This window comes from Ranitomeya imitator, chromosome 5 (genome assembly GCF_032444005.1).
Source record: "Ranitomeya imitator isolate aRanImi1 chromosome 5, aRanImi1.pri, whole genome shotgun sequence".
Taxonomy (NCBI): domain Eukaryota; kingdom Metazoa; phylum Chordata; class Amphibia; order Anura; family Dendrobatidae; genus Ranitomeya; species Ranitomeya imitator.
The window spans coordinates 544,137,708-544,281,886 of record NC_091286.1 but is presented as its reverse complement, the minus strand read 5'-3'; the positions used below and the strand labels follow the sequence as shown (position 1 = coordinate 544,281,886).

Below are 144,179 nucleotides of genomic sequence, written 5' to 3'. Positions count from 1 at the left end.
GTATGGCAGGCAGCAATAAGGAGTGGACTGATGCACAAATTAAATAAAAAGTGTGTACAAACCAAAAAGATAGCTGTGCAGAAAGGAAGGAGCAAGAGGATTTGTGCTTTGAAAAAAGCAGTTGGTTTGCACAGCGGCGTACACACAGCAATGCAGCTATCAGGGAGCCTTCTAGGGCAGCCCAATGAGCTACAGCGCTGAGGGGGAAAAAAAAAATGTAGCTTCCACTGTCCCTGCACACCGAAGGTGGTGTTGGGCAGTGGAAATCGCTACAGCACAAGCGGTTTGGTGGTTAATGGACCCTGCCTAACGCTATCCCTGCTTCTGACGAAGCGGCAGCAACCTCTCCCTAAGCTCAGATCAGCAGCAGTAACATGGCGGTCGGCGGGAACGCCCCTTTATAGCCCCTGTGACGCCGCAGACAGCAAGCCAATCACTGCAATGCCCTTCTCTAAGATGGTGGGGACCAGGACCTATGTCATCACGCTGCCCACACTCTGCGTTTACCTTCATTGGCTGAGAAATGGCGCTTTTCGCGTCATTGAAACGCGACTTTGGCGCGAAAGTCGCGTACCGCATGGCCGACCCCGCACAGGGGTCGGATCGGGTTTCATGAAACCCGACTTTGCCAAAAGTCGGCGACTTTTGAAAATGAACGACCCGTTTCGCTCAACCCTAATATAGACCCCTCAAATTGACTTCAAATGTGATGTGGTCCCTAAAAAAAATGGTGTTGTAAAAATGAGAAATCACTGGTCAACTTTTAACCCTTATAACTCCTTAACAAAAAAAAATTTTGGTTCCAAAATTGTGCTTATGTAAAGTAGACATGTCGGAAATGTTACTTATTCAGTATTTTGTGTAACTTATCTCTGTGATTTAGGGGCATGAAAATTCAAAGTTGCAAAATAGGGAAATTTTCAAAATTTTTGCCAAATTTCCGTTTTTTTTTTTTTCCACAAATAAGCACAAGTAATAGCAAAGAAATTTTTACCACTGTTATGAAGTACAATATGTCCATAGAAAACAACGTCAGAATTACCGGGATCCGTTGAAGCGTTCCAGAGTTATAACCTCATAAAGGGACAGTGGACAGAATTGTAAAAATTGGCCCGGTCCATAACGTGCAAACCACCCTTGGAAGTAAAGGAGTTAGAGTGTATATACATACGTACAGTAACCTCAAAGTTATGAATCCTCATAGTGCACACAGTGAAAAGTCCCTTTGGCCTTTATGAAAAGACCAATGCTTTAGGGCCCATGCTGTTCAATAAACCACTGCACATGATCACCAACTCCCACTGCCAACACCGAAGAATCCTCCTAGCACACGAAGTCTGTGAGGTTTCAGAAGTCACTGCAGACTTTAACCCCTTCAGCCCCCAAGCCTGTTTTCATTTTCATGAACAGGCGAAATTTTACAATTCTGACCAGTGTCACTTTATAAGGTAATAACTCTAGAACACTTCAATGGATCCCACTTATTCTGAGATTGTTTTTTCGTGACATATTATACTTTATGATAGTGGTAAAATTTAATCAATACTTGTGATTATTAGTAAAAAAAATGGAAATTTGGTGAAAAGTTTTAAACTTTTACAATTTTCAAACTTTTAATTTTTATACCCTTTAATCAAAGCGATATATCACACAAAACAGCTAATAAATAATATTTACCACATATCGACTTTACATCAGCACAATTTTTGAAACATCATTTTTTATGTTAGGAAGTTAAAAGGTTTAAGGCTATGTGCACATGTTGCAGAATTGCCACTGAATTTTCCGTGGCAATTCTGCAACTCCCTGCTGAGGAAAAAAACGCATGCAGAATTGGCATGCATATTCCCGCTAAACACTAGCGTTTTGCAAGCGTAATTAGCTTGCAGAATGCTAGTGATTTCCAAGCGATCTGTAGCATCGCTTGGAAAACTGATTGACAGGTTGGCCACACTTGTCAAACATAGTGTTTGAGAAGTGTGACCAACTTTTTACTATCGATGCTGCCCATGCAGCATCAATAGTAAAAGATCTAATGTTAAAAATAATTTAAAAAATAAATTATCATGATATTCTCACCTTCCAGTGTCCCCCGCAGCCTTACTGCTCCTCGAGATGCTCCTGTTCCCAGTAATGCCTCGCGATAATGACCCCAGATGATGTAGTGGTCTCGCGAGACCACTACGTCATCACAGGTCATTGTCGCAAGTGACGTGAAGCAGAAGTACAGTTATGGGAGAGTGATAAACAGTTGTGGCCATAAATATTGGAACATTTCACATATAAGGAATGTGAATGTTCTATTGTCCTCTGATTGGGGTCTGGTTTTGTGTTGTGATGCCCCCACAAGGTCTGAGGAGCAAATTCCTTAATTGATGTAAAAAGACATAAATCCATGCAACACATTCATTCCTGCACTGAGCGTGTCAAAGGTTGTCATAAGGTTATACTCCCAGATGGTAGATCCATTATTTTTTCTCTTATTATTGTTTAGTTCCATGTAATAATCCTGTGTAGGATCCGCCTCCAATTTTTCGTAGTATCGTGTGTCCATAAGTTGTCTGTTTGCTTCCTTCATATAGTCTGATGTGTTCATCATGACTATTCTACCTCCCTTGTCAGCAGGTTTAATGATGATTTCTTTCTTGGTTTTCAAAGACTGTATGGCCTTTCTCTCCTGGGCACTGATGTCAGTGTCTATGATGTTGGATGTTATCAAATGTCTGGAGTCTATATAGACTTCCGAAGCCACCCCTCCTCCTCCAGACCCGCATCCCCCTCTGCAACCATTGCATCAAGACATACCTGCGTCACGAGGACCAGCAGCACCAGCCGAATTAGGAAGCCCAGAACATCTTTTCTCCGCTGCTGTCTTCACCAAGGTCCAGCAGTCACGCACATGAAGTGCGCACGAAGTCCCGACGTCCTCGCTCCCGGAAGTCTTGCAGCCTGGTGCGAGAATTCCATCACTGTCAATCTGCTGCGCCGGAGACATCATCAGAGGCTGTCAGCAGAGCCTGTGACTGCCGTGGCCGTAAAAGCGCTGGGGCGGCTTTTCATCTTCCAGCTGCGTCGGCTCCAGTCTCCAACCTTAGCAGTGTCCCAGATCCCACCTCCTCATCCAGCTTATTGACCCCTTTGTCAGACAGGGAAGAAGACTGAATTCCTACAGCTGACCTTCAGCGGCACTCTCCCTGCTTGCAGGGCTCGAGTGCGGGCTGCGACGCTGACCAAAACCAGGATCCAGGCTTCTGCAACAGGGATGAGATGTTCAACATACCCCTGTCTGTCTCCCATTCTAATTTTCGCTCCATTATTAAGGGCCTTTCGGCTGAAGCTTTAGGTGAAGCAATTAATTCTGCTTCTCCTTCAGCTAATAAGTGTAATTCAGATAAAGTAGCTGCTCCTTCTAGTAAAAGCAGTGTGGTCTCTCATAATCCTTTTAAGGAGGCACTCACTTGTGAGCTTTCTCCTTTGGGCTTTCACTTGAGTGCCTCTGTCAAGGAGCTTATTTGGGGAAATAATTATGGAACAGCTTGCTAGATTTGAGAAGTTTGATTCGGATGAAAAAAGCACAGAGGCTCTCATGTCTTTAAATAATTGGCTCCAGGCCTTCTGAATAAACTCAGCTGTCCTTAACGAAAAGTTCCCTAATTTATGTACTAAATTGTTCCAACATATCGATATAATACTGGAAGCCTATCGTAATTTTGGTGAGTTGGCCTGGCCTAATTATGATGAGGCTTTCAGACAAAAAATTGTCAGTTCATCCTGATGTCATTTGGGGCGTTAAGGATGTTGGCCTTTGGATTAATTTAATGCTCCCACAAAGACATTCAGTGGCAAGACCACCTTCTATTAATTTTTCTAAGAAAGGTGTTTTCTTTGTTTTTAATGAGTTATATTGCAGATGGCTTAACAATTGTAGATTTCACTACACATGGTCATTCTGCAGGGGCTCACATCCTATGGCCAAATGCTTTAGAAAACAGAATGCACAGCAATCAGCAACTAAAGCTTTTAACATTAAAAGCTCAGACATCAGTGAAACTGGAAAGAATGGTAATTTGGCTAGTCAGGCATCCAGATCGGGAGAGCAGTGAATAGCTATTTAATGGTTTTTCCCAGGGTTTCTATGTCCCCCCTTTTTAAAGGGATGGGATGCAAAGTAGTTGATAATTTACAGCAAGAGAGAAAATCTACGAGTTAGAGCTAGGTAAAATAGCAGGTCCTCAACCCCCCCTCCCCCCACCTTTCTGATTTTTGAATTTCCCCTTTGGGCATTGTACCAAAAATAGATTTGGGCTCTTTTCGTTTAATATATCGTTTGTCTTATCCCCAAGGTTTTTCTCTGAATGATGAAGTAGATAAATCTATGTGTTTCGTAAGCTATACTTCTTTTGACACCGCAATAGATTTACTCAGAAAATTTGGCCGGAATGCTCTAATGTCCAAGTTAGATATTACATCCGCATTCTGACTCCTCCCGATACATCTAGATGGATTTAATTCTTTAGGGTTCTATTTTGAGAATAACTTATTCTTTGATCGCTGCTTGCCTATGGGTTTTTCTATTTCGTGTTTTTAGTTTGAAAGTTTTTCTTCGTTTTTACACTGGGTCATAGAATCTAACTCACAGGATGTGGGCATCTTCCATTATCTGGATTTGTATATTGCAGCCAATCAAAAAGGACTATCATAGCTTATATAACCATTTTAGGTTGATTTAGTATAGTGAGCCAAAATCAGAGGTCACAGCTATGCAATGCAGACAGGAAGGGAAAGTCCTGAAACAAGACAAACACTCCAGACAGTAATATGTGGTTTAACTGCAGCACTCAAAAGAAGAGAGTAGTAGTCTATGAACAAAATGGAGATTCAGTTGATATAGGGAGAGAAATAGGAGGGGTTCCAGCAGTAGTGACAGACTTAGTGATTGATCAGTGAGTTGGTGTAGGTGGCATCTACTGTATCTGCATTTGAATTACAGTTACACCTTTTTTTATTAATTCATAATACACTGCAAAGCAGCAGCAGCAGCAGCAAGCCAACACAATATTTTTTACAGAAAAAATGAAATCAGGATTAGTCAGAAATGGTGTGTTTGCTAGTCACAATATTTTTCATTTCTTATGTAATCTACTGTATTTTATCAAGGGGGGTATTTTTTCAATGCATAAACAAAATTCTCTAAAATTGAACTGCAACTGTTTGGCCGGACTCACACTACCGTAGAATACGGACGACTGCTATGCAAGAAAACATTGCATAGCACTTGGACCACTGTTAATCTATTGGGCAGCTCACATCACCGTATTTTTTCTCAGGCGTATTCTACGTGAGTGTAAAATTGCAGCATACTGCGATTGTATGGGTATATTGTCTGAGACTCACCAATGCAAGCATATGTGTGCGAGAAGTAACTCGGATGCCATACAGACCATGCGTGTAGCTTGCAACAAATACGCACACATTTTCCAGCTGACAGGAAATTGCAGCAGCCAAGAACAGGAAGCTAAGCATGCAAATTTTCCATTCCGTCGAGGTGGTATGGGCCCGTATGACCACCGACGAGATACTATGTCATCACCGATCAGCCGCGCTCACAGGGGGAGCTTAACCGATCGGGGCCGGGTGTCAGCTGACTATCGCTGACCGCTCCTGGCACATTAACCCCGGGCACACTGCGATAAAAGATGATCGCAGCGTTCTTGCAGCACAGGGAAGCATCGCGCAGGGAGGGGGCTCGCTGCGAGCTTCCCTGAGACCCTCGGAGCAACGCGGCGTGATCGCGTTGCTCCAAGGGTCTCCTACCTCCTCCTCCCTGCAGGTCCGGATTCAAAATGGCAGCGGGGGTCTTGCGGGTCCTGCAGGGAGGTGGTTTTCAAGCGCCTGCTCAGAGCAGGTGCCGGGAAGCCTCCCTGCAGTGCCTGTCAGATCGCTGATCTGACACAGTGCACTGCAAAGTGTCAGATCAGCGATCTGTCACTATAATATGATGTTCTCCCCTGGGGCAATGGAAAAAAGTTAAAAAAAAAATATTTACATGTATAAAAGAAAAAAAAATTGCTAAATGAAGGAAAAAAATATTGTTACAATAAATATATTTCTTTATCTAAAAAAAACAAAAAAACAATAAAAGTACACAAAATTAGTATCGCTGCGTCTGTAACGACCCAACCTATAAAACTGTCCCACTAGTTAACCCCTTCAGTGAACACCATAAAAAAAAACGAGGCAAAAAACAACGCTTTATTATCATACCGCCAAACAAAAAGTGGAATAACACACCACCAAAAAGACGGATATAAATAACCATGGTACCGCTGAAAATGTCATCTTGTCCCGCAAAAAACGAGCTGCCATACAGCATCATCAACAAAAAAATGAAAATGTTATAGTCCTCAGAATAAAGCGATGCAAAAATAATTATTTTTTATATAAAATAGTTTTTATCGTATAACAGCGCCAAAACATAAAAAAATAAATGAGGTATCGCTGTAATCATACTGACCCAAAGAATAAAACTGCTTTATTAATTTTACCAAACATGGAGCAGTATAAGGGCCCCCCCAAAAAAATTCATGAATTGGTTGAGTTGGTTTTTGTTCATTCTACCTCACAAAAATTGAAATAAAAAGCGATCAAAAAAACTCACATGCCCGAAAATGGTACCAATAAAAACGTCAACTCATCCCGCAAAAAATAAGACCTCATATGACTCTGTAGACCAAAATATGGAAAAATTATAGCTTTCAAAATGTGAAGACAAAAAAACTATTTTTTGCAATAAAAGCTTCTTTTAGTGTGTGACGGCTGCCAATCATAAAAATCCGCTAAAAATCCTGCTACAAAAGTAAATCAAACCCCCCTTCATGACCACTTTAGTTAGGGAAAAATAACATTTTAAAAAATGTATTTATTTCCATTTTCCCATTAGGGTTAAGGTTAGGGTTAGGGTATGGGCTAAAGTTAGGATTTGGGTTAGGGTTGGGGCTAAAATTAGGGTTAAGGTTGGGTCTAAAGTTAGGGTTAGGGTTGGGGCTAAAGTTAGGGTTAGGGTTGGGGCTAAAGTTAGGGTTTGGGGTTAGTTTAGGGTTTTGGTTAGGGTTGGGGTTAGGGTTACGGTTGGGGCTAAAGTTGGGTTAGGGTTGGGGCTAAAGTTAGGGTTTGGATTAAATTTATGGTTGGGATTAGGGTTATGGGTGTGGTTAGGGTTATGGTTGGGATTAGGGTTAGGGGTGTGTTTGGGTTAGGGTTTCAGTTAGAATTGGGGGTTTCCACTGTTTAGGCACATCAGGGGCTCTCCAAACGCGACATGGCATCCGATCTCAATTCCAGCCAATTCTGTGTTGTAAAAGTAAAACAGTGCTCCTTCCCTTCCGAGCTCTCCCGTATGCCCAAACAGGGGTTTACCCCAACTTATGGGGTATCAGCGTACTCAGAACGAATTGGATAACAGCTTTTGGGGTCCAATTTCTCCTGCTACCGTTGGAAAAATACAAAACCGGGGGCTAAAAAATAATTTTTGTGGAAAAAAAAGGATTTTTTTATTTTCACGGCTCTGTGTTATAAACTGTAGTGAAAAACTTGGGGGTTCAAAGTTCTCACAGCACATCTAGATAAGTTCCTTGGGGGGTCTAGTTTCCAAAAAGGGGCCACTTGTGGGGGGTTTCTACTGTTTAGGTTCATTAGGGGCTCTAAAAAAAAAAAAATTCAGAAGGCGAATTCGTGAGCATATACTGGATATCGAAGGCGCTAAGAACATTGATGACATCTCTACGTTAAAACCAATCCCACGACACTTCAAGGATATACATCAGTGTGACCCCACTGAACTATACTTCAAGGGCATTGACAGGGTTTTTATTGGACCACATGGTGGGAATTGGAAACGCCTTCTGGCTCAAAAGGAAACTAAATGGATTTTTAGATTAAACACCATCTCACCATATGGACTAAATGACCATAATAGTTTTCAACCATTTCTTTAATTAGTATACGTCATAGTCCTAGAATATGCCCTTTGTACCATTTTTTCTTGTCAGTTCCTCGTTTCACATTTTCTGTTTTTAACATACTATTAAAAATATTTTAATATTTTTATCCATTTTTATTGAGCTGTTGTGTCTTAGTCGTTAGTTTTTCTGTTATATGTAGTATTTGGTCTAACTTTATTTCTTTTTATTTACTCAGATATTGACTTTGTTGGCGTTTTGTCCCACCTTCCACCCAGAATGACGTCTTTTCAAGCACCTGGCGCTTTCTACTTCCACATCTATATATATAATTGTCTAAGGGGTACTTCCGTCTGTCTGTCCTCAACTTCCATAACGGAAATCCCACGTCGCTGATTGGTCTCGGTAGCTGCCTGTCATGGCTGCCACGACCAATCAGCGATGGGCACAGTCCGATTAGTCCCTCCCCTACTCCCCTGCACTCACTGCCTGGCGCTCGCTCCATAATCCCCTCCAGTCACCGCTCACACAGGGTTAATGGCAGCGGTAACGGGCCGCGGCATAACGCATTCCGTTACCGCTGCTATTACCCTGTGTGTCCACAACTATTTACTATTGATGCTGCCTATGCGGCATCAATAGTAAAAAATGTAATGTTAAAAATAATAATAAAAGAAAACCCTGCTATACTCACCCTCCGTTGCAGCTCGCGCCGGCCGCCATCTTCCATTGCAGGTTCCGGTGGCAGAAGGACCTGCCATGACGTCAAGGTCATGTGACCGCGATGTCTTCACAGGCCCTGCGCGCCTGCGCGACAAGGACCTGCCATGATGTCACGGTCATGTGACCACGACGTCATCACGGGTCCTGCGCTCATGCCAACCCTGGGACCGGAACCTACCGTGGACTACAAGGGCCCTCGGAAAGGTGAGTATATGTTTATTTTTTCACCTGTGACAAACCTGGCTGGGCAATATACTACGTAGCTGGGCAATATACTACGTGACTGGCCAATATACTATGTGGCTCTTTGCTGTATACTACTTCGCTGTGCAATATACTACGTGGCTGGGCAATATACTACGTCACTGTGCTGTATACTACGTGGCTCTGTGCTGTATACTACGTCACTGGGCAATATACTACGTCACTGTGCAATATACTATGTGGCTGGGCAATATACTACGTGGCTGCGCAATATACTACGTAACTGGGCAATATACTATGTGGGTGGGCAATATACTACGTAGCTGGGCAATATACTACGTGGCTGCGCAATATACTACATCACTAGGCAATATACTATGTAACTGGGCAATATACTACGTGGCTGGGCAATATACTACATGGCTGCACAATATACTACGTCACTAGGCAATATACTATGTAACTGGGCAATATACTACGTGGCTGGGCAATATACTGCATCACTTGGCAATGTACTACGTAGCTAGCCAATATATTACGTCACTTGGCACTATACTACGCGGGCTGGGCAATATACTACGTGGCTGGGCAATATACTACGTCACTGGGCAATATACTACGTAGCACGGCAATATACTACGTAACTGGGCAATATACTATGTGGCTGGGCAATATAGTACGTGGCTGCGCAATATACTGCATCACTAGGCAATATACTACGTAACTGGGCAATATACTACGTGGCTGGGCAATATACTACGTCACTGGGCAATATACTACGTCACGGGGCAATATACTACGTCACTGGGCAATATACTACGTGGCTGGCCAATACATTACATCACTGGTCAATATACTACGTCACTGGGCAATATACTACGTCACTGGGCAATATACTACATCCCTGGGCAATATACTACGTCACTGGGCAATATACTACGTCGCTGGGCAATATACTACGTGACTGGGCAATATACTACGTGGCTAGCCAATATATTACGTCACTGGGCAATATACTACGTGACTGGGCAATATACTACGTCACGGGGCAATATACTACGTCACTGGGCAATATACTACGTGGCTGGCCAATACATTACATCACTGGTCAATATACTACGTCACTGGGCAATATACTACGTCACTGGGCAATATACTACATCCCTGGGCAATATACTACGTCACTGGGCAATATACTACGTCGCTGGGCAATATACTACGTGACTGGGCAATATACTACGTGGCTAGCCAATATATTACGTCACTGGGCAATATACTACGTGACTGGGCAAAATACTACGTGACTGGGCAATATACTACGTCTCTGGGCAATATACTACGTGGCTGGGCAATATACTACGTCGCTGGGCAATATACTACGTGGCTGGGCAACATACTACGTGGGCTGTGCAATATACTACGAGGACATGCATATTCTAGAATACCCGATGCGTTAGAATCGGGCCACCATCTAGTATATATATATTTCTATGTGTCTTGGACTTTGTTATTAGTCAATAATGTATTTATTCCACCTACACATTTAATATTATTCTATTTCATGATGTTATTTATTCATATTTATTACGCTCTAATTGTTATACACCAGTCCGTTTTATTCTTCATTATGATCACTGTCATTTGCATATGCATTTTGCACGTAGATTGATAGTGGTTTTATTTCCACTTTTCTTTCAATGACTTGCTGTACTAAACGTCATCTGTGTATAAGGGTTTGGGGTTTGTATGTACCATTTCCTTTATTGTTTTCTTTTTTGTTTACTTTTTTTCACCTCAGCGGCACTTTTCCGAGACAGCACATCCGTTGCTATGACATCCATGACGACATCCATTTTACGAGCACGTGATTTGATCACATGGCCTCGTCATGTGACTATTTTCATTTGCGGCGGTGCTCCCGGAAGTTGTCTCTTGCGCATCTTCATGACGACTGGACGCAGCAAAGACACGGCGTTTTACTTTGCTGCCGCTCTTCGTAATTTCTGTAATCACTGTGCTGCTGATAGACTTTATGTCTGTTCTCTAATACCTACAGTGGGGCAAAAAAGTATTTAGTCAGTCAGCAATAGTGCAAGTTCCACCACTTAAAAAGATGAGAGGCGTCTGTAATTTACATCATAGGTAGACCTCAACTATGGGAGACAAACTGAGAAAAAAAAAATCCAGAAAATCACATTGTCTGTTTTTTTTAACATTTTATTAGCATATTATTGTGGAAAATAAGTATTTGGTCAGAAACAAACAATCAAGATTTCTGGCTCTCACAGACCTGTAACTTCTTCTTTAAGAGTCTCCTCTTTCCTCCACTCATTACCTGTAGTAATGGCACCTGTTTAAACTTGTTATCAGTATAAAAAGACACCTGTGCAGACCCTCAAACAGTCTGACTCCAAACTCCACTATGGTGAAGACCAAAGAGCTGTCAAAGGACACCAGAAAGAAAATTGTAGCCCTGCACCAGGCTGGGAAGACTGAATCTGCAATAGCCAACCAGCTTGGAGTGAAGAAATCAACAGTGGGAGCAATAATTAGAAAATGGAAGACATACAAGACCACTGATAATCTCCCTCGATCTGGGGCTCCACGCAAAATCCCACCCCGTGGGGTCAGAATGATCACAAGAACGGTGAGCAAAAATCCCAGAACCACGCGGGGGGACCTAGTGAATGAACTGCAGAGAGCTGGGACCAATGTAACAAGGCCTACCATAAGTAACACACTACGCCACCATGGACTCAGATCCTGCAGTGCCAGACGTGTCCCACTGCTTAAGCCAGTACATGTCCAGGCCCGTCTGAAGTTTGCTAGAGAGCATTTGGATGATCCAGAGGAGTTTGGGGAGAATGTCCTATGGTCTGATGAAACCAAACTGGAACTGTTTGGTAGAAACACAACTTGTCGTGTTTGGAGGAAAAAGAATACTGAGTTGCATCCATCAAACACCATACCTATTGTAAAGCATGGTGGTGGAAACATCATGCTTTGGGGCTGTTTCTCTGCAAAGGGGCTAGGACGACTGATCCGGGTACATGAAAGAATGAATGGGGCCCTGTATCGTGAGATTTTGAGTGCAAACCTCCTTCCATCAGCAAGGGCATTGAAGATGAAACGTGGCTGGGTCTTTCAACATGACAATGATCCAAAGCACACCGCCAGGGCAACGAAGGAGTGGCTTCGTAAGAAGCATTTCAAGGTCCTGGAGTGGCCTAGCCAGTCTCCAGATCTCAACCCTATAGAAAACCTTTGGAGGGAGTTGAAATTCCGTGTTGCCAAGCGAAAAGCCAAAAACATCACTGCTCTAGAGGAGATCTGCATGGAGGAATGGGCCAACATACCAACAACAGTGTGTGGCAACCTTGTGAAGACTTACAGAAAACGTTTGACCTCTGTCATTGCCAACAAAGGATATATTACATAGTAACATAGTAACATAGTTAGTAAGGCCGAAAAAAGACATTTGTCCATCCAGTTCAGCCTATATTCCATCATAATAAATACCCAGATCTACGTCCTTCTACAGAACCTAATAATTGTATGATACAATATTGTTCTGCTCCAGGAAGACATCCAGGCCTCTCTTGAACCCCTCGACTGAGTTCGCCATCACCACCTCCTCAGGCAAGCAATTCCAGATTCTCACTGCCCTAACAGTAAAGAATCCTCTTCTATGTTGGTGGAAAAACCTTCTCTCCTCCAGACGCAAAGAATGCCCCCTTGTGCCCGTCACCTTCCTTGGTATAAACAGATCCTCAGCGAGATATTTGTATTGTCCCCTTATATACTTATACATGGTTATTAGATCGCCCCTCAGTCGTCTTTTTTCTAGACTAAATAATCCTAATTTCGCTAATCTATCTGGGTATTGTAGTTCTCCCATCCCCTTTATTAATTTTGTTGCCCTCCTTTGTACTCTCTCTAGTTCCATTATATCCTTCCTGAGCACCGGTGCCCAAAACTGGACACAGTACTCCATGTGCGGTCTAACTAGGGATTTGTACAGAGGCAGTATAATGCTCTCATCATGTGTATCCAGACCTCTTTTAATGCACCCCATGATCCTGTTTGCCTTGGCAGCTGCTGCCTGGCACTGGCTGCTCCAGGTAAGTTTATCATTAACTAGGATCCCCAAGTACAAAGTATTGAGATGAAATTTTGTTTCTGACCAAATACTTATTTTCCACCATAATATGCAAATAAAATGTTAAAAAAACAGACAATGTGATTTTCTGGATTTTTTTTTTCTCAGCTTGTCTCCCATAGTTGAGGTCTACCTATGATGTAAATTACAGACGCCTCTCATCTTTTCAAGTGGTGGAACTTGCACTATTGCTGACTGACTAAATACTTTTTTGCCCCACTGTATATGGTTTTCTTTTGTGTTTTGTGTTACTATGTTTCATAACAGCGGTATAATCATGACCCCTTCCCTTTTTGCGCATGCGCCTTTGTCTGTTTCCGTCCACTTCATTCTATTGGCAATTTGCAATATAAAAAGACGCCATACCAGTGTCTATCCACCCCTGGACGAAACATTTCATTGCGAAACGCGCGTCGGGTGTGGTGGACACCTGGATATCTTTCATCTGAACCGGTAATGAACATCTAAAAACTTTCTCTCACATGTATGCTATAGTGATCTAATCAAGTTCACAGGACCTCTGTCGGCCTTTGTATATGTGTGTTGGCTTAAACTCTTTGCAGACACAGGCTTATTAGATCAGTATGTTCCTGCTTTATTGAATTGCTTTGTTTGTATTATATACAGCTCTATGCTGGCATATTTTTGTATGTGAGTAATCTATTTAAAGTCACTACCTGGCAATAGTTCATTCCTGATTGATAATACACCATTGTTTCCTGGCGTTTCCACCTCCTTTTTCTTGTTCATTTGGTCCTCACCTGTATTGTTCATTTCTGTTTTACTACCAATTTTCTTTGGTGTTCTTTTAACTTGTTTAAATAAAATAATGATTTTATCATGACTTTTTCTGTGCGTTGCCATCCTTTATAGGTGTTTACATTAGGGGCTCTGCAAATGCAACGTGACGCCTGCAGACCAATCCATCTATGGCTGCATTCCAAATGGCGCTCCTTCCCTTCTGAGCTCTGCCATGCGCCCAAACGGTGGTCCCCCCACATATGGGGTATCAGCGTACTCGGGACAAATTGGACAACAACATTTGGGGTCCAATTTCTCCTGTCACCCTTGGGAAAATACAAAATTGGGACTAAAAAATAATTTGTGTGGAAAAAATATGATTTTTTATTTTCACGGCTCTGCGTTATAAACTGTAGTGAAACACTTGGGGGTTCAAAGTTCTCACAGCACATCTAGATAAGTTCCTTAGGGGGTCTACTTTCCAAAATGGTGTCACTTGTTGGGGGTTTCAATGTTTAGGCAAATCAGGGGCTCCTCTCCAAACGCGACATGGCGTCCCATCTCAATTCGAGTAAATTTTGCATTGAAAAGCCAAATGGCGCTCCTTCCCTTACGAGCTCTTCCATGCGCCCAAACAGTGGTTTACCCCCACATATGGGGTATCAGCATACTCAAGACAAATTGTACAACAACTTATGGGGCCCATTGTCTCCTGTTACCCTTGGTAAAATAAAACAAATTGGAGCTAAAGTAAATTTTTTGTGAAAAAAAGTTAAATGTTAATTTTTATTTAAGCATTCCAAAAATTCCTGTGAAACACCTGAAGGGTTAATAAACTTCTTGAATGTGGTTTTGAGTACATTGAGATGTGCAGTTTTTAGAATGGTGTCACACTTGGGTATTTTCTATCATATAGACCCCTCAAAGTGACTTCAAATGTGATGTGGACCCTAAAAAAATGGTGTTGTAAAAATGAGAATCTTGTGGTCAACTTTTAACCCTTATAACTCCCTAACAAAAAAACATTTTGGTTCCCAAATTGTGCTGATGTAAAGTAGACATGTGGGAAATGTTACTTATTAAGAATTTTGTATGACATATCTCTGTGATTTAAGGGCATAAAAATTCAAACTTGGAAAATTGCGAAATTTTCAAATTTTTCGCCAAATTTCAGTTTTTTTCACAAATAAACGCAGGTAATATCAAATAAGTTTTACCACTATCAAGAAGTACAATATGTCATGAGAAAACCATGCCAGAATCATCATGATTTGTTGAAGCGTTCCAGAGTTATAACCTCATAAAGGGACAGTGGTCAGAATTGTAAAAATTGTTGGCCCTGTCATTAACATGCAACCACCCTTGGGGGTAAAGGGGTTAATTAAGTAAAAAGGCCCCAGCAAAATAAGAGTACATTATCATACGTGATGTTCTTTGGAATATCCAGCTTGTTTTTCTTTTTACAATTGGTAAGTTGAATGTAACTTTGCACTGTAACCTATCTTTCTCAACGCAAACACGATGATCATATTTTGAATAATGTATTGTGTTACTTGGCAGTGTCTGATGTCACAAGACGCTGGTGCAGCTGCCATGATCAGTACCACCGTGAGCACCAGCAGTGGGCCAGGAGTGGTGCAGCAGCCACTAAAAAGCGGAAATATACTGTATAGACTATGACAGATTGAATTTCCAAGTAGCAAAATATGTCGGGAGCACTACCAATAGACAGAAAGATATATCAACTAGGGTGCTACGCAATGCATGAAAAATACAAATACCAAACAAGAAAGAAGAGAGACATTGCATAAAAGCGTGCACACCTATGTATATGAATAATAAGATACAACTTTATTGGAAAACCAGCACATATAAAATGTAAAAACACTAAAAACATATCCAATAAGGATCAAAGAAGACAACACACCAATCACTTGTATAATGTAAAGTAGACACCCCCAGCAAAATACAATCATATATATGTAAACCCAAGAGAGCCGAGTATACGCTGTAGGTTCAATGATCAGACCACAAACCCTGATAGCATAAAGGCGTCCCCAGAGCTATCATAGAACCAAGGTAAATAAGATAACTATAATAACACATATAGCTAACCAAGGGCAAATAGAAAAATAATAAACAAGAACCAGCAGAGGGGGACCACCTAAAAGGCAATTGTCAATAAATATATATATAACCAGCAGCTATGGCATAAATATGTTATGGCAGTAACTGAAGAATGAGATGACCCAGAATGGCCAAAAATATTCACCGATGCAGGAGTGGCTAGATAGTAAAACAGCAAAGGGAACCAGGTCTGCTCACCAGTTACACGAATGGAAGCCACAGTCGTGACATGCCTATAACTACCATAGAAAAAATCCCCATGCTGGCAGGTCTGAGGACAACAAACAAGGAGGTGTGGGAGAATCCCACCGTATCGCTGCGCTAGGCAGCTTCGTCAGGGAGCATGATTCCCCTAGTACATGACCGCTGTTATATAGCGGTATTGATGATCCTATCCATTACCGGTGTGTGATGATCAAAACGGCCAGACCGGAAGTAACAGGGAACGGAGGAGGCGCAGGCGCAGTCATCTGCAAAAACCAAGCATCAATGCACATGATCCAGGACAAGGATCAGAGCGGTACGAAAAGATACGCCCCCCAAAAGTACTGCAAAAAGCAGAAGAGGCGCAGGCGCAATTACCTGCAAAGGCCAGGCAGCAGTGCGCATGGTCCAAGATATAAGGACCAGAGCGGCACAAAGAGACACGCCCCCCCCAAAAGAAAGGAGTACTGCATTTGGCACATCAGCCAAATGCAAACAGGGGAAGAATGTGCACGCGCAAAGAAATAGAAAAGCGCAAAAGCGCATTGTGCGGCCGCACAAAGAGAATAGAGGCAGGAGAGATATATATCCGGGGCATTATACCCCGCAACATGATACACGGGAACCACAGATGATAAATATAGATGATAAATATAGATGGCTAACAGTCCACCAGGCAGAATAAAGATAAAAGAATGAACCTGCAAAGAAAGGGGCAGTGTTAACTAATAACATGTTTCTATGACCCCTACACAAAGATGACATATGGTGTGCCAAACAAAAAGTAAAAAATGATAAACATGAGAAAATAAACATAACGAAAGAAATATCCGGGAATGTAAGATATAACCCACTACTAAATAATAAACAAAAAGAATATATATAAACAAAAAATAACCAAATAATAAACTACAAGCGATGTGCATTTGTTATACACATATGAGCACAAATGTCCATATTGTCAAAGGTTCATTCACAGTAGTCCCATCATGGGCCGAACCAGATGCCACTCTGTTCCATTTTATGAGCCTATAATAGGGGACACACAGGTACAGAGCCAGCAAGATGTTCCATAGATGTAGAAATTTATTTCCTCTTCCGGAAGTAATTCAAAAGATCTCCAATTGGGATAGAAGTACCCCTCATGTCCCATGATGTCAAAGGAAAATCCCGACGCTGACTCTGATATAGCAAGAACCACAGGCCAGTAGGGTAGTTGTTTAACCCAGGAAACCAGTGTAAAGAAGTTCCTCATTCAAACCAAATGGTGAAATAGATTTCAAGCGAAAAATCCAGCGAGCCTCGTGTTGCAATAACCATTTATTCCGATCTCCACCTCTTTCGTTGTATAGATTGAATTTCCATGCTCGCATTCTGGACCTACATTCGTAAGTGCATGCTTGATAGAAAATTTGATACATGGCCTTAAGGTACATTAATTAATTTGTATCTTTAATTGTAATCTTGACAAATAACAGAACTGGCTCCAACATTACTGAACAAGAAACAGCATCTGATTCGGAGGTCAACTTGGAACCTGTTGGTAAAGTTGAGGATGTGGCTGGACCTTCTTCTGCACCTCAGCAACAAATCAACCACCTCCACCATGACCTTCTGCAGGATATGAGACTAGTGATGAGCAAGCACTAAAATGATCGGGTGATCGTTGCTCGGGTAGAGCAAATTAGAATGCTTGGGTGCTCGACCTGAGCAACGAGCCCAATATAAGTCTATGGGAAACCCGAGCATTTTTGCCGCGACCCCCCCCAGGAGTCTTTTTAGGGTCTAAAAACATCGTAAATCAATGGGAACAGTGCTCAAAAGACATGGGAACATCATGGAGAAGACCCCTGGAAGCATCTCTGACTCCCTGGTCACTGCTGTGAACAATGTTGTCAGAGTCTTATGCCACTTTTTCAGGCGCACAATGAAACATACAAAAACGAAACCAAAATGGATTTTCCTGGGAAATATGTTAGCAATGTTAACATTGCTACCAACCAAGACAGATGCATTCACTGTGAAATACCATTTTAACATTTTACAACTTTACCTGGCCATGTGGTGTGTGACACCTCATCAGACACATCCTATTTCAGTTATGAAGGAGGGACTATTAAAGGAGTAGGGCCATCAGGTGGACTTTAATATTCTTAAAGGGATAGCAGTTGGTCCTCACTATTCTTAGAGAGCCATCAGCCTGCTATGATTTGTTGTTCCCATTATTAAACAGTGGGTTTCCTATGCTGTTATTGCTTATGCATTGAATGCAAGTCCTACCTCAAATTTGGACGCACCCCAATAACCCATTCAACAGACGTCCTGGATGACCACATGAAACCAAAGTTTCCATTATTAGAAATTTGGTACTCCCACACTGTTTGCCTATGCAGTGAATGCAAGGCCTGCCTTGCACAAAATTTATGCGCGCCCCAATACCACTTTAAACAGACATACAGGAGGGCCACCTGAAAACAATATTCCCATTATTATGAAGTTGGTACTCCCATACTCTTTACCTATGCAGTGAATGCAAGGGCTGCCCTGCATCAAAGTTAAACGCACCCTAAAAACCCTTTAAACCGACATAGTGGATGGTCACATGAAACAAAACTTCCCATTATTATGATTATTGTACTCCCATACAGTTTGCACATGAGGTGAATGCAAGGCCTGCTCCAAATTTGGATGCACCCCAATAACCCAAAAAAGATACGTCCTGGATGGCCACATGAAACCAAAGTTCCCATTATTAGAAATATGGTAGTCCCATACTGTTTGTCAATGTATTGAATGCAAGGCCTGCCCTTCCCCAAAGCTACATGCACCCCAATAACACTTGAACCGACATAGTAGATGGCCACATTAAACCAAAGTTCCCATTATCATAAATTTGGTAGTGCCATACTGTTTGCCAATGTATTGAATGCAAGGCCTGCCCTTCCCCAAAGTTACATGCACCCCAATAACACTTGAACCGACATAGTAGATGGCCACATAAAGCCAAACTTCCCATTATTATGATTTCTCTACTCTCATACAGTTTGCCCATGAAGTGAAGGCAAGGCCTGGTCCAAATTTGGACGCACCACAATAACCCAAAAAACAGACGTTCTGGATGGCCATATAAAACCAAAGCTCCCTTTATTAGAAATTTGGTACTCTCATACTGTTTGACTATGCATTTAATGCAAGGCCTGCCCTGCCCCAAAGTTACATGCACCCCACAAACCTTTTGAACTGACATAGTGGATGGCCACATAAAACCAAAGTTCCCATTATTATTTATTTGGTACTGTCATACTGTTCGCCTATGCATTGAATGCAAGGCCTGGCCTGCCCCAAAGTTACACGCACTCCAATAACATTTTGAACCGATGTAGTGGATGGCCACATGAAACCAAAGTTCCCATTTTTATGATTTCTCTACTCCATACAGTTTAAATTTGGAGCAGGCCTTGCATTCACTTCATGTGCAGACGCACCACAATGTCCTTTACTGTATGACATTAATAACAGAAGATTTTTTTGTTGCCTCTGGATCAGGCCTTACAGCTTAATTTCAACCCAACCAAATTACAAAGTGTGATACAGCGGGTTGTCTAACTTTTTGCAACTGAAAAATTATAATTTTTTTTAATGTGTCTTAGGTCTACAGACAGTTTTATATCACCACAGCACTAAATGACAAGGTGGGATACAGCAGGCTGTTTCACATTTGGCCAGTGAAAAAATATTATTTAGAATGCTTTAGTATTGCCCCCCAAAAATGCTGGAAGGTAAATTTAACAGCCACAGTAGCTCTCTACACTATCTGACTGATATACAACCGCCTAACTAAGTAAAATCTACACGCCTTGACACTTTACACAGGTATTAGTATGTGACTCCTTGCACCTTATATTTTCAAAATAGAGAAGCACTATGCACATAGACACTTTAGTATACTATATTACACTTTAGTATACTATATTTATTGATGGTAACTATTATGGATTGATTGTTACTAGGGTGTACCATTTAATTCGAATAAATGGTACCTTCATCTATATTAGACTGGATTTGAATATTGTTTTTTGTGGTTACCATATGATTATAATATCTATTATGGTATATACAGGTTATGTGAATAAGTGTGTCAGTCTGCTGTTGGTTGTTAGTCGTTTTGTTGAGTCATCCATTATATACTGTTTACATGATTTAATGGATATGTATTGGAAATAAACTTTATCAATTGTTTTATATACACTTCATGGGCCTTTTTTGACACAAGCCGTTGTCAGGACATTGTGGACGCAATGTGAACACATAACGTTAGGGAAAAAAAGACTGCTTACAAGAACGCCGTGCTTCTGAGCTCTGCAAACCCCCTCCTCTCAACAAACATGTGGCAAACCCTCATGATACACCACCACTATCGTTGCTAAAGTGCTGAAAATTCTTTTGTGACGACGCAAATATTTTCTCACACTTTTTACAGAGTGTTACCGATTTTTCCCGCTCTTATAAAATTTTGCTTGTATTTCCAATCACTAATCCGAATGTCCCATATTTATACGGAATTTATGTTTGGTGATCGTTACTGAATAACTTTGCTAATCTCTATGAAAGAACTGATAAGTTAAATTAGAAAACTGAACTCAAGAATATTATCTATGAATCTCTTGATAATGATAAGCATTACAGTACATTGTGACAGTTGTACATGTTATCTGTGCCATTTAAAGGGACTCTCTTTTCAGAATAATTAGTCTCCATGGTCTGAAGATCTGCACTGAAAGCATCTCATGCTGGCAGTGCCAGTGAGGTATAAAGAATATACTTAACAAATCGGCTACCTTAGAAAATGTAGTAATTAACAAATAAAGCTGCACTCTGAAAAGCTAAAATATTTAAATAATTAATAAATGAAATTGGAACTGCATTGCTGCTGTAGAAAACATGTTAAAAATGGAGGTACTTGGTTCACAAATTGGTCAATTCATGTGAGCACTATAGCCAGCGACAAGGTGTACCCCTTTGCTGGGACACTAAACCTAACACAATTAAGCTCTTCCCTTAATTTGTTGAAATCAGCCTTCGTAAAGTTTCAAGTTTTTGTATTGTCCTCTCCATGCATCTGTCCTTGCCACACGTGATGTCACGTTCCCTCGGCAACCGACAAACTTGCTTCACTGCGGCGGCGCTTCTGGCCGGAGCCTGGTGCTAGTTTCTAACCTGGTACACACGCACCTTCCTTCTCCGGACCCCGGGCCTGCGAGAGTCGCCACCACGGGAGGACGCTCCCCACACCTTGGCCTCTCCGCGCGCTCACCAATCCAGCTACCGGTGCAGCACACAGCATCATCTCTAGCTAAGCTGAGTAAGTCCCTCGGTTACAACTTATGCACCCCAGTGACTCCATAGGCACTGATATTTGCATTGATCTTTATCCTTTATTATTGCAACCATATTTACTGGACAGGGCTTGCACAGAACTTGCTTTTTTCACCTACAGCTACAAAGCTTTAACTCCCTAGGTGCTCCAATGTGTCTTCTATTATGGTGGTGTCCATGACTACAATTTCTCCCCCTTTGTCAGCTGGTTTGATAGTCAGGGTCCGATCCTCTTGTAGGGAGCGTAAAGCCTGTCTATAAACTGCTGAGATTTGGGGGTAATATAGATGGCCCAGGTTAATGTCTTTACATAACCAATAAAGGTGCTCGCTGGCACACCCATCAACCCACGTGCTATCTTATACAGGCTGCATGCCCAGTGCCTAGTGCCGGACCAGACACATTTAAAGTTCTTATGGTGTCACTCCTATTATCACACTGAATGCGATTAACCATTATACTGCAGTCCGTTACTGATGAAGGCCAGAGAGGCAGAGAAATGTCTATATTATTTTCTGGCTGCATTAAAAAAATCCAAAAATATTCTAGAAGTTGAGTGCCAAGTTTTCTTTATTATCACAGTGGGAACCAGGCATGTAGAGTCCATCCGTTCACCTTTTCTGCGTCGCACAAAGACACGGTAGTTGGAACCAAAGATCTCAAATTTGGACTCATCAGACTAAAGCACAGATTTCCACTGGTCTAATGTTTCTTGTGTTCTTTAGCTCAAACAAGTCTCTTCTGCTTGTTGCCTGTCCTTAGCAGTGGTTTCCTAGCAGCTATTTTACCATGAAGGCCTGCTGCACAAAGTCTCCTCTTAAGAGTTGTTGTAGAGATGTGTCTCCTTCTAGAACTCTGTGTGGCATTGATCTGAGCTGCTGTTAACCTGCGATTTCTGAGGCTGGTGACTCGGATAAACTTATCCTCAGAAGCAGAGGTGACTCTTGGTCTTCCTTTCCTGGAGCGGCCCTCATGTGAGACAGTTTCTTTATAGCGCTTGATGGTTTTTGCCACTGCACTTGGGGACATTTTCAAAGTTTGTCCAATTTTTTGGACTGACTGACCTTCATTTCTTAAAGTAATGATGGCCACTTGTTTTCTTTACTCAGCTGCTTTTTTTTGCCATATTACAAATTCTAACAGTCTATTCAATAGGACTATCAGCTGTGTATCCATCAGACTTCTGCACAACACAACTGATGGTCCCAACACCATTTGTAAGGCAAGAAATCCCACTTATTAAACCTGACAGGGCACACCTGTGAAGTGAAAACCCTTCCCAGTGACTACCTCTTGAAGCTCATCAAGAGAATGCCAAGAGTATGCAAAGCAATCATCAAAGCAAAAGGTGGCTACTTTGAAGAACCTAGAATATAAGACATAATTTCAGTTGTTTCACACTTTTTTGTTACGTATATAATTCCAATTGTGTTAATTCATAGTTTTGATGCCTTCAGTGTGAATGTACAATTTTCATAGTCATGAAAATACAGAAAAATCTTTAAATGAGAAGGTGTGTCCAAACTTTTGGTCTGTACTATATATACATGTATATACAGTGGGGCAAAAAAGTATTTAGTCAGTCAGCAATAGTGCAAGTTCCACCACTTAAAAAGATGAGAGGCGTCTGTAATTTACATCATAGGTAGACCTCAACTATGGGAGACAAACTGAGAAAAAAAAATCCAGAAAATCACATTGTCTGTTTTTTTAACATTTTATTTGCATATTATGGTGGAAAATAAGTATTTGGTCAGAAACAAACAATCAAGATTTCTGGCTCTCACAGACCTGTAACTTCTTCTTTAAGAGTCTCCTCTTTCTTCCACTCATTACCTGTAGTAATGGCACCTGTTTAAACTTGTTATCAGTATAAAAAGACACCTGTGCAGACCCTCAAACAGTCTGACTCCAAACTCCACTATGGTGAAGACCAAAGAGCTGTCAAAGGACACCAGAAACAAAATTGTAGCCCTGCACCAGGCTGGGAAGACTGAATCTGCAATAGCCAACCAGCTTGGAGTGAAGAAATCAACAGTGGGAGCAATAATTAGAAAATGGAAGACATACAAGACCACTGATAATCTCCCTCGATCTGGGGCTCCACGCAAAATCCCACCCCGTGGGGTCAGAATGATCACAAGAACGGTGAGCAATAATCCCAGAACCACGCGGGGGGACCTAGTGAATGAACTGCAGAGAGCTGGGACCAATGTAACAAGGCCTACCATAAGTAACACACTACGCCACCATGGACCCAGATCCAGCAGTGCCAGACGTGTCCCACTGCTTAAGCCAGTACATGTCCGGGCCCGTCTGAAGTTTGCTAGAGAGCATTTGGATAATCCAGAGGAGTTTTGGGAGAATGTCCTATGGTCTGATGAAACCAAACTGGAACTGTTTGGTAGAAACACAACTTGTCGTGTTTGGAGGAAAAAGAATACTGAGTTGCATCCATCAAACACCATACCTACTGTAAAGCATGGTGGTGGAAACATCATGCTTTGGGGCTGCTTCTCTGCAAAGGGGCCAGGACGACTGATCCGGGTACATGAAAGAATGAATGGGGCCATGTATCGTGAGATTTTGAGTGCAAACCTCCTTCCATCAGCAAGGGCATTGAAGATGAAACGTGGCTGGGTCTTTCAACATGACAATGATCCAAAGCACACCGCCAGGGCAACGAAGGAGTGGCTTCGTAAGAAGCATTTCAAGGTCCTGGAGTGGACTAGCCAGTCTCCAGATCTCAACCCTATAGAAAACCTTTGGAGGGAGTTGAAAGTCCGTGTTGCCAAGCGAAAAGCCAAAAACATCACTGCTCTAGAGGAGATCTGCATGGAGGAATGGGCCAACATACCAACAACAGTGTGTGGCAACCTTGTGAAGACTTACAGAAAACATTTGACCTCTGTCATTGCCAACAAAGGATATATTACAAAGTATTGAGATGAAATTTTGTTTCTGACCAAATACTTTTTTTCCACCATAATATGCAAATAAAATGTTAACAAAACAGACAATGTGATTTTCTGAATTTTTTTTTCTCAGTTTGTCTCCCATAGTTGAGGTCTACCTATGATGTAAATTACAGATGCCTCTCATCTTTTTAAGTGGTGGAACTTGCACTATTGCTGACTGACTAAATACTTTTTTGCCCCACTGTATATAGATACCGTATGAAGATGGAAAGAGACAAATGTTAGGAGTCGAGTTTCCTCTGCTGCACAGGGGGAATCTCGATCCGTGTCTGCTGCGGTCTCCCATTCGGTATCGGCCGCAGTGGGCTCTGCTCAGCGGAGACGTCGCTCCCAGTGTCTCGCTGGGGCTGATTCGGTGCATAGGGTCACTACTGCCTTTTCTGGCTTTCCTATGGTACCCTGCACTGATCTGCGGCGAGCGAGCCTCTCTGGGACTAAGTCCTTGTTTACTCACACTGAGCATGCCCAGGGCAGGGTCTCCCATTGGAGGTCGAGGGCCACATGTTCGATCACATGCTCAGGTGCTGCAGTACATTCCATTGGTCCTTCTGGAAGGTCCTGAAAGGGCAAAACATGCTCAGGTACTGCAGCAGTTTCCATTGGTCCTTCTGGAAGGTCCTGAAAGGGCAAAAACTTCAGTAGCAGCTTCCTGTGCTGCAAATATATAAACTGCGCATGACCGCACGGCCATGCGCTAGTATCGTCTGTTGCTATATGCCGTATCTACTCGCATAGACCTTCGTTTTCACGAGCGAAGGTTGGAGCGAGCCCAGTGTAGGCAGAGGTTTCGGCTGGCTCCCACCTTCGCCAAACCTTTGGAATCTCCAGTCCAGGCGTCCAAGTCACATGAGGCCTTAGAGGTGACACGAGCGGGATCCAAGTCTCAGTCCGCCCGTGCACATAAGGTCCATCATGTTTGCCAGCAGTTAGGACATCTTGCCTCCAAGGGTCCTCAGCGGTCGGGGAAACGTCAGCGTCTAGTGGCAGTTGGAGGAGGTACACTAGACACGGCGATGTTTGCCTCAAAGTTGTCCTTCAAGGGGACAATTACCATAGACCCATCCACTCTTATGGTCAAGCTATGCGTGGATTCTGGGGCAGAGGGTAACTTTATGTCTTCAGCTTTTGCCCAGCGTCACGCAATACCCTTGGTGATGCTCGCCAAGCCAGTAACCGTTCGAGTGGTAAACGGGTCAACACTACCTTCACAGATTACCCACCAAACCATTCCTTTCATGCTATCTGTGTCTCCATCACATCAGGAGATAATCTCCCTATTAGTCATTCCTGAGGGAATTGATGAGGTCCTGTTGGGGATACCATGGCTTCGCTACCATTCTCCTCATATTGAGTGGTCCTCTGGGAGAATTTTGGGATGGAGTAAATCCTGCGAGGGTAGATGTCAGAGGGAGTGCGTTCAGGTTGCTACTACACAGGTACCCGCAGATCTTTCCTCTCTCCCCAAGCACTATTGGCCATATGCAGATGTGTTATCCAAAAGAGCTGCGGAGACCCTTCCGCCTCACCGCCCCTATGACTGTCCTATTGACCTCTTGCCTGGTGCTGAGCCTCCCCGGGGTCGAGTCTCTCCCGGAGACGGAGGCAATGTCCCAGTACATCCAAGAGAATCTGGCAAGAGGATTCATTAGGAAGTCAGTGTCACCGGCAGGGGCTGGGTTCTTCTTCGTACAGAAGAAGACTGGAGACTTACGTCCATGCATAGACTACAGGGGTCTTAACGCCATCACAGTTAAGAACAAGTACCCATTACCCCTAATATCTGAGCTTTTTGATAGGCTACGGGGAGCAAGGGTATTTACAAAGTTAGATCTGCGGGGTGCTTACAACCTGATTCGCATCCGTGAGGGGGATGAATGGAAGACGGCTTTTAACACCAGGGATGGGCACTATGAATATCTGGTGATGCCCTTCGGGCTCTGTAATGCCCCAGCCATTTTCCAAGACTTTGTGAACGACATCTTCCGAGATATGCTCACCACCTCGGTCGTAGTCTATCTGGATGATATTCTCATCTACTCTCCAGATATTGACTCCCATCGGAGAGATGTTCGCAAAGTCTTCGACCTCTTACGGGCAAACTCCCTCTACGCCAAGTTGGAGAAGTGTGTGTTTGAGCAGGAGTCCTTGCCTTTCCTTGGTTATATCATCTCTGCCCAGGGTTTGGCTATGGATCCTGCCAAGCTACAGGCTGTAATGGACTGGCAGGAACCCCATTCTCTTAAAGCGGTGCAGCGCTTTATGGGGTTCATTAACTACTATCGTCAGTTCATTCCACACTTCTCAACTTTGGTAGCTCCCTTGGTTGCCCTCACCAAGAAGGGAGCAAATCCCAAGTTGTGGTCAGAGGAGGTCTCCAAGGCCGTTCTCTCGATTAAGTCACACTTCGCTAGCGCTCCCATCCTGCATCGCCCCGATGTAGATAAACCATTTATCTTGGAGGTGGATGCCTCATCCGTTGGTGCTGGAGCAGTCCTTTTCCAAAAGGATGCTCAAGGTCGGAAGCATCCTTGCTTCTTCTTCTCCAAGACCTTCACACCAGCGGAGAGGAATTATTCCATCGGGGACAGGGAGTTGCTAGCCATGAAGTTGGCTTTTTCAGAGTGGAGACACCTCTTGGAGGGAGCTCGCTTTCCCTTCCAAGTCTTCACTGACCACAAGAACTTGGTGTATATACAGACGGCCCAGCGGCTGAATTCTCGCCAGGCTAGATGGTCCCTGTTCTTCTCCCGGTTCCATTTTACTCTCCATTTTCTCTCCGGGGAGAAGAACGTTCGTGCCGACGCTCTCTCCCGCTCCGTAGTGTCATCAGAGGAGGAGGAGGAGGAGCCTCGGCTTATTGTCCCTTCTGAGAGCCTGAGAACTGTAGCTCCGGTTTCGCTAGAGTCTGTGCCCCCGGGCAAGACTTTCGTGCCAGCTAACTGGCGACCGGAGGTTCTCTCTTGGGCTCACTCCTCCAGAGTGGGTGGGCATTTTGGGACCAAGAGGACATCTGAGCTTTTGACGAGAACATACTGGTGGCCGCATATGGCCCGAGATGTCAGGGACTATATTCAGGCGTGCGTTTCTTGCGCCCAGAATCGGTCTCCTCGGCAACGGCCTGCTGGGTTGCTTTACCCTCTACCGGTGGCAGACAGGCCCTGGGAGATGGTCGGGATGGACTTTGTGGTGGGTCTACCCAAGTCGCGTGGCTGCTCCATTATTTGGGTTGTCACCGACCATTTCTCCAAGATGGTGCATTTGGTGCCGCTTCCTCGGTTACACTCAGCACGGGCCTTGGCGGTGTTGTTCATTAAACACGTTTTCCGTTTGCTTGGTATGCTTGATAAGATTGTCAGCGATCGGGGTCCCCAGTTCGCATCTCGGTTTTGGAGAGAGCTCTGCCGTTTACTCAGCATAGAGTTAAACCTCTCCTCTGCATACCATCCCGAGACGAATGGGTTGGTGGAGAGAACCAACCAGACTCTGGTGACATATTTGCGACATTTCGTCTCTGCTAGGCAGGATGACTGGGCATCTTTGCTACCTTGGGCGGAATTTGCCCTGAACAACGCCGTAGCCGATTCCACTGGTCAAACTCCTTTTCTCCTTAATTACGGCCAGCATCCGCGTGTCCCTGTGCCCATGCCCGAGTCATCCACCGATTCTAGGGTGGCAGACTGGGCGGTGGAGGCACGTGACATCTGGGACCGCACACAGGATGCCATCCGGGCCTCCAAGGAGAGAATGAGGGTTTCGGCTGATACACACCGGCGCCCCGCTCCGGTCTTTGCTCCTGGCGACTTAGTGTGGCTCTCCGCCCGTAACATCAGGCTGCGAGTTGAGTCCACTAAGTTTGCTCCTCGCTACATTGGCCCGTTTAAGGTTCTGGAACAGGTCAACCCTGTGGTCTACCGTTTGGCTATTCCTCCACGCCTTGGTATCACCGACACTTTCCACGTTTTCCTCTTAAAGCCCGTTCATTTGTCCCGGTTTTCCGAGTCATCTGCTGGGACATCGGGTTCATCCACGGATGAGTTTGAGGTGAATGCTATTGTGGGGTGCAAGGTGGTACGTGGCAAGAAATTTTATCTGGTGGACTGGAAGGGTCACGGCCCAGAGGATAGAACCTGGGAGCCTGTGGAGCACATTCGGGCTCCGCTGCTTATCGCAGCTTTTGAGCGTAGTGAGGCTCAAGGAGGGGGGGGCCCTAGGAGGGGGGGGTAATGTTAGGAGTCGAGTTTCCTCTGCTGCACAGGGGGAATCTCGATCCGTGTCTGCTGCGGTCTCCCATTCGGTATCGGCCGCAGTGGGCTCTGCTCAGCGGAGACGTCGCTCCCAGCGTCTTGCTGGGGCTGATTCGGTGCATAGGGTCACTACTGCCTTTTCTGGCTTTCCTATGGTACCCTGCACTGATCTGCGGCGAGCGAGCCTCTCTGGGACTAAGTCCTTGTTTACTCACACTGAGCATGCCCAGGGCAGGGTCTCCCATTGGAGGTCGAGGGCCACATGTTCGATCACATGCTTAGGTGCTGCAGTACATTCCATTGGTCCTTCTGGAAGGTCCTGAAAGGGCAACACATGCTCAGGTACTGCAGCACTTTCCATTGGTCCTTCTGGAAGGTCCTGAAAGGGCAAAAACTTCAGTAGCAGCTTCCTGTGCTGCAACTATATAAACTGCGCATGACCGCACGGCCATGCGCTAGTATCGTCTGTTGCTATATGCTTTGCGCCAATGTGGTCATGTGTTTGTATGTGTTCAGGGACCCGGCTGAAATAAGCCCCTAGAATGCTGGCACCTCCGGCGAGGAGATTGTGTATAAGTGTGTTCAGGGACCCGGCTGAAATAAGCCCCTAGAATGCTGGCTCCTCCGGCGAGGAGATTGAGTATGCATGCATGACCACTCACTGCTCACATCTGGGTAGTTGGCCTGTGCCTCTGTGAAAGTCTAACAGGGCACAGAGCTCACCTCTCGCGGTTACTCTGTGAAGCTAACAGAGTTAGTATATACCGCCATATAGAGCCGCCATTATTTAGCAGCAGGTACTTTCCTGCACGGTGGATCCCGGGTTGCGAACGCACCAATTCCTTTTAATAAACAATATATTTGGTGCGTTCCGCCAACCCTAACAGACAAATATCTTTATCTGTGCTGTCCTGTATCCAGGGTCACGTCTATCAGTGTAGAGGCACTATGAGATTTATGGCGGATGCTTTGAAGTATTTTACAGATCGGGTGATGGTCCAGCGACTCTTGAGTCTTGCACTGACAGAGACTCCTAACTGTTTAAGTGTTCAAGCAGCCGCCATAAATATCACTGTACCTCAGATAGCAAGACCGCAAACACAAGATAAGAATCCATCTAGGACTAGTCAGGAGATAATTAGCATCCTACCCCCTCCTCACTGCACAGTGTAGACACCTATGGCCCTGGATGCAGGCAGCAGCCTGAGCTGTTACTTACAGCACCATCCTGACTCCTGTCCTGCTCCTCTCTTGCGGGAAGGAGCATCACTGTGTGTCCTGACTTATGTTCAGCAGACACAGTCACACAGCGTGCAATGTGGGTGTGCCCTCAGTATGTGGAGGCAGCATACAGGTACATTGCCGATTCCTTGCCCACCCCTGGATCTACAGAACAGTAGGCGATAGTGCAGGGAGATCATATTTCCATGCTCTACCACGGTGCTTAACTATATTTGTGTACTGCGCACTTTGATATACAGTTAAGCTCATATATATTTGGACAGAGACAACATTTTTCTAATTTTGGTTATAGACATTACCACAATGAATTTTAAACAAAACAATTCAGATGCCGTTGAAGTTCAGACTTTCAGCTTTCATTTGAGGGTATCCACATTAAAATTGGATGAAGGGTTTAGGAGTTTCAGCTCCTTAACATGTGCCACCCTGTTTTTAAAGGGACCAAAAGTAATTGGACAGATTAAAAAATTTTAACTAAAATGTTCATTTCTAGTACTTGGTTGAAAACTCTTTATTGGCAATGACTGCCTGAAGTCTTGAACTCATGGACATCACCAGACACTGTGTTTCCTCCTTTTTGATGCTCTGCCAGGCCTTCACTGCGGTGCTTTTCAGTTGCTGTTTGTTTGTGGGCCTTTCTGTCTGAAGTTTAGTCTTTAACAAGTGAAATGCATGCTCAATTGGGTTGAGATCAGGTGACTGACTTGGCCATTCAAGAATATTCCACTTCTTTGCTTTAATAAACTCCAGGGTTGCTTTGGCTTTATGTTTTGGGTCATTGTCCATCTGTAGTATGAAACGACGACCAATCAGTTTGGCTGCATTTGGCTGGATCTGAGCACACAGTATGGCTCTGAATACCTCAGAATTCATTCGGCTGCTTCTGTCCTGTGTCACATCATCAATAAACACTAGTGACCCAGTGCCACTGGAAGCCATACATGCCCAAGCCATCACACTGCCTCCGCCGTGTTTTACAGATGATGTGGTATGCTTGGATCATGAGCTGTACCACGCCTTCACCATACTTTTCTCTTTCCATCATTCTGGTAGAGGTTGATCTTGGTTTCATCTGTTAAAAGAATGTTCTTCCAGAACTGTGCTGGCTTTTGTAGATGTTTTTTTAGCAAAGTCCAGTCTAGCCTTTTTATTCTTGATGCTTATGAGTGGCTTGCACCATGCAGTGCAGGGTTCCTCTGTATTTACTTTCATGCAGTCTTCTCTTTATGGTAGATTTGGATATTGATACGCCTACCTCCTGGAGAGTGTTGTTCACTTGGTTGGCTGTTGTGAAGGGGCTTCTCTTCACCATGGAGATTATTCTGCGATCATCCACCACTGTTGTCTTCCGTGGGGGCCCAGGTCTTTTTGCATTGATGGGTTCACTAGTGCTTTCTTTCTATCTCAGGATGTACCAAACTGTAGATTTTGCCACTCCTAATATTGTAGCAATTTCTCGGATGGGTTTTTCTGTTTTCGTAGCTTAAGGATGGCTTGTTTCACCTGCATGGAGAGCTCCTTTGACGGCTTGTTTACTTCACAGCAAAACCTCCCAAATGCAAGCACCACACCTCAAATCAACTCCAGGCCTTTTATCTGTTTAAATGAGAATGACATAACGAAGGGATTGCCCACACGTGTTCATGAAATAGCCTTGGAGTCAATTGTCCAATTACTTGTGGTCCCTTTAAAAACAGCGTGGCACATGTTAAGGAGCTGAAACTCCTAAACCCTTCATCCAATTTTAATGTGGATACCCTCAAATGAAAGCTGAAAGTCTGAACTTCAACTGCATCTGAATTGTTTTGTTTAAAATTCATTGTGGTAATGTCTATAACCAAAATTAGAAAAATGTTGTCTCTGTCCAAATATATATGGACTTAACTGTAGTTAAGTGTAGTGTAGCTCTGGGTGGGTCCCTCTGAGTGCAGGGCCCGGTGCAACCTCACCCTCTGCCTACCCGATAGCTATGCTACTGCTCCAAAGACATTAGATGAAAATCAACTGAACCCTCTGATTTCATATACCGGTATTTATATTTAGATATATCTGTAAAGGGCAGTCAAAAGAGATGGTTGTTGGTCTGCCGCCAAGTGTGTCTGCAAGCAGCTTTCTCCTCTCCCCGATTGAAAACACTCAGCTGAACTTACTGTTTGGCCATACCCTTAGTCTCACTTGTATAAGGACCTTAAAATGGTCCATCTTCACATGTTCTGAAGTAATGTACAATGCAAGGGTTTTATAAAGAGGGAAGAAGTCAAAGAGTTAAAAGGATTTTTCAACTATTGCAAGTTATCTCCTAAAATTAGGATATGAGATAAGTTACTGTTCTCCGGGAGTATGTATGACCCCTGGGACCAGCAATGATCTCAAGAATGGGTCTCTACAGATCTCATCTGAATGACATGTAAGATGCACATATACCCACTACTCTGGTCTCTTTTTATGGGACTACTAAAGAAAGCTGAGCGCATTCCCCAGATATATCTAGCTGTCTCATAGACAATGAATGGAGGTGCACATGCTCGCCATTAGTGTTGAGCATTCCGATACCGCAAGTATCGGGTATCGGCCGATACTTGCGGTATCGGAATTCCGATACCGAGATCCGATACTTTTGTGGTATCGGGTATCGGTATCGGATACATAGAGATGTGTAAAATAAAGAATTAAAATAAAAAATATTGATATATTTACCTCTCCGGCGGCCCCTGGTGAGTCCGCGGGTAACCGGCAGGCTTCGTTGTTCAAAATCAGCGCTTTTAGGACCTGAGAAACACGTCCCGGCTTCTGATTGGTCGCGGGCCGCCCATGTGACCGCCACGCGACCAATCACAAGCCGCGACGTCACCGCAAGCTATTAGCGCGCTCATTTTTGAAAATGAGCGCGTTAATGGCTTTGAAAGACATAGCGGCTTGTGATTGGTCGCGTGGCCGCGACCAATCACAAGCCGCGACGTCACCGCAAGCTATTGACGCGCTCATTTTTAAAAATGAGCGCGTTAATGGCTTTGAAAGACATAGCGGCTTGTGATTGGTCGCGTGGCCGCGACCAATCACAAGCCGCGACGTCACCGCAAGCTATTGACGCGCTCATTTTTAAAAATGAGCGCGTTAATGGCTTTGAAAGACATAGCGGCTTGTGATTGGTCGCGTGGCCGCGACCAATCACAAGCCGCGACGTCACCGCAAGCTATTGACGCGCTCATTTTTAAAAATGAGCGCGTTAATGGCTTTGAAAGACATAGCGGCTTGTGATTGGTCGCGTGGCCGCGACCAATCACAAGCCGCTACGTCTTTGAAAGTCATTAACGCGCTCATTTTTCAAAAATGAGCGCGCTAATAGCTTGCGGTGACGTCGCGGCTTGTGATTGGTCGCGGCCACGCGACCAATCACAAGCCGCTATGTCTTTCAAAGCCATTAACGCGCTCATTTTTAAAAATGAGCGCGTCAATAGCTTGCGGTGACGTCGCGGCTTGTGATTGGTCGCGGCCACGCGACCAATCACAAGCCGCTATGTCTTTCAAAGCCATTAACGCGCTCATTTTTAAAAATGAGCGCGTCAATAGCTTGCGGTGACGTCGCGGCTTGTGATTGGTCGCGGCCGCGACCAATCACAACCCGCTACATCTTTGAAAGCCATTAACGCGCTCATTTTTAAAAATGAGCGCGTTAATAGCTTGCGGTGACGTCGCGGCTTGTGATTGGTCGCATGGCGGTCACATGGGCGGCCCGCGACCAATCAGAAGCCGGGACGTGTTTCTCAGGTCCTAAAAGCGCTGATTTTGAACAAAGAAGCCTGCCGTTTACCCGCGCTGAGTTCAGGGGCCGCCGGAGAGGTAAATATATCAATATTTTTTATTTTTATTCTTTATTTTACACCTCCCTATGGATCCCAGGGCCTGAAGGAGAGTTTCCTCTCCTTCAGACCCTGGGAACCATGAGAATACCTTCCGATACTTGATGTCCCATTGACTTATATTGGTATCGGATATCGGTATCGGCGATATCCGATATTTTTCGGGTATCGGCCGATACTATCCGATACCGATACTTTCAAGTATCGGACGGTATCGCTCAACACTACTCGCCATCCTTTCCATTCAGATGGACTCTGCAGAAACGCGCTTTTGGGATTGATGGCACTCCAGGATATCAGTAAGTTAACTCCTATCACTGTTTGTATTTGTAGGGGATAACTATTTTGGGAAAACACATTTAATGCACACATTATTATTATTATTATTATTATTTGCACTGTGTGCAGAATTATTAGGCAAGTTGTATTTTAATCACATGATAATTTTTATACATGTTGTCCTACTCCAAGCTGTTCAGGCTTGAGAGCCAACTACCAATTAAGTAAATCAGGTGATGTGCATCTCTGTAATGAGGAGGAGTGTTGTCTAATGACATCAAAACCGTATATAAGGTGTGCTTAATTATTAGGCAACTTCCTTTCCTTTGGCAAAATGGGTCAGAAGAGAGATTTGACGGGCTCTAAAAATTCCAATATTGTGAGATGTCTTGCAGAGGGATGCAGCAGTCTTGAAACTGCCAAACTTTTGAAGCGTTATCAGCGAACAATCAAGCGTTTCATGGCAAATAGCCAACAGGGTTACAAGAAGTGTGTTGGGCAAAAAAGGCGCAAAATAACTGCCCATGAATCGAGCAAAATCAAGTGTGAAGATGCCAAGATGCCATTTGCCACCAGTTTTGCCATATTTTAGAGCTGCAACGTTACTGAAGTAACAAAAAGCACAATGAGTGCGATACTCAGGGACATGACCAAGGTAAGGAAGGCTGAAAGACAACCACCTTTGAACAAGAAACATAAGATAAAACGTCAAAACTGGGCCAAGAAATATCTTAAGACTGACTTTTCAAAGGTTTTATGGACAGATGAAATGAGAGTGACTCTTGATGGGCCAGATGGATAGGCCAGAGGCTGGATCAGTAAAGGGCAGAGAGCTTCACTCCGACTCAGACGCCAGCAAGGTGGAGGTGGGGTACTGGTATAGGCTGGTGTCATCAAAGATGAACTTGAGGGACCTTTTCGGGTTGAGGATGGAGTGAAGCTCAACTCCCAGACCTACTGCCAGTTTCTGGAAGACAATTTCTTCAGGCAGTGGTACAAGAAGAAGTCGGTATCATTCAAGAAAAACATGATTTTCATGTAGGACAATGCTCCATCACATGCCTCCAACTACTCCACAGCATGGCTGGTCAGTAAAGGTCTCAAAGAAGAAAAAATAATGACATGGCCCCCTTGTTCATCTGATCTGAACCCCATAGAGAACCTGTGGTCCCACATAAAATGTGAGATCTACAGTGAGGGAAAACAGTCCACCTCTCGGAACAGTGTCTGGGAGGCTGTTGTGGCTGCTGCATGCAATGTTGATCGTAAACAAATCAAGCAACTGACAGAATCTATAGATGGAAGGCTGTTGAGTGTCATCATAAAGAAAGGTGGCAATATTGGTCACTAATTTTGGGGGGTTTTGTTTATGCATGTCAGAAATGTTTATTTCTAAATTTTGTGCAGTTATATCGATTTACCTGGTGAAAATAAACAGGTGAGATGGGAATATATTTGTTTTTTATTACGTTGCCTAATAATTCTGCACAGTAATAGTTACCTGCACAAACAGATATCCTCCGAAGATAGCCAAATCTAAAAAAACCCCACTCCAACTTCCAAAAATATTAAGCTTTGATATTTATGAGCCTTTTGGGTTGATTGAGAACATATTTGTTGATCAATAATAAAAATAATCCTCTAAAATACAACTTGCCTAATAATTCTGCACACAGTGTATTTATATAGAGCACCATTAATTCCATGGTGCTGTACATGAAACGGGGTTACATCAAAATACAAATATCGCTTACAGTAAACAAAACTAACAATGACAGACTGATACAGAGGGGAGATGACCCTGCCCTTGCGGGCTTACATTCTACAGGATTGTGGGGAAGGAGACAGTAGGTCGGGGTTTTGCGATAGCTCTGATGGTGTGGTCATTACAGGTTGTAAGCTTCTTTGAAGAGATGGGTTTTCAGGTTTCATTTGAAGGATCCAAATGTGGTGGATAACCAGACATGTTGGGGCACAAAATTCCAGATGATGGGGGATATTCAGGAAAAGTCTTGGAGGCGATTGGGTGAGGAGCGAATAAGCATGGAGGAGAAAAGCAGGTCTTGGGAGGACCAGAGATTATGTGAGGGATTATTGAGAGATTAGTTCCGAAATATAGGGAGGAGAAAGGTTATGGATGGCTTTTTATGTCAGTGTTACTAGTTTAAACTGGATACGCTGGGAAATTGGGAGCCAGTGAAGGGATTTGCAAAGAGGGGAAGCAGGAGTGTAGCGAGGCGAGAGATTAATTAGTCGGGCAGCAGAGTTAAGGATGGACTGGAGGGGTGCGAGATTGTTAGAGGGTAGGCCACAAAGGAGGATGTTGCAATAGTCGAGGCGGCAGATGATTAGGACATGCACAAGCATTTTGCTAGAGTAAGGTTTGAGGAAAGGACGGATTCTGGAAATATTTTCTAGCTGGAGCCGACAGGAGGTGGCGAGAGCTTGGATGTGCGGTTTAAAGGACAGGGCAGAGTCAAGGGTTAAGGTACCGTCACACTAAGCGATGCTGCAGCGATACCGACAACGATCCGGATCGCTGCAGCGTCGCTGTTTGGTCGCTTTAGAGCTGTCACATAGACAGCTCTCCAGCGACCAACGATCCCGAGGTCCCCGGTAACCAGGGTAAACATCGGGTAACTAAGCGCAGGGCCGCGCTTAGTAACCCAATGTTTACCCTGGTTACCATCCTAAAAAGTAAAAAAACAAACGCTACATACTTACCTACCGCTGTCTGTCCTCGGCGCTCTGCTTCTCTGGTCTGGCTGTGAGCGCCGGGCAGCCGGAAAGCAGAGCGGTGACGTCACCGCTCTGCTTTCCGGCCGATGTGCTCACAGCCAGACCAGAGAAGCAGAGCGCCGAGGACAGACAGCGGTAGGTAAGTATGTAGCGGTTGTTTTTTTTACTTTAACGATGGTAACCAGGGTAAACATCGGGTTACTAAGCGCGGCCCTGCTCTTAGTTACCCGATGTTTACCCTGGTTACCAGCGAAGACATCGCTGAATCGGTGTCACACACGCCGATTCAGCGATGTCTACGGGGAGTCCAGCGACCAAATAAAGTTCTGGACTTTCTTCCCCGACCAGCGACAGCACAGCAGGGGCCTGATCGCTGCTGCCTGTCACACTGGACGATATCGCTAGCGAGGACGCTGCAACGTCACGGATCGCTAGCGATATCGTCTAGTGTGACGGTACCTTACCTCCAAGGCAGCGGATTACCGGGACGGTGGAAAGTGTGAATTAATTTATTGTGATAGATAGATCAGGTAGGGAAAATGTGTGAGATGGAGGAAAGATAATTAGTTCGGTTTTGTCCACATTGAGTTTGAGAACGCGAGAGGAGAAGAAGGAGGATATGGCTGATAGGCACTCTGGGATTCTGGAGAGCAGAGAGGTGACATCTGGGCCAGAGAGGTTGATCTGAGTGTCATCGGCATATAGATGGTATTGGAAGCCATAGGACTTAGCATTATATTGCTAAGTGACTAATTTTACTTTTTATGAAGTGCACATTAGAAATTAAAACTCTGAAATCTCAAGCACTGAAAAAAATGCAATGGAAAGGCTATGACTTTGGAGCAAAAGAAGCAAAATAACTTTATTAAAGGTGATTGTTCTCAGATCATTTATTGCATAAAAAATATTAAAATGATTCTCTTATGACATTTGAATCAAAGTGAATAAAAAGCGAAAGCTTTACAGTGATGCGAAAAATGAAGCGATGCGCCTTCTTGAATCATACAGAATCTTAAATATCACGATCAATGAGATAGCTAGCTATGTTTCTCACAGCCAACATGGTCTCCTTGCAGGTTGGTTCTATGTCATGTTCAGGAAGCAGAAAATTATAATCACCTTCATCACGCAGCTCAAATACAAATGAGTACTTAATGCCTTCGTAATAAGACCAATCGATAGAAGAGCCACAAACTGGATCTGGAAACAGATATGATTAGTTAATAACAATTATACAGTATATACTGTACATCATATCAACATGTAACTTTCATATGACAATGTTTCCCAATGTGTCCATGTGGCGGGACAAAAGAGTGTTTTTCTGTACATCTGTCTGCCACAAAAAGGTATGGAATAATGTGCCCCATTGATATCAATTGAGACCCTGGCTTTGGAGCTAGAAAATTCTCTCTGTCTCTCATTTTGTCTGTCTCTGTCTCTCTTCACCTAGAACTCTGAACATTAAAATGGACTTCTTTGAGAAATACGTGTTTGGAATTTAGCACTGGACACTAAGCGTTCTGTACGAACCCCCAAACTTTTTAGTTTGAGTTTGCTCAGCTTCTAATCATGTGCTGTCACTGGACAGAATATATGAAGATCATCCAGAATAGGAAAAGATATATTAGGCTCTGGGTGGGGTATTTTTGCTGGGAACATTTTTTCCATGGTCTTCTCTATGGGATTTGAAAAACAATGTCCCAAATACTAGTTATAAAAAATGTTATGAAAAAGATTGGAAATTTGTAACTTAATTTTTTTACAAACGTCTCGACAAATGTGTGCAGGAGGCCTCTATACTGTATTCTAACCAGGAAAGAGTGCAGAATATATTGCAATTCTTTCTGAGAGCACAGGTTTGGAAAGATTCTCATGATACAGGTGCTCCTCACAAAATTAGAATATCATCAAAAAGTTAATTTATTTCAGTTCTTCAATATAAAAAGTGAAACTCTAATATTATATAGAGTCATTACAAACATAGTGATCTATTTCAAGTGTTTATTTCTGTTAAAGTTGATGATTATGGTTTACAGACAATGAAAACCCAAGTCATTATCTCAGTAAATTAGAATACTTTATAACACCAGCTTTAAAAATGGTTTTAAATTCCAAAATTTTGGCCTACTGAAATGAATGTTCAGTAAATGCACTCAATACTTGGTCGTGGCTCCTTTTGCAACAATTACTGCATCAATGTGGTGTTTCATGGAGGCAATCAGCCTGTGGCACTGCTGAGGTGTTATGGAAGCCTAGGTTGCTTTGATAGCAGCCTTCAGCTCATCTGAACTGTTGGGTCTGGTGTGTCTCATCTTAATCTTGACAATACCCCATAGATTCTGTACTAAATTAATGTCAGGCGAGTTTGCTGGCCAATCAAGCATAGTGATACTGTTGTTTTTAAACCAGGTATTGGTACTTTTGGCAGAGTGGACAGGCACCAAGTCTTGCTGGAGAATCTCCAAAAATCTTGTCGGCAGAGGGAAGCATGAAGTGCACTAAAATTTTCTGGTAGACGGCCACACTGACTTTGGTCTTGATAAAATACAGTGGATCTACATCAGCAGATGACATGGCTCCCCAAACCACCACTGATGGTGGAAACTTCACACTAGACCTCAAGCAGCTTGAATTGTGTGTTTCTCCACTCGTCCTCCAGACTCTGGGACCTTGATTTCCAAATGAAATGTAACATTTTGTTTCATGTGAATACAACACCTTGGACTACCAAGCAATAGTCCAGTTCTTTTTCTTCTTGGCCCAGGTAAGACGCTTCTGTCTTTGTCTATTGGTCATGAATGCATGACAAAAGGAATGCGACTCTTGTAGCCCATATCCTGGATACATCTGTGTGTTGTGGCTCTTGAAGCAATGACTACAGCAGCAGTCCACTCCTTTTGAATCTCCCCCAAATTTTTTGTATTGCCTTTTCTTAACAATCCTTTCAAGGCTGCGATTATCCCGGTTGCTTGTGCACCTTTTTTGACCACACTTTTTCCTTCCTCTCAACTTTCCATTAATATGCTTGGATACAGCACTATGTGAAAAGCCAGCTTTTTTAGCAATGACCTTTTGTGGCTAAGGCTAGGGTCACATTGCGTTAGGACAGTCCGTTTAGCGCATAGCGCTACGGACTGCGCTAACGCAATGTCCCAAAAGGGATCGCGTTTGCCGATCCTGCTAGCACAGATCCCCAATCTGCACTAGCGAGGAACGGACCGCGAATGCTGCAAGCAGCGTTCGTGGTCCGTCACTCAAATGACGGCACATCGCTAGCGCATGCCCAATGTGGGCGTGCGCAAGTGATGCATTCGCCATTACAATCAATGGTGGCCTTAATGGACTATGTTACACCGCGTTATGCCGTGGTGTAACGTAGTCCGTTAAACGGGTTCACATAATGTAATGTGAACCTAGCCTAACCCTCCCTGTGGAGTGTGTCAATGACAGCCTTCTGGACATTTGCCAAGTTAGCAGTCTATCCCATGATTGTGGTGTCTAATGGAACAGACTGAGGGATCTTTTTAAGCATTTAGGAAGCCATTGTAGGTGTTTTTTGATAATTATACTAATTTACATAGATAATGACTTTTTGGGTTTTCATTGGTTGTTGTAAGCTATAATCATCAACATTAACAGAAATAAACACTTGATATAGATCACTCTGTAATGACTCTATATAATATTTGAGTTTCACTTTTTGTATTGAAGAACTGAAATAAATTACATTTTTGATAATATTCTAATTTTGTGAGAAGCACCTGTATGTGTGGTGAAATGGTGTGGTTGTGGCACAGTTGTTACACGGCTTTGACATGGTCAAAATCATGTGCGATTGACTGCATGTGATTTTTGCACAACCAATCAGAAAGTAGCACTGTCACAGCATGTTTATGGGCAAACCGCTTGCCGTCAACCACATAAGTCTTAAAATGTGAAACCTTGATCCTTGACATGTCCAGTCTCCCATTATAATTGTAACCTGGGATATGTGACTATTTTTTTTAATGTATTGTTTTCTTCATATCTGTTAAAGACACAAACTCACAGATTGTGGTGTAGATGGGTCCATATGTGTAGGTGGTGTTGTATAAACTGTAAAGTGCTTTCACTGCAGACTTTGCTACTTGTTCCTGTAAAAGAAATAACATGAAATATGAAGTATATATATATATATATATATGTATATATAAATATATATATATACTAGATGATGGCCTGATTCTAACGCATTGGGTATTCTAGAATATGTATGTTGTTTATTTATGAAGTTTTCAGAATGCAATTTATACACAGGATTCGGCCGGCTGCGACCAATTAGCGAAGCGTGGTTCAAATTCCGCGAGACCGCAATGCATGGACCGCTCACTGGAACGTCGCGAGGAGCAGGAAAGGACTCGGCTGGATGCGTGGGCCCACGGAAGGTGAGTATATAATGATTTTTTATTTTTTAAATTATTTTTAACATTAGAACTTTTTACTATTGATGCCGCATAGGCAGCATCAATAGTAAAAAGTTGGTCACACAGGGTTAATAGCAGCTTTAACAGACTGTGTTACACCGTGGCATAACGTGGTCTGTTAACGTTGCCATTAACCCTGTGTGAGCGCTGACTGGGGGGGAGTATGGACTGCGGGCACTGACTGCAGGGAGTAAGGAGCGGCCATTTTGCCACCGGACTGTGCCCGTCGCTGGTTGGTCGTGGCCGTTTTGCTGGGACCAATCAGCGACTTGGGATTTCCGTGACAGAAAGAAAGACAGACAGACAGAAGGGCAGACAGAAAGACGGAAGTGGACCTTAGACACTTATATAGTAGACATATATACAGTATACATGTCATTGGCAAGCTATAGGCGCAGCAGGAGACAGGGAAACCCCTTAATTATAGGCAAATGGCATTGTCTATTGAACGTGGATTATCAGCACTTCCCCTATCCATGATTGATTGCCATAGACAACAGTGATACTGTTGTGAGATAAACTTTTAAAATATATCCAGTATGGGTAGAAAATTGAAGTCTTCCCACAATTAGGTTAATTTCTGGTTGGTATTCATAACTAGCACTCACCCACCCAACTTCACAGGGGAGAAGATCTAGAGGAGATTATTGTCACTTGTTTTCTATTCCTTTCCTCCCAGAAAGTGTAAATTCTTCTGATTCATGCAGATTCCCCAGAAGAGGCCAGTGACAGAGAAACCCATATGTGATGAGTGCACGGCTAGATTTTAACGTCAGAAGTCTTTTAATGATGGGTTTGATCATCTGCACTTTTGTACACTGTTCTCTTAGCAGGACAGATGATCGGCAGACTTACAGGGAGTGGAAAGGAAGACTGATTCCTGGTAGGCAAATCCAAGTGAAGCAGAGGTTGGTGAGTGATTGTGAAGATCAACTAACTATAGGAAGAGTTCGATGTTGTAGCTGTGTTAATTATCTTTTGAAAGCTAACTTTGGAGGAATAGGATGGGAGAGCTGGCCCTGAAAGACTTGCATCAGGCCCCTTATACTGTACTTTTTTTTAATTGAGGCCATATTAAAGATTAAGTTTAATGACGTTTTTGTAAGATCAGTTTTTATCAATGAGAGACATTCCTGTTTTATACTCATTTTCTGTTTTAATCAAATGTGGATAAGCCAGAATATTAAGTTCCCCATCTATAAGCCAGGCTGTTACAGCTGACTGAAGGTAATTTATAGTCTTTTTTACACAGGTCTATGAACCATTAACAGTGAGAGAAAAATTGCAAACATGGTTGTTCTGTCTGAACAAAGCAGTTAGAACATATTGTTTGGATCCACAGGGAATCTTCCTGTACAAGCTAGTTGGTGGGGGTTGTGAATTCCTTCTTTAAAGCAGGGAAGCTAGGCCCCCCTGCTGAGCCAGGTGTCCTGTTACAGCTACACACCTTTCAGGAGGAAAATAAGCTGCCACTACATCCCCTTATCCGTCACAGGCTGATAATTGGGAATAAGGTTTCCCTCAATTGCTTTTCCAATTATTATTGGCTCATCTAAGTGGGTGATAAGTTTCAGTTTAGATGCCATGTGATGCTGTAGTTGAATGCACTGCAGGGGAAACGATCACTTGCTTCTAGATTCACACAGAGATCTACACTGATTGCTGCAAGTCCTAGCAACTGTATTTCCTTCAATCAGTAGTTTGTATTAATTGAATAATAAATGTTGGCAGTACAGTTAGCAAGAAAGAAGTGGAGCAGCCTCATCTGATAAAGGTTTTTTTTTTATAGTAAATGTTCATTTCCCCATGAAATACTTGTGCTGTTGCTCTTTCTGCTCAAAAGAATTTCCTTCCACTCGAGTGTCAAAGCTGTCTTACCCCACTGTTAGTGGTACTACCCCACTGTTCATTTATACATACATTTCCAGGAGAAATAACAGAAGAAAAGGCATGCTCCAGAAGTGTTATAATATCAGGAATACAAGCATTTGCTAACAGAGAAGTAATGAAAGCTGGATGTAATCTGTTTCCGTAAATGACTTTATAGTGAAATGGTACATTCATAGCTCACTAGTCCCAGATTTGGACCTACCAGTTTTTCATGATTTGGTGGTAATTCTTCTGTATATCCATAGGGATATAATAATAATTGTGAGAATGAGTGAAAACTTATGTAACTTCTCAATGATTGAAGATTTTCACGAATATATGCAGTAAGAGCTTTTATTTCAGGTGCAGATTCGGGAGCAGTTCCAGCATAGGCTTCACTACACGGCTCATCATTAAAGTCAATACCTGCATGAGAAAAATGCTTATGACTAATGTTTTTGTATAAATGTAAATGTCTGCTTTAAAATTGACTGATTTTTATTAAAGGGAACCTATCAGGACTATTTTTTTCAATTGAAACTAATAGTAGCTTGGTTACTGCAACCGAGAGGAGTCAGAAAACTGCAGCGTCTGCACTCAAAAGAAGCACTTCTCCTTTTATTGTTTATTTCTTTTGGCAGAAAAGGGGTTAATCGGCCATGTTGGAAACTCTGGGAATATGAGCTGTCAGCTGAGCTCAGTTAGGCAGTTAGGCTACGTTCATATTTGCGGTGCGCCGGGCGCAACCACGGCGACGTGTGCGCCCCTATATTTAACATGGGGGGCGAATGGACATGCGTCAGGGCGCAAAGGACGCTGCTTGTTGCATTTTTTTGTGCTATAAAAATGAACGCATGCATCACAAAACGCAGCGTTTTGCTGCGTTGTTGCGTGCGTTGTACATTGCGTCACCGACGCAGCACACAACAACGCAAATGTGTTACTCCCATATCCTTTATGAACTGGGTCCTGATTCAAACCCACGTCTGAGCTAGCTTATGCTGCATGGCTTGGAGGAGAGTTGTTTATATGACAAGGAGTTTTGGAGGAGTTATCTGTGACTGTTACGTGGTTTGCAAGTGTGATAATACCCTTCCCTCTTCTTACTTTGTTTATTTCCTGTCCTCCACTCCCCCATGCATTCCGCTGTTATATGTGAGTGAATATTTGTATATTCAGTTTACCCTTGTTGGTGTTGCATTGTTCGCCGGGTTGGTGTACAGCGGTGCGCAGTAGCGCCCCTCTTCCCTGGGTGGGGGAAGAGAACAGACAGAGGGCTAATTCAGGAGATAAGGCAAGGGTGGCGGCCCTGGAATATTCACCTTCAGAAGTATCCCGTGGGATAAAGCTAGGTAGGATGTCCCCTAGTGGTAGGGACAGGGAAGGAGTCCTGGTCCTGGGTCACTCGACAGCTGAGTTGTGACAGTAATGCTGTATATGTTCTAGTACAACAATAAAAATGATACTACTTTTCTTGTAATTCAATGTTTCAATACTGAGGAATAAAACTTTGAGGACACAAGCAAAGTAGCCCATAAAGACTATTTGGGAATATTGATCCATTCAGTTTATTGACACCCCACATGCATTTGTTAGCTAATTTGCATGTGGCTTTAAAAGGTATCACTTTTATTGTCATGAGCTACACAGTCATACCACTAGTTTCAATGGTAAAATTGTCCTGACAGGTTCCCTTTAGTGGTCATCTCATATTCTTTAAGACATTTATGAAAAGAATAAAGTACGGCATTTATTTGCCACAATATTTATCTGGTTTTTCAATTTTTACTATAATATGCAATAAACAGAGATGCGGGTCAAGTTTTCATTACTGATTTATCTGTAACTCACCATTCCATGATATATTGAAATTTCTGTTAAGATCTGTGCCAATACATTTATCAATGGGTGTTGGAGCGCGATTCTTCCTCCACATACGATCCTGCAGTCATTATAAAATATGAGCGTTGCCTAATGTCTGAAACAACTTGGAATGACTGTTATTAAAAAGTTGAAGAGGACATTTTACTTTGTACAGATGTATTGAAAGTATATTGTGTAGCACGTGAGTTATTTTAAAAATAATTTGCTTCCATGTATGACAATTGATCAGTTGAATCTTGTGTTTCAGATTAATGTATGTTATGGGTAGGATACATGTTTTTGGTGCTCAGAATTAGAATTATATGTCAAGTTAAGCCTAACTGCCATTTGGTAGACAGTCCCCCATTTTAGTCTTCTATTTTTGAAAGTATTCTTACATTGGAGCATTTTTTCCACACCTGCCTAATAATTTTGCACAGTACTGAACAGTATATCTTCTATATTTGCAACTTTCTTTTGTGTATATGCACTCCATTTTGTTCATTTGTCTACATAGTAACATAGTAACATAGTTAGCAAGGCCGAAAAAAGATATTTGTCCAACCAGTTTAGCCTATTTTCCATCAGAATATATCCCCAGATCTACGTCCTTCTAAAGAACCTAATAATTGTAAGATACAATATTGTTACGCTTTAGGAAGACATCCAGGCCTCTCTTGAACCCCTCGACTGAGTTCGCCATCACCATCTCCTCAGCCAAGGAATTCCAGATTCTCACAGCTCTAGCAGTAAAGAATCCTCTTCTATGTTGGTGGAAAAATCTTCTCTCCTCCAGACGCAGAGAATGCCCCCTTGTGACCTTCACCTTCCTTGGTATAAACAGATCCTCGGAGAGATATTTGTATTGTCCCCTTAGATACTTATACATGGTTATTAGATCGCCCCTCAGTCATCTTTTTTCTAGACTAAATAATCCTAATTTTGCTAATCTCTCTGGACATTGTAGTTCCCCCATCCCCTTTATTAATTTTGTTGCCCTCCTTTGTACTCGCTCTAGTTCCATTAGATCCTTCCTGAGTACCGGTGCCCAAAACTGTACACAGTACTCCATGTGCAGTCAAACCAGAGATATCCTCTATGCTGAGGAAGGAAATGCCATTTTCCGAAACACGTAGGAATTGGTTCTAATTACTCACCGTCAGCAAGAAGTCCGTATCACGTGATCGCTTCATACCACGTGACCGGGGATGTTACGAAGGTCCTACAGGCCCTTTAGGAAACACGTGCACTGCTGGACGCCGGACAGCGCTTTTTTGAGTCTTTCTACTAGCAGTTCTCTGTGAAGAAGTCGTACTAGCCTAAAGCTATGTACAGTATCCAGCAATAACGGGATTGTTATCTAGGACTAATCAGTTCGAGCACAACGGCACTTTACCTACCAGGACTCTCTGATAGGCATCTAAAGGTACAGTCCCCTGTGTTTGTATTAGTATGTTAGAGCAAAATAGACAGCTAATATTGCTATATTACCTCTGACTTTGAAATTAGTTCTTGGTAGTATATAAATATGTTCGCTGAATTCATACCCTTTTTAGATAAGCTTTAATAGAAGGTTTATGGTCTTATTCGTATATAAGATTAATTCAGTTTTATTATTTAGGATATCACCATATGCACTAAAGCACTTTAATCATCAGGATCTCTTGGCCATACATAAGGTAAAATGTATTGATCTAATCTGTATATATATAGATAATTAATATAAGAGCACTGCAGGATAACATACGAACCCTGTAGCCAGCGCAAGTTTTTCTTTATTTTAATACTATTTTTCTGGGTCTATATGGTTGAGACTCTAACTTTGCAGCGGTTTTCAGGAAGTATATGAGCGCCACTAAAAATAATTTTAATTCTATTCCTATTTCTTGTCCTTTTATTCCCACAAGGTATAAACCGCTTACAGTGCCTATTTAGGATGTTCTTAAACATTTCCCATTTACTATCTGTATTCTTATATCTGAGGACATTGTCCCAGTCAATCAGATTAAGGGCATCTCTAAGCTGGTCAAACTTTGCCTTCCTTAAGTTCAGTGTTTTTGTGACTCCCTGACAAGTCCCCCTAGGGAAAGACAAGTGAAACTGTACAATATTGTGGTCACTCTTTCCTAGATACCCGATGACCTGCAGATTTGTTATTCTGTCAGGTCTATTAGATAGAATTAGGTCTAAAAGTGCTGCTCCTCTGGTTGGATTCTGCACCAGTTGTGAAAGATAATTTTTCTTGGTTAGTAGCAGAAACCTGTTGCCTTTGTGGGTTTCGCAGGTCTCTGTTTCCCAGTTAATATCCGGGAAGTTAAAGTCCCCTATAAAAAGGAACTCATTTTGGGTTGCAGCTTCATCTACAGTGCCTTGCGAATGTATTCGGCTCCCTTGAACTTTTCAACCTTTTCCCACATATCATGCTTCAAACATATAGATACCAAATGTAAATGTTTGGTGAAGAATCAACAACAAGTGGAACATAATTGTGAAGTTGAATGAAATGTATTGGTTATTTTAAATTTTTGTGAAAATTCAAAAACTGAAAAGTGGGGCGTGCAATATTATTCAGCCCCTTTAACTTAATACTTTGTTGCGCCCACTTTTGCTGCGATTACAGCTGCAAAACGCTTGGGGTATGTCTCTATCAGTTTTGTACATCGAGAGGCTGTAATTCTTGCCCATTCTTCCTTGACAAACAGCTCGAGCTCAGTGAGGTTTGATGGAGATCGTTTGTGAACAGCAGTTTTCAGCTCTTTCCACAGATTCTCGATTGGATTGAGGTCTGGACTTTGACTTGGCCATTCCAACACCTGGATATGTTTATTTGTGAACCATTCTATTGTAGATTTTGCTTTATGTTTGGGATCCTTGTCATGTTGGAAGTCAAATCTCCATCCCAGTCTCAGGTCTTTTGCAGACTTCAACAGGTTTTCTTCAAGAATGGTCCTGTATTTGGCTCCATCCATCTTCCCATCAATTTTAGCCATCTTCCCTGTCCCTGCTGAAGAAAAGCAGGCCCAAACCATGATGCTGCCACCACCATGTTTGACAGTGGGGATGGTGTGTTCAGGGTGATGAGCTGTGTTGCCTTTACGCCAAACATATTGTTTGGCATTGTTGACAAAAAGTTCGATTTTGGTTTCATCTGACCAGAGCACTTTCTTCCACATGTTTGGTGTGTTTCCCTGGTGGCTTGTTGCAAACTTTAAACAACACCTTTTATGGATATCTTTGAGAAATGGCTTTCTTCTTGCCACTCTTCCATAAAGGCCAGATTTGTGCAGTGTACGACTGATTGTTGTCCTATTGACAGACTGTCCCACCTCAGCTGTAGATCTCTGCAGTTCATCCAGAGTGATCATGGGCCTCTTGGCTGCATCCCTGATCAGTCTTCTCCTTGTTTGAGTTGAAAGTTTAGAGGGACGGCCGGGTCTTGGTAGATTTGTAGCTCTATGATACTCCTTCCATTTCAATATGATCGCTTGCACAGTGCTCCTTGGGATAATTAAAGTTTTGGAAATCATTTTGTATTCAAATCTGGCTTTAAACTTCTCCACAACAGTATCACGGACCTGTGTGTTATGTTTCTTGGTCTTCATGATGCTTTCTATACTTCAAGCAGAGCCCTGAGACTATCACAGAGCAGGTGCATTTATATGGAGAATTGATTACACACAGGTGGATTATGTTTATCATCATTAGGCATTTAGGACAACATTGCATCATTCAGAGATCCACAATGAACTTCTAGAGTGAGTTTGCTGCACTGAAAGTAAAGGGGCCGAATAATATGGCACACCCCACTTTTCAGTTTTTGAATTTCCACAAAAATTTTAAATAACCAATACATTTCGTTCAATGTCACAATTGTGTTCCACTTGTTGTTGAGTCTTCGCCAAAAATTTACATTTGGTATCTTTATATTTGAAGCATGATATGTGGGAAAAGTTCCAGGGGGCCGAATACTTTCACAAGGCACTGTATCTGCCTTAGTACTAGACTTTCCATGATTTCTGTTATATTTGGGGGATGTAACAGACCCCAATTAGAATTTTGCTACTATTTTTCCCTCCATGTAATTCAAACCATATGGACTCGACATCCTCATTCCCTTCACTAATATCCTCTCTTAACCCCTTAACGACCGCGATACGCCTTTTAACGGCGGTAGTTAAGAGTACTTAAACCACAGCACCGTTAAATAATTGCGCTGTGAAAAAAGTATATAGCGCCCCCAGAGTCAGATTTTCTCAGGGGTCTCACCTGCCGGGGGTTAGGGTTGGAGCTAAAATTAGGGTTAGAGTTGGGATTAGGGTTAGGGTTAAGATTAGGGTTAGGATTGTGGTTAGGGTTAGGAATAGGGTTGGGATTAGGGTTAGGATTAGTGTTAGGTTTGGGATTAGGGTTATGGTTAGGGTTGAGATTAGGGTTAGATGTGTGTTGGGATTATGGTTGGGATTATGGTTAGGTTTGTGGCTAGGGTTATGGTTAGGGTTGGGATTAGGGTTAGGGGTGTGTTGGGATTAGGGTTGGGATTAGGGTTATGGTTAGGGTTGAGATTAGGGTTAATGGTATGTTGGGGTTAGGTTTGTGATTAGGGTTATGGTTAGGGTTGGGATTAGGGTTAGGGGTGTGTTTGGGTTAGGGTTGTGATTAGGATTATGGTTGGGGTTGGGATTAGGGTTGGGGGTGTGTTGGAGTTAAAGTTGGAGTTAGAATTGTGGGGTTTCCACTGTTTAGGTACATCAGGGGTCTCCAAACGCAACATGACTCCACCATTGATTCCAGACAATTTTGCGTTCAAAAAGTCAAATGGTTCTCCCTCCCTTCTGAGCTCTGCCATGCGCCCAAACAGTGGTTTATCCCACATATGGGGTAACTTGTGGGGATTTTCTACTGTTTAGGCACATCAGGGGCTCTGCAAATGCAACATGACGCCTACAGTAGTCCTCCCACATATGGGGTATCTACGTATTCAGGACAACAACTTTCATGGCCCAATTTTTCTTGTTACCCTTGTGAAAGTAAAAATTAGGAGGCAAAAAGATCTTTTTTGTAGAAAAATTACGAATGTGAAGCACTTGGGGGTTCAAAGTGCTCACCACACATCTAGATAAGTTCCTTAAGGGGTCTAGTTTCCAAAATGGTGCCACTTGTAGGGGATTTCCACAGGTTAGGCATATCAGGAGCTCTCCAAATGTGACATGGTGTCCAATCTCAATTCCAGCCAACTCTGCATTGAAAAAGTCAAATGGCACTCCTTCTCGTCCAAGCTCTGCCGTGCACCAAAACAGTGTTTTACTTTCACATATGGAGTATCGGCGTATTCAGGAAAAATTGAACAACAATTTTTTTAGTTCATTTTCTCTTTTTACACTTGTGAAAATAAAAAAAAATTGGTTCTGAATTAAAATGTTTGTAAAAAAAAAAAGTTAAATGTTATTTTTTTCCTTCCACACTGCTTCAGTTCCTGTGAAGCACGAAAAGGGTTAATAAACTTCTTGAATGTGGTTTTGAGCACCTTGAGAGGTGTAGTTTTTAGAATGGTGTCACTTTTGGGTATTTTCTGTCATGTATACCCCTCAAATTCGCTTTAAATGTGAGATGGTCCCTAAAAAAATGGTTTTGTAAATTTTGTTGTAAAAATGAGAAATCGCTGGTCAACCTTTAATCCTTATAACTTCCTAACAAAAAAAATTGTTTCCAAAATTGTGCTGATGGAAAGTAGACATGTGGGAAATTTTACCTATTAACTATTTTGTGTGGCAAATCTCTCTGATTTAAGGGCATAAAAATTCAAAGTTTGAAAATTGCAAAATTTTAAAAATTTTCACCATATTTCTGTTTTTTTCATAAAAAGTAATATAGAAGAAATTTTACCGCTATCATGAAGTACAATATGTTACGAAAAACCATTCTCAGAATCAGCAGGATTCATTAAAGCATTCCAGAGTTATAACCTCATAAATTAACAGTGGTCAGAATTGTAAAAATTGGCCTGATCGTTAAGCTGCAAATTGGCTCTGTCACTAAGGGGTTAAAATAATCTTTAGGCAAGACTATACATAAAGACAAACCCCTCCTCCTCTCTGATTTTATGATCCTTTCTAAACAGACTGTAACCCTGTAAGTTAACTGCTCAGTCATAGCTTTAATCTAATCATGTCTCGGTTATTCCCACTATGTCATAGTTACCTGTGGTTATTTTTGCTTCTAGTTCTTCCATCTAGTTTGACAGGCTTCAGGCGTTTGCGAGCATGCAGTTTAGAGGATTTTGTTTTGTTCCAATCTCCTCCCTGTGGACTGTTTTAGATATTTTGTTACCTCTCTTCCAAGTATGTTATCTTGGGTTTTCTTTGTCGCACCTTATATCCTTCATCAATAAATTTTTTTTTGGCTTCATGTTTTTATTCCCGTCCCCTCTTCTTCTAGTTTAACGCCCTCGTGATGAGTGTAGGGAGCCTTCTGGTGAATGTGTGTTTCCCAAGTTTGTTGAGGTGCAGTCCATCGTACAGGTAATTCACACCGTGGTTCAGGAATCTGAATCCTTGTTGACTGCACCATCGTCTGAGCCAGTTGTTCTTTTTTTTTTAAATTATTTATTATGAATTTTCAAAATACAGAACAAAGAATCAGTACACGAACATAAATCCTAAGAGGACCAGTATTATATAATAACGAAGCTGAGTATGTCAAGTGCCCTGGTCCGTACAGGAAACGTCCAAGAGTCCTGAGAGCGAGCTTACATATATCCATCCATAGGATTGTAAGAGTTTGTGGGGAGTGACAGCAGAACTTCCTGAGGTGTTAGATTCCGTGTGATTAAACCTATTCGTCGGAGGTATTCAAAGATTTCGTCCCAGAATTTAGCGATAATTGGGCAGTACCAAAATATATGAGCTAAAGAGCCAGTGGATTTCAAACATCTCCAACATAGAGGAGAATCAGACAGACCCAGATGGTAGAGTGTCTCAGGAGTTCTATACCATCTTGAAAGGACTTTAAAAGTATTTTCTTGCAACAAAACACATCTTGAAAAACCATGTGAGTTTCCCAAAACTTGCTCTGTCTCCCGATTTGACAGGGACAAATTTAGCTCGGTTTCCCATGAGGATATATATAGAGGTTTGAAATGCGTGTTGGGGGAAATTAGGTTAGAATACAATTTAGAGATTAATTTAGGTGGCATAGTTTTCAGCCTGAGAAGGAATTCCAGCCAAAGCCATTTTGTGTTATTTTGGATATCCAACTTAAATTTTGAAACAATATGTTGTGCATGATATTTTTGTATGAAGTCCCAGGGTCGTTTTTTGGCTTCTTGAGGCCAGTTATCCATGCATTTAATCTGGTTGGAAAGGAGATGTGAGATTGGGAGTGCCGGCAAAGAGTTCCATAGATCAAAAGCATTTATGTAGTTTGGCTCAATGAGCCAGGGTATAATATTCAAAGGAATGTTATCTAGGAAAAAGCAATGTGGCCATTTATTTGGGACAAGCGCTCTTAATGGCCAAGATATTATTGGTTATTGTCTCTAATGAACCTTGCAGAGGGCAGAGGAGGTCCAGAGATATATCTCCTCCTTCTTTCCTAGCAACTTAAGTTCAAGATTAGACGTTTTCTGGTCAGTTCTAATTTTAATCAGGTTCATCCATTGGGCCAGGTGGATTGCCTAATAATAAGTCTTGAGATTAGGAAGTCCAAGGCCACCTTTCTTTTTTGGGAGGGAGAGGATTTTAAAGGGAAATCTAGCTCTCTTATCCCTCCACACAAACCTAGTGACCAGTCTATTAGCAGTTACAAAAAAGGACTTGAGGAGAGGTATGGGTATCATATTCTTATGATAGTAGATTTTTGGGAGGATATAGGATTTAATTATATTTATCCTACCAATCTATGAAAGGTATGGCAGGTCGTTTGTATGTTATCTAGTAGAGGGAGGAAATTGTGTTTGTAAAGAGTAGAGGGATCTGCAGTAAGGAAGACTCCTAGGTATTTCAATTTTTCAGTGGTCCACTTAATAGGGGTATTCTTTTTAAGCTCTGAAACCACTTCTTCTGTTGTCGAAATGTTCAAAACCTCGGATTTATACATATTAACTCTGAAGTTAGAAGCAACTCCAAACTCATCAAGCAGCTCTAGAAGATTAGGGAAAGCTGTTATGGGGTTCAAGATTAGAATCAAGAGGTCATCCGCAAAAGTTGCTGTTTTAAATTTCATTTGATCTACCACGAGCCCCCTGATTGCTTCATCCTGTCTTATTTTCTGTATTAGGGTCTCCATAACCATCACAAAAAGGGTGGGGGAGAGAGGGCAGCCTTGTCTAGTGCTATTTCCAATTGCGAAGGAGTCCGAGAGTAGCCTGTTGACTCTAACTCTAGCAGTTGGGGTTGAGTACAGCGTCATAATGGCATCAATAAGAGGGGATGGAAGTCAAGCTTCCGTAAAGTGCAAACCATATAATGCCAGTTGGCTCTATCGAAGGCCTTCTCGGCATCAGTTGAAAGTATAGTCAATGGGATGCTAGATCGCCTGGTGTGTGAAATGGCTAAAAGAATTTTTGTGGCATTATCCTTACCCTCACGTCCTCTAACAAAACCCACTTGATCAGGGTGAATTAGGGAGTCCAGGACAGTGTTAATTCTGGATGCAAGGATTTTTGCCCAGAGTTTTAAGTCTGTGTTTAGTAAAGAGATGGGATGGTAATTGCCACATAAGCTGCCATCTCTCCCCTCCTTAGGGATAACGGAAATGTGTGCCTCCAAGGTCTGTTTGGTTGGGGTGTTTCCTGCCAGAAAAGAGTTAAACAGAGAGACTAAATGAGGTAGGAGCAGATCTGAAATTTTTTATAGTAGGACACAGAAAAATAAATCTGGGCCTGGAGTCTTGTTAATTGCCATAGTCTGTAAGATATCACTAATTTCTTGGAGAGTGACTTGAGATAGAAGAACTGTATGGTCTTTGGCTTGGATTTTTGGAAGGGAAAGGGTGGCCAGGAATTCCTGGATCCTATCCACCGCGGCTAAGTGATCTTTCATAGGGTCGGGTGGGTCTAAATTGTAAAGAGATTCATAATAAAGTCTGAACGCCTCCGCAATATCCTCAGACCTATCAACTTTCAGATTAGGGCTTTTATAGATGTGTTTTATAAATTTGTTTTCTTTTTGATTTTTGAGTAGGCGAAAAGTCAGCTTACTATTTTTATTACCATGGACATAGAATATATGTCTACATTGCATAAATAACTCTGCAGATTTAATATTAAGCAGGTCTTTGAATTTTTTATGGAGGGAGGAGAGATCTTGTTGAAGATTTTGAGCGTTAGATTTTTTGTGTAGACGCTCTACGATGGCGATCTGATGTAAAAGTGACATAATCTCTTTTTCCCTTTGTTTTTTCACGTGGGCACCAATTGATATAGGTTCACCTCTAAGTACTGCCTTATGCGCTTCCCAGATGTTTAGGTGTTAGGAGTCCCTCTGCAGCATTCTCTTTAAAGTAATGTGAGATTGTATATTTTATTTTCTCTAGGTTTTGTGAATTATCCATTGAGGATTAATTTAGTCTCCAAACTGTTGCAGGGCGGGGTAAGGTGTTAATGGAGATGTCTATAAAGATATGGGCATGGTCAGAGATTGTAATTACACCTATATTGGCAGATTTAATTAAACTCAAAGATCGGGACTGGATCAAAATGAGGTCAATTCGATGATAAGATGAATGAGGAGGGGAAAAGAATGTGTAGTCTTTTGTGGTAGGATGGATAGTACGCCAGGGGTCAATAAGATGAAGTGTGGTCAATTTATTCAACAGATCATGCCTCAATTTCTGGGAAATAAGGGAAGAGCCACTTGATGAGTCCATATCAGGGTTAAGGGTTAAGTTGAAGTCACCTCCAACAACTAGCAGTCTTTCTGCAAAGAGTTGTAACACATCTAGCGTTTTTATGATCCATTGGACTTGTTGTTTGTTAGGTGCATATAAATTGGCGAACGTTACCATAGTATTAGCCAGTAACCCTTTAACAAAAATATATCTCCCTTTGTGTTCACTCAAAGTATCTTTGAGCGAGAATGGAAGTCCTTTTTTTAATATTATACTAACCCCTTTAGATGCAGAGGAATTAAAGCTATTAAACCAGGTAGGGTAGGGGGAAAAGGAAGTATTAGGAACTCTACCAATTTTGAAGTGTGTTTCTTGGAGAAGGGCAACCTGAGATTTTTGTTTTTTTAAAAGTGAGAAAATTTGGTTTAGTTTTGTGGCGCATTTAGACCTTTAACATTAAAAGAGGCCACAGTGATGGAACCCTAGCTCACCTGACTATTCATACTTGGCATGTCTTGAAAAGGATTCTGTCTCACCCTGGTATCGAAAAAATAAACAAAAGCAGCATAAACAACAAACTTTGTACAATCAAAAACTCGCCTAACGCAGAGGGGGGTTTAGGAGTACCCAAACATAGGCAAGGTAGTCCAAGTTGTGAATATAAAATGCTGCTATAAAAGAGAAATAGCAAAGAAAAATAGAAAAGATAGAAAGGCAGACTAAATCATCTACAGTATATAGATAACAAAAAGCGACTGATTAATTACTATAATTTTATATAAAATGTTTTCATGGTGGATGCTTCTTGGGGTCTTGTTTCTTGACTTTAGGAAAGGTGTGCTTCTTCTTTAGAGACCACTCTTGTGGCTTCTTTATCGGGGGGAGGCACCAGTTGGTGTCCACTGGCATACGGGAAGGTAAATCAATTGGAGAAATGTCCAAAGCCTCCCAGGCCTTATGAAGATCATCCGGAGTGCGGACTACAATTTGTCGGCCACCAGCATTAACTGCAAGACCAAAGGGAAATAACAATTTGTCAGTTAAATTTTAGGCTTTCAGGGCAGAGAGAAGAGGCCTAAGTATCCGCCTCTTTGCCAGAGTGGAAGGGACCAAATCTTGGAAGAGTTGCAATTGAGAGTTATCATAGAGAATTTTGTCTTGTTCTCTGGCACTTGCTAAGATAGCGGCTGTGTCCACGTAGCTAAGAAGGCCAAAAATGATGTCCCTGGGAAGTTCGTTTGCTTTTGGTTTAGGTCTCGGCACGATGCACTCTTTCAATTGTGATTATAGAGACTCTTTCTTGACCCAGAAGATTGGTAAAAATTTATTTGAATGCTTTATCCAGGGCTTCTCGAGCAAAGGACTCTGGGACACCTCTTCTGCTCCTATTTTCCTGATCTTCTGCGGCAAATAGTGCTACATTAAGGTGTTGTTATTGTTTGAGAGCCGGTTCATGGAGGCAGGTTAAAGCATCGACCATATCTGTATTTGCGGACTCCAAGGTCTCAACCCTGTGGCCTAGTTGTTGGAGATCTGAGCGCATTCCTGTCACTTCCTCAAGAAGAGGTTTCATATTTTGGGCCATTAACTTTTTCATAAAAGCTATGGAGATGGGAGCTACGTCTCCTGTGGCAGAATCACTATCGGATTCGACTTCGCTGAGATCGGATTCATCTATATTCTCAAAGGAAATTGATTTTAGGAGTATGAGAAGGTTCTATTTTTTCTTCAAATATGAGTCAAGAGCACCATGAGCATTTTTTTTCTGTTCGTCTGCCATAGCTTTATTCGCTAATTTTTCAAGTTCTTTTTGTGATTTGACCTTGTTGTGACTTTCTGTTAACGTGAGTAGCTGTAAACACAACTTGGACAAAATGAGGAAAAAACTTATTTGCACATTATATTGGATTTAGAGCAGATATTTGGCATGGACACTAGGTGTCGCTATAGGATCAGTAAAGAAAAATAATGTCTTGCCGAGCACTTTCCATGTCAATATGTATAAGAAGAAAAACAAAAGAAATAAGCATATAAAGTCTCTAGTGACACTTTAAATGGAGGATAGTCTCTCACATTTGGTTAACCGAAGGATGAAGAGACAGATCAATTTCTGATCCCAGATAGCCAGCAGCACTTACTGTAAAAAAGAAGTTAAAACGGATCTCTCTGTTGTCTGTGCACTGGAGGGTTGACTCTCTCACAAAGTCTAATTGAGTAGTATATATGCTGAAAGAAGTGGGTAGGGGGCAGCAGGAGAGAAGGCACAAATAACGAGCTGTGGAGGAAGAGTGGCCTCCTCCTATATACTGATCACAGGTATTTCTCCCTGCACCAAAAGAGGAATCCAAGATGGCATCAGGTTTGGCGGGAAATCCACCAGGTCCGTCACCCCAGTTGCAGAGATGCGCTGTCCCACTGATTCTACTGCCGGGCTAAGAGGGGCACAGAGCGCCGCTGCGGACGATGTGCCCACCCAGCGTTTTGCTGACAGGTGTGTCCCCTTCTCTGTCAGTCACCGCGAGCAGGAAGCAGTGGCTGGAACACAGCAACGGCTGCCCGGTGCGCCGCAGAGCACCACAGGAATCGCCGCATCCCAGGGACGCCGGGACGCTGATGTAGGTAAGTGGTGAGCTATGTGAGCAGTGAGCTGGAGTGGGGGAGTGTATCAGGGGCAGGGGTAGTTCGTACCTCCCTGAAGCCGCTTCAGTTTGCTGTACTCCCGGTATGTGTGGTGTCCAAGAAGGCGGCGTCTCTACACCATCGCCCTCTCTCACCCGAGGTCTGAGAGTCCTGTGCTGGGGTGAGGTGCTCCACTTTTCCTCAGGATTTTCCAGGAATAACCGCAGCACTATAGTCCGTTCAGGGAGCTGTAATTAGCACTGTAGGGTCAGTAAATTCGGTGAGAATCAAGAGCTGAGCAGGAGCTCCTGAGAAGTGCAACTGTTCACTCTTGCAGTCAGGCCATGCCCCCCGAGCCAGTTGTTCTAATCAAGGATCCTGTTGCATCTCCTGGTGCCATGCCCGTCTACTGGAAGGATAGAAGAAAAAACTACCTATGCATCCAGATCCTTTACTTTCTTCCCAACTCTTCAAAGTCCTTGCAGATTGTCGGTAGGTCCTTGCCTTTTCATTGGTGCCAACATGTATCAGAAGAAATGGGTAGACGTCCTTGGAACTGATGAGCTTTGGTATTCTATCGTTCACATCCTTGATCTGGCAGAATACTTCTCTTGTGGTTATGTCCAGCGTGCAGATGGCTGCTTCTGTGCCTCTCAGTAGCGAGTCTCCAACCACTACCACTCTTTTTCGCTTCTTGGCTGTTGTTCTGGATGTTGCTGTGTGCCCGTTTTCTTCTTTGCTTGCTGGTAGTGCCTCATCCTTTGGTGTGCCATCTTCGTCCTCCACAATTCCTTGGTATCAGTTTCTCAGTTGTGTGGTTGGTGATGTCTCGATAGTCTTCTTGCTTCTTTAGGTCACATGCTTCCACTCGTCTGCTATTGGAGGTTCTCTGACACGTTCTTCACCTTCTATGACCAGTAGAGATGCTTCTGTTCAGTCTAGGAAGTTTTCATTTTCTTTGATGAGTTTCAAAGTTGCAATTCTTTCTTCCAGACCCAGCATCTTTTCTTCTAAAAGGGCTAAAAGTCTACACTTCAAGGCAGGTGAAGTTGGATTCTTCTTCTGGTCGATCTGTGAACATGTGGCACATGTTACAGCTCACCATGTAGGTTGTCACATCTGCCATGTAAGTTGTCTGTAATTCTGAATTCAGAATTGCTCTTATTATGCACTTACCTAGCAAGAGGGCACACTGCATGTGTTCCCCCACCGCCGTGGAAGGATTCCACTTGTGTGTTTACATCACCATGGTATGTGTTGGTGTAATGTAATCACACTGGCCCATGTCTGATCAATGTATGCTGTACTTTTTTTCTACTGTGAAGTGGCATCATGGAGGAAGTGTGCTCATTAGTTCTCGTTGGAATGTCCTACTGCAGTATTTAATGTCCTGTTTGATACATGTATATTTACCTCATGACGAAGCCATGAGGGTCTTTCACGGGCTCCTCATATTCACACCATTTTGTCTACAGGTATATTCTGAGTTTATTTTTCATTACTAGATCTAATGGACTAGCTGTGCTTACAGGTATTGCCTCACAGCTCTCTGATAAGTATTTGTGGAGTCCATAATGGCTTTAATCTATTGGTGCCATGATTTACATTTGGGTCATGCTTAATATTTTATAGGGTTTCGTTAACACCTTCATGACCAGGGATGTTTTCGTTTTTTCGTTTTTCTCTCTCCTCCTTCCCAGAGCCATCACTTTAAATTTTTCCATCAATATGGCCATGTGAGGGCTTATTTTTTGTGGGACAAGCTGTACTTTTGAACGACATCATTGGTTTTAGCATGTCATGCACCAGAAAACAGGAAAAAAATTCCAAGTGTGGTGAAATTGCAAAAAAGTGCAATCCCACACTTGTTTTTTGTTTGGCTTTTTTGCTAGGTTCACTAAATGCTAAAACTGACCTGCCATTTTAATTCTCCAGGTCATTACGAGTTCACAGACACCAAACATATCTAGGTTATTTTTTATTTAAGTGGTGAAAACAAAATTCCAAACTTTGCTTAAAAAAAGCGCCATTTTCTAATAACCGTAGTGTCTCCATTTTTTTGTGATCTGGGGTTGGGTGAGGGCTTATTTTTTGTGCACCGAGCTGACGTTTTTTATTATACTATTTTGGTGCAGATATGTTCTTTTGATTGCCCGTTAGCGACCAAAAAAAGTAATTCTGGGGTTTCTAATTGTTTTCTTGCTATGCCATTAAGCGATCAGGTTAATCCTTTGTTTATTGTTTATTGATAGATCAGGCGATTCTGAACGTGGCGATACCAAATATGTGTATATTTGATTTTTTTACTGTTTTATTTTGAATGGGGCGAAACGGGGGTGATTTAAACTTTTATATTTTTTAAATTTTTTTTATATTTTTTAAAACATTTTTTTGGACTTTTGCCATGCTTCAATAGCCTCTATGGGAGGCTAGAAGCTGGAACAACTTGATCGCCTCTGCTACATAGGAGCAAAGCTCAGATCGCTCCTATGTAGTAGAATAGTTACATTGCTGTGAGCACCGACCACAGGGTGGCACTCATAGCGATCCGGCATCAACAACCATAGAGGTCTCAAGGAGACCTCTGGTTGTTATGCCGATGCATTGCTGACCCCTGATCACATGACGGGGGTCAGCGATGCTCGCATTTCCGGCCGGATGCACTAGTTAAATGCTGCTGTCAGTGTTTGACAACGGAATTTAAGTAGTTAATAGCGGCAGGTGAACCGCATTTCCACCCTCCGCTATTGTGGGCACATGTCAGCTGTACAAAACAGCTGACATGTCCCAGCTTTGATGCGGGCTCACTGCTGGAGCTCACATCAAAGCAGGGGATCTGACCTCAGATGTACTATCCTGTCCGAGGTCAGAAAGGGGTTAAAGACAACCTGGTACTTGCTCCAAAAAACTGAGTACAAGATTTTTGAATTCTCAACATCCATGATAGGTAAAATAGAATAAGCATAATAAGTTTTAAAGAATAAACATATTAAAGAGGACATGTCACTTACTCGTCAAAAATATGTTAAACTTGTAAAAATCCCTGATCACCACTGATTCTGCTGCTCTTTTCTGTTTTGCGCTGTGACACTCCATTACAGAGATATTTACATTTGTTGCTGTTGTAGCACAGTTTGTGAAATCTCTGCTTGTAGTCCAACTGGTCATATCTTCAGAGTCTTCTCTGGGGACATGAGCTTTCACCCCTCCTAAGTGTATTTGTCACAAGTGTGTCACAACCTCCTGGGAGATCTGGAGTTAAGCGATCATTACGCATTGGAAATTGCAGGTCTTCCTTTTAGCCTGTGTGTTTTGTTCCTCATATTAAATGGACTTTGTTTCCTTCGGGGCTGAAGAGGCTAAAGACTCTTTGGTTGGAGTCATGCAGCTCCATCTTACAGATGCTCCTGATCTGCTCATTTTCTCCCTCAATAAAACCTGGCTAGACCCTTTCATCCCTGCCTGTGAAAGTTTTACTTCCTGGCTTGATAGAGATGGTGTGCTGATGTTGCAGTGTGTAGTTGCTACGAGAGATTGTTGGATGCTGTTTTCAGGTGTATGCTTTCTCAATCATCCTATTCCCATTTGGTTAGTACCTGACGATCCTTCCAGTTATTTCTCCCTGCCCTTGTTGAGTGTTTTTTATGTAAGTTGCTTTTTGTTATCCCTATTTGTCTTTCGTGTTTATACACTAATATATCTGTCCCAGGCCTCCTGGGGTAGGGGATAGCTTAGGTCATATCAGGAGCATAGTAAGGTTGGAGGCTCGGGCCTCTCTACCATCAAGAGTACCATCAGGACAGGGATAGCTAGGGTCCCAGTACCAGGGATAGTTTGAGGCCCTCCTTACTTACTGAAGACCATCACAGTATGGCAGTATTCATTCTGTATAACTAGTATGCTCATTTTATTGGATGTGGTATTGAGAAAACTAATACTAATAAAGGGCATTTTTATATATTGTAGTGTTTATGAAATTCTTTTTTCTAGGTTGTTCTAATATGTTTATAATGTAATTTTTTTCCTGTCTATGAACTTCATCAAGAATCTCTAGATGACCAATCTTGTGGAAAAATATACAATATATAAGTGTTTAATTCCTGATTGCCTCCTTTATCTTTATACTCAATTACAGGAATCTATGTGAACATTCTTATAGAACATTGTATTCTTCATGTTTAGTCACAATGTTCAGTGTTCATGAGTCAGTCCACTGAGTTTCAGGTGTACTACATCTTATCTCCTTCTTGTTATATAATGCATGATGATTATCCACGTCTAATACTTACATTTGTCCAAGTCCAAATATATCCATCAATATTTAATACAGGCAGCACATGAAATGTCAAACTGTCCAAAAGCCTAGTCATTTCCTTGTCCTTTCCATAAGTTCTTATTGCCTGGTTAGGATGTAAAAAATGGAATATTTGTATTCAATGTACATTATGTATAAATTCTAAAACAGGAACACAAATGGTTCCTAACGGGCTTTACAACTTCAATAAAACAAGAGAAAATCCACAAAGGAACAGCTTGGACAGGTGAGCAGTCACATGACTTGTACTGAGAGATGAGAAAGTTTAGAGCTTCTATTTCTTAATTCAACAACTTTCTGTCCCATTACCTCTGTTACAAACCACTGACAGAATGCTGGAGAGATCCATTCCCGAGCATGGATTCCACATTCTAGGAAGACTCCTTTCTTGGCAGATTTTTGATTTCCAATCTTTAAAAGGTGAAATGAATAACATAATTATAGTTTGATACCAATAAAGTAATATAAAGAAATAAAAAGTTAATTTAAAGAAAGTGTTTATCCTCATTAAGACAACCACTCTCCATGTTCCGTGTTCGGGTATATTGTATTATTAGGGTCTATATTACAGAAAACCTATGTACTACAACTCCTGGCAAAAATTATGGAATCACCGACCTTGGAGGATGCTCACTCAGTTGTTTAATTTTGTAGAAAAAAAGCAGATCACAGACATGGCACAAAACTAAAGTCATTTCAAATGTCAACTTTCTGGCTTTAAGAAACACTAAAAGAAATCAAGAACAAAAAATGTGGTAGTCAGTAATGGTTACTTTTTTTAACCAAGCATAGGGAAAAAATATGGAATCACTCCAATTCTGAGGGAAAAAAATATGGAATCATGAAAACAAACAAAAAAAAACACTCCAAAACATCACTAGTATGTTGTTGCACATGTTGTTGCACCACCTCTGGTTTTTACTTGCAGTCTCTGAGGCATGGACTTAATGAGTGTCCAACAGTGCTCTTCATCAATCTGGCTCCAACTTTCTCTGATTGCTGTTGTCAGATCAGCTTTGCAGGTCGGAGCCTTGTCATGGACCATTTTCTTCAACTTCCACCAAAGATTTTCAATTGGATTGAGATCCGGACTATTTGCAGGCCATGAAATTGACCTTATGTGTCTTTTTTCAAGGAATGTTTGCACAGTTTTTGCTCTATGGCAGGATGCATCTTGAAAAATGATTTCATCATCCTTAAACATCCTTTCAATTGATGGGATAAGAAAAGTGTCCAAAATATCAACATAAACTTACAGTATGCATTTATTGAAGATGTAATGACAGCCATCTCCCCAGAGCCTTTACCTGACATTCAGCCACATATCATCAATGACCGTGGAAATTGGCATGTTCTCTTCAGGCAGTCATCTTTATAAATCTCATTGGAACAGCACCAAACAAAAGTTCCAGCATCATCAGATTCGCAATTCATCACTGAATATGACTTTCATCCAGTCATCCACAATCCAAGATTGCGTTTCCTTAGCCCATTGTAACCTTGTTTTTTTAACCTGTTTTGGTGTTAATGATGGCTTTCGTTTAGCTTTTCTGTATGTAAATCCCATTTCCTTTAGGCGGTTTCTTACAGTTCGGTCACAGACGTTGACTCCAGTTTCTACCCATTTGTTCCTCATTTGTTTTGTTGTGCATTTCCTGTTTTGGAGACATATTGCATTAAGTTTCCGGTTTTGATGCTTTGATGCCTTCCTTGGTCTACCAGTATGTTTGCCTTTAACAACCTTTCTATGTTGTTTGTATTTGGTCCAGATTTTAGACACAGCTGACTGTGAACAACCAAAACCTTTTGCAACATTGTATGATGATTTACCCTCTTTTAAGAGTTTGATAATCCTCTCCTTTGTTTCAATTGACATCTCTCATGTTGGAGCCATGATTCATGTCAGTCCACTTGGTGCAACAACTCTCCAAGGTTTGATCACTCCTTTTTAGATGCAGACTAACGAGCAGATCTAATTTCATGCAGGTGTTTTTTTGGGTATGAAAATTTACAGGGTGATTCCATAATGTTTTCTTCAGAATTGAGAGATTCCATAATTTTTCCCCTATGCTTGGTTTAAAAAAGTAACCATTACTGACTGCCACATTTTTTGTTCTTGATTTCTTTTAGTGTTTCTTAAAGCCAGAAAGTTGCCATTTAGTTTTGTGCCATGTCTGTGATCTGCTTTTTTCTACAAAATTAAACAACTGAATGAACATCCTCTAAGGCAGGTGATTCCATAATTTTTGCCAGGGATTGTAGAAGCTTTAGAGTCACTAAACTAATAACATTGCTGGCCACAAATACATATATCTATATACAATCCAAATAGAGCAAGGAAGCATGGGTTAAAAGAGTAAAATTAATTCATCTTTATTAACAGAATAAATCTAAAATAGAACAATAACAATAACAATGGATATACAGATACAGAAAAAGATACTCCCTGCCAGGGTGATATACCAAATGTCTAATACAGACTGAAGTCTTCATACAAAGGGCATAGATGCCATAGACTGCCAAGGGGATACTTATGAATACACGACCCTATACTGAGGGTTCAAAAAACAGCCAGGAGGTACATTTATTTGACAAGAATATTGTCACAATTCCAGATGTCTGACTAAATACTCGTATAAAGCTAGTACATCAATATTCCCAATCAACCTGACACCATTTAAAGAGTAAATATTCAAAGATGTCATCAGCTGCTAGACATGTAACTACTGTAGATGTAAATGCAGTTAACGAGTTGATTAGGAGCGTCTAACTGGTCTATAGGAGCCAGAACTCGTAATGGTTGGTAGGGGATCAAATACTTATTTATCACTGCAAAATGCAAAAACTTTATATAATTTGTGCAATGTGATTTTTGGGATTTTATTTTTGATATTCCATCTCTTAATGTTAAAATTAACCTACCCTTAAAATTATAGACCGTTCATGGCTTTGTCAGTGGACAAACTTATCAAATCAGCATGGAATCAAATACTTATTACTTTGACTGTATATAGTTCTAAAAATCTTTGAGAAAATGTTGGATCTTTATGCAAATGAGGCTAAATTTTCAAGGAAGGGGTCCGATTCCCAGCTAGTACTGTAATTCTCTGTTTTTTCCCTGCCTCCTGCTAGTCCTTATGTATTTGATGTCTATGCAGTGTCACTGTATAATTTCTATCAACAGAATTGAAAAGAGATCATTCAAGGTAATAATGTAGAGCAGACATGGGCAAAGTGGAGCCTGTGGGCCACGGACCGAGACAGCCAAAGGGCAGAGACACACCGTTCCCTTCCCACCATCCATTCACTGCCGCTGCTCTCTGCATCCTCTGAATCCTGACATGAGTGAAGCTACGTGGGGAAACATGCTGTATATCATAGGCTATGTGGAGCACATACTGTATATCGGAGGCTACGTTGGGCACATACTGTATATCAGAGGCTACGTGGGACACATGCTGTGTATCAGGCTACGTGTGGCACATGCTTTATATGAGTGGCTACATAGGGTACATGCTTTACATGGAAGGCTGCGTGGGGCTCATACTGTATACAGGAGGCTATGTGGGGGCTCATCATGTATATAGCAGGCTAGGTGGGGCTCCTATTCTATATATTTGAGGCTAGGTGGGGGCTTTTATGACATCTTCGATCCTCCCAAGACCTCCTACTCTTATCCACACTTATTCGTTCCTCACACAACCGCCTCCAAGATTTCTCCCGAATAGCCCCCATCCTCTGGAATTCCACACCTCAACACGTCCGATTATCCACCACCCTCGGATCCTTCAGACGGAACCTGAAAACCCATCTCTTCAGGAAAGCTTACAGTCTGCAATATCTATTCTGCCGCCTCACCACTACGAGAGCTGTGCACCCCTGACCTTCTGTCTTGTCCCCATCATCCAGTAGCATGTAAGTCGGCAAGGACAGGGTCCTCTCCCCTCTGTACCAGTCTGTCATTGTAAATTTGTTTACTGTAAACAATATCTATAACTTTGTATGTAACCCCTTTCTCATGTACAGCAGCATGGAATTAATTTAAATAAATAATAATAATATATGGGGCTTTGTGCAGACTCATATAGTACTAGCTATTGAACCAGTTCTACGCCCGGGTGGCTAGCATCTATATTGGTATATGGTCTCCATCCTGGTATGTGCTGCTCCATCCTGCGTCCCCATCCTGTCATGAGCTGCTCCATCCTGCGTCCCCATCCTGACATGTGCTGCACCCATCCTGCACCCCCATTCTGACATGTGCTGCTCCCATCCTGCACCCCCATTCTGACATGTGCTGCTCCATCCTGCGTCCCCATCCTGTCATGTGCTGCACCCATCCTGCGCCCCATCCTGCCATGTGTTGCTCCCATCTTGCACCCCCATTCTGTCATGTGCTGCTTCCATCCTGTGCCCCCATTGTGACATGTGCTGCTCCCATCCTGCGCCCCCATTCTGACATGTTCTGCACCCATCCTGTGCCTCCATTCTGACATGTTCTGCACCCATCTTGCGCCCCCATTCTGTCATGTGTTGCACCCATCCTACGCCCCCATTCTGTCATGTGCTGCTCCCATCCTGCGCCCCCATTGTGACATGTGCTGCACCCATCCTGCGCCTCCATTCTGACATGTTCTGCACCCATCCTGCGCCTCCATTCTGTCATTTGCTGGTCCCATCCTGTCATGTGCTGCTCCCATCCTGTGCCCCCGTTCTGTCATGTGCTGCTCCCATCCTGTGCCCCGTTCTTTCATGTGCTGCTCCCATCCTGTGCCCCTGTTCTGTCATGTGCTGCTCCCATCCTGCACCTGTCCTGTCATGTGCTGCTCCCATCCTGCGCCCGTTCTGTCATGTGCTGCTCCCATCCTGCGCCCGTTCTGTCATGTGCTGTTCCCATCCTGTGCCCCCGTTCTTTCATGTGCTGCTCCCATCCTGCGCCCCTGTTCTGTCATATGCTGCTCCCATCCTGCGCCCGTTCTGTCATGTGCTGCTGCCATCCTGTGCCCCCGTTCTTTCATGTGCTGCTCCCATCCTGCGCCCCTGTTCTGTCATGTGCTGCTCCAATTCCTGCGCCCGTTCTGTCATGTGCTGCTGCCATCCTGCGCCCCGTTCTGTCATGTGCTGCTGCCATCCTGCGCCCCCGTTCTGTCATGTGCTGCTCCCATCCTGCTCCCCTGTTCTGTAATGTGCTGCTCCCATCCTGCGCCCGTTCTGTCATGTGCTGCTGCCATCCTGCGCCCCCGTTCTGTCATGTGCTGCTCCCATCCTGCGCCCGTTCTGTCATGTGCTGCTGCCATCCTGTGCCCCATTCTGTCATGTGATGCTACCATCTTGCGCCCCCATTCTGTCATGTGCTGCTCCCATCCTGCGTCCCTGTTCTGTCATGTGCTGCTCCCATCCTGCGCCCCTGTTCTGTCATGTGCTGCTCCCATCCTGCGCCCGTTCTGTCATGTGCTGTTCCCATCCTGTGCCCCCGTTCTTTCATGTGCTGCTCCCATCCTGCGCCCCTGTTCTGTCATATGCTGCTCCCATCCTGCGCCCGTTCTGTCATGTGCTGCTGCCATCCTGTGCCCCTGTTCTTTCATGTGCTGCTCCCATCCTGCGCCCCTGTTCTGTCATGTGCTGCTCCAATTCCTGCGCCCGTTCTGTCATGTGCTGCTGCCATCCTGCGCCCCGTTCTGTCATGTGCTGCTGCCATCCTGCGCCCCCGTTCTGCCATGTGCTGCTCCCATCCTGCGCCCCTGTTCTGTAATGTGCTGCTCCCATCCTGCGCCCGTTCTGTCATGTGCTGCTGCCATCCTGCGCCCCCGTTCTGTCATGTGCTGCTCCCATCCTGCGCCCGTTCTGTCATGTGCTGCTGCCATCCTGTGCCCCATTCTGTCATGTGATGCTACCATCTTGCGCCCCCATTCTGTTATGTGCTGCTCCCATCCTGCGCCCCTGTTCTGTCATGTGCTGCTCCCATCCTGCGCCCCTGTTCTGTCATGTGCTGCTCCCATCCTGCGCCCGTTCTGTCATGTGCTGCTGCCATCCTGCGCCCCTTTTCTGTCATGTGCTGCTCCCATCCTGCACCCCCGTTCTGTCATGTGCTGCTGCCATCCTGCGCCCCTGTTCTGTCATGTGCTGCTCCCATCCTGCGCCCGTTCTGTCATGTGCTGCTCCCATCCTGCGCCCCTGTTCTGTCATGTACTGCTCCCATCTTGCGCCCTCATTCTGTCATGTGCTGCTGCCATCCTGCGCCCCCGTTCTGTCATGTGCTGCTGCCATCCTGCGCCCGTTCTGTCATGTGCTGCTGCCATCCTGCGCCCGTTCTGTCATGTGCTGCTCCCATCCTACTCCCCCGTTCTGTCATGTGCTGCTACCATCCTGCGCCCGTTCTGTCATGTGCTGCTGCCATCCTGCGCCCGTTCTGTCATGTGCTGCTGCCATCCTGCGCCCCCGTTCTGTCATGTGCTGCTCCCATCCTGCGCCACCATTGTATTATATGCCCCCCATAAGATGCTCCATTATATATGCCCCGTATGCTGCTGCCATATATAAAAAAAAAAAATACCATACTCACCTATCGTCGCTGGGCGCCGAGTGCTGGGGGCCTGAGCAGGCGGGGACACCAGCGCGCTGTGGGGGTCAGGTGCCGGAGTCACCGCTAGCTCAGGCCCCCAGCACTTGCTATACTCACCTGTCTGTCCCGTTCCAGCGCTTCGCGCCGCCATCTTCCGGCTCCTCTGGCTGTGACTGTTCAGTCAGAGGGCGGTGCCGGCGCGCATTAAGCGCGTCATCGCGCCCTCTGAACTGGGAATGTCACAGAAGAGGACCCGGGAGACGGAGCCACACGCAGCGCTGGAACGGGGGACAGGTGAATATACTTACCCTCCTGGCGGTCCCTGACTCTCCGGTGGAGATCGCGATGTACGTTCAGTGTTTACGCATACCGCGATCTCCTGGGAGCGTCACTCTGTGAGGCCCAGACTGCGCCGGCGCTTGCGCTTACGCAGTCTATAAAGGCTTCGGACAGAGTGACGCTCCCAGCGTTATATTATAGATATAGGGGGATGTCAGCAATTCTGTTCAATACTAAGTCATACAATTATTATTATTATAGCGCCATTTGTTCCATGGCGCTTTAAATGCGAGGAGGGGTATACATAATAAAAACAGGTACAATAATCTTGAACAATACAAGTCACAACTGGTACAGGAGAGAGGACCCTGCCTGTATTAATATAAAATAATTATAATTAATATGTTAATAATAATATTGAACAGAATTAATTTTAGAATATTGATTCGGCCTCCACAACAGTCACTGTCTCTCCTGATGTAGAGGATCGATGCACTACAGGGGTAATCGGCCTGCCCTCTGTCATGGGTGTATGGGCTCCATTCAAATTTTGAACAAAGAACCCTTGCATTATTGCTCAGGTCCCCAATGGCATTTAGACCTTTGCTGCTTATATGTTACCAGCACGTTTAGCTTTGCTGCCTAATCGCTACAATCACAGCCTTCACTCAGCCTTACATGCATTCACATCTATGTCACCGACAAAGGTGGGACATGAAAATGCATATGAATATGTAAACAGCTGAGCTAGTGTTGTGTGATATATAGGCAACACAGGGATAAATGCATGCAATGAAAACATAGCTGAGTTGTGTTTGCAAAATTGCAAAGTGTAGATGACATAACTTTGCAAACACATCTTCAGACGGTCACGGCACTTGAAGATTATGTAGAACAAAAAGTCCTCCAAACATCAAGTACAAAATAATGAAACAATTTTATTGAATCAAACATTATAAAAAAATTTTTAAAAGTAGTTGGAGATGAAAACAGACCATACAGAAATGGAAAAAGCAGACACTGAACAAGTAGTAAGGTTTGAGTCCGGGAATGTGAATATGGAATTAGCCACATCCAACACTGCTAATATCACTCAAATGATTTTAGAGAAAAATATCACAGTGGGTAATACCTGATATATAAAATAATAAATACAGTGCATAATGCAAAATAGTTATGTTACACCGGTGGATGTAAGATACCTACATAAATAGATAAAACCAAACAATGCTGGGATTTGTTTCTGATCACTCCCAATGATGTAAATAGATAGTACATAAGGGGTTTTAAATCACATGTAAATATATGACTCATAGAAGGGGCCAGAAATAAATAGTGCACACCATAGCTCAAGGTAAATTACCATAACAGCATATGTATATGCAGGTAAGAGCCAGGGACTTTCATAAATACCCAGATTTAAAAAAACGATCCAGTGAACCCCTTGATGCATGTTTTGATATGAATCTTCCTCAGAAGGGGTGCATAACCTTCCTGTTGGAGAGGCCACCTATTTATACCTAAATCCAGGTGTGTCATAAATGCCTGTTAATGGAAACACCCGTTAGCCGCCGAGGTCCGTACATGACCGGAGGTGAGGTCCGCCATCTTAGGTCACTCACACTCTCGCAGCCTCTTGCGGGGTACCACCAGCGGAACACCGTCGCGAACATGCCGCCGCCGGGATCAGCCAAATGATTCACTGACTGCCGCCATCTTTGTACAGGAGGAGTGCTTGCGCAGTTATAATGTGACCGCCGCTCTCTGTCTGCACAAAGATGGCGGCGGTCTGATTAACTGCACCTGCGTGAATTACATGCAGGTGCAGTGAATCATTCAGCTGATCCCGGCGGCAGATGCGCGACGTTTCTACAGGCAGAGGAAGCCGGTCACATTAAAGGGGTTTTCCCTTGAACGAAAGCTCATTTTAAAAATTGCCTGTCTGACTGTGTACGGAGCATACCACATCTCCTGGGCAGGGGAGAAAGCAAAAGAAAATACTGACATTACAGCAGGGGATCACAGTGGATTCATTTTGTGAGGTAAAATATTTCACTGACTGTTTTTAAAAAATATTTTACCTCACAAAATGTATCCTCTGCGATCTCCTTCTGTAATGTCAGTATTGTCTTTTGCTTCTTCCCCTGCCCAGGAGCTGTGGTAAGTTCGGAAAACGGTCAGACACAGACAATTTCAAAAATGAACATTTGTTTGTGGGAAAACCCCTTTAAAAAGCAAATATCAATGCCAACATGGCTCTTCATAAAACACGGCAATGACAATGAAAAGAAAGCAGCAAAGGCACAACATCAAAGACAACAAATGGCAAATGAGACCTTGAAGAGCAACAGCACCGCTGGGACAAAAACAATGCATATAAGTGTAGGCGTCAAGCACATGAGTCCCCTGATGCAAAAGTCATTAGATTATCACAGGTTGCCTTTAGGCAACAACAGCGCCTCATGCCTGCCCCCATGGTGACATTACCGCCCTCCCAATGAGATAGCATCAGGCCTCCATCTAGTGTCAAATAATATGTCTTCTTTCTCCCCCAAGCATATGGCAGAAGTACCATGCAGGGTATGTTATTTTATATATTGAGTTTTAGCACCTTCATCCTAGACAATTATGCACTTCATTACTTTATATTTGGTAATATAAACCACATTACTTTATGACCTATGCACTGTGTCACTTTTAGCTCCTGGATAAAAATCGAGAAGAAAACGTGGACTTATTCTGTGCTGCTGAATAACTGAAGATCCGGGTATATTGCATAAAATGTGGTTTTTATTCAACGCGTTTCAAAGTTCAAAGACTTCTTCATCAGGAAACACCACAGAAGCTCGATTTGTGGCTCCATCTGGTGAGTACAATTTGATAGTATTCAAGCCACTTGTATCTCGGATAAGATCCTATTTGCGCTATCTTTCTCCAGTAGCATATACTTTTAGCTTCTGTTCACTGTAATGTTGTACTTTATATACTCAATTATGCACTTCATCACTTAATATGTGGTTGAACAAACTACATCACTTCATATTGTTATTATTTATTATATCACTTTATGACTTATGCAATGTGTCATTTTCGCTGTATTGTTATATTTTACTTCATATATTCATGCACTTTATATATAATAAATCATACCTTTATATAATTAAAGCACAGTGTTACAGTTATTCTTGTATTTTCACGTTATATATACCGTATTTTCCGGCGTATAAGAGGACTGGGCGTATAAGACGACCCCCAACTTTTCCAGTTAAAATACAAAATCTTCTCAAAAGTCAGGGGTTGTCTTATATGCCGGGTGTCGTCTTATAGGGTGGGTGCGGAGCAATTTGCGGTCGACGTATATAGTGGGGGGGAGTGGTCCTGATGACGAGGTGAGGGAGCCTCACCAGAAGGTGTAAGTGAAGCAAATTGTCAGCGTCTGGGATGCCAGGGTTATGCAAAAAAGAGAGAGAGCGGTGCTGTGCCTAGAAAAACACTCCTCTGTCACTCATCTGGCTCACCCTTGTATCCTATTATCTCCTTCTCTGCCTCTGCTTCACTTACACCTTCCCGGTGAGGTGCCCCCTCACCTCGTCATTGGGGTCGCTCCCCCCACAATATGCGGCAACCGCAGATTACTCCGCACCTGCCCTATAAGACGACACCTGGCGTATAAGACGATACCCAACTTTTGAGAAGATTTTCAGGGGTTAAAAAGTAGTCTTATACGCCAGAAAATACAGTATGTATTTTTTTTTCACTTTCTATAAGGGTATAATAAAATATGCACTGCCTCTTTAAGAAGATTTTTTTCTGCCTTTTTAGCATTTCATTTATTTCCCACCATTATTTTCTGTTTTATTTTCTATTTTATTTTTTATTTTCAACATTTTTTCTTCTTATTTTAATTTTTTATTTGTATTTGTATTTTTTTAAATAAATTTTTAAATTTGTCTCATTTTTTAGAATTTAGTTTTGTGATTTTTTCTATTTTTATTTTTTTCTCCATGGTACCACTTTTGTCTTTCTCTATATATTAAGCTATATGTTATCTCTGCATATATTTAATTTTAATCCTTATTGGTAGTACTAAATAGGTTATGTAGCTATATGGTTCATTACTATTTTTTGCCCGGTAGAGAGAGAAAAACTTCTATTAATCTGTTCATTGGTTGTTCTCTAACATCTCTAAACAAAGATGCATTACTGTGTAAATATGAAGATGATACTATGACAACTAAATTCATGACGCTGGGATCACATGATGTGCTGAGGGAAGGTACTATGGACTTGGCCACCCCTGTAATGAATAACGGTGGTCATAGCAACCACAATGATTACACTCCAGTCATGCGGTGCTGATGGGGAGGTGTTTTGGGGCAGGTCGGCGATAACACATCGAGATGCACTTCCGGGTTACGCTGACCTAAGATGGCGGACCTCACTTCTGGAATTTTTTGGACCTCGGCGGCTAACAGGTGTTTCCATTAACAGGCATGTATGACACACCTGGATTTTGGTATAAATAGGTGGCCTCTCCAACAGGAAGGTTATGCCCCCCTTCTGAGGAAGATTCATATCGAAACGCATGATAAGGGGTTCACTGGATCGTTTTTTGAAATCTGGGTATTTATGATAGTCCCTGGCTCTTACCTGCATATACATATGCTGTTATGGTAATTTACCTTGAGCTATAGTGTGCACTATTTATTTATGGCCCCTTCTATGAGTCATATATTTACATGTGACTTAAAACTCCTTATGTATCTATTTACCTCATTGGGCGTGATCAGAAACAAACCCCAGTATTGTCCGGTTTTATCTATTTATGTAGGTATCTTACATCCACCGGTGTAACATAACTATTTTGCATTATTCACTTTATTTACTTTTTATATATCAGGTATTACCCACTGTGATATTTTTCTCTTGGTAAAATCATTTGAGTGATATTAGCAGTGTTGGATGTTGCAAATTCCGTATTCACATTCCCGGACATAAACCTTATTACTTGTCCAGTGTCTGCTTTTTCCATTTCTGTATGGTCTGTTTTCATCTCCAGCTATTTTTTTTTTTATAATGTTTCATTCAATAAAATTATTTAATTATTTAGTAATTGATGTTTGGAGGACTTTTTGTTCTACACAGTCTTCTGTTTGTTTCACGGTCTTTCGTGTTTTGTATTTGGGGCTTTTTTTTAGTCACGACTAGTGTTGAGCATTCCGATACCGCAAGTATCGGGTATCGGCCGATACTTGCGGTATCGGAATTCCGATACCGAGATCCGATACTTTTGTGGTATCGGGTATCGGTATCGGATCCATAGTGAGGTGTAAAATAAAGAATTAAAATAAAAAATATTGATATATTCACCTCTCCGGCGGCCCCTGGACATCATCGCGGGTAACTGGCAGGCTTCTTTGTTTAAAATGAGCGCGTAGGACCTGAGGAATGACGTCGCGGCTTCTGATTGGTCGCGTGCCGCCCATGTGACCGCGACGCGACCAATCAGAAGCCGTGACGTCATTCTCAGGTACTAAACTCCTCATTCTAGGAATTTAGGACCTGAGGAATGACGTTGCGGCTTCTGATTGGTCGCGTCGCGGTCACATGGGTGGCACGCGACCAATCAGAAGCTGCGACGTCATTCCTCAGGTCCTAAACGCGCGCATTTTAAACAAAGAAGCCTGCTGGTTACCCGCGATGATGTCCAGGGGCCGCCGGAGAGGTGAATATATCAATATTTTTTATTTTAATTCTTTATTTTACACATTAATATGGATCCCAGGGCCTGAAGGAGAGTTTCTTCTCCTTCAGACCCTAGGAACCATCAGAATACCTTCCGATACTTGGTGTCCCATTGAGTTGTATTGGTATCGGATATCGGTATCGGCGATATCCGATACTTTTCGGGTATTGGCCGATACTATCCGATACCGATACTTTCAAGTATCGGACGGTATCGCTCAACACTAGTCACGACACTTGGCTGAATCTCTGACATTGACCTTTGCTCTCTGTTTTTATTGTTCTGGAAATGTGTGTAAAGGGTTGTGTGTAAACTTTCTGGAGCTAAAGACTGGGAAATGTGATTTCTAGAGACAGTCAGGCTCTGGAACCGGGACCCCCTCTGCATCCTAATTGCAGGATCGCCCCGTAATTATCTACACCCACAGCTGTCACATACTAAGGTGCTACTGAACTCTTGGGCATGCAAGGCATCAAGATCTGCTGCTCAACAAGTCTGCAGACAGTTCAAGCCATGATAGCTGCTCACAGTGACAAGAGCAACAGGCGGCCTGCTGTTGTGTTGAAAAATTGCTCCTGGGACATTTTGGAGAAATATCCATGCTCCTGGTACCACCACCAAATCAATGTAACGCCAAACTGTTAGTGTACCTGGAATGAAGGCTAGAGGGGTTTGGCTGCCATCTCACACCATAATAAATCAATATATTTTGAATTTTTTTTCATTTGCATGTCATTAACATGTCTATCGAATTTCCAAAGTTTCATGACACATGACAATGTGGTTTGTAGCTATGGATTCATCCACATTTCTCGCACGCACGAGATATGACCTCTGCGCATTTCTGACCAATATAAACAAAATAACAATAGAAATGTATGTAAAAGAAGACATTTGCATTGTTAAGTATCAGGAATAAGCAGATTTGTACCTTCAGAACCAGCATGGGATGCCCTTCATATGAATTTCCAATCTGTACTATGGAAGCCAAGCTTGGGTAATTCAATAAGATGGAGTAAGCCCACATGGCAATCTAATGTAACAAGCGAGATATATATTTAATTGCACATTCTTTCAATGACAACCAGATGACTTGTCCGTAGGTTAGAGATGTTTCTGACCTCTTTCCATTCACGGTAGCGAGTCAAGACCTTCTTGTTTTTACTTCCTTTGCTAAATTGATTCTCAATAGCTTTTTGTAAGTCATGAAATATGATCCTACAGGGAAATTTTACAGAATATAATGGAAACGGAAATATAACAGTACATTATGACATATAAATTACTATGTATTTCTCTCTCTCTAATATATTAGGGCTGATCGTATCAATCAGTTGATTATTGACTTCAATTTAAATTTCAAGAAATTAGCAGGTCCCCACAATTTCAAATAATTTGCTCTTCAATTCACAAGGAACTGCCCCCTCTAAAAGCCTTATGCCATTTGACACACTATTGAAGAGTCACAGAGTGGACTACCAGTGACAACTGTGGTCAAGTCGGCTTCTCTGTAATGCATTGCAGCTATCACATGGCATGGTTTAGTGAAACCATTCAGGGGGTACTATCATAGCCAGTTTAAAAGATGGGTACAGGCAAAGTAGCACCATTTTATGCTTTTACAGTATGGGCATAGGAGGTCAGAGCGCACAACTCATTCCACACAGGGACCGAAAAAGGCTAACATTGGATTGTGTGATACTACGGCACTACTTTTGCTGAAGCATATTGAAAATTAGAGTGGTAGTCAGTCTGCAAATAATAATCCCAAGATTAAAGTGAGCTATGAAGTTACTGTACCTATATATTTATGTGACTGTGATTTAATTGTTCTGTGATATTCTGCGATCATATATCAACTCAGTGAATTGTGTGGCCATGGACCAACACCTTACTGCTTAGTGTAGACCAACTAACAAACAATTGCTTTAAAATTATTAACCAGCTGCCTTCCCAGCATGTTTGACCATTACTGGTGTCTTCAGGTGATTGAGCCTGACTCATATGCACTGAGTTAATTAATGATCCCAAGGATCAGGTAGCTGTGTGACAGCTCCCCAGCGACCACACAACGACTTACCAACGATCACTGCCAGGTCGTATCGCTGGTTGTGATCGTTGGTAAATCGTTTAGTGTAACGATACCTTAAGCCAATGGCCCCATAAAAACAAATGGATAGCACATGAATGTCATCTGTGTGCTGTCTGTATCCTACTGGTTAATGGGTTTGGAAACCTAAGCCTTTTTTTCTCCATATGAGAAAAATGGATGCGACAGAGACTGGAAAAATAGACACAGATTAAAAATTTTATAGCCTGCTCAATTGGGAATGGAGACAAAATTCGAACAGGAAGAATAAGATGTATAAACTTTATATGTAGATAATATGTTACAACACTTTAAACAACGAATTGGTTAATTTTAATTGGTTGCACACAATATGAAAAATATTATTCCAATGGTCAATGAAGAAATGTTCTTCAAAGTTATGGTTTTGTCATAAATCCCAGCGCAGAAAGTTACAATAAATGGAGCAGAGTTCAATGATCATGATACAGAATTATCATTAATTACTTACTTGTACTTGATTCTCTCTTTTTCCAGGAGCTCTGCAATCACTTTAGATTGTTCTACATCAGCATGAAAATAAACATTAGATTTTGGGGTAACATGGTGACTATATTTTGGTTTCCAGAAGTCAAGCTGTAAAAGTTAAAATAACAAAAAAATCTTTATTTGAAGTATGGATAATAGTTTCCACAGGTATGAACAGGTTCACAGAATACACTAGCATCTAGGATTCTAGGGATCTGTTCAGACAAGACACAATTATTGAAGAATGCTTTCTGACTTAAAATTCACTTCAATTATTATTATAATTTATTTATATAGCACCATTAATTCCATGGTGCTGTACATGAGAAATCTCCATTAAAATTAAAGGGACGGATTCAGAAGTTTCTACAACAAATATGCTGCTTGTGAATAAACTTAGGGATCAATATCTCATCAATCCCTGTATTAACACCAAAGATGTTGAGGTCAAAAGCATCACTGATAACACAGATGGAGGGAGGCTTCCTCCATCAACTCATCACCTCTTAGAGACCTAAACAAGCTGACATGTTACCATGATATTGGCAGGCCTTAAAGTGCCTTCCTTGGCACCCGTCTTAGACCTCCTATTAGAGCCTCATTTAAAGTGAATCTGTCAATAGACTCAAATCTCTTAAATCATCAATATGGGCATGTAGGTCATAGAAAGTTGAATAGAATGACAAATTGATATGTGCGATCTGATATATTGCAGAGAAATCCAAGTTTTTTCTGAATATGTAAATGGACTGGATATAAGAGGGTCACTGGGACGGTCATGTGGTTTTCCCTTGATAAGAAGAAAACGGTTATAACCTGTGTATACGAAAAAATGTTTTATTTTGCACAGAACCTTATAGGCACCAAAATGTATGCTTAATGTATAGCTACAATATGTGGATGACTCAATGTGTTCTGATAAATGTATTAGATATACAAAAAGGATGAACATTGGACATAGGTTAAGATTTAGCTATAAGATAGGATTGGGTGTAGTGCAGTGGTGGGCACAATAAGTTCATGAAGTAGATCGGTTTAGGATAGAAACAGTTAATGTGTTCAGGAACAGCTTCAACATGAGAGGGGAAGGGCCAGTTAACAACAGGAACACTTCCTTGTTAGTGGAGGTAGAGTCAAAATTTAGATGGAGAGGGAGCACTAATTGGAGTTCTGAGGGCACGAGGAGCATGGGCTGTTCAGTAGCAAGAGAATGTCAGCTATAAACTTGGAACATTTCTAGAATGTCCGGGGCCTATGGTACAACTGAGGCACTGAGAAGTTTGCCTCAATATCTTTCTAGGAGGGGAAGTTGGATGGGGAATTGCATAATGGAGTTGGGGTGGGACTCATGAAAGCTGCAGAGCCGGACAGAGCATCCCAGAGTTCAGAGATGCCAGACAGGAAAGGGATAGCTCAGGGCGAGCGAACCGCAAACATCAGAACTTCCTGTGCTATGAACTTTGAAAACAGAAATGTTTGTGCCCAATACTACGTGTTTCAGTATGATGAAAATGAAGAGTTAAGTAAACTTTTTTATTATAAAATAAATTTTATGCCCCCTAATATGTGCGGCGGTTCCTGAAGTTCAAGAACCAGAGACAGCAGAGGCCTTCCACCAAAACACGAGTGTTATGCACCACACACCTAGCACAGAAGAATTGGGACACCGTTTATTTGTAGGGTGGCATGGTATGGGAACACAGCAGCCCCTCGCCCATGACTATCGCCCTGTGCACCTTACACAGACATAAATCTCTTTGAGATTCTGCCTTCACCACTTATTTTAAATGAAAGGGAGCATTTCCAGTGTGAAGTAAGTAATGACTGACACACATCTCTATTGAAGGACATATGGGTGGCTAATCACCGGTGGGGGGAGGTGAGAAAGACTTCAACTCTTCGCACAAATGCAATAAAGTGCTTCCTTATTATAGATCCCAACAAGTGGATGTAATCTGACTGCAAGAGACACACTTGTCCAAACCATCATACCCAAAATTCTTGTCTCCCTCCTACCCACCTTTTTATACCTCCAATACTTCAAATACATCTAAAAGTGTAGCCATTTGCTTCAAGAAATCTGTCCTTTGTGACTTCAAATTGCAAAATTGCAAATATTGACGGCTTCCACTTATTGATAACAGGCACTATTTCAGACAATTGGTGACTTTTGCTTCTATTGCCCAAACACTCACCAATCCACCTTTCTATGTCGCCTATTCGACTTAGGGTCAAAACATGCCCAACATGCACAAGGCACCACGCTGCTCTATAGTAACTCAAATTGCATACTTAATCCCAAGCTTGACAAGTCGAACAACCCTCAACTGTCGAGTTCCTCATTATCACCGCTCTCAGTAAACACTGTCTCCATCTGTAAGCACCTTTCTCTCCATCACTGGGTTGACTTGTGGAGAGAACTGCACCCAATAGTCAAAGATTACACCTATCTTTCCATTGACATTCATTTTTCACCAGAATAGACCACATATTCGCTCATTCAGCCTTAGTACCTAATATAACAAACATTTGTATTTTCACCACTCTCTCGTCTAACCACTCTCTAATTCAGTGGACCTGTTCCTCCCTGCATGACTCCCTGCTTTCCTATCCAGAAATCTCCCAAGGACTGAGTAATCACCTTGAGAATTACTTCTCTTTGAATCAACAGTCAGCTACTTCATCAATTTCCCTTTTGGAAGCCCATAAAACAATCTTCAGGGGCATCTACCTTCAAGAGACTACTCTCAAGAAAAAATAAATTATTGGTAGAACAACCGACCTAGAAAGCAGCATGTCAGCTTTAGTGTCCCAGATGAAAAACAAGCCCTCCCCATCAACATATCGAGACCTCACACACACAGGCACCGAATTATATCTTTGCCATTCTTTGAACGCAGACTGAGCCCTTCAACATACAAAAAAGGGAGACAGCAGCACTCTAAGGACCAAGATGTATGCAAACAAAAGATCTAAACTAAAAATAAATGTTCTTAGCACATAAATTGGCCAATTCATGTGTGCCCCTCAACCACGGAAAGGTGGCACTTCTTTGATGGGACCTATCATCCTAAACATGCCTCTCTTGGGCTATAAGCCTACAATTTAAATGGGCAAACTTGCCTCTCTCAGGTTTTAAACCTACAATTTTAAATGGGCAGATAGGAACCAGCACTAATTAAAAGCATCCATGGGCTGATGGGAGTAGTGCAGAGTCAGAAAGGAAGCAGACACTACCTCCAATGGAAAACTGACAATGAAAATCTGACCAGCACCTTCATATAATGAGAACAGGTGCAAGCTGCAATGACTGCATAGCATACAAAAAAAGGTCTCAGCAGCACTTTGTAAGGACCAAGTTACTGTATGTGCAAACATGAGATCTAAACTACATTGTTGCTGAATAAAATGTACTTACAAAAAGAAGTACTTATAAAATGAAGGTTCTTAGTGTATAAATTGGTCAATTCATGTTTGCCCATTTAAATTATAGACTTATAGCCAAAGAGAGGCATGTTAAGGATGACAGAACCCATCAGAGATCAGAGAAGTGTCGTTGGTCATGGTTGATGTGCACATATGAATTGGCCAATTTAGGCGCTAATAGCCTTCAGTTTTTGTAAGTATGTTTTATTCAGCAACAATGTAATTTGTATCTTGTGTTTGCATTTATCTTGGTCCTTGCAAAAATGCTCGGGTGCTCGTTGCTCGGGTCGAGCAAATTGGAATGCTCGGGTGCTCAACCCGAGCAACGAGCCCAATGTAAGTCTATGGGAAACTCGAGCATTTTTGCAGCTCCCCTTGGAGATCATTAGAGGGTCTAAAAACTGGGGAAATCGTTGGCAACATTGCTCAAATGACATGGGAACATCATGGGGAAGACCCCCTGGAAGCATTTCTGACTCCCAGGTCACTGCTGTTAACAATATTGTCTGAGTCTGTTGCCACTTTTACAGACTCACCAAAAAACATGCAAAAATGAAACCAAAATGGATTTTTCTGTGAATTATGTTAAGGAACATCCTTTCCAGGGTAATGACTTGTATATAATGCAAAATAAATAACCAATGACAAAAATGTTCCTCCTCACCTTGGGCTATGTTCACACGTAGTGTTTTTGATGCCTTTTTCAACTTTAGCATTGCTTTCAACCAAGACAAATGCATTCACTGGGAAAAGTAATTTTAACATTTTACAACCTTAGCTGGCCATGTGGTGTGTTGCACATCCTGTTTCATTTATGAAGGAGGGACTCCAAGTCACAAAGCCTATTTTTAAAGGGACATCAGGCGGTCATTACTATTCTTAAAGGGTCAGCAGTAGGCCCTCACTATTCTTAGAGGACCATCAGCTAGATATGCTTTGTTGTTCCCATTATTAAACAAGGGTCTCCTATCATGTCATTGCATATGAACAGCCACCCCAATACCCATTAGAACAGCCACCCCAATACCCATTTGAACAGCCACCCCAGTAGCCCTTTGAAGATCCGTACAGGATGGCCACCTGAAAGTATTGTTTCCATTATTAGAAATTTGGTGCTCCCATACTGTTGGTCTATGCATTTAATGCAAGACCTGCCCTGCCCCAAAGTTAAGCTCACCCCAAAAACCCTTTGAACAGACATCCTGGATGGCTACATGAAACCAAAGTTCCCATTATTACTAATTTTGTACTCATATAGTGTTTGCCCAAAAAGTGAATGCAAGGCCTGCTCTAAATTTGGATGCACCCCAATAACCCTTTCAACAGACGTCCTGGATGACCACATGAAAGCATTGTTCCCATTATTAGAAATTTGGTACTCCCATACTGTTGCCTATGCAGTGAATTGTTGAGCCAGACGAACCTGCACTGGAAAATGTCAGTGTTGAGGATGAAGACTTAGCATTGGAGCATTGCAGTGTTCAGGTTAAACACCCGGCAGTGTAGCATTTCAGTGTTGAGCATGAAGAACATGCATTGGAGAATTGCAGTGTTGAATATGAAGACCCAGCAGTGGAGAATGTCAGTGTTGATGCTCCAAAACCTGCAGTGAAGAATTTCAGTGTTGAGTCAGAAGAAACTGCAGTGGAGAATTGCAGGCTGAAGAACTTGCATTGGTGAATTGCAGTGGTGAGCCTGAAGAATCTGCAGTGGACAATTGCAGTGTTGAGGCTGAAGAAACTGCAGTGGAGAATTGCAGTGTTGAGGCTGAACACCTGGCAGTGGAGCATTTCAGTGCTGAGCCTAAAGAAGAACCAGCAGTGGAGAATTGCAGTATTGACAATGAAACCCAGCAGTGGAGCATTGCAGTATTGAAGTTGAACACCCGGCAGTGGAGCATTTCAATGTTGAACCTAAAGAAGCTGTTATCATTCAATCATATAGAGAAGTCTGGCCCAATCCAGCCCTTGTTAATTTTTATAAGATTCAGCCTGTCAGCATTTTCAGTTGACAGGCGGATGCGCTTATCGGTTATAATTCCACTAGCGGCACTAAATACCTGCTCTGACAAAATGCTAGAGGTAGGGCAGGGCAGAGCCAGTTCATGCCATGTCTCCAGCTTGGATACCCAATAATTATAAGGCACAGAGGAATCACGAAGGACGTTGGTATGGTCAGCAAGGTACTCCCTCAGCATCTTCCAAACCTTTGCACTCCTTGTGAGAGCCTCAGGGCCAGTGCGATGGGAGGGTCTAAGAAAACTCTTCTCGAACTTTGCCAGTGTTCCACTTCCTCTGCTGGATTGGAGTTGTGTTTCTCTTGCCTGTACTCCTTGGTTGTCCAACTTACTGTGACCTCTGACGCCAGCGTTTTCAGATGGGAATGTTTTTAATAATTCCACAACAAAGGCCCTCTGGTACTGCACTATTTTAGTACACCTGTCTGCCTCTAGAATAAGAGATAGAATGTTCTCTTTGTAGCATGTGTCAAGTAATATATAACAAAACCTGGCACTCAACTTGTATGCAAGTGGTTTTATTTTACAGCAACAAAAACGTTTCGGTCACAAAGTTTGACCTTCATCAGTTACGTTTTGTGGGTGATATATATGGGAGGCCTATATTATTAAGCAGTTATTGTGGCATATCCTTGCTCCATGCAGGGAGTGTATGCAGAGAAGCAGCCCTTGCTGTGTGGCCTTAGGGCGCGGTGTGCACCGCTTGTCAAGCAGTGTCACCAACCATAATGACTGTCACCCAAAATTTTGAGAACGCGAGGGTCATGGGAAAGGCAGCGTAACATAACCTCAGCAATACCTGCCAGACTGCTAACAGGCAAGACTTCTGTGTCCTCACCAAGGGGATGACTGACCATGCTCTCCTCTTCCTCCTTCTCCTCCATGTCCTCAGGCGATCCACGCTGAACAGACGGTATGACAGTTGTGTTTGCAGCACCGTCTATAATGCATGAAACTAGCTCCTGCTCTTCCTCCTCCTCATCTTCCTCATTGTCACCCAATCCACGTTGGGATGAGATAAGGCTGGGCTGTGAGTAATCACCCTGTATGCTTCCTTGCTCTGTCTCATCATGCTCCGCCTGCTATGCATCCTCTTTGATTGTGAGCAGAGAGCATTTCAGAACATAGAGAAGTGAGATGGTGACACCAATTATGGCGTTATCACCGCTCACCATCTTGCTGGAGTCCTCAAAGTTTTGGAGGATGGTACATATGTCTGACATTTATGTCCACTCATGAGGTCTTATGTGTAGAGTCTGAACTGAATACCAATGCCTTGATGATGCTGGTAGTCATCAACTGCCCTCTTCTGCTCACAAATCCTTTCTAGCATCTGCAGTGTAGAGTTCCAATGTGTGGTGACATCAAACAACAGTCGGTAATCCGGAAGCTGCAAACGCTGCTGAAGGACGGCAAGGGCGGCGGAAGCTGCAACTGACTTTCTAAAATGGGGAAACAGGCGTCTAAAATGGGCAAACAGGCGGCGTGCTTTGAAAAGCAGATCTGGCAAGTTCCGGGTGGCTTTTGAGAAAGCATTGAACAACGAGGTTAAGCACATGAGCCAGGCATGGTATGTGCCTGATCATGCTGGTGATGGTCAGGCTGGTAGTTTTGCTACCCCTGCTGATGCGGGCATGGCAGATGGTGCAATGGCCTTTTTGGGGTTATCAGCAGAGTCTTTAAAAAACAACCAGACTTGGGAAGACCTAACAGTTGTACTGCAAACTTCCATCGGGTTGGTGTTACGGGGAACAGTTGCCTGCCTTCTGTCTGCGGCCACCAAACTGCTTCTTGCTGCCTGTTGGGGTACTACACTTCTCTCCCCCTATGTGCTGCTGTCCTCACTCTGCATTTCCTCCTGCCAGGTTGGGTCAGTTACTATATCATCCACCACCTCCTCTTCCACTTCCCCACCCTGATCCTTCTCCTGACTTTCTGGCAATTGTGTCTCATCATCGTCCACCTCTTGTGACACGTTCCCACTATCGACTTCGTGTGACCGTGGCTGCTCAAATATTTTGGCATTGCTACATGCGATCTCCTCTTGCCCGCTTCAAGTGGACCGAGAGAGAGGCTCGAATCTCTAAATAGATAATTGAACAGCTCTTTGGAGTGTCCAAGTGTGGAATTAGTTGTCTCTGGGCACTTGGCATTGTGGGAGGAAGGAGGATCAGGGTGAGGAATATGTGGTCCACACTTATGGCTACTCAGACTTGACCATGTGGAAAACAGGGTGGTGGTGGTGGCAAAGTGACTGGAAGCATTATCCGCTATCCAACCAACAAATTTTTAACACTGCTCTGGGTTCAAGAGTGGCGTGCTGCTGCGGTCTGCTAGTAATTGAGACAGGAAGGTCAAGCGAGAAGATGTGGGCGTGTTGTGGCCCAAAATCAGCTTGCCCACGGCCTCGGCCTCGCCCTCTGCATGCACCATCACCATCATGTCTACTTCCCCATTTTAAATGGACTACAACATTTTCCGCGTTCACTACAAATGCCTGAATTTGGATTGAACATATATGTGATCCGTGTGCGGGAAAACCACAGTTTAAAATATCTGGCCTGTAGGTAACAATTTTTTGTTTCAGCAAACTAGTGTCAATAACTAGACTAAAACAAAGCAAAAACAGTTCAATGGAGTCCTCAAATGCCACAATTTTTAGCCCACAGATAGATGAGGGGTGTGACAGAGATACCTCACTTTAAAATATCTGACCTGTATTTTTTTTACAGCAAAATAGTGTCAAGAACTAGACTAAGGGTACCATCACACGGTGGCACTTTGGTCGCTAGGACGGCACGATCCGTGATGTTCCAGCGATATAATTACGATCTCGCTGTGTCTGACACGCTACTGCGATGAGGGACCCCGCTGAGAATCGTACGTCGTAGCAGATCATTTGAAACTTTATTTCGTCGCTGGATCTCCCGCTGACATCGCTGAATCGGCGTGTGTGATGCCGATTTAGCGATGTCTTCACTGGTAACCAGGGTAAATATCGGGTTACTAAGCGCAGGGCCGCACTTAGTAACCTGATATTTACCCTGGTTACCAGTGTAAATGTAAAAAAAAACAAACACTACATACTTACATTCCCAGTGTCTGGTCATGTCCCTCGCCTTCAGCTTCCCGCACTGACTGGTGAGCGCCGGCCAGCCGTAAAGTACAGCAGTGACGTCACCGCTGTGCTTTCCGGCTGTCCGGTGCTCACTGTCAGTGCAGAGAAGCACAGCGCCGGGGGACAGACACGGAATGTAAGTATGTAGTGTTTTTTTTTTTTACGTTTACGCTGGTAACCAGGGTAAACATCGGGTTACTAAGCGTGGCCCTGCGCTTAGTAACCCGATGTTTACCCTTGTTACCAGGGGACTTCGGGATCGTTGGTCGCTGGAGAGCTGTCTGTGTGACAGCTCTCCAGCGACCAAACAGCGACGCTGTTGACTAGACGCAGCAAAAACAGTTCAATGGAGGCCTCAAATGCCAAAATTTTTGCCCACAAATAGATGAGGCATGTGACGGAGATACCCCACGTTAAAATATCTGGCCTGTATTTTTTTTTACAGCAAAATAGTTTCAATAACTAGGCTAAGACACAGCAAAAACAGTTCAATGGAGGCCTCAAATGCTACAATTTTTAGCTCACTGATAGATGAGGCATTTGACGGAGATACACCACTTTAACCCCTTTACCTCTAAGGGTGGTTTGCATGTTAATTACTAGTGCAATTTTTACAATTCTGACCACTGTCCTTTTATGAGGCTATAATTCTAGAACCCTTCAATGGATCCTGGTGATTCTGACATTGTTTTCTTGTGACATATCGTACTTCATGATAGTCATAAAATTTATTTGATATGACTTGCGTTTATTTGTGAAAAAAATTAAAATTTGGCAAAACTTTTAAAAATTTCACAATTTTCCAAATTTGAATTTTCATGCCCTTAAATCACACAGATATGTCACACAAAATGCTTAATAAGTAACATTTCCCACATGTCTACTTTACATCAGCACAATTTTGGAACCAAATTTTTTTTTGTTAGGGAGTTATAAGGGTTAAAATTGACCAGCGATTACTCATTTTTACAACTCCAATTTTTTTAGGGAGCCATCACATTTGAAGTCACTTTGAGGGGTCAGCATGATAGAAAATACCCAAAAATGACATCATTCTTAAAAGTGCTCAAAACCACATTCACCAAGTTTTTTTAACCATTCAGGTACTTCACAGGAATTTTTGGAATGTTTAATAAAAAAAAGAGCATGTAACTTTTTTTTTCATAAAAAATTTACTTCAGATCCAATTTGTTTTATTTTACCAAGGATAACAGGAGAAATTGGACCCCAAAAGTTGTTGTGAAATTTGTCCTGAGTATGCTGATACCCCATATTTGGGAGTAAACAACTGTTTGGGCACAAGGCAGAGCTTGGAAGGGAAGGAGCGCCATTTGACTTTTCAATGCAAAATTGGCTGGAATTGAGATCGGATGCCATGTCGTGTTTGGAGAGTCCCTGATGTGGCTAAACAGTGGAAACACCCCACATGTGACCCCATTTTGGAAATTAGACCCCCTAAAGAACTTATCTAGATGTGTGATGAGCACTTTGAACCCCTAACTGCTTCACAGAAGTATATAATGTAGAGCTGTAAAAAAATAAAATCATATTTTTTTTTCATAAAAATAATCTTTTCGCCCCAATTTCTAATTTTCCTAAGGATAACAGGAGAACTTGGACCCCAAAAGTTGTGCAATTTGTCCTGAGTATGCTGATACCCCATATGTGGGAGTAAACCACTATTTGGGCGCATGGCAGAGCTCAAAAGGAAAGGAGCACCTTTTGACTTTTACAATGCATAATTGGCTGGAATTGAGATTGGACGTTATGTCGCGTTTGGAGAGCCCCTGATGAGCCTAAACAGTGGAAACCCCACACAAGTGACCCCATTTTGAAACCTAGACCACCAAAGGAACTTATTCAGATGTGTGATGAGCACTTTGAACCCCCAATTGTTTCACTAAAGTTTATAATGTAGAGCCGTGAAAATAAAAAAACAAACATTTTTTTCCTCATAAATTATATTTTAGCCTGCATTTTTTTATTTTCCCAAGGGTATCTGGAGAAAATGGATGCCAAAAGTTATTGTGCAATTTGTCCTGAGTACGCTGATACCCCATATGTGGAGAGGAACCACCGTTTGGGTGCATGGCAGAGTTTGGAAGGGAAAGAGTGCCGTTTTGGAAGGCAGACTTTGATGGAATGGTCTGTGGGTGTCACATTGCGTTTGGAAAGCCCCTGATGTACCTAAACAGTAGAATCATCCCACAAGTGACCCCATATTGGAAACTAAACCCCCCAAGGAACTTATCTAGATGTGTTGTGAGAACTTGAAACCCCTAAGTATTTCACTAAAGTTTATAACGCAGAGCCGTGAAAATGAAAAATATTTTTTTCCCCACAAAAATTATTTTTAAAATTATAAAAAATTACTGCGGCGCTGAGTATACAGGTCTCGTACTGCTGCGAATTTAGACAATAACCACTTATTTGTCAAAAAATGTAATATAAAAAATATATATAAATTCGCGTACAACGAGATCAAAGATAAAGTGGACGTAAATTTAATAGAACAATAAATACATGAACCTGTACACAAACAATCTACAAATATAAGCTGGCACTCTTCCCAGAATAAATACCAACTATAGTAAAGACTCCTAAACAAAAGATCAATAGTTTGTATGGTAATTATACAACACCATAAGTTAAACCGAATTGATGTCAGCAGCCCCTTATTTGTATTTAAAAGGACTATAGTAACGCTGTATCTGTCTGTAGCAATGTGCAACAGCTAGAGAGAGGACAAAGATAGTGAATGCCACGCACTTATTTAAAAGTAATAGCACAAAAGGAGTATTGCTATGAACTTTGTTTAGCTGAAAACTAGTCTCCCACTGTGGGAATGCGGCAAAAAAAAAAAAAAAGTATATTATAAAAATGAAAAACTGGTGATAACAGTCATGATGCAAGAAGCGGCCCCGGCCGATGGCAAAGCTTCACTAAAAATGAGGGTAATGAGGCGTACTGCAATTGGATTAAACCGGGTCGGAAATCCGATGCATGTACGCCACTGGTTACCTTAAGCAGAACACTGATAGTGGATAGATGAGAGGTATTCCTTCCACGTTGCTCCTGCTGATGTAGATGTCCAGCGTCCTGTGTTGTCTGGAGAGTCCCGGCTGCCCGTAGTAGTGGCTGCACGCGGTGATAGCGATCTCCTCACAGTGTGTGATCACAGAGCAGGACCTGCCGTGACATCACCAGTCACGTGATGCAGTAAAACAAGTTCAAATAGAATAAACGTGCAGATAGCAGAAAGAACCAATAGTATCCAACGCATTTCGGAAAGAAGCGCTTTCCTTCATCAGGGATGGTCCTTAATGCCCTAATTAACCCTTATATAGGGGAAGGGGTCCAATCTGCTACATGTGTGATCACAGAGCAGGACCTGCCGTGACATCACCAGTCACGTGATGCAATGAAAAAAGTTCCAATAGAGTGAATGTGCAGATGGCAGAAAGGACCAATAGTATCCTTACATAAAACCAAACAATTCAAAGTCACTGTTTAGTCCTTTTGGAATAAGAGTATCCAATACAAAAATCCATTTGCATTCTGCTCTGGACATCAGAGCGATGTAATTACCTTTTCTCCATGGTATTTGTATTCTTTCCAGTCCAGTTATTTCCATTAAGTTAATATCACTATTGTGCTTTTCCACAAAGTGTTTAGACAAAGGGTGTCCAGTGAAATTTCGTTTAACATTACGCATGTGTTCACTGATTCTTATTTTAAGTGGGCGCTTAGTCCTGCCCACATATAATTTATCACACAGACACTTTATAGTGTATATGACTCCTTCCGTTGTGCAAGTGATATATTGTTTAATGGCGTGATCTTTTCCGTTCCTGGCTAATGTGCGAAGTTTTTTAGTTTGTGTCTTTCTACACATTGCGCATTTGCGACATGGAAAAAAGCCCGCAAGAGTTTGATCAAAAAAAATTTTTGTACTGGGAATCTGCTGAGTTTGTACTGTTGGTGCAATCAGATTTCCCAAATTCCGGGCTTTTTTATAAATAAAACGTGGGTGAGTAGGGATATGACTGCCCAAAATTTTGTCGTCTTTCAAGATACCCCAATGTTTTTTTACTATGTTCCTAAGAAGGAAAGAATTTGAATTGTACTGTGTAATAATAGGGACAAACCCCATTTGGTCAATACTGACCTTCTGGGGTTTTTCTTTTAATAGGTCTCTACGAGGAAGAGTGGAAACAAAATTTTTTGAGGCTTCTAATGTCTGTAAATCGTAGCCTTTTTCCAAAAATTTTTTAGTTAGTTCATTTGCTTCCTTCTCATAGTGTTGGATTTTTGAACAGTTGCGATGTAACCTCATATACTGGCTTTTGGGTACGTTAATCAGCCATGTGGGTAAATGGCAACTATTGATGTTAATAAAACTGTTAGCGTCAGTAGGCTTTTTAAAAGTACGGGTGTGTATACAGGAGTCTTCAATAAAAACTGTTAAATCCAAAAAGTTAATACTTTGCATACTAGTAGTAGCGTTAAAATTTAAATAAAAATCATTTTGATTAATCCCAGTTAAAAATAATTCAAGAGATTGAGGGCCACCCGACCAAATAAATATCACGTCATCAATATATCGGCGCCAGAGGACTGTGTACATTTTTATTTTCACAAGGGTAACAGGAGAAATTGGACCCCAAAAGTTGTTGTCCAATTTGTCCTGAGTACGTTGATACCCCATATGTGGGGGTAAACCACTGTTTGGGTGCACGGCAGAGCTCAGAAGGGAAGGAGCACCGTTTGACTTTTTCAAAACAGAATTGGCTGGAAGTGAGATCGGACACCATGTCACGTTTGGGGAGCCCCTGATGTGCCTAAACAGTGGAAACTCCCCAATTCTAACTCCAACCCTAACCCCAACACACATTCTAACTCCAACCCTAATCCCAACCCTAACCATAACCCTAACCACACCCCTAACATGAACACACCCCTAACCCTAATACCAACCCTAACCACAACCCTAAGCCCAACACACCCATAACCCCAACACACCCCTAACCCAAATCCCAACACTAACCATAACCTTAACCACACCCCTAACCCTGACACTCCCATAACCCTAATCCCAACCCTAACCCTAATTCCAACCATAAATGTAATCCCAACCCTAATCCAAACCCTAACCCTAACTTTAGCCCCAACCTTAAACCTATCTTTAGCTCCAACCCTAACCCTAAATTTAGCCGTAACCATAACCCTAATGGGAAATTGGAAATACATTTTTTTATTTTATTAGTTTTCCCTAACTAAGGGGGTGATAAAGGGGGTTTGATTTACTATTTATAGCGGGTTTTTATGTTTAGAAGCTGTCACACGCTAAAAGACGCTTTGTATTGCAAAAAATAGTTTTTGCATTACCACATTTTGAGAGCTATAATTTTTCCACATTTTGGCGCACAGAGTCATGTGAGGTCTTGTTTTTTGCAGGACGAATTGACGTTTTTATTGGTATAATTTTCGGGCACATGACATTTTTTGATCGCTTTTTACTACGATTTTTGTGAGGCAGAATGAACAAAAACCAGCAATTCATTAATTTATTTTGGGTGTGGGGGGGGAGCGTTTATACTGTTCCACATGTGGTAAAATTGATAAAGTAGTTTTATTCTTTGGTTTAGTACGATTACAGAAATACCTCATTTATATTATTTTTTTATGTTTTGGCGCTTTCATACAATAATAACTTTTTTATATAAGAAATAATTATTTTTGCATCGCTTTATTCTGAGAGCTATAACTTTTTTATTTTTTCGGTGATGGAGCTATATGGTGGCTAGTTTTTTGTGGGATAAGATGATGTTTTCAGCGGTACCATGTTTATTTATATCCGTATTTTTGATCGCGTGTTATACCACTTTTTGTTCGGAGGTATGATGATAAAGCATTGTTTTTTTGCCTTTTTTGGGAGGTTCACTAAAAGGGTTAACTAGTGGGACAATTTTATAGTTCGGGTCGTTACGGACTTGGCGATACTAAATATGTGCACTTTTATTGTTTTTTTTATTTACATAAAGAAATGTATTTATTTGATAATATTAATTTTATTTTTTTCTTTATTTAGGAATTTAAAAAAACATTTTTTACACATGCTAATATTTTTTTTTTACTTTTTAAATTTTTCCCAGGATAGGACATCACTACATTAAATCAGATCGCTGATCTGACACTTTTCACTGCACTGTATCAGATCAGTGATCTGACAAGCAGTGAAGTAGACTTGCCGGCACCTGCTCTTAGCAGGAGCTCACAAGCCACCTGCCTGCAGGACCTGGAAGGACCCCGCGGCCATCTTGGTGCCAGGGGTCTCCATGGAGACCCTCAGGACAATGCGATGCTTCTCTATACCTCTTCCGGCACCGGAACGCTGCGATCTTGCTTGATCGCAGTGTATCGGAGTATAAAGTGCCGGGAGCGGTCAGTGAACACTGCTGGCACTTAGTGCCAGGTGTCAGCTGTGAGAATCAGCTGACACCTGCCCCCAATTGGCGACACACCACCCGTGTGTGTGGCCGATCGGCTTCGACATAGTATCCCGTCCATGGAAGGGATAGTACGTCGAATGTCAGAAAGGGGTTAAAAAATCTGGCCTGTATTTTTTTTTACAGCAAAATGGTGTCAAGAATTAGGCTAAGACACAGCAAAAAGAGTTCAATGGAGGCCTCAAATGCCACAATTTTGAGCCCACTGATAGGTGAGGCATGTGACGGAGATACCCCCCTTTTAAATATCTGGCCTGTATTTTTTTTTTTGCAGCAAACTGCTGTGAATAGCTAGGCTAAGACACAGCAAAAAAATCAACGGAGGGCTCAAATGGCAATATTTTAAGCGCAATGATATGTGATGCCTGTGACGCAGATACCCCACTTTAACCCCTTTACCCCCAAGGGTGGTTTGCACGTCAATGACCAGGCCAATTTTTACAATTCTGACCACTGTCCCTTTATGAGGTTATAACTCTGGAACGCTTCAACGGATCCTGGTGATTCTGACAATGTTTTCTCGTGACATATTGTACTTCATGATAGTGGTAAAATTTATTTGATAGTACCTGCGTTTATTTGTGAAAAAAACGGAAATTTGGCAAAAATTATGAAAATTTCGCAATTTTCAAACATTGAATTTTTATGCAATTAAATCACAGAGATATGTCACACAAAATACTTAATAAGTAACATTTCCCACATGTCTACTTTACATCAGCATAATTTTGGAACCACATTTTTTTTTTGTTAGGGAGTTATAAGGGTTAAAAGTTGACCAGCAATTTCTCATTTTTACAACACCATTTCTTTTTTAGGGACCACATCTCATTTGAAGTCATTTTGAGGGGTCTAAATGATAGAAAATACCCAAGTGTGACACCATTCTAAAAACTGCACCCCTCAAGGTGCTCAAAACCACATTCAAGAAGTTTATTAACCCTTCAGGTGTTTAATAGGAATTTTTGGAATGTTTAAATAAAAATGAACATTTAACTTTTTTTCACAAAAAATTTACTTCAGCTCCAATTTGTTTTATTTTACCAAGGGTAACAGGAGAAAATGGACCCCAAAAGTTGTTGTCCAATTTGTCCTGAGTACGCTGATACCCCATATGTGACAGTAAACCACTGTTTGGGCGCATGGGAGAGCTCGGAAGGGAAGGAGCGCCGTTTGACTTTTCAATGCAAAATTGACAGGAATTGAGATGGGATGCCATGTTGCGTTTGGAGAGCCACTGATGTGCCTAAACATTGAAACCCCCCCAAGTGACACCATTTTGGAAAGTAGACCCCCTATGGAACTTATCTAGAGGTGTGGTGAGCACTTTGACCCACCAAGTGCTTCACAGAAGTTTATAATGCAGAACCGTAAAAATAAAAAATCATATTTTTTCACAAAAATTACATTTTTGCCCCCAATTTTTTATTTTTCCAAGGGTAAGAGAAGAAATTGGACCTCAAAAGTTGTTGTGCAATTTGTCCTGAGTACGCTGATACCCCATATGTGGCAGTAAACCACTGTTTGGGCGCATGGGAGAGCTCGGAAGGGAAGGAGCGCCGTTTGACTTTTCAATGCAAAATTGACAGGAATTGAGATGGGACGCCATGTTGCGTTTGGAGAGCCACTGATGTGCCTAAACATTGAAACCCCCCACAAGTGACACCATATTGGAAAGTAGACCCCCTAAGGAACTTATCTAGAGGTGTGGTGAGCATTTTGACCCACCAAGTGCTTCACAGAAGTTTATAATGCAGAACCGTAAAAATAAAAAATCATATTTTTTCACAAAAATTATATTTTTGCCCCCAATTTTTTATTTTTCCAAGGGTTAGAGAAGAAATTGGACCTCAAAACTTGTTGTACAATTTGTCCTGAGTACGCTGATACCCCATATGTGGGGGTAAACCACTGTTTGGGCACATGGTAGAGCTCGGAAGGGAAGGAGCACCGTTTGACTTTTCATGCCAAAATTGACAGGAATTGAGATGGGACGCCATGTTGCATTTGGAGAGCCACTGATGTGCCTAAACATTGAAACCCCCCACAAGTGACACCATTTTGGAAAGTAGACCCCCTAAGGAACTTATCTGGATGTGTGGTGAGCACTTTGACCCACCAAGGGCTTCACAGAAGTTTATAATGCAGAGCCATAAAAATAAAACAAAAGTTTTTTCCCACAAAAATTATTTTTTAGCCCCCAGTTTTGTATTTTCCCTAGGGTAACAGGAGAAATTGGACCCCAAAAGTTGTTGTCCAATTTGTCCTGAGTACGCTGATACCCCATATGTGGCGGGGGAACCACCATTTGGGCGCATGGGAGGGCTCGGAAGGGAAGGAGCGCCATTTGGAATGCAGACTTAGATGGAATGGTCTGCAGGCGTCACATTGCGTTTGCAGAGCCCCTAATGTACCTAAACAGTAGAAACCCCCCACAAGTGACACCATTTTGGAAAGTAGACCCCCTAAGGAACTCATCTAGATGTGTTGTGAGAGCTTTGAACCCCCAAGTATTTCACTACAGTTTATAACGCAGAGCCGTGCAAATAAAAAATATTTTTTTTCCACAAAAATTATATTTTAGCCCCCAGTTTTGTATTTTTCCAAGGGTAGCAGGAGAAATTGGACCCTAAATGTTGTTGTCAAATTTGTCCTGAGTACGCTGATACCCGATATGTGGGGGGGAACCACCGTTTGGGCGCATGGGAGGGCTCGGAAGGGAAGGAGCATCATTTGGAATGCAGACTTAGATGGATTGGTCTGCAGGCGTCACATTGCGTTTGCAGAGCCCCTAATGTACCTAAACAGTAGAAACCCCCCACAAGTGACCCCATATTGAAAACTAGACCCCTCAATGAACTTATCTAGATGTGTTGTGAGAACTTTGAACCCCCAAGTGTTTCACTACAGTTTATAACGCAGAGCCGTGAAAATAAAAAATCTTTTTGTTTTCCCACAAAAATTATTTTTTAGCCCCCAGTTTTGTATTTTCCCAAGGGTAACAGGAGAAATTGGACCACAAAAGTTGTTGTCCTATTTGTCCTGAGTACGCTGATACCGCATATGTTGGCGTAAACCCCTGTTTGGGCACACGGGAGAGCTCGGAAGGGAAGGAGCACTGTTTTACTTTTTCAACGCAGAATTGGCTGGAATTGAGATCGGACGCCATGTCGTGTTTGGAGAGCCCCTGATGTGCCTAAATAGTGGAAACCCCCCAATTATAACTGAAACCCTAATCCAAACACACCCCTAACCCTAATTCCAACGGTAACCCTAACCACACCTCTAACCCTGACACACCCCTAACCCTAATCCCAACCCTATTCCCAACTGTAAATGTAATCTAAACCCTAACCCTAACTTTAGCCCCAACCCTAACTGTAGCCCTAACCCTAACCCTAACTCTAGCCCTAACCCTAGCCCTAACCATAACCCTAGCCCTAACCCTAGCCCTATTCCCAACTGTAAATGTAATCTAAACCCTAACTTTAGCCCCAACCCTAACTGTAGCCCCAACCCTAACCCTAGCCCTAACCTTAGCCCTAACCCTAGCCCTAACCCTAGCCCTAGCCCTAACCCTAGCCCTAACCCTAGCCCTAACCCTAACCCTAGCCCTAACCCTAGCCCTAACCCTAGCCCTAACCCTAGCCCTAACCCTAGCCCTAGCCCTAACCCTAGCCCTAACCTTAGCCCTAATGGGAAAATGAAAATAATTACATATTTTTTATTTTTCCCTAACTAAGGGGGTGATGAAGGGGGGTTTGATTTACTTTTATAGCGAGCTTTTTAGCGGATTTTTATGATTGGCAGCCGTCACACACTGAAAGACGCTTTTTATTGCAAAAAATATTTTTTGCGTTACCACATTTTGAGAGCTATAATTTTTCCATATTTTGGTCCACAGAGTCATTTGAGGTCTTGTTTTTTGCGGGACGAGTTGACGTTTTTATTGGTAACATTTTCGGGCACGTGACATTTTTTGATCGCTTTTTATTCCGATTTTTGTGAGGAAGAATGACCAAAAACCAGCTATTCATGAATTTCTTTTGGGGGAGGCGTTTATACCGTTCCGCGTTTGGTAAAATTGATAAAGCAGTTTTATTCTTCGGGTCAGTACGATTACAGCGACACCTCATTTATATCATTTTTTTATGTTTTGGCGCTTTTATATGATAAAAACTATTTTACAGAAAAAAAAATTATTTTTGCATTGCTTTATTCTGAGGACTATAACTTTTTACTTTTTTGCTGATGATGCTGTGTGGTGGCTCTTTTTTTGCGGGACAAGATGACGCTTTCAGCGGTACCATGGTTATTTATATCTGTCTTTTTGATTGCGTGTTATTCCACTTTTTGTTCAGCGGTATGATAATAAAGTGTTGTTTTTTGCCTCGTTTTTTTTTTTTCTTACGGTGTTTACTGAAGGGGTTAACTAGTGGGTCAGTTTTATAGGTCGGGTCGTTACGGACGCGCCAATACTAAATATGTGCACTTTTATTGTTTTTTTTTTTTTATTTAGATGAAGAAATGTATTTATGGGAATAATATTTTTTTTTTTTTCATTATTTAGGAATATTTTTTTAAATTTTTTTTTACACATTTGGAAATTTTTTTTAAACTTTTTTACTTTGTCCCAGGGGGGGACATCACAGATCAGTGATCTGACAGTTTGCACAGCACTCTGTCAGATCACCGATCTGACATTCAGCGCTGCAGGCTTCACAGTGCCTGCTCTGAGCAGGCTCTGTGAAGCCACCTCCCTCCCTGCAGGACCCGGATCTGCGGCCATCTTGGATCCGGGCCTGGAGCAGGGAGGGAGGGAGGTAAGACCCTCGCAGCAACGCGATCACATCGCGTTGTTGCGGGGGGCTCAGGGAAGCCCGCAGGGAGCCCCCTCCCTGCGCGGTGCTTCCCTGTACCGCCGGCACATCGCGATCATCTTTGATCACGGTGTGCCGGGGGTTAATGTGTCGGGGGCGGTCCGTGACCGCTCCTGGCACATAGTGCCGGATGTCAGCTGCGATAGGCAGCTGACACCCGGCCGCGATCGGCGGCGCTCCCCCCGTGAGCGCTGCCGATCGCTATGACGTACTATCCCGTCCAGGGTCAGATAAGCCCAGGGCACCTCGACGGGATAGTACGTCTAAGGTCACAGAGGGGTTAAAATATCTGGCCTGTATTTTTTTTTGGCAGCAAACTGGTGTGAATAACTAGGGTAAGATACAACAAAAAAAATTCAATGGAGGCCTGAAGTGGCACAATTTTGAGCGCAATGATATGCGATCCCTGTGGCGGACAAAACACAGTGTAAAATATCTGCCCTGTAGGTAAATATTTTTTTTGCAGCAAACTGGCGTCAAGAACTTATATAAGACACTCCAACAAAATTTTACAGTGCTACAGTGCGTGGCAGGCAATCTCTGCATGTTGATTGGCACTCTAAAGAGCACCAAACATGCAGAGCGGTGACCCAAACTCCTGTCGAACAACCCCAGAAATGTTCTCCACTCACCAAGCATCGCGAGCACCGATCATGCTCGCTCATCACTAATGCTATGCAGTCATTGCAGCTTGCACCTGTTCACACTATATAGAGGTGCTGGTCATGTGTTTTATTTTTTGCAGTGAGCCCTTTAACAGTCCCAACGACAGTTTCACGCTCTCAATAATAAAAGAAACTCCAATCTCGTTTCATGCCTAAAATGCCTCCCCATACTACATCCCCAAATATGGTTGAGCAACGAAACTGGTATAACGTCTAACCCACAATGGATTACCCACTGGTTTCAACAACACCTTGAAAATCGATACTATGGCTAGTTACTCTTATCCTCCATCTCACTAGTTATTTAAACTATCTGAGAGATGGGCAAAAAGCATGAGCAGCAGCCTTAACAGCAGCTATATCTAAGATACCTAAGTCAAACTTGGATCATAAATCACAATCTAACTATAGACCCATATTCTTAATTAACATAGACCTCAAACTCTTAGCTAAAATCTTAGCTCAGCATTTGAACTCTAGTTTGGTTTCCCTTACACACAAGGACAAAGTTGGCTTTGTTCCCCACATATAAACTTCCAATAATGTACCAAGGGTTTCCCATCTCCCACACCACTGTAAGCAACCAATGTGGCAGCTATGCTTTTATCCTTCTATATTAAAGTCATTTGACTCGACCTTTTGAACCTACTTTCTTGCGGTGTTGTGGAGATCCTGACCATTTTTTTCTCATGGATTTATGCTCTATACCGCCATCCCTCAGCACAAGTCCACTACAATGACTTCTCCTCTGCCTCCTTCCCTATCAAAAGAGGCTCATGCTAAGGCTGCCCCCTATCTCTGCTACTTTTCTTACTTGCAATCAAACTCCTAGCAATTAGCCTTCAGCACAACCCGCAGATCGAAGGAATAGAAATCCTGTAAATCCCCACCAAGATTTTTATGTCTGCTGCCGATATTCTGCTTCTTTTACTACCGCTCCTCAAATATCATTTTCCACTCTGCTCCATTCTCTACAAAACTTTGAATACATTTCAGACCTAAATTGACCGCTAATCTAAATTCCCTCTTCTCTGCTAATTACCCCCAAATGCTACTTAACTTCATACAATACTCCAAATGTGGGGGAAATTACAGTTCTCATGGCTGCATTCATGGCTAGATTCATTTAAAATGATGTTGCTCTCTAAACTACTCTACTTATTCAGAGTTCCCCCAGTTTCATTCCCAACTCGTTATCTTAAAATAGTTCAACATCTAATGAATACTTTCATTTGGAATGGGGGTCTCCCCTGAGTCAACAAAGCCATGATATACCGCCATCGCTTGAATGGAGAGCTGGGTGTTCCCAATCTCAACAAATATTATCAAGCAGCTCAACTAGTCCAATTGGCACTATATTATGCCTTATCTGATCCACATCTCTGGCTCTCCTTGGAAGCTCCAGAGTACCATCCACTAACTCTCGACACCTTATTATGGCTCCTGCCTGTCCAACGAAGACATACCACTATACCTATCATATCGCATTAGCTTAAAATCTAGGACTTTTGACTTTTTCGCTGAAGTCAAAAGACATCTATCTTGTTATATGAGTAAGGGAAAGCTATCAGCTGTACTCACACACAGAGTACATAGATTTGAAAAAATGTGGCTAACCTAGGCGGAATACACCAAGCATACCTCCTTTGCCAAATCTCCACTACGCTTAAAGGTTTCTACTTCCCTCAATTCTCCATGAACTACCTTCATCTAGAAGAATCAAGTGGTCTCCTACTCGGGCCCTACTCAATTCATCACCACTCTCTCTTTACCTCCCTGTCCCCCTACACTCACCTGACCATGTGTTTGTCCCCTCTACAATTCTTTCTATTATTTGCTTGTATTAACACAATATTATAGATTCTCCAGAATATAGATATTTTTTTTGCTACATACAAATTCAGCAAAATTACAGTCAGACGTGGCCACTATTTTTCTGATCCATGCAGTGCAAGACAAATGGTCAAGGTCACCTGTCGCACTGTCCTTACAGTCTATCATATGATGCTCAGCACCTCTCATTTTTCCCTTCCTCTGCTGCGCGCATTTTCTTCAGCCTCTTCACTCTAGCGGGTAGATTCAGGCTTGACTGGGCCTTGGATGTCACAGTAAAGATGCCAATGAGGATGCACATGAGGGGGATCTGACAGAGGGCTGCGACGACAGAGGGACAGGTGTGCATAATATTCAATTCATGCAGATCAAGTTTGCTGCGAATTGAATTTTTCAGTTAGATCCATGCAAGCTGACAAAGTCAAATTTTTGCAGCTTTGATCATTTCTAGTAGCAGATGTTATCCCCGGACTGCAATTAGGTCTAGAACCATTTTATTAAAGGGGTATTCACATCTCCAAGATCCTATCCCAAAGTGTGGTAGGTGTAACAATAATAATATTAGCAAATACCTCCAATTACAAATGTAGTATAGTTTTTCTGATTAGCTGTGTCTCTTTCCTCATGTGCAGGCATTGCAGGACATTAGGTATCCATGGTCACGACCACTGATATAGGTATAAATAGTTAGTTTGTAGTAGTCGTAACCATGGATACCTAAGGTCCTACATAATGCCTGTACATGAGGAAAATACAGCATATCATATTCTTAAATATACTGTATGTAAATATGAGCAGATATCAAATAACTCACCTCCATTATGCTGCCCAAATATTTAATGAATGCCACCTCAACGTCATTTCCAGGAGTAACATGAAATAGTTTCTCACTGCAAAAGAATGAATATAAATTACAATAAGAAACACAAAAATTGTAATACTGTCCATATTAACAGATCAGCACATCATCCATTCAATGAAAGTTTCACTATGCATAGAAAAGAACTGTACTTGTCAAATCGCCGGCCATGATGAACGCTGAGACTGGCTGCAACACAGCACAAAAGTAGGAACAGCTGCATTTTGTCTGCTGGCTTTTTCTAAGGTCTTTCTTTTCCTTTTATTTTCTTACAACAGACAACATGTGATTATCTCACATTATTCTAAGATTAACCAGATTCGACTAGATAACATTTTATCTCCTGATCAAGAGCAAACATAATATCTCTAGTTTGAAGCAAAACGGTTTTGTCCTCTAAAATGAATGAAACGCCACTTAAAGGGAACCTGCCACAAGAAAAAGCGCTATTCATCTTCAGATATGGGGTTAATCTGCAGGTTAATAGCATTACTAATCTTCCCCGCACTCGCACTTACCTGAACGCTGCAGGGAAAAAAAATTAACATTATTTCCCCCCCCGCGGCATTTAGTCACAGGGGCGGTGCCAGCACTGATTTAATCTGCAGGTTAATAGTGTTTTTTTTTCTGGTGACAAGTTAATATTTAAAATATCCCACCATATTGTTTCCTACCTAGCAGAGGTGCAGCTCATAAAAGAGGATGTATATTGGGGAGAACAGAGAACGTATCAAAACTGTCTAAAAGAAAAATTGTCTTTGTTGCCCATAGCATCCAACAGGGACGGACTGGGACTGAAATTCAGTGCTGGCATTTGAAATCACACAGACCCAGACAGTACTCGCCCCCCAGCATTTGAAGGATATGTATTAATAATATTACCCTGCCTGAAGGAAGTCAAAATGTACTACAAGACCAATATTTCTGAAAGTACCAATAATATTCTATATAAGATTAAATAATTCTAGTATCATAATAATATAATAGTAATAATAATAATAATAATAGGATTTTCCGATGCCAGTGTATGGGACATCCAGGGACGTAGTCGTGGCTGAGATTAGCAGGTCTTTCGCACCCTGGTCTCCCGTCACATGCAAATAACGTCCAATGACCAATGTACTTGCCTGTTTATTGTTTGCACCATCTGGGCCTCTTCTCTGTTGCCTAAGGTCCCCTCCAGTCGTTTGTGTACAAACAGAGACACAGTTCTGTTGCAACTTGAAACATAAAGCTTTACTTTCTTCTTTGCACAGCTCAACCTTAACAGACACAGCATTTGCATAGGGTTCCTTGCCACTTACACTTTCCACCTTCCCTGCACTCTTCCCTTGGTCCTTCAGCACGTCACCCTGTCCAGATTCTCTGTGCTTGGGTGTTTCCTTGTCCATTTTGACCCAGATCTGAGAGCATCAGCCCATGCGATGATCTGCCACATATCGAGCGACCTGCGTCCGCGTACTGCTGTGGACACGCTACTACTTCTGCTTCCCCACTGCTGTACCCTGTGCTTGTTTCGCTGCACTTCGGTCCACGGAGCCCTGGATGGCTGGGTCCTTCACTTAAATGTTACAGGGCTGCTGGATGGCTTGGGCTCAAAGTACACCTGAGCTGTACAGGCTCCCTAGCCCTTCTTCCCTAGCTAAGGAACTGTTTCTACCTTATCCCCAGCTAACCCCTCCTACAGTTAACTAGTTACTCCACTTATTATAATACAGTGTCACGGGCCCCATCTAGTGGGCCAAACAGGGTACTATGCTTTCCCTATGCACATCAGTATAGTTAGCAAAACATAGATCTATACATACACAGCTTTATATAAAGGTAACATTTACATGGAAGGAGGGAGTAGAGTATGACACGGTCCTGGTATACAACTTACATTCCCCCTCTCTTTAACAATGGTCGTCCTTGACCATTTCTGCATCATTGCTTTATTTTTTACAAGGTACACTCTGCACAGGGAGAACATAAGAGAGAATAACCTACTACTTAACAAGAGAAAGTCTCTTTAGACAAGCAAGAGCCCTCTCTCTTGAGAGGTGCCTGGCTCACAGTCCTCCATGTTTCACCTCCAGTCCACACTTACAACATTTTGGACCCGCTCTTCAGGTCCTCAGTCCTTAGGGGAGGCATCCCCCTCCCTTTAAGCGTAGCTCTGCTCTAAAATGCTACGTGCACTGCCTGTCCTGGGAACAGTCTGTTGCTGCAGTTACACATAGTCCGTGGCACAGTTCCTGGGCATATTCCTGCTTCCTAGCAGAAATGGCGCAACGGGCACAACAAAAACAACAACAGAAAAAAAATTAACATTCACTTCTGGCCATCCGGCCACTTCACACCCAGCTCTGTGGGTGCTTCAATGCTCCCTCGCCCGCAGGGATGCAGAACAGTCCCATAATTCTTTTCCTACGCTATGTAGTGCAACGAGCACAATATCCTGTTATTTCTGCATAGTTCAACCGTTCTCATCCCGTACTCCTTTGTCCCTCTTGGGACTCCATGCCCGAGTTTCAGGCCGATGACTGTGCAGCCACAGAAGCTGTGGGTTGCCAGGATGTGTCAGTAGCGGTATGGGCAATTTCCTCCATTGAACATAAAGTCACTGACACCGCAAAATATCCCCTAGGACAGTCCTCTTTAAAAAAGGAGACCCAGTTCCCTTCATCCAGGGGTCTCCCAAACTTTACAGAGGCGGCATTAACGTAAATCTTATTGTTAGTTCCCAAGTCACAGATAAAGCCGAAACCTCTGTCTGTGTCAGTGTAAATGAGCTAGCAGAGAGTTCGGCGACCAGCCATTGTGCCCCCTCCTGGCCGGCTCAGCTCTGCTCAAATTTCCTTCTCCCTCTGCTTCTTGCATTCAATAACGCCTGCAATCCAGGCGGACTGGCCGAGGGATGGGAATAGGACCTCCACTGTCTGATGAAAGTGGGAGGAGCCAAACAAAGCCCCCGTACTGGTCGTAGGTCTGGCCTCCTGAGCACGGTGGCCATGTGACAAATCAAGGTGCATCAGTTCACTACACGGAGGCCAACTCCCTGAGATACAAGACTGGGAAACAGACTGGCCTTCCAAGGTGAGGGAACTGGGTGAGGACCATCCCTCTGGGATCATTGCATGAGGTGTACTCATCACCTCTGATCTCAGCAGCTCGCCCGCACACATCCCGCAACCGTTGGATTCCTCTGCGGCAGCTGTGCAGTCTGGCTCCCAGGGTTGTAGTCCCAGCTCAGCCTTGACTTCCGGTAAGGGTTCCTTCGGGGCTGTCGATGTTTCCGGTCCGCCGGCCTCCAACTCCAGATAATTTCGTTCAAGGTCCCGGTAAGGAGGTTCCATCTCCCGGCGATGTTCCAGCTCCTGATGAATATGCTTTGGCTCCTCCACCGGTACAAGGAAACAGTAAGTCAAAAATTCATCAGCAACCCTGCTCTGTCTTCTGGGTCACGTACTCTCCTTGCCGCCACTGTCATTCATTCACGACAATGGGTGCAAGCAGGGTCCATGGCTGCTGGTGCCGTGTCTCGTAATGACATCGCGCTGCTGCACCTGGGGTTTTCTTTTGGGCCCCACCCGTTCCATTGTGGGGTCATTTCTGGCACACTTCACCCACTCCTTGGCAACCTGTTGTAGGGGGCAGACCTTTGTCTTCTCCAGTGCTCCCACCAGGAGTGGGCACCATGATTAGGCCACCGACTCTGCCAGACAGCTCCTTGTGCCATTACCCTGTCAGGACACCCACGAAGGGTGGGATCGGAGCTGTCATCCTCCATTTACGTGAGATTTTCAGAGATCTTTAGAGCGGCCATCTTTGCCATCACAGTGTCAGTCACATCCAAGGTTTTAGTCAAGTCTGATATACTGGTCACTTTCAAAACGTCAATCTCTTCTTGTTTCATGGCATCCCCGCTCCGCAAGGCTATGGGATCCGCCAACTACGCAAAGTGTGAGGGAGGGCAGGGCCATAGTCGTGGCTGAGATTTGCAGGTCTTTTGCGCCCTGGTCTCCCGTCACATGCAAATAACATCCCATGGTCAATGTACTTGCCTCTTTATTGTTTGCACCGTCTGGGCCTTCTCTCCATTGCCTAAGGTCCCCTCCGGCCATTTGCATACAAACAGAGACACAGTTCAGTTGCAACTTGAAACATAAAACTTTACTTTCTACTTTGCACAGCTCATCCTTAGCAGACACAGAATTTGAATAGGGTTCCTTACGACTCACACTTTCCACTTTCTCTGCACTCTTCCCATGGTCCTTCAGTATGTGCCCGGGTCTTAACGCCTCTTGCGGTAACGCAGCATCCTCCCTGTCCAGATTCTCTGCGCTTGGGTGTTACCTCGTACATTTCGACCCATATCTGAGGGCATCAGCCCATGCGATGATCTGTCATATATCGAGTGACCTGCGTCCCCGTACTGCTGTGGACCTTCTGCTACTTCTGCTTCACCACTGCTGTACCCTGTGCTGGTTTTGCCGCACTTCTGTCCACCGAGCCCTGGATGGTTGGGTCCTTCCCTTAAACGTTACAAGGTTGCTGGATGGATTGGCTCAAAGCCCACCCAAGCATTGCGGCTCCCTAGCCCTTCTTCCCTAGCTAGGGAACTGTTTCTCCCTTATCCCCAGCTAACCCCTCCTACAGTTAACTAGTTACACCACTTATTATAATACAGTGTCATGGGCCCCATCTAGTGGGCCGAACAGGGTACTACGCTTTCCCTATGCACAACAGTATATATTAGCAAAACAAATATATACATACATAGTTTTACATAAAGGTAACATTTACATGGAGGGAAGGAGTAGAGTATCACACGGCCCTGGTGTTCCTTTTACACCAGCATTTGGAGCGGCCACCATTTTGCCACAAGTATTTTCGATTTTCAGACCACAATTCAACTAATTGTACTCAGCTTTGCTAATTTCACTTGTATTGTGAGAGGCTGTGCACGTCTCCTTAGCGTGTGACCACATGTATGCAAATTGCATACTTGCGGTAACATGATCAGAAGCGTAACTACAGAAGGTGTGAGGGATGTGATCACACCCGGGGCCTGGAGCCTAGCGGCCCCAAAAGTCACTTTGGCCTGTATAAAAAGACCAATGCTATTGGAGACTTGCAATAATTGGGGGTCACATTAGAGCTTTAACTCTGGGGCTCATGCTGTTCAAGTTACTCCACTGCACATGATCATCAACTCCCACTGCCAGCCCCTCACTGCAGACTTTAACCCCTTGAGACCCCAAGCCTGTTTTCATCTTCATGACCATGCCAAACTTTACAATTCTGACCAGTGTCACTTTATGAGGTAACAACTCTAGAAAGCTTCAACGAATCACACTGATTGGCCGTAGTCAGACGCAACGTATGAAATATCAGTCTGATCTCTCACCCGAGAATCGCAGCAGTGTTCTCCGTATGGTGATCTGTACGTAATCCATTTGCAATGCGATGATGCGATTTCCTCGCATCTAGTATCCCAATGACATCCGTATGCAATGCGATTTTAACATGAGCTTTTACATACAGCAGTTCTCTGTCATTCACACATCGTTTTAAAATGAAATATTCTTCAAAACACACACACATCTATATATATTAGACATATAGATAGATAGATAGATAGATAGATAGATAGATAGATAGATAGATAGATAGATAGATAGATAGATAGATAGAGTTATATGAAAAAGTTTGGGCACCCCTATTAATCTTAAGCTTAATGTTTTATAAAAATTGTTTTTTTTTGGCAACAGCTATTTCAGTTTCATATATCTAATAACTGTTGGACACAGTGATGTTTCTGCCTTGAAATGAGGTTTATTGTACTAACAGAAAATGTGCAATCTGCATTCAAACAAAATTTGACAGGTGCATAAGTATGGGCACCCTTATCATTTTCTTGTGAATGCAGATTGCACATTTTCTGTTAGTACAATAAACCTCATTTCAAGGCAGAAACATTACTGTGTCCAACAGTTATTAGATATATGAAACTGAAATAGCTGTTGCAAAAAAAAACAATTTTTATAAAACATTAAGCTAAAGATTAATAGGGGTGCCCAAACTTTTTCATATAACTGTTGTAGATAGATAAATAGATTAAAAGACGACATATGATCTGCCACATACAGTATAATCCGAGTGACATGTTAGAATAGAATAGATAGAATAGATATATATATACATATATATACATAGAATAGATGTGTGTATATATATATATATATATATATATATATATATATATCCAGAGAATAAAGATGAAATGAAGTGGCACTCACCCGATCTTGCTGAATGAAAAGTGTCCTTTATTCAGAGTGCATACTCACAGACATCTAAAGGAGAGGCGGCTTGGTAGAAGGAAAGGTGCGAGGGGAGGCAAGAGGACGACGGCCGTTTCGCGCCTGCGCGCTTCAACGGGTCCAGGTGCGTGAATTAAGAACGTCACGTCCTATATAGAGGACTAAACATCTTGGTGTGAACAGGTGATACCATTAAAAACATCTTTAGATACAAACACCAAATTATGCTATTAAGCACAGACATAGACGCTTATTATATATATCATACATAGTGATAATACAAAGAATATAATTCTTACAGAAAAATGGACATGTCCAATTTGTCATTCAGTCCTATTGCGCCCTGCGCATTCGTTTCAATAATCCACCTTGCTTCACGCTGTAGCAGTGCAATCCCACGATCTCCTCCATTCTGGGGATTTTTTACAATTTCTAAGCTTGCAAACCGCAAGACGTTCGGGTCTGCATTATGCATATCGCGCATATGCTTAATAAAACGAGGACAGCCCTTCCCAGAGGAAACCGAACTGTAATGTTCCCTAAACCTGTGGTAAAGTGGGCGGATAGTTTTACCAATATAAAAAGAATGGCATGGACACATAATTAAGTAAACCACGTACTGTGATTTACAAGTTATTAATTGACGGACTGTGTGATAAATGGGGCCGATATGAATAGGGTTATCAAGTAATCTAAATCGACAATAGCTACAGTTTCCACATTTGTGATTGCCTGTAGGTTGTAATTCCCTCAACCAATTTGGATTTTCATTGATTGACAGGCGATTTTTCACAATAAGATCTCCCAAATTTTTTGTTCGTCTATAAGCGAAGATTGGATGATTTTTTGTCAAGGAAGAAAGTTCCCGATCAGACTGCAAAATGTGCCAATTTTTTTGTATAGCCGCATAAATTACTTTATTCATCGGGCTATGCATAAATGTAAATACAAATTTATTATCATCTCTAGGAGAACTTTTTATTTTTTTATTTTTACGACATTTAAGCAAATCTTCTTGTGCTAATTTTCTGACCCTATTTTCTGCTGAAGACAGAATCTTAAGGGGATAATTTCTTTCCAAAAAATTAGTTTTAAGTTCAGCTATTTGTTTATCGAAAACTTCCTCATTATTAATAATTTTCCTATATCTAACCATCTGGCTATAGGGTATGCTGTTTTTTGTGTGGAAAGGATGAGCACTATTAAAATGCAATAAACTATTTGTCGCTGTCGATTTTTTATGTACCGATGTATTAATTTTACCCTCGGCTACCTCAATCTTGACATCTAAAAATTCAAGAGACACGCCCCCAAATACAGAAGTAAATTGCATATTATCATCATTATTGTTATTAAGATATGAAACGAAATTTTCAAAATCCTGTTTTGAACTATCCCACACAATAAAGACATCGTCTGCAAACCTATAATAGGCACGTATAAACCGTAAAAATGGGTTACCAATAGAGGTTATATACCGCTCCTCAAATACTGCTAAAAAAAGATTCGCAAAAACACATGCGACCGGTGTACCCATTGCGGTTCCGGTTCGTTGTAGGAACCATTTATTAATAAACCTAAATGCATTGTGTGATAATACAAAGTCCAGGCTTTCAGTGATAAAATCAATGAAGTCCTGGTCTTTATTGCAATTCTGTAATATCAGTCGTATTGCCTCGATGCCTTTATTGTGGGGGATCCGTGTATATAAATTCACGATATCGATTGAGACTAATGAAAAAGTGGGCTGCCAATCCAGAGCACGTAAAGCTATTAAAAAATCCCCAGAATCCTTAACGAAAGAGGGAACTTTATGCAGCAGAGGTTTGAGCAACCAATCCAGGAATTTAGACAGGGGCTCCGTTAATGAGCCAATGCCCGATATTATGGGTCTTCCAGGCGGTTTAGTGGCGTGTTTGTGAATTTTTGGCAAACTGTACCAATTAGGAATGGTAGGGTGCTCAGGGAGCAATTTCTCTGCTTTATTTTTCAATAAAACGCCTTTTGTTACATATTTGTTTAGATGTTGTCTCAGTTTTTCTTTAAATTTTGAGATAGGATTAAAATCTAACGGAGTATAAGTACATCTATCATTCAACTGGGACATTGCCTCCTCCACATAATAACTTCTATCAAGCACCACTATATTGCCCCCCTTGTCTGCTTTCCTGAATATTGTGTCATTCCACTGCTGCATTTCATGAATAGCGTTCTCCTCTTCTCTTGACAAATTTTTATGGGGATGGCGATATAGAATAGCTTCCACGTCCCTTATCACCAAATCCTGGAACAAGTCCACAGCATTCCCAGGAGAGATGGGAGGCATAAATGTTGATTTGGTGCCCCCTTTAAAGGGTTCCACACAGGGGGTAACCTCTGTGGTAATATTTAGATCACATATTGTGGCCGTTGATTCATCCAGATTAGCAAGGAGCCATGCATCTTCTATGTCTTTCTGATTAGTAGGGGGAAAAGCCATAAAGCCTAAACTCCCAATATAAGCAGGACTTTCTGTAGAAATATCAGAAGTAGATTGTTTCTCTTTAATATTTGAAAAAAACTTTTTTAAATGTAATTTTCTTGTAGCCTTAAACAGATCGATCTTGAAGTCTGTAAAATTAAATTCTTCTGGAATACAGAAATTTAAGCCCAACTTTCTCTTGTTCCTGGGTCAAAGTTCTTTTAGACAAATTAATTATTTGCAATTTATTACCATTAGTTGTCACTTCCTCCAAGATACTTGTTTGCGTTTCTTTTGTGGGTTTCTTTTTTCGTCCACCACGTCGGGTCTTTTTTCTAAAGGGCTATCACTATGAAGACAAACAGCTGCGGCTCCCTGATTATCTGGACACTCTTCTACCCCGCTAGAATCAGAGTCCGTTACCCATCCGTCTCTTTGCATTTTCCTTTTATTAAATTTCCTAAAGGATTGATTTCTCTGAAAATTTCTCTTTTTATTACTGAACTTGTTCCAGGAAAAAATCTGCCCAGTAGCAAAATCATTTTTGTCTCTCAAAAATTTGTCTTTTTTCTTTTGTTTCGTTTCAATCTGTATTAAAACCAGTTTTTTATTTACCGTATATACTCGAGTATAAGCCGACCCGAGTATAAGCCGACCCCCCTAATTTTGCCACAAAAAACTGGGAAAACTTATTGACTCGAGTATAAGCCTAGGGTGGAAGTGCAGCATTTACCGGTGAATTTCAAAAATAAAAATAGATCATTATTTCCCCATAGCTGTGCCATATAGTGCTCTGCACCGTTCATTGTGCCCCCTAGCTGTGCCATATACGGTGCTCTGCACCGTTCATTGTGCCCCATAGATGTGCCATATACGGTGCTCTGCACCGTTCACTGTGCCCCATAGCTGTGCCATATACGGTGCTCTGCACCGTTCACTGTGCCCCATAGCTGTGCTGTGCCATATACGGTGCTCTGCACCGTTCACTGTGCCCCATAGCTGTGCTGTGCCATATACGGTGCTCTGCACCGTTCACTGTGCCCCATAGCTGTGCTGTGCCATATACGGTGCTCTGCACCGTTCACTGTGCCCCATAGCTGTGCTGTGCCATATACGGTGCTCTGCACCGTTCACTGTGCCCCATAGCTGTGCTGTGCCATATACGGTGCTCTGCACCGTTCACTGTGCCCCATACATAGCTGTGCTGTGCCATATACGGTGCTCTGCACCGTTCACTGTGCCCCATAGCTGTGCTGTGCCATATACGGTGCTCTGCACCGTTCACTGTGCCCCATAGCTGTGCTGTGCCATATACGGTGCTCTGCACCGTTCACTGTGCCCCATAGCTGTGCTGTGCCATATACGGTGCTCTGCACCGTTCACTGTGCCCCATAGCTGTGCTGTGCCATATACGGTGCTCTGCACCGTTCACTGTGCCCCATAGCTGTGCTGTGCCATATACGGTGCTCTGCACCGTTCACTGTGCCCCATAGCTGTGCTGTGCCATATACGGTGCTCTGCACCGTTCACTGTGCCCCATAGCTGTGCTGTGCCATATACGGTGCTCTGCACCGTTCACTGTGCCCCATAGCTGTGCTGTGCCATATACGGTGCTCTGCACCGTTCACTGTGCCCCATAGATGTTCCACATAAATTTGTGCCGCCGCTGCCGCAATAAAGAAAAAAAACCACATACTCACCTCCCTTGATTGCAGCTCCCGGCGTCTCGTTCCGGCGCCTCCATCTTCCCGGCGTCTCTGCTCTGACTGATCAGGCAGAGGGCGCCGCGCACACTATATGCGTCATCGCGCCCTCTGCCTGAACAGTCAGAGAGCAGAGACGCCGGGAAGATGGAGGCGCCGGCCGGGAAGATGGAGCGACGCCCGGCGGCTGGAACGAGGACAGGTGAATATGCTATACTCACCTAGTCCTGGCGATCCTCGCGCTGTCCCCTCCTGTCTTCGGTGCCGCAGCTTCTTTCTCTATCAGCGGTCACCGGCACCGCTGATTAGAGAAATGAATAAGCGGCTCCGCCCCTATGGGAGGTGGAGCCGCTTATTCATTTCTGTAATGAGCGGTCCCACGTGACCGCTGAAGAGAGGAAGAAGCTGCAGCGCCGAAGCCCGTGGGACGGCAGGGACAGCGCGAGGATCGCTGGGACTAGGTAAGTATACCCCAGCACCCTCACCCCCTCACCCGCCGACCCCACCGCTACCGTGACTCGAGTATAAGCCGAGGGGGGCACTTTCAGCCCAAAAATTTGGGCTGAAAATCTCGGCTTATACTCGAGTATATACGGTAATTTTTTTAAAAAGGTCATATTTTGAATTTCTGTGACGCGTGAACTCAATTCTTGTTTAGCATTCTCCAATTGCTCACATAATACGGCATATTCTTTCTCGTTTTGTGTAATCACTAATGCCAGTAAATTACGTGAACATTGTAAGTGAATCTCTTCCCAAGCCTTCTGGAATGAATCATCACCGCTAAATTGTGATATTTCCTTGTAAACCCGCAGTCCCCTCGGGACACGTCCACATTCTGTATATGATTTTAAAGATTGGATAGTCCAATATAATCTGATTTCCCTCTCAGCTAAGGAATAAATCTTTGTTTCCAGCGTCTTTGTGCTTATAAGCAACAATTCATCTTTATGGTTGCAATCCATAAAGAACTCCCACGCACCTTCTCTACCAGCCTGTAAACCATCCTCCAATGCAGCGCCTGGGTCCGAGTCCATATTATCTTCTTGAATTATATTCATTGCGCTGAATATAGGCTTTATATGTTACACCTGTGCTCAATTCCAAAAGCAACCAGACTTGAACAAAATTGTAAAAATGAAGATAGAATGGCACCAAGTGTTTTCCTCCACAACTATGATGTAACGTGGAGTTCGCCTAAATGAACTTTAAACAGCGCTGGAAAAATAGAGACTCAATTCAGAACCACTGCGGCGCGCAGTAATCAATAGCAGGCGGGTGGTGCTCAACAAAAAAGCAATGAAGATCCAGAGAATAAAGATGAAATGAAGTGGCACTCACCCGATCTTGCTGAATGAAAAGTGTCCTTTATTCAGAGTGCATTCTAACTGTTGTAGATAGATAAATAGATTAAAAGACGACATATGATCTGCCACATACAGTATAATCCGAGTGACATGTTAGAATAGAATAGATAGAATAGATATATATATACATATATATACATAGAATAGATGTGTGTATATATATATATATATATATATATATATATATATATAGTGAAAAAAATGGAACAGCATCAAATTACTACCTTACAAGGCATGCAGAGCTTTTCAGACCAGCAATCCAATGGTCAAAAAGAAATAAACTCAAAAAAAGGAAAAGCAGCCAAAATAATTGAAAAAAAGTGGACTTTAATGCCTGAACGGCGTGGCAACGTTTCGGATGTGTTATCCTTTGTCAGGCTTGACAAAGGATAACACATCCGAAACGTTGCCACGCCGTTCAGGCATTAAAGTCCACTTTTTTCAATTATTTTGGCTGCTTTTCCTTTTTTTTGAGTTTATATATATATATATATATATATATATATATATATATATATAGTGTGTATATATATATGTATCAGTGACACACATATATAGTGGATATGGAAAGTATTCAGACCCCTTTACATTTTTCACTCTTCGTTTCATTGCAGCCATTTAGTAAATTCAAAAAAGTTCATTTTTTTCTCATTAATGTACACTCTGCACCTCATCTTGACTGAAAAAACAGAAATGTAGAAATTTATGCAAATTTATTAAAAAAGATAAACTGAAATTTCACAGCAAATATGTACAGCATTTGCAGTTTGACTTATATAATGTATATAGACAGCTGTATGTACAATATATAGCGGTCACAGTATATTACACACAGTGTTATAACCTATACAATGTACATACCGCAGTCGCAGTTTGACCTATATAATGGACTAGATGGTGGCCCGATTCTAACGCATCGGGTATTCTAGAATATGCATGTCCACGTAGTATATTGCCCAGCCACGTAGTATATTGCCCAGCCACGTAGTATATTGCCCAGCCACGTAGTATATTGCCCAGCCACGTAGTATATTGCCTTGTGACATAGTATATTGCCCAGACACGTAGTATATTTCCCAGTGACGTAGTATATTGCCCAGTCACGGAGTATATTGTCCAGCCACATAGTATATTGCCCAGTGATGTAGTATATTGCCCAGCCACATAGTATATAGCAGAGCCACGTAGTATATTGCCCAGCCATGTAGTATATTGCCCAGTGACGTAGTATATTGCCCAGCCACATAGTACATTGCCCAGTGATGTAGTATATTGCCCAGCCACATAGTATATAGCAGAGCTACGTAGTATATTGCCCAGCCATGTAGTATATTGCCCAGCGACGGAGTATATTGCCCAGCCACATAGTATATAGCAGAGCCACGTAGTATATTGCCCAGCCACGTAGTATATTGCCCGGCCACGTAGTATATTGCCCAGCCACATAGTATATTGCCCGGCCACGTAGTATATTGCCCAGTGACATAGTATATTGCCCAGTGACATAGTATATATTCTAGAATATGCATGTCCACGTAGTATATTGCCCAGCCACGTAGTATATTGCCCAGCCACGTAGTATATTGCCCAGCCACATAGTATATTGCCCGGCCACGTAGTATATTGCCCAGTGACATAGTATATTGCCCAGTGATGTAGTATATTGCACAGCCCACGTAGTATATTGCCGAGTCACCTAGTATATTGTCCAGCCACGTAGTATATTGCCCAGCCCACGTAGTATATTGCCCAGCGACGTAGTATATTGCACAGCGACGTAGTATATTGCCCAGTCACGTACTATATTGCCCGGCCATGTAGTATATTGCCCAGTCAGAGCCACCTAGTATGGTATATTGCCCAGCCACGTAGTATATTGCCCGGCCACGTAGTTTATTGCCCAGTCACATAGTATATTGCCCAGCCACATAGTATATAGCAGAGCCACGTAGTATATTGCCCAGTCACGTAGTATATTGCCCAGCATAGAGCCACGTAGTATAGAGACTTAAAAAAAACAAAAACCATATACTCACCTATAGCCCATTGAAGTCCTGCTATACTTACCATCCGCCGCCTTTCCCGCTCCTCGCCATGCTCCCTGGATCGCTCCATTGCAAGCGGCAGCTTGCGGTCCCAGGGCTGGTGTGAGCAGGACCTATGATGACGTCGCGGTCACATGACCGTGACGTCACGTCAGGTCCTTGCCGCACACCAGCCCTGGGACGGGACCAGAAGCTGCCGCTTGCAATGGAGTGGTCCTGGGAGCGTGGCGAGGAGCGAGAAAGGCGGCGGAGGGTGAGTATAGCAGGTTTTTTTCTTTTAATTATTTTTAACATGACATATTTTTACTATTGATGCTGCATAGGCAGCATCAATAGTAAATAGTTGGGGACACACAGGGTTAATAGCAGCGGTAACCGAGTGCGTTACACCGCGGGCCGTTACCGCTGCCATTAACCCTGTGTAAGCGGTGAGCGGAGGGGATTACGGAGTGGGCGCCAGGCAGTGAGTGCAGGGGAGTAGGGGAGGGAATAATCGGACTGTGGCCATCGCTAATTGGTCGCGGCAGCCATGACAGGCAGCTGCCGAGACCAATCAGCGAACGAATAACCATGACAGAAGGACAGACAGACAGACGGAAGTACCCCTTAGACAATTATGTATATAAATAGATGTGTCTGAGTGTGTACGTGTTTCTGAGTGTGTATCTATGTATGTGTGAATGAGCAAGCAAGTGTGTGTATATATATATATATATGTATATATATATATATATACACTCTGATTAATTGTGAAAAAAGTGGCGGCCTTTTTATTGGCTTAAATAGCAACGTTTTGGATCAATAACAGAACATTTAGCTGATATGGAACTGAAATGTTGCCATGTGAGCTAATAAAGAGTCCACTGCTTAAAGGGATTGTCTCCCACTAGGACAACCTCGTCTTAAACTAAATGTTCAGCCCCGATAAATTAATAAATCCTATTCTCACCGCCTGTGGTGGCGCCATTCCCACAGTGGCTGTGATGACTCCCCAGGGCTATGATGTGATGTAGTGACACGTGAAAGTAGAGAAAGTGACCCTTTCAGGGCCATCGGCACATCTCATATGTAGACACGCTACATGCCCTTTCTCTTGTTATTATTTATGACTAGTGTTGAGCGATACCGTCTGATATTTGAAAGTATCGGTATCGGATGGTATCGGCCGATATCCGAAAAATATCGGATATCGCCGATACCGATATCCGATACCAATACAAGTCAATGGGACACAAATATCGGAAGGTATCCTCTATGATTCCCAGGGTCTGAAGGAGAGGAAACTCTCCTTCAGGCCCTGGGATCCATATTCATGTGTAAAATAAAGAATAAAAATAAAAAAATATTGATATACTTACCCTCGGACGCGCCCTGGTTGTCACCGCTGCAACCGCCATGGTTCCCTTTCTAAGAATGAGCGCGTTAAGGACCTTCGATGACGTTGCGGCTTGTGATTGGTCGCTGAGCGGTCATCGAAGGTCCTTAACGCGCTCATTCTTAGGAACGGAAGCATGGCGGTTGCAGCGGTGACAACCAGGGCGCGTCCGAGGGTAAGTATATCAATATTTTTTATTTTTATTCTTTATTTTACACATGAATCTTAATCCCGATACCGATTCCTGATATCACAAAAATATCGGAACTCGGTATCGGAATTCCGATACCGCAAATATCGGCCGATACCCGATACTTGCGGTATCGGAATGCTCAACACTATTTATGACATATATAGGGACGCCTATAGAGTGTTTCATATAGGGCTTGGTCTGGTTATTTCTGTTGCAACATTTATGTTGGTTTACTTTACATTATTTGATATACAGTGGTGCAAAAAAGTATTTAGTCAGTCAGCAATAGTGCAAGTTCCACCACTTAAAAAGATGAGAGGCGTCTGTAATTTACATCATAGGTAGACCTCAACTATGGGAGACAAACTGAGAAAAAAAAATCCAGAAAATCACATTGTCTGTTTTTTTATCATTTTTTTTTGCATATTATGGTGGAAAATAAGTATTTGGTCAGAAACAAACAATCAAGATTTCTGGCTCTCACAGACCTGTAACTTCTTCTTTAAGAGTCTTCTCTTTCCTCCACTCATTACCTGTAGTAATGGCACCTGTTTAAACTTGTTATCAGTATAAAAAGACACCTGTGCACACCCTCAAACAGTCTGACTCCAAACTCCACTATGGTGAAGACCAAAGAGCTGTCAAAGGACACCAGAAACAAAATTGTAGCCCTGCACCAGGCTGGGAAGACTGAATCTGCAATAGCCAATCAGCTTGGAGTGAAGAAATCAACAGTGGGAGCAATAATTAGAAAATGGAAGACATACAAGACCACTGATAATCTCCCTCGATCTGGGGCTCCACGCAAAATCCCACCCCGTGGGGTCAGAATGATCACAAGAACGGTGAGCAAAAATCCCAGAACCACGCGGGGGGACCTAGTGAATGAACTGCAGAGAGCTGGGACCAATGTAACAAGGCCTACCATAAGTAGCACATTACGCCACCATGGACTCAGATCCTGCAGTGCCAGACGTGTCCCACTGCTTAAGCCAGTATATGTCCGGGCCCGTCTGAAGTTTGCTAGAGAGCATTTGGATGATCCAGAGGAGTTTTGGGAGAATGTCCTATGGTCTGATGAAACCAAACTGGAACTGTTTGGTAGAAACACAACTTGTCGTGTTTGGAGGAAAAAGAATACTGAGTTGCATCCATCAAACACCATACCTACTGTAAAGCATGGTGGTGGAAACATCATGCTTTGGGGCTGTTTCTCTGCAAAGGGGCCAGGACGACTGATCCGGGTACATGAAAGAATGAATGGGGCCATGTATCGTGAGATTTTGAGTGCAAACCTCCTTCCATCAGCAAGGGCATTGAAGATAAAACGTGGCTGGGCCTTTCAACATGACAATGATCCAAAGCACACCGCCAGGGCAACGAAGGAGTGGCTTCGTAAGAAGCATTTCAAGGTCCTGGAGTGGCCTAGCCAGTCTCCAGATCTCAACCCTATAGAAAACCTTTGGAGGGAGTTGAAAGTCCGTGTTGCCAAGCGAAAAGCCAAAAACATCACTGCTCTAGAGGAGATCTGCATGGAGGAATGGGCCAACATACCAACAACAGTGTGTGGCAACCTTGTGAAGACTTACAGAAAACGTTTGACCTCTGTCATTGCCAACAAAGGATATATTACAAAGTATTGAGATGAAATTTTGTTTCTGACCAAATACTTATTTTCCACCATAATATGCAAAAAAATTGTTAAAAAAACAGACAATGTGATTTTCTGGATTTTTTTTTCTCAGTTTGTCTCCCATAGTTGAGGTCTACCTATGATGTAAATTACAGACGCCTCTCATCTTTTTAAGTGGTGGAACTTGCACTATTGCTGACTGACTAAATACTTTTTTGCCCCACTGTATCTTGTGAATACCTTGTCCATTAGCACAGTACATATAGCGTGTTTGTTGTAGATTTTGTATTTCTTGCATAGGCTGTTAGATGAGGGTATTGTGTACTTTGGTATAGTTTTTAATTAACTTTATATTTGTATCATGTCTTCGCTTGTAATAAAATTTATCTCATATTTTGTCATATAATTTGTAGCAGGTGTGCACGTTTTTATGCATTGGCTCTTTTTCTTTTTGATTACATTTGCTCTTTCCATGCTTAATGTAGCACCCTGTCACCTCATTATATATCTGCCTATATTCTAGTGGTGCACCCGCCACCATCTCTACTTTCAGGGGCTATAAAGGGGCGTGCATGCCGACCGCCATCTTACTTCTGCCGATCGTAGCATAGGGAGAGGTTGCCGCAGCTTCATCAGAAGAAGGGATATAGTTAGGGAGGGAAGATTAACCCCGAAACTGCTTGTGCTGAAGCGATTTCCACTGTCCAACACCACCATTTCTTTGCAGGGACAGTGGAGTTTATATTTTTGTGCATCAGCTCTGTAGCTTATTAGGCTGCCTTATAAGGCTCCCTGATAGCTGCATTGCTGTTTGTACTCCGCTGTGCAAACCAACTGCTTTTTTAAAAGCAAAATTCCTGTTGTTCCATTCTGTACAGTTATCTTATTTGTCCACACTTTTATGTGCAGCAGTCCTTTTTATTGCTGCCATACTTGTCCTGAGATCATTGTAGGGAGATTGAAATTGTACTACAGTCCTTGTATTTTTTCATATATCTTCCAGCCACGTTCTGCCACTTAAAGGGACTCTGTCACCTGAATTTGGCGGGACTGGTTTTGGGTCATATGGGCGGAGTTTTCGGGTGTTTGATTCACCCTTTCCTCACCCGCTGGCTGCATGCTGGCTGCAATATTGGATTGAAGTTCATTCTCTGTCCTCCATACTACACGCCTGCGCAAAGCAATCTTGCCTTGCGCAGGCGTGTACTATGGAGGACAGAGAATAAACTTCAATCCAATATTGCAGCCAGCATGCAGCCAGCGGGTAAGGAAAGGGTGAATCAAACACCTGAAAACTCCGCCCATATGACCCAAAACCAGTCCCGCCAAATTCAGGTGACAGGTTCCCTTTAAATTGTGTAGTGTTATACACTGGGCCTGAGTTTTGGTGCATTCTCCCCCCCAAAAAAGGGAGATTCAAATTGTCACAAAGTTGATCTACGTCAGTTCTGTTAGTTTGTCGTACATCAGCCAACCACGTTCTGCCACTTACATTGTGTAGTATTATACACTGGGCCTGAGTTTTGGTGCAGCCTCCCCCCCAAAAAAAGGGAGATTTAAATTGTCACAAAGTGGATCTATCTCAGTTCTATTAGTTTGTTTTACATCAGCCAGCCACGTTCTGCCACTTACATTGTGTAGTGTTATACCCTGTGTTAGGGCTAGCGGAACGCACCGAGTAGAAATAGATATTTATTATAAATGGTGCGTTCGCAGCCCGGGGTCCACCGTGCAGGGAGAACCTGCTGCTAGTGAATGGTGGCACTGTTTGGCGGTATAGACTAGCTCTGTTACCTCACAGAGCAGCCGCGAGAGGAAAGCACTGCGCCCTGTTAGCCTCACAGGAGCACAAGCTTACTGCCAAGCTGATAGCAGTCTGTGGTTATACAACATGCAATCTCCTCACCGGAGAAGCCGGTATTCTAGGGGCTTATTTCAGCCGGGTCCCTGAACACTCTCATACAATCTCCTCACCGGAGGTGCCGATATTCTAGGGGCTTATTTCAGCCGGGTCCCTGAACACACTTATGCATAACCACACTGGCGCAAAGCACATATGACTTGATACTAGCGCATGGCCGTGCAACCATGCGAGCCTTAAATAGTTGCAGCATGTTTAGGACCTTACAAAGAAGGACCAATGGAGTGCTGCAGCACCTGAGCATGTGACCCTGGATCTCCACTGAGAGATCTCGCCCTGGGCATGCTCAGAGTGCAAAGCAGGATTTAGTCCTAGCAGCTACAAGGACCTTAGCTGCAGTATCTGATCATGTGACCCTCGATCTCCACTGAGAGATCTTACTCAGGGCATGCTCAGAATGTGAAAAGCAGGACTTAGCCCCAGAAGCGTCCGCTCGCTGCAGCCCAGCACTGACTTCAATGGGAGAAGCAGGAAACGCAGCAGTAACTCTTAGCACAGAGTCAGACTGAGCGAGACGCTGGGATCGACGTCTCCGCTGAGCAGGTTCCACTGCGGCAGGAGAAGAATGGGAGACCGCAGCGGAGATGGCCCGAGATTCCCCCTGTGCAGAGGCAGGAACTCGACTCCTAACATTACCCCACTTCCTAGGGCCCCCCCTCCTTGGGCCTCGCTACGTTCGAAGGCAGCAATGAGCTGCGGAGCCCGAATGTGCTCAGCAGGCTCCCAGGACCTATCCTCAGGGCCGTAACCCTTCCAGTCCACCAAATAAAATTTTTTGCCACGTACCACCTTGCACCCCAAAATAGCGTTTACCTCGTAATCGTCCATAGACGAACCTGATGTCCCAGCAGATGACTCGGAAAACCGGGACATATACACGGGTTTCAAGAGGGACACATGAAAGGTGTCGTGATACCCAGGCGTGGCGGAAGGGCCAAACGATAGACCACAGGATTAACCTGTTCGAGGACCTTGAATGGACCCAAGTAGCGAGGAGCAAACTTAGTGGACTCAACTCGCAGCCTGATGTTACGGGCGGAGAGCCACACCAAGTCGCCAGGAGCAAAGGTCGGAGCGGGGCGCCGATGTGCATCGGCGGAGGACCTCATTCTCTCCTTGGAGGCCCGAATGGCATCCTGAGTGCGGTCCCAAATATCCCGTGCCTCCACAGCCCAGTCTGCCACCCTAAAGTCGGCGGAAGACACGGGCATAGGCACAGGTACCCGCGGATACTGACCATAGTTGAGGAGGAATGGCGTTTGTCCAGTGGAGTCAGCTACGGCATTGTTCTTTTCTTTTCAATGATCTTTTTATTAAATGATTTGCAATATTACAAACAATTCTTTGAGCGGTCATAAAGGATTATTGACATGTTAAGGATTATTATGTTAAAAAAATCTTAAGAACGTCAAGCAATAACTGAATTGCTGTATTTTAGATGCTGATATCTGCATCTGTTTTTACAAAAAAAATAAAAGAAGAACTTTAACTAGCAAGTGATAGGAAGATGATGTAGACTAAAAGGGAGGAAAGAGAAAAGAGGTTGGGAATAAAGGGACTTAGGTGGGGGGAGGAGGAGGTTATAGGGCAAGGAGGGGTGGAAGGAGGGTACAGGAGGGTGAGCACCAAGGATGAGGCTCATTTTGCCGATACTGAGTTTAAGAAGGTTGATTGAGATCTGAATTGAGTCCATGGAGTCCAGACATTGAGAAACCCAGTGTAGGTATTATTGACTCTTGCTGCTAATTCCTCCACGTAGTATAACTGATCTATTTTAAGGTAAAGTTGTTGGGTGGTGGGTGTAATAGTTGAGTTCCATTTAGATGGGATCAGCGTTTTCCCCGCTGCTAGAATATATTGAGCTAGTTTAGAGGCTTTACTGTCTTGAGGCCAAATCGGAAGATTCAAAAAAGGTTCTCTGGCGTCAGGGTTACACGTTTACCCAAAAGTGTATATATAACTTGGGATACTTCCTTCCAGAAAGGACATATCTGTGGGCATGTCCACCAGATATGAATATAATTCCCTTCATTGGCTCCACATCTCCAGCAATTATTAGTTGAGGCTTTGTGCCATCTATGTATCTGTTTGGGTGTAACATACCATCTGGTAATAATTTTATAAGAATTTTCTTGTATGCGGACGCAGTTTGAGGGACCATGAGAGTTTTTATAGATATACTTGATGTGTTGCTCAGTTAGAGGGGTCCCTATGTCCTTTTCCCAGTGGGCTAAGTATGCTCGTTTCAAAGGTGTATCTATGGTGAGTAAGGATTGGTAAATCGTTGAAAGTATTTTTCGAGGGGGTTTTGATCTGGCGCTGAGGACCTCGAAGGGGGTTAGTAGTCTGTTCAAATCAATTGGCCGGTTTGGTGGAGAGAAAAGATGGGCCAATTTCCCATGTTGAAGAAAGGTGAGGCCCGATAGGCCTGGGATTTTACGTAGGTCATGTAGTGGGAGAAGTGACCCATCTTCAAATAATTGCTCGATTGGTATACGAGCAGCGGATAGGGGGAGAGAGTCTATCAAATCGGAGACTCTGGTCAATGGGGAAAAGGATGGAGCCAGGGCTTCGCCCCACTTCTTCCAGATTTTTAAGGTAGCTAACGTAAAAATGTTTTTATGGTCCTTAAGATTTGGTATTTTATTGTGGTTTAATAAGATAGAGCGCAGTGGCACGGGGGACATTGCCTCCTCCACTTGAAGCCATTGTTGTTTTCTTTCATTTCTGATCCAGTGAATCGTTCTAGCTAGGTGAGCAGCTTGATAATATTTGACAATGTCTGGGGCACCCATGCCACCTTTGTCTTTTGGTAGGGTAAGGGTTTGGAAATTAATGCGGGGTTTACATTTTTGCCATATGTATTTAAAGAACAGTGAGTGGACTTTAGTTAGAAAGGAGATGGGTATATGGATTGGAAGCATATTGAAGACATATATAAATTTGGGGAGTATTAGGCTTTTTAGTATATTTTTCCTTCCTATCCAGGAAAGAAAGGGGTCTCTCCAGGATCAGCTACGGCATTGTTCAGTGCAAACTCTGCCCACGATAGCAAGGATGCCCAGTCATCCTGCCTGGCTGAAACAAAATGTCGCAGGTATGTGACCAAGGTCTGGTTGGCCCTCTCTACCAACCCATTCGTCTCGGGATGATATGCGGAAGAGAGATTCAACTCAATGCTGAGAAAACGACAAAGCTCTCTCCAGAACCGAGACGCAAACTGGGGACCCCGGTCACTGACAATTTTGTCTGGCATACCATGTAGGCGGAAGATGTGTTTTATGAACAACGCTGCCAAGGCCCGTGCAGAAGGTAACCGTGGTAGCGGCACCAAATGCACCATTTTTGAGAAATGATCGGTGATGACCCAAATGATGGTACAGCCGCGAGACTTGGGTAAACCCACAACAAAGTCCATCCCGACCATCTCCCAGGGCCTATCTGCACCGGCAAGGGATAGAGTAACCCAGCTGGCCTTTGACGAGGAGATTTATTTTTGGCGCAGGAGACACACGCTTGAATATAATCTCTGACATCCCGGACCATATGTGGCCACCAGTACGTCCTCGCCAGTAGCTCAGATGTCCTCTTTGTCCCAAAGTGTCCACCCACCCTGGACGAATGAGCCCAAGAGAGAACCTCCGGTCGCAAATTAATGGGCACAAAAGTCTTGCCGGGAGGCACAGACTCAAGCGAAACCGGCGCTACAGTTCTCAGGCTCTCTGAAGGGACAATAAGCGCTCCCCCTCCTCCTCCTCAGATGACACAACAGAGCGAGAGAGCGCGTCTGCACGAATGTTCTTCTCCCCAGCAAGATAATGAAGGGTGAAGTGGAACCGGGAGAAGAACAAGGACCATCTGGCCTGGCGAGAATTTAGCCGCTGGGCTGTTTGCAGGTATAACAAACTTTTGTGGTCCGTGAAGAACTGAAAGGGAAAACGAGCCCCCTCCAAGAGATGTCTCCACTCTGAGAAAGCCAGCTTCATCGCTAGCAACTACCTGTCCCCAATGGAATAATTCCTCTCCGCAGGTGTGAAGGTCTTGGAGAAGAAGAAGCACGGATGCTTCCGACCTTGAGCATCCTTTTGGAAGAGGACTGCTCCTGCACCAACGGAAGAGGCATCCACCTCCATTATGAACGGCTTATCAACATCGGGACGATGCAAGATGGGAGCGCTAGCAAAACGGGATTTAATAGAAGAAAAGGCCCTGGAGACCTCTTCAGACCACAATTTGGGATTCGCTCCCTTCTTGGTGAGGGCTACCAAGGGAGCTACCAAAGTTGAGAAGTGGGGAATGAACTGGCGGTAATAATTAATGAACCCCATAAAGCGCTGCACCGCTTTAAGAGAATGGGGTTCTTGCCAGTCCATCACAGCCTGTAGTTTGGCAGGATCCATAGCCAATCCCTGGGCGGAGATGATATAGCCCAGGAAAGGTAAAGACTCCTGCTCAAACATACACTTCTCCAACTTTGCGTAGAGAGAATTTGCCCGTAAGAGGTCGAAGACTCTGCCAACATCTCTCCGGTGGGAGTCAATATCTGGAGAAAAGATGAGCATATCATCCAGATAGACTACGACCGAGGTGGAAAGCATATCCCGGAAGATGTCGTTGACAAAGTCTTGGAAAACGGCTGGGGCATTATAGAGCCCGAAGGGCATCACCAGATACTCATAGTGCCCATCTCTGGTGTAAACGCCGTCTTCCATTCGTCCCCCTCACGGACGCGAATCAGGTTATAAGCACCCCGCAGATCCAATTTGGTAAATACCTTAGCTCCCCTTAGCCTATCAAAAAGCTCAGAAATCAGGGGCAGCGGATACTTATTTTTAACGGTGATGGCGTTAAGACCCCTGTAATCTATGCAAGGACGTAATTCTCCATTCTTCTTCTGCACGAAGAAGAACCCTGCCCCTGCTGGTGACACTGACTTCCTAATGAACCCTCTTGCCAAATTCTCCTGGATGTATTGGGACATGGCCTCCGTTTCCGGAAGAGAGAGGGGATAGACACGTCCCCGAGGAGGTTCTGCTCCAGGCAAGAGATCTATAGGACAGTCATAGGGGCGGTGAGGTGGAAGGGTCTCCGCAGCCTTTTTGGAGAAGACGTCTGCATAGGACCAATAGTATTTGGGGAGAGAAGAGAGATCTGCGGGTATCTCAGTGGTGGAAACCTGAACGCACTCTTTCACACATCTGCCCTTACAGGATTCACTCCAACCCAATATCCTCCCAGAGGACCACTCAATATGTGGAGAGTGGAAACGGAGCCAGGGTATTCCCAGCAGAATCTCATCCATTCCCTCGGGAAGGACAAGAAGGGAAACTATCTCCTGGTGGGATGGGGACATAGCTAACGTGAAAGGGACAGTCTTGTGTGTGATCTGAGATGGAAGTGTTGACCCGTTCACTACTCTGACAGTCACCGGTTTGGCGAGCATCACCAGAGGTATTGCATGGCGCAGAGCAAAAGCCGAGGACATGAAATTCCCCTCAGCTCCGGAGTCCACACAAAGCTCGACTGTCAGAGAGTGAGAGCCTAATATGATTGTCCCCTTGAAGGACAGCTTGGAGGAAAAAGCCGCTGTGTCTAGAGAACCTCCTCCAAGGGTCACTAGACACGGTCGTTTACCCAACCGCCGTGGACATTTATTGGCATAATGTTTCTCTTGTTGGCAATTTCTGCAAACCACGGGTACTCGAGCGGTCCGAGACTTAGGTCCCGCTCGAGAGACCTCCATGGCCTCATGGGAGTCGGACGCCTGAACGGAAGATTCTAGAGGTCTGGCAAAGGTGGGAGCCAGCCGAAACCTCTGCCTACACTGGGCCCGCTCCAACCTCCGCTCTTTAAAACGGAGGTCGATGCGGGTAGATAGAGAAATAAGTTCCTCCAGTGTGGCGGGAATCTCCCTGGTGGCCAAGGCGTCCTTCACATGGTCTGCCAGTCCTCTCCAGAACGCCGGAATAAGGACTTTATCCGGCCACTCCAGCTCCGAGACCAGAGTCCGGAATTGAACGGCGAACTGGCTGACCATGGACGAACCCTGGGTTGTAGCCAACAATTGGAGCGCGGTATCGTGGGTGACACGAGGTCCCAAAAAGACCTGTTTCAGAGCATCCAAGAAGAGAGGAGCACTCTGTACCACACGATCATTGCGCTCCCATAGCGGCGTTGCCCACTCCAACGCCCTGCCCGATAAAAGGGAAAAAATAAATCCCACTTTCGCCTGTTCCGTAGCAAAAACGTGCAGCCAGAAGCTCAAGATGTATGGAGCACTGACTCACGAATCCCCGACATTGTTTACTGTCACCAGCAAACTTGTCTGGAAGCGGGAGACGGGATAAAGTCGGAGCAGGGGTGGCAGAGGACAAACTGGCTGCAGCTACACTTGCAGCCTGAACAGCGACTGCGGTAACATCCACAGCTGAGGTTGTGCGCTCGAGAGCCGCCAACCTATCCTCCAGCTGCTGGATGTACCGCTGTAAACGCTGACCGTCCGCCATTTACTAGCCAGACCCTGGCGCTAGTATACTGTTAGGGCTAGCGGAACGCACCGAGTAGAAATAGATATTTATTATAAATGGTGCGTTCGCAGCCCGGGGTCCACCGTGCAGGGAGAACCTGCTGCTAGTGAATGGTGGCACTGTTTGGCGGTATAGACTAGCTCTGTTACCTCACAGAGCAGCCGCGAGAGGAAAGCACTGCGCCCTGTTAGCCTAACAGGAGCACAAGCTTACTGCCAAGCTGATAGCAGTCTGTGGTTATACAACATGCAATCTCCTCACCGGAGAAGCCGGTATTCTAGGGGCTTATTTCAGCCGGGTCCCTGAACACTCTCATACAATCTCCTCACCGGAGGTGCCGGTATTCTAGGGGCTTATTTCAGCCGGGTCCCTGAACACACTTATGCATAACCACACTGGCGCAAAGCACATATGACTTGATACTAGCGCATGGCCGTGCGGCCATGTGAGCCTTAAATAGTTGCAGCATGTTTAGGACCTTACAAAGAAGGACCAATGGAGTGCTGCAGCACCTGAGCATGTGACCCTGGATCTCCACTGAGAGATCTCGCCCTGGGCATGCTCAGAGTGCAAAGCAGGATTTAAGGCCCCGTCACACACAGCGACGCTGCAGCGATACCGACAACGATCCGGATCGCTGCAGCGTCGCTGTTTAGTCGCTGGAGAGCTGTCACACAGACCGCTCTCCAGCGACCAACGATCCCGAGGTCCTCGGTAACCAGGGTAAACATCGGGTTACTAAGCGCAGGGCCGCGCTTAGTAACCCGATGTTTACCCTGGTTACCATCGTTAAAGTAAAAAAAAACAAACGCTACATACTTACCTATCGCTGTCTGTCCTCCAGCGCTGTGCTTCTCTGGTCTGGCTGTGAGCACAGCGGCCGGAAAGCAGAGCGGTGACGTCACCGCTCTGCTTTCCGGCTGACCGGCGCTCACAGACAGACCAGAGAAGCAGAGCGCCGAGGACAGACAGCGATAGGTAAGTATGTAGCGTTTGTTTTTTTACTTTTAGGATGGTAACCAGGGTAAACATCGGGTTACTAAGCGCGGCCCTGCGCTTAGTTACCCGATGTTTACTCTGGTTACCAGCGAAGACATCGCTGAATCGGCGTCACACACGCCGATTCAGCGATGTCAGCGGGACCTCAACGATCAAAAAATGGCCCAGGCCATTCCGACACGACCAGCGATCTCACAGCAGGGGTCTGATCGCTGGTACGTGTCACATATAGCGAGATCGCTACTGAGATCGCTGTTGCGTCACAAAACTTGTGACTCAGCAGCGATCTCGCTATGTGTGACGGGGCCTTTAGTCCTAGCAGCTACAAGGACCTTAGCTGCAGTATCTGATCATGTGACCCTCGATCTCCACTGAGAGATCTTACTCAGGGCATGCTCAGAATGTGAAAAGCAGGACTTAGCCCCAGAAGCGTCCGCTCGCTGCTGCCCAGCACTGACTTCAATGGGAGAAGCAGGAAGCACAGCAGTAACTCTTAGCACAGAGTCAGACTGAGCGAGACGCTGGGATCGACGTCTCCGCTGAGCAGGTTCCACTGCGGCAGGAGAAGAATGGGAGACCGCAGCGGAGATGGCCCGAGATTCTCCCTGTGCAGAGGCAGGAACTCGACCCCTAACACACTGGGCCTGAGTTTTGGTGCAGTCTCCCCCCTAAAAAAAGGGAGATTTAAATTGTCACAAAGTGGATCTACATCAGTTCTGTTAGTTTGTCGTATATCAGCCAGCCACGTTCTGCCACTTACATTTTGAAGTGTTATACACTTTGCCTGAGATTTGGTTCAGTCTCCCCCCCAAAAAAGGGAGATTTAAATTCTCAAAAAGTATATATACACCTTCTACCTTGTTTTACAGTACCATATAACGGTTGTTATTTTGGTTCAATTTTCCCAAAAATGAGGAAGTCTGGTGGAAGAGGCCATGGGCGGTCGTTGCCAGCTGGTACTGATGGTGGTGGTGGTGGTGGAGCATCTGGTGGTAGTGGGAAAAGCAAAATAGCACCTAAGGCTCGAGGTGTTGAGCCAGCGTCATCATCTGGCTACATAAGGCCTCGAAGGCTCCCTTATCTGGGAGAAGGAAAACCGCTTTTAAAGCCGGAGCAGCAGGAAAAAGTTTTGGCTTTCCTTGCTGACTTAGCCTCTAGCTCTTTCGCCTCCTCTTCAGAAAGTTCCATAAAAGCAGCGAGTCGTCAGTGGATGCTCCCGGTCAGGAACAAGTTGCTTCCTTGTGTCCTTCACCCAAACCAAAAGTGAAGGATGTGGCAGGCGACACTACAGGTGACTCCATGGAGGTCTTTACACATACCATGCCTTGGTTAGAAAGGGAAATTGTTAACAGCCCATTACAATTTGAATCGGACATGGAGTGCACTGATGCACAGCCACAGCTAGATTATTATGCTGTTCCATTGACTCAGATCACTACATTGCCCTGGCAGTGTACTGAGCCAGAATCTGACCCTGATGAGACTATGGTGCCCTGTCCCGAATGCTATAGCACCTTACACGGTGACACAGAGGACAGTGCACATGACATTGAAGAGGAGGTGATAGATGACTCAGTTGTTGACCCAGATTGGCAGCCATTGGGGGAAGAGGGTGCCGCTGCCAGTAGCTCAGAAGCGGAGGAGGATGATCCGCAGCAGCCATCTACATCGCAACAGCTTTCATCTGGCAGGCCCGTATCTGGCCAAAAACGTTTGTCAAAAACAAAAACAGTTTTAGGACAGGGTGGCCATCCGGTGAAAGTAGCACAGCGTGCAATGCCTTAAAAGGTGTTCCATAGTAGAAAGAGTGTAGTGTGGCAATTTTTTAACCAAGATTCGAATGATCAGTGCAAAGTTATCTGTAAGAAATGCTCAAAGACCTTTAGCAGAGGGAAGAATCTCCAAAATGTAAATACAACGTGCATGCTTAGACATTTAATCAGCATGCACTTGCAAGCCTGGACTAACTACCAAACGTCCCGTACCGTTGGTGCATCTGCTCAGAATGAAGGTAGTCAGCAATGCTACATTGCTTCCCTCACTGTAAGCCCACCGGTTAGGACACCACCAGCAGCAAATGTGGAGGTATCGTCGCAAGGCCAAAGCTGTCAGGGAAAAGGTTCTTGGTAGGAAACACTGTATGTAGGCCAATATCAAGAATACCATCACCAACCCTCTCTCAATCTGCCATGTCCACCACCACCCCCGCTATTTCCACCATATGCAGCTCTCCAGTCCAGCTCACCCTACAAGAGACTCTCGTTAGGAAAAGAATGTACTCATCCTCTCATCCGCATACACAGGGTTTGAACGCCTACATTGCTAGACTAATCTCGTTAGAGATGATGCCCTACCGGTTGGTTGAAAGCGAAGCTTTCAAATACCTGATGGCCTACGCAGCACCACGCTATGACCTACTCAGTCAGCACTTCTTTGCGAGAAAAGCCATCCCAGCCCTCCATCCAGCATGTCAAAGACCGCATTGTCCATGCACTGAGGCAATCAGTCAGTGGAAAGGTGCACCTCCCAACAGATGCATGGACCAGTAGGCATGGCCAGGGACATTACGCGTCCATCACGGTGCACTGGGTTAATGTGGTGGATGCAGGGTCCACAGGGGACAGCCATAGTGGGACAGTTCTGCCTAGCCCACGGTCTAGGAAACAGTTGGCTGTAGGCATTCGACACCCCTCCTCCTCCTCCAGAAGCGAAAGCTCGTCAACAGAGTGCAGTCGCATGACCACTCCATCCGCAGCTGCCAGTGTTGCACACGAGGTATCCCATTATCGAACAGCTAGTGGTAAGCATCAGCAGGCTGTGCTACAAATGCAGTGTTTGGGTGACAACAGACACACCACGGAAGTTCTGGCCGAGTGCTTGCAGCAAGAAACTCAGTCATGGCTGGGCAGTGTACATCTTGAGGCAGGCAAGGTAGTCAGTGATAACGGAAGGAATTTTATGGCTGCCATAGCCCTCTTAGAACTGAAACACATACCTTGCCTGGCTCACACCTTGAACCTGGTGGTGCAGTGCTTCCTGAAAAATTATCCGGGGTTACCAGCCCTGCTCCTTAAGGTACGAAGACTTTGCTCGCACATCCACCTGTCGCCCGTACACTCCAGCCGTATGCTGAACCATCAGCGATTGCTGAATCTTCCCCAGCACCGCCTAATAATTGACGTTGCAACAAGGTGGAACTCCACACTGCACATGCTTCAGAGGCTGTGCGAACAGAGACGTGCTGTAATTTATTTGTGGGAGGATACACATACACGGGCAGGCAGTCGGACAGCAGACATGGAGTTGTCTGGTGTGCAGTGGTCGAAGCTTCAAGACCTCTGTCAAGTCCTTCAGTGTTTTGAGGAATGCACATGGCTGGTAAGTGCAGACGATGCCATCATAAGCATGAGCATCCCACTAATGCGTCTGCTGATGCAAAGTTTAACGCACATTAAGGAGCTGGCGTCTGCAGCCGAGGAGGATGGAAGCCTTGATGACAGTCAGCCATTGTCTGCTCAGGGAACTCTCCTGTATGAGGTGGCAGACGAAGAGGAGGAGGAGGAGGAGGATGATGGGGATGAATATTTATGGGAGGAGGATGCTTCTCAGGGGGCAATAGAAACTGGTGGCATTGCAAGGTCAGGTACAAGGTTTTTGAGGGACACAAGTGATGTTGATATGCAAGAAAGTGCTCCTCAACCCAGCACTAGCAGTGAATTGACACCTGGAACATTGGCTCACATGGCTGAGTATGCCTTGCGTATCCTAAAAAGGGACCCCCGCATTGTCAAAATGATGACCGATGACGATTACTGGTTGGCCTGCCTCCTGGATCCACGATATAAAGGAAAACTACAAAATATCATGCCACATGAGAACCTTGAGCAAATATTGGCTACCAAACAAGCAACTCTTATAGACCGTTTGGTTCAGGCATTCCCAGCACACAGCGGCGGTGATGGTTCTCACACGAGCTGTAGGGGGCAACATGGCAGAGGTGTTAGAGGTGCACAAATCCGAAGTGGCGTTGGACAGAGGGGTTTTATGACCAGGTTGTGGAGTGATTTCGCAATTACTGCAGACATGACAGGTACTGCTGCATCGATTCAAAGTGACAGGAGACAGGATTTGTCCAGTATGGTTACGAACTATTTTTCCTCCCTTTTCAATGTTCTCCCTCACAGGTCATTCGCCTTTGATTACTGGGCATCTAAAATAGACACCTGGCCTGAATTGGCAGAATATGCATTACAGGAGCTCGCTTACCCTGCTGCTAGTGTGCTATCAGAAAGAGTCTTTAGTGCAGCTGGTTCAATACTGACCAAAAAAAGGACACGTCTGTCTACCCGAAATGTTGATGATCTAACCTTCATTAAAATGAACCAATCATGGATTTCAAATTATTTTGCCCCACCTTCCCCTGCTGACACGTAGCTTGCCTGAAAAATGTCTTGCTTTTGGCCTCCTCTTACTGACTGCTCCAATTCCTCCATTTGCAGCTGCTGAATGTCCACCATGGGCCATTTTTATACCTCCCTAAATGGGCTGACTCCCCCCACAGGGCTGTGGTCACCACTTGGCACAAGCACCCGTGCGAGTGCCGTTTGCCTGGACAGGTGGGTGCGCCCACTCTTGGGCGACGGCACTGGCACAGGGTCCCTAATAGTACAATGAAGTGTCTCTGACGATGGTGGTGCACAACCAACGTCATACACACCGTCATAATATGAGGGGCCCTGTGCCAGTACCGCTGCCCACGAGAGAGTGTTCCCCCCAGCTCGAACAGTGCTCTACCACTTGCAATACTTACCTCTACCTGCTCCACCACTGTGTTGTCTGTGCTGTTAATCCTTCAATGGCACTGCCAATATAAATTTGTTGAAATGATAGATGATAGTTAAAATATACAGGGGACCTGTCCTCCATTTAGACCAGTTAATACTTTGCACCAACTACCACTGCCTGCTACTCAGCAGAGGAGCCCACCCCTGTACCTAGCTATGCCACCTGTTTATTTATGAACAATTTTTTGGCAGACATTTAGCCCACTTTATTATTTGGCAGCAAACTGCAGTGCTAAAACATGTAAACTTGAAAATACGAAATTTGAACTGCATTACTGCACTAGAAATATGAAAAATGAGAGCTTTTAGCGCATAAAAATGGCCAATTTTATGTGTACCTGGTAGCCCCGTTACGGCATCTCTCTTATACCAAGTCCTAAACTTGCCTTACCTCGCTGAGAATAAACGTCTCCATCTGAATGGGTACATGTGAAAACCTCTTCCTAGACTAAAATTCTCTCTCTCTGTGGAGGGGTATTGGACCTGCTGTAATTAAAAAACCTGAAGCCGATAGGATATCTGTGACCGATAGGATACCAAAGCTCTTCAGCTCCAAGGACGTCCACCCATTTCTTCTGATACATGTTGGCACCAATGACACGGCAAGGAAGGACCTACCGACAATCTGCAAGGACTTTGAAGAGTTGGGGAAGAAAGTAAAGGAACTGGATGCACAGGTAGTTTTTTCTTCTATCCTTCCAGTAGACGGGCATGGCACCAGGAGATGGAACAGGATCCTTGATGCGAACAACTGGCTAAGACGATGGTGCAGACAACAAGGATTCGGATTCCTGGACCACGGTGTGAATTACTTGTACGATGGACTCCTCGCCAGAGACGGACTACACCTCAACAAACCTGGGAAACACACATTCGCCAGAAGACTCGCTACACTCATCAGGAGGGCGTTAAACTAGAAGAAGAGGGGACGGGAAGAAAAACATTAGACTTGAACAAAGAAGACCCAGGAAAACATACTCAGAAGGGAGGTAAGAACATTTCTAAAACAATCCACAGCGAGGAGATTGGAACAAAACAAAATCCTCTAAACTGCAGTAATGCAGTTCAAATTTCGTGTTTTCAAGTTTACATGTTTTAGCGCTGCAGTGTGCTGCCTTATTTACTTAACTATATATGAGTTGGTGACTCTAGGTTCAGCACCTGTTCACACTTAGCCTATGTTTGGATGTACCGGTCAGGTTTTTGAAATGCACTTTATTATTTGGGCCTACTAACTGTGTCAGCCACTCATTACAGTTGTCCTCCACTGAAAAAAGCAATGCCGCCAGTTTAGTCCTGTTACCAATTTTGAACTGCATTTAGCCTACTTACTTATTTGGGCCTAGTAACTGTGTCAGCCACTCCTTACAGTTGTCCCCTGCTGAACAAAGCAAGCCGCCAGTTTAGTCTTGTTACCAATTTTGAACTGCATTTAGCCTACTTACTTTTTTGGGCCTACTAACTGTGCTGTGTCAGCCTCTCATTACAGTTGTCCTCCGCTGAACAAAGCAATGCCTCCTTTTTAGTCCTGTTTCCAATTTTGAACTGCATTTAGCCTACTTTATCATTTGGGCCTACTACCTGTGTCTGGCTGTCAGCCACCCATTACAGTTGTCCTCCACAGAACAAAGCTATGCCACCTGTTTAGTCCTGTTACCAATTTTGAACTGCATTTAGCCAACTTTTTTATTTTGGGCCTACTACGTCTGTCTGCGCCACTCATTACAGTTGTTCTCCTCCACTGAACCAAGCAATGCCGCCTTTTTAGTCCTGTTACCAATTTTGAACTGCATTTAGCCAACTTTATCAATTGGGGCTACTCCCTGTGTCTGACTGTCAGCCATTCATTACAGTTGTCCTCCTCCACTGAACAAAGAAATGCCGCCTGTGTACTCCTGTTACCCATTTTGAACTGCATTTAGCCAACTTTTTTATTTTGGGCCTACTACGTCTGTCTGCGCCACTCATTACAGTTGTCCTCCTCCACTGAACCAAGCAATGCCGCCTTTTTAGTCCTGTTACCAATTTTGAACTTCATTTAGCCTACTTTTTCATTTGGGCCTACTACCTGTGTCTGGTTGTCAGCCACTCATTACAGTTGTCCTCCTCCACTGAACAAAGCAATGCCGCCTGTGCACTTCTGTTACCCATTTTGAACTGCATTTAGCCTATTTTTTTATTTTGGGCCTACTAAGTCTGTCTGCGCCACTCATTACAGTTGTCCTCCACTGAACAAAGCTATGCCGCCTGTTTAGTCCTGTTACCAATTTTGAACTGAATTTAGCCTACTTTTGTATTTTGGGCCTACTACCTGTGTCTGCGCCACTCATTACAATTGTCCTCCACAGAACAAAGCTATGCTGCCTGTTTAGTCCTGTTACCAATTTTGAACTGAATTTAGCCTACTTTTTTATTTTGGGCCTATATCTGTGTTTCCTCATCATCCTGCCTATTGCCCAGCCACTGCTAGATGAGTCTGCTGGTACATTGACCCAGACCACTACATTCCCCTTGCACTTTAAACAGCCAGAATCTGACCCTGCTTACTGTACCACCTTACACGGGGACAAAGAGGAAGGTGCAGATGAAAGTGCAGGTTCCTTCATCAGGTGAGGGGAGCATACTCGTTGGCACTGGCACAGGGCTCCTCATAGTACACAAAAGTATCTCTGACTAGTGGGCCCCCCTTGCTTGCTCAGGATCACAGTACTTGCAAGGTTGAAATACTTACCTCTCCTTGCTCCACCGCCGTGACGTATTCCGCGTTTCCTGGGCCCACGAAAATCTTGAGCCAGCCCGATCCCCCCACAACGTTAGCCAAATGATCCCCTGTTTTCAATGCCTAACTATTATTATAAAGTAAATTAAGATTGACAATCTTAAGAAATAAGAATTGATGTTTTTGGCATTAAAATGGGCACTGTAGGTGTTTTCCTGTCCTCCACTCACTGCCGACTTTGATTCCCCATTGACTTGCATTGGGTTTCGTGTTTCGGTCGGCTCCCGACTTTTCGAAACAATCGGCTGATTTCGGGAAACCCGACTCGATCCTAAAAAAGTAAAAGTCGCTCAACTCTACTGCACAGTACCACTCCTCCTGTATATATACACTGCACAGTGCCACTCCTCCTGTCTTGTAAATTTACACTGCACAATACCACTCCTCCTGTCCTGCATATATACACTGCAAAATACCACTCCTCCTGTCCTGTATATATACACTGCACAGTACCACTCCTCCTGTCCTGTTCTGTTCTCGGAGAGGCCACATTGGTCTTTGGGAGGGTCAATAATGGTAAATTATTTTATTTGGTTTAATATTGGAAAACCCATTTAAATGCATTATCCCAAGTAATCTATCCCAAGTGCAAGGGTCCAACCGCTGGGACCCCCTTGATCATGAACACTATGGCGCTATTCACATGTTGCCCTTCAAATAACGCCTTTAAGAGGAGTGTTGGAGGGCACGGCAAAGTATAGCAAAATTCACTGATCGGTGGTGGGGAGTGTTTGAGCATTTGGGCTAGTGGGGTCTGTGTGGCAGGGCTGCTTTTTTGTCCCAGTCCGGCCCTGGGTGCATGACAGGGCTCAGAAAAGAAGGAGTGATATTTTGGAAAGCAAACTTTGATGGAATAGTCTGATGGTGTCATGTCGCTCCTGATTTGCCTAAACAGTGAAAACCCCCGCAGGTGATCAGTGTGATTCGTTGAAGCTTTCTAGAGTTGTTACCTCATAAAGTGACACTAGTCAGAATTGTAAAGTTTGGCATGGTCATGAAGATGAAAACAGGCTCGTGAGCACCCACAGGTGCATCACAGAATTTTACAATGTTGATCTGTGGAAATGAAGAAAAAATATTTTTTACTCAAAAATGTTGTTTACAAGGATAGCGAAAATTGATTTGAAAATTTGTTGTTCAATTCTTCCTGAGTAAGCCGATACTCCATATGTGGTCGAAATCTACATTTGAGGCACAGTGCACAGTTCAAAAGGGAAGAAGTGCCATATTATAGTTTAGATTAGATAGTATAGATTTTGCTGGAATGGTTTAAGAGTGCCATGTCACAATGAATTCATTTAGGGGTGCAGTGATCATATTAATGTAGAAGGATCCAAGGACTGGTACTCGCCCACACCCCTTTAACCCCTTAAGCCCTGAGGGTGGTTTGCACGTTAATGACCAGGCCAATTTTTACAATTCTGACCACTGTCCTTTTATGAGGTTATAACTCTGGAACACTTTAATGGATCCCAGTGATTCTGACAATGTTTTCTCGAGACATATTGTCCTTCATGATACTGGTAAAATTTATTTGATATTACCTGCATTTATTTGTGAAAAAAATGGAAATTTGGCGAAAATTTAGAAAATTTTGCAATTTTCCAAATTTGAATTTTTATGCCCTTAAATCACAGAGATATGTCACACAAAGTACTTAATAAGTAACATTTCCCATATGTCTACTTTACATCAGCACAATTTTGGAACCAATTTTTTTTTTGTTATGTAGTTATAAGGGTTAAAAGTTGACCAGCAATTTCTCATTTTTACAACACCATTTCTTTTTAGGGACCACATCACACTTGAAGTCATTTTGAGGGGTCTATATGATAGAAAATAACCAAGTGTGACATCATTCTAAAAATTGCACCCCACAAAGTGCTCAAAACCACATTAAAGAAGTTTATTAACCCTTCAGGTGTTTCACAGGAATTTTTGGAATGTTTAAGAAAAATGAAAATTTAATTTTTTTTCACAAAAAAATTACTTCAGCTCCAATTTATTTTATTTTACCAAGGGTAACAGGAGAAAATGGACCACAAATGTTGTTGTAGAATTTGTCCTGAGTACTCCGATACCACATATGTGGGGATAAACCACTGTTTGGGCGCATGGCAGTGCTCGTAAGGGAAGGAGCGCCATTTGACTTTTCAATGCAAAATTGGCTGGAATTCAGATGGGACGCCATGTTGCGTTTGGAGAGCCACTAATGTGCCTAAACATTGAAACCCCCCACAAATGACACCATTTTGGAAAGTAGACCCCCTAAGGAAATTATCTAGATGTGTGGTGAGCACTTTGACCCACCAAGTGCTTCACAGAAGTTTATAATGTAGAGCCGTAAAAATAAAAAATCATATTTTTTCACAAAAATTATATTTTTGCCCCCAATTTTTTATTTTTTCAAGGGTTAGAGAAGAAATTGGACCTCAAAACTTGTTGTACAATTTGTCCTGAGTACGCTGATACCCCATATGTGGGGGTAAACCACTGTTTGGGTGCATGGCAGAGCTCTGAAGGGAAAGAGCGCTGTTTGCCTTTTCAATGCAAAATTGGCTGGAATTGAGATGGGACGCCATGTTGCGTTGGGGAGCCCCTGATGTGCCTAAACATTGAAAACCCCCACAAGTGACACCATTTTGGAAAGTAGATCCCTTAAGGATCTTATCTAGATGTGTGGTAAGCACTTTATCCCATCAAGTGGTTCACAGAAGTTTATAATGTAGAGCAGTAAAAATAAAAATTAATATTTTTTCACAAAAATGAACTTTTTGCCTCCAATTTTTTATTTTCCCAATGGTACCAGAAGATATTTTACCCCAAACGTTGTTGTGCAATTTGTTCTAAGTATACTGATACCCTATATGTGGGGGTAAACCACTGTTTGGGTGCATGGTAGAGCTCGGAAGGAAAGGAGCGCCGTTAGAGTTTTTAATGCAAAATTGGCTAGAATTGAAATGGGACGCCATGTTGCGTTTGGAGAGCCCCTGATGTGCCTAAACATTGAAACCCCCCACAAGTGACACCATTTTGGAAAGTAGATCCCTTAAGGATCTTATCTAGATGTGTTGTGAGAGCTTTGAACCCCCAAGTGTTTCACTACAGTTTATAACGCAGAGCCGTTAAAATAAAAATTTCGTTTTTTTTCCACAAAAATTATTTTTTAGCCACCAGTTTTGTATTTTACCAAGGGTAACAGGAGAAATTGGACCCCAAACTTTATTGTGCAATTTGTTCTGAGTACACTGATACCCCGTATGTGGGGGGAAACCACCGTTTGGGTGCATGGCAGAGCTCAGAAGGGAAGGAGCGCCATTTGGAATTCAAACTTAGATGGATTGTTCTGCAGGAATCACGTTGCATTTGCAGAGCCCCTGATGTACCTAAACAGTAGAAACCCCCCATAAGTGACCCATATTGGAAACTAGAACCCCCAAGGAACTTATCTAGATGTGTTGTCAGAAGTTTGAACCCCCAAGTATTTCACCACAGTTTATAATGCAGAGCCGTGAAAATAAAAAAAAACATTTTTTCCCCACAAAAATGTTTTTTAGCCCCCCAAATTTTCATTTTCCCAAAGGTAACAAGAGAAATTGGACCCCAAACGTTGTTGTTCAATTTGTCCTGAGTACACTGATCCCCCATATGTTGGTGTAAACCCCTGTTTGGGCGCACGGGAGAGCTCGGAAGGGAAGGAGCCCTGTTTTACATTTTCAACGCAGAATTGGCTGGAATTGAGATCGGACGTCATGTCTCATTTGGAGAGCCCTGATGTGCCTAAATAGTGGAAACCCCCAATTCTAACTGAAACCCTAACCCAAACACACCCCTAATCCAAACCACACCCCTAACCCCAACCCTAACCACACCACTAACTCCAACACATGCTAACCCTAATCCGAACCATAACCCTAACCGCACCCCTAACCCTGACACACCCCTAGCCTTAATCTCAACTGTAAATGTAATCCAAACCCTAACCCTAACCCTAGCCCCAACCCTAACCATAACCCTAGCCCTAACCCTAGCCCTAACCCTAGCCCTAACCCTAACCCTAGCCCCAACCCTAACCCTAACCCTAGCCCTAACCCTAGCCCTAACTCTAACCCTAGCCCTAACCCTAAAATGGAAATAAATACATTTTTTAATTTTTTAAATTTTTCCCTAACTAAGGGGGCGATGAAGTGGGGTTTGATTTACTTTTATAGTGGGTATTATAGCGGATTTTTATGATTGGCAGCCGTCACACACTAAAAGATGCTTTTTATTGCAAAAATTTTTTTTTGCATTATCACATTTTGAGAGCTATAATTTTTCCACTTTTTGGTCCACAGAGTCATGTGAGGTCTTGTTTTTTGCGGGACGAGTTGATGTTTTTATTGGTAACATTTTCGGGCATGTGACATTTTTTGATCGCTTATAATTCCGATTTTTGTGAGGCATTATGACCAAAAACCATCTATTTATGAATTTCTTTTGGGGGGAGGGCATTTATACCGTTCCGCGTTTGGTAAAATGGATAAAGCACTTTTATTCTTCGGGTCAGTACAATTACAGCGATACCTCATTTATATCATTTTTTTATGTTTTGTATTTTATAGAAAAAAGAATTATTTTTGCATCGCTTTATTCTGAGGAGTATAACTTTTTTATTTTTTTATGTGGCTGTGCAGTACTAAGCCACACAGTGAGACATGGGAGGGTCAGAGCTTTATTTGCCTCCTGGATTTTCCTAGAATAGTTTGCGGACTCCATATGCAGAGCCCCTAAATCCTAGAAGAACAGAATTCCACTTTAAGTGACTTCATTTTATAAATTACACCCCTTTGGGAATTTATATACAGGTGAAGTGATGATTTTGACTCCATGGGAGTTTTCAGAAACAAGCAATAGTGGATATTGCTAAGTGAAAATTGCAAACTGCCGCTGCAGTTGTGCTCAGCTCATGCTTCTGGAGACATGCACCCATACATTAGGCAGGCTGTCATCGCTACAGAAATGCCAAACATGTGGTTTAGGTACACTGTAGGGCTCAGAAGGGGGGAGGGGGGGGGGCATTTGGATTAAGGAGCGCAGAATTGCTGCATTTCTTTTGAGGGTGAGGAGCCATTTTGCTTTTCCGTAGCCTTTGTTATACCAGTAATGTGGAAACCCCATAGATTTCCTTTGACAGATGATGGACCTTAGTGACAAGTCGTTGGGAAGTTGGGAACATTTTACATAACATTTGGGCTCACATTAAGGCTATGTGCACACGATGCATTTTTTATGCATTTTCGCGGCATTTTGTTCTGTGTGGAAATGGTCCAAAAATGCAACGGAATCCTTATGCAAGTGTTATGCACATGATCTGTAAATTTCCGTGAGTGTTTGCAGTGCTTTTTTTCTGCAGCATGTCAATTCTTTTTGCGTTTCTGTAGCATTTCCGTACCCATTGGCTTCAATCGAGTCAGTCAAATCCGCAGCAAAAACGCAAGTATAAAAATATTTGCGGATTTGCTGAGTTTTTGTATTGCGTTTTACCATCTGTCAATAGTGTTTCCCAAGCTGTCATCTGTGTGACAGTGTGGGAAACACTGGCGTGGTGGTTCTTATTATCAGCAGTAACGTTACCACCGGTAAGACTGTCGGTCAGAGCGCTGCGGGGTCATGCTGGCAGATGTCAGCGTGATCCCGCAGCTGTGACTGTCACTCATGGTAATGCTACAGCCTGTAAGACCGTTGGTCAGAGCACTGCGGGATCATGCTGGCAGATGTCATCGTGACCCCACAGCTGTAACTGTGACTCGTAGTAACGCTGCCGCCAGTACTGTCAGTCACACTGCTGCGGGATAACAGTGCTGTCCGATGTCAGTGTGATCCTGCAGTAGACTGTCACCCGCAGCGGTGACCTGCATTAAAAAGCTGGCGTCGGTTGATGAGACTACTGCTCCCATCGAGCTGTGTCTGCTGACTAGTTACAGTGACAGCAGGTGCCGCTGGTGGGAAAGTAGTATCGTCTGCCTGCACCGGGGCTCACAGTTAAAAAAAAAAAAAATAGAAATTACATTTTACTGGGAGGGATGGGGATGAGTAGAGTTGGTGGAACACTTCTCAGGATGCCCTCACATGTGAACACAATTCTCTGTCTGCAGCCTAAATTTATAACTTTGGTCTGAGGTCAGGTTTCTAGACCGGCCCCTCAGGCCAATATCATAACTGCTGCCTGTTTGACTGGGCCACGGCCGCGCCCCCAATGAATATATTATTTTCTCTTGTGGAAAGGTTCTTGGGGATAGATTACCTCAGGCCGCAATTCAGCATCTCCCCTCCAAGACCTCAGAGGTGTCAAGTGTTCCTTTGTTCTTGGCCTTAGCCAGACCTCCTGGTGGGATATGGAGACAGAATATCTACCAGTCCCAAGGAAGTACCTATTAACACCTAGGTGCGACTTGCCTTCAGGGCAGATGTTACATTATCACTAGTCACACATATAACCCTAGACATATGTCCCTACACACATATAGATATATATACAGTACAGACCAAAAGTTTGGACACACCTTCTCATTTAAAGATTTTTCTGTATTTTCATGACTATGAAAATTGTACATTCACACTCAAGGCATCAAAACTATTAATTAACACATGTGGAATTATATAGTTAACAAAAAAGTGTGAAACAACTGAAATTATGTCTTATATTCTAGGTTCTTCAAAGTTGCCACCTTTTGCTTTGATGACTGCTTTACACACTCTTGGCATTCTCTTGATGAGCTTCGAGAGGTAGTCACTGGGAATGGTCTTCTAAGAGCCTTGAAGGAGTTCCCAGAGATGCTTAGCACTTGTTGGCCCTTTTGCCTTCACTCTGCGGTCCAGCTCACCCCAAACCATCTCGACTGGGTTCAGGTCTGGTGACTGTGGAGGCCACATCATCTGGCATAGCACCCCATCACTCTCCTGCTTGGTCAAATAGCCCTTACACAGCCTGGAGGTGTGTTTTGGGTCATTGTCCTGTTGAAAAATAAATGATGGTTCAACTAAACGGAAACCTGATGGAATAGCATGCTGCTTCAAGATACTGTTGTAGCCATGCTGGTTCAGTTGCCTTAAATTTTGAATAAATCCCCAACAGTGTCACCAGCAAAGCACCCCCACACCATCACATCTCCTCCTCCATGCTTCACGGTGGGAACCAGGCATGTAGAGTCTATCCGTTCACTTTTTCCGCGTCACACAAAGACACCGTGGTTGGAGCCAAAGATCTCAAATTTGGACTCATCAGACCAAAGCACAGATTTCTACTGGTCTAATGTCCATTCCTTGTGTTCTTTAGCCCAAACAAGTCTCTTCAGCTTGTTGCCTGTCCTTAGCAGTGGTTTCCTAGAAGCTATTTTACCATGAAGACCTGCTGCACAAAGTCTCTCCTTAACAGTTGTTGTAGAGATGTGTTTGCTGCTAGAACTCTGTGTGGCATTGACCTGGTCTCTAATCTAAGCTGCTGTTAACCTGCGATTTCTGAGGCTGGTGACTCGGATAAACTTATCCTCAGAAGCAGAGGTGACACTTGGTCTTCCTTTCCCGGGGCGGTCCTCATGTGAGCCAGTTTCTTTGTAGTGCTTGATGGTTTTTGCCACTGCACTTGGGGACATTTTCAAAGCTTTCCAAATTTTTCGGACTGACTGACCTTCATTTCTTAAAGTATTGATGACCACTCGTTTTTCTTTACTTAGCTGCTCTTTTCTTGCCATAATACAAATTCTAACAGTCTATTCAGTAGGACTATCATCTGTGTATCCACCAGACTTCTGCACAACACAACTGATGGTCCCAACACCATTTATAAGGCAAGAAATCCCACTTATTAAACCTGAGAGGGCACACCTGTGAAGTGAAAACCATTCCCAGTGACTACCTCTTGAAGCTCATGAAGAGAATGCCAAGAGTCTGCAAAGCAGTCATCAAAGCAAAAGGTGGCTACTTTGAAGAACCTAGATTATAAGACATAATTTCAGTTGTTTCACACTTTTTTGTTAAGTATATAATTCCACATGTGTTAATTCATAGTTTTGATGCCTTCAGTGTGAATGTACAATTTTCATAGTCATGAAAATACAGAAAAATCTTTAAATGAGAAGCTGTGTCCAAACTTTTGGTCTGTAATTAATATATATATATATATATATATGTATATATATATATACACATATTTCACCATAGTGTCTTATAATTATATTTATACTAGTGCCTTCAATTTTTGTCTCTACATGTCTTATAGATGCCTCTCCATTACTAACCTGAGGGCTTGATGTCACCTGACAATACAAAGGTGACATCAACCCCACAAATACAGGGCAAGTGGGAAGAGCGAGGCTAAGTGCTAGAATTAGCGCATCTTATAGATGTGCCTTTTCTCGGGCAACTGAGAGCTGATGTTTTGTCTTTGAGGGGCCAATATCCATTCCTATACCTTTCCTAGGCTATTAATATCAGCCCGCAGCTGTCTGCATAGCCTTTGCTTGTTATTAATTATAGGGGTAACCCACGTAATTTTTTTGGGGGGTCCTTAATTTTAATAGCCAGTAAAGGCTAAGTTTACAGTTGTGAGCTAATATTAATAGCCTGAGAAGCTCCATGGGTATTGCCCCTTCCCAGTCTATAAACATCTGCCCCCAACTTTCGGCTTTCCCTCTGCTAGTTATTAAAATTACTCAGGAGCGCATGCTTTTTTTAAAAAATTTTTCATTAAAAATAACAGTTGCTGTTTGGCTACAGCCTATGTACTTTTCTTCTGTTAACGCTCCTACATAGGCTGGTGACACCCCCTGACGAAGGATTTTAAATCCGAAACGCGCATCGGGTGCGCATTGTTTGGATCTGGTGACGCCTTAAAGGTACAGGAACTCCTAAACATTAGCCCTTCACTACTCCGTTCCTCTTAAATTTAGCACTAAGCACTATGATTCCTTGCTTCATGCTTTGCACATTGCACTTTTTGCACGGTGTATAGCCATTATAATTGCTTACATCGCGGGTTATATATTTGAACCCCATATTTTCTAGTTTTACACGTCCATATTATATTTTTGCACCCCCTTTTATTATCACTTGTGGAATACACTAAATTTTATACGTTAATTGTTGGAGTCCTGAGATTAACCCTTCCTTTTATGGTGTACCTTATACCTATTTAGGTTTTTTTTTATATATATACTGGTGATTTTATTTATGAAGACGAAAAAGGGGGTTTGTTCCAGCTCCAAAGTTTAAAATGAAGTCCTTTATTAATACATGGTAAAAGCGTAAGCTGAATAACTCTCCACAGCACAATAGGAAACGAGCTCGTTTCCTATTGTGCTGTGGAGAGTTATTCAGCTTACGCTTTTACCATGTATTAATAAAGGACTTCATTTTAAACTTTGGAGCTGGAACAAACCCCCTTTTTCGTCTTCCTATTGATATTACGTGGATCAACGTGGAAGTTCCGTGCACCTGCTGTAGCTGCCTGGTGAGCTGGCTTTTTGCTTTTCTCTATGATTTTATTTATGTCACTTATTATATGCTTTTTATGTCTTTCAAACATGTGCACATATAATATGTTGTTACCATTGCAAATAAAGTAATATTTTGATAATACGCATATCCGTGCCACTAATTTCTTGGAATTAGGTCTATGGCTCTGGTAGTTGGTTTCTACTGTTCATGCTAGTGGTTTCCACTCACTTTATTTGTTTTCACTGGGGTTCACTAACAATGTTGAACAT

The 144,179-nt window shown here is 43.2% G+C and overlaps 1 protein-coding gene across 2 annotated transcripts; it reads right to left on the bottom strand.

Moving 5' to 3' along the window:
* Positions 1-37,670: 37,670 nt before the first annotated feature.
* LOC138638370 (mast cell carboxypeptidase A-like) lies at positions 37,671-100,570 on the bottom strand. 2 transcript variants are annotated; one of them, XM_069727603.1, is made up of 11 exons: positions 100,434-100,570; positions 100,237-100,312; positions 76,958-77,082; positions 75,500-75,596; positions 75,310-75,411; positions 62,101-62,202; positions 61,766-61,876; positions 45,021-45,111; positions 43,393-43,595; positions 40,886-40,970; positions 37,671-38,034 (listed from the first exon to the last, which is right to left on the bottom strand). In XM_069727603.1, exons 1-11 carry the CDS (start codon positions 100,502-100,504, stop codon positions 37,847-37,849), a joined length of 1,251 nt encoding a protein of 416 aa, XP_069583704.1. In that variant the 5' UTR covers positions 100,505-100,570; the 3' UTR covers positions 37,671-37,846. The 2 variants fall into 2 exon arrangements, with proteins under 2 accessions (XP_069583704.1, XP_069583705.1); XM_069727604.1 differs by lacking the exon at positions 40,886-40,970.
* Between the last annotated feature and the right edge of the window lie 43,609 nt (positions 100,571-144,179).

What these genes read in the sequence shown, in the direction of transcription:
- LOC138638370 (XM_069727603.1), bottom strand. Translation starts at nt 100,504, where the DNA reads ATGCAGCTGTTCCTACTTTTGTGCTGTGTTGCAGCCAGTCTCAGCGTT. An exon ending in ATATTTGGACTTGGACAAAT is followed by an intron (nt 45,112 to 61,765) that starts GTAAGTATTAGA and finishes TAATGACTGCAG; the next exon opens with GATCGTATGTGGAGGAAGAA. An exon ending in TTTCAATATATCATGGAATG is followed by an intron (nt 43,596 to 45,020) that starts GTGAGTTACAGA and finishes TTTCTCATGCAG; the next exon opens with GTATTGACTTTAATGATGAG.